We start from the raw sequence: 144179 nt of genomic DNA, 5'->3' as shown, positions 1-144179 counted from the left end.
TGAAGCCATACAGAGAGTCCTCATTGAGACCTCTTCCTAAATAGGCCTCTGGTCCCTTTGTTGTGGAGGGAGAGACTCATGAAATAAAATCCTTGATTCAAGGTTGCATAAGGGAAAGTTGCAGTATTTAGTACAATGGAAAGGTTACCCACTGTCAGAGGCCACCTGGGTGAAAAGTGCTGATATAAAAACTGATAGATTAATACGTAAATTTTATGATAAGCATCCGAATAAACCTAAGGGCTGATTTCTGACACTAAATTCTTTTCTACCCACAGGATTTCTCTCTTCTTTAGGGGATCCGACTGTCAAACCTTCAAATGCTCTGAATACAGCCATGATTCTTTGTTTTTCTGTTGCCACCGCAATGGGACAGGGAAGATGCATTCTTCTAGTTTAGTCAAAACACTAACTTTCTGGTGGGAACCAAAGTCAAGCAACCTCAGTGTTTGGCAGGCTGGAGCTATCATTAGAGAGCATGCCAAAGGTGTTTATTGGGGATTGTGATTTATGACACACTAAGGGGTGGGAAGTTCTATTGTGGTATGCTTCCTACATATGTTTATTAACTGGTTTGCAAAGTGTTCATCTATTTCTTCTGATTGCTTGGGTGGCCTGTAACAGCGTTCCGTGCGCCTTTGGCGTCTAGTCATGCCAGCTACATGACCACGGAGACGTTCTCAGACAAACGCTGGCTCTTCGGCTTTGAAACGGAGATGAACACCGGCCCCTAGAGTCGGAAATGACTAGCACGCATGTGCAGGGGAACCTTTACCTTTATGATAAAATGAACCTGGATTTTGACTACATTCACTAGTCTATCTGGGGTCAAATACCAATAATACATCATTTTATAAAATTCTTTCAAGCTATAATTTAATGTAAACGTTAGTCCATCCATCCATACATTCTCCCATTTATCTAGTGTTATATTATATCCATTTTTTATTCATCTTGAGTAACATTTTATATACTTTAGAAATCAAGTGGTCACCTCCAGAGCATAAATTAATATCCAGTTCAGATTTAATTCCTATGAAAACATTTTTATCAAATTTGAATCTTTCAAAAATTCTATAATAATTAAACCAATCACAAGCAAATCCATATTAATTGTTCTCTTGCCTTCATCTTGAATCTCTGTTTTTCAAATATCAATGTTTCAATATGTCATCCATTTGCATTCCAATATCTTGTTGCTATTTAAGTTTTATGTTTTATAACTGTGCAAAATTTGCAGAGGAATTACAATTTACAGGAGCACCAGTCAGATCACAGCATATTTACAAACACAACTTCCTTCTGTGTAATGAGGGTGGCTTTGAATTATACTGAATTATATAAATGCTGTGGTGGCACAGTAGTTAGAAAGTAGTACCGCAGGCTACTTCTGCTGACTGTGGGCTGCTAGGAGTTCAGCAGTTTGATTCTCACTGGCTCTGTTAGATGTTTTTGTGCCAGCCCATGGCAGTTCCCCAAATAGGTCATCAGATAGGAGCAAAGAGGCTTCTTTGCTCCCCTGCAGCCTCATTGGCGAGAGTGTTTTATGGTTAGGGAGGGGCTGAGACCCCCCATAAATACCTCTGCTCAGGGGCTGCTCTTTGTTCGTCTTTTCTTTCTCTCTTGCATGCATTCTCTCTCTATCATACAAGCATGGATGCCTCCATGCCATATAACTCTTTCTATATAATCTATCGATGAATAAAGCTTCATAATGATTGCATCTCTGCATCCTGCCTCTTTTACTTGGAAGCACCTTAACGATCCATCGATCTCTCGTGAGTTCATCTCACAAATTGGAAGCAAGAGGATGGTTTAAGGGAACGCTTCCAAGCCAGCGGCTATTGCAAGATGAGCACAAACCTATTTAAAATGGATGGCAGGAGATCCCAGATTGTGACCAGGAGTCTTCAATCAAGATCAGCAGCCCTGCCTACAGCCCCTGAAGCAAACTCCGCTCCAGGTGAGAGCACAGAAGCCTCTGGGACCCCTTCGCATGCCTCCCTACGACTGCACGCCACAGAGGGAAGCGTGGAAGGCTTGCAGACTGCCCAAGATTGTCCAGATGCAGCAGAAGCGGTCCGGGCCCAACACAGGCACCGCGTGGACCAAATGACTACACAGGAATGCAAGGAGCTACTCCTAAAACTCCTTGCAGTACAAAAGACACCACAAGCCTCTCCACAGGGGACCCCAGCGCAGGAAGCCTCTGAACACCTGGTGAGTCTTTCCCAAGCGTCCACGAGGCCCCCCAACATGGCGCCCTCCACCCTGAGTGCCCCCGGGACCCCAGAGCTTTCGGCGTGAAATTTCCTGCCAAACTGTGACCTACAGCTTCCTGGGGCAACCGGAAGCAAGATGGCAGCCCCCAGGAAGACCACATGGCCCGATACCGGAAACAAGATGGCAGCCCCCAGGAAGACCACATGGCCCGACACCGGAAACAAGATGGCAGCCCCCAGTGCGCCCACATGTTCTAATAAAGATAGGCCTCAATTAAGCCTGGAGGCCCAGCAATCGGTGGCATCCAGCCATAGCAACATGCAAACCCCTGGGTCCTCCCCACCAGAAAGCCTAAAGACCTATGATGGCAATAAAACCTGTCCAGCCGAGGCTGATACAGCAGGACTTGAAGCAGCCATCCAGGTCCTGGTTGCAGCCCTGGAACCCAAAAAGACAGCAGCTCCAACACTGGGAATACCCAGCCTCCCTCGTTACCCTCCAAGGCCCCTGACCCTCTCCCCGGGGCCCCCAACTTTCTTTTCGCCGCCGCCCAGACGCTCTCCTTACCAGATGGCCTTCGGGGGGGTTGGCCCCCCCTCCAGCATCGGCTTTAGCCATCCCCAAGGTTTTCAGGACCAGCGATGGGCTTCTCAAGGCAATCCACAGCATCTCTGGGGCATCCCTGCCCCATTTTGCAATCCAGTGCCTCCAGAGCTTCCTTTTCAAATCCAAATGCCGGCTGGCAATCTTGGGCAACGCCCACCCCCGGATCACATGATTTCCGGGCATGCCCAGATGGGGACATCCAAAAATCAGAGAAAAATACCACCAACGACCACTAGAGGGGTCCCTTTACCTTTCATCTCAATGGAAAGCTCTCAGATGTTTTCAAATCAAGATAAAACAAACAAAAATTCATTTGTTCCTGTGTCTCCCCTACCACTTGACTTTGAAAAACTCAAAATTGGGGGGGAGAACTACCACAGTTGGAACAGAAATGTGCAGGTGTGTCTATTAAAGGATGGGACTCTTGAAATGGTTCTGAATCCCCCACCTCTCCCGTGGGGATCGCGAGAAGAGTGGCGTCACAGACAAGCTTACACTACTCTGTTGAGCTCACTGGATGACAACTTGTTCCCTAGCATTCCAGATGGGCTCACAGCTAGCGCAGTTTGGTGGTTATTATACAATTTATTCAACAGCAACAGCATTGGTTCCCTCACCAGATTCACAACTGAGTTTTACAACACAAGACTCAGGTTTGGGGCCAGCATGGCAGAACATCTCGGAAAATTAAAATCGCTCAGGGCACAACTGATGTCCAGAAACTACCGTGTACCTAAGGAGAACATGGTCGCTGTCATTCTGGCTTCCCTGGACAAAAATTGGAGCAATTTTATTATTTCACTGGAGGGGGGCAGGAATGAAGCCATTGCTCTGTCCTACCTCGAAGGCAGACACATTGAGGAAGATAGGAGACGAAGAGATGCAGGAGAATACACCAGAGTCACCACCCAGCCAGCCAGCAGACGACACCGCAACTCAGAGCAGGTTAATGCTCTACTCAAGTGTTTCATCTGTGGCTCTGAGGGGCACCTCAAGAAGGACTGCCCCCATTATCAACAAGGACCCAAGCGTGGTCCCAATCAAGGTAGGGGCAAGGGACAAGGAAGGGGGCGTGGCGGGGGCAAAAGTACTCCCAAAGGCAATTTTGTGTCTACTTGTACTCACCCCCACCACAAAGACTGATAGCCCCACTGACTTATGGTTACTGGACTCTGGAGCTTCATCTCACATTACCAACATGAAACAAGGTTTTAAAAGGTTAAAGAAAATTAACTCATCTGTTAAAGTGGCCAATGGAGATAAGGCTTTGGTTGTTGGGGAGGGCACTGTTTCTGTACCCGGGCTTGGAAAAGTTGAAGGGGTATTACATGCTCCCTCAATTGCCAACAACCTATTGAGCATTATCAAATTATGTGACGATGACAAGGTGGAAGTTTTATTTCGCAAGGGGGGAGGTCATGTCACCCGGAACCAGAGGGTCATTGGAAATATTGCCATCATAAATGGTTTGCCATACTTCTCCCCTGAGAGCCCACCCACCTCAGAAGGGGCCCCACAGCCAGCCCCAAGGCTGTTTAAGGAGCGCAAGGCCGAAGCGGTTGCACCCAAACCCCCACAGCCTGCCCCAGGGATTTCCAAAGGGGGTGTGGATAAGAAATCTGAACCTCAGCTGTCACCTGAAGCACCGCTCAAGGCAACCAATGCCAAGAGGGTGTCAGTGGGGAAGCCACTCCATGATAAGTGTGCCCATCTCTTACACCGAAGATTAGGTCATGCGAGCTTCCCTGTGGTTAAAAAGATGGGAGAGTTTGCTGAGGGAGTCCAGCTCAAAGATTGTGAGGTGTTCCTGGACTGTGCCATCTGTAAGAGGTCAAAGAGGAAGGCTGCGCCCATTCCTAGGGTGTCACTGCGTAAAGCCCAATACCTGTACCAACTAGTACATGTTGATTTGGTTGGGCCCTTCACACCATCCCTAGGGAAAAGTCAGTATTTTCTCACTGCCGTTGATGGTTTTTCACGGTACGGCCACGTGTATATCCTCACAGAAAAATCCGAAGCCTTTGACGCCATAAAATCACTGTACAACTTTGTAGAGACCCAGTATAAGACCAAGATCGCACAACTGCAGAGCAACCGCGGGGCTGAGTTCATGTCCGAAAATTCCGCCATTTTCTTACCGCCCCTTTCACTCCAGCTCAAAATGGCGTGGCAGAGAAAAGAAATGGAGTCCTACAAACTATGATGCGTAGTCTGATTGCAGACGCTGGGGTCGCAGAATCATACTGGGCAGAGGTGGTGAAATACTCCAATTACACCTTAAACCGCACCTGGAGCAGTGTTGTGAACCAGACCCCATATTTCCTAGTTCACGGTAGGAAACCAAATCTGGGACATTTACGTGTGTTTGGGTCCTACGCATGGGTCCACATCCCCAAGCAGCTGCGGAAGAAGGGGAGATCTGTCTCCCAGAGACTGAGGCTCTTGGGCTACGCTCCTGGCTCCAAGGCCTACCGTTTCCTGGGAGAAGGGGGCAGGATTGTGACTTCCCAATCTGCCTCCTTCGAAGAGGACTCCAATTGGGCCCAGATTCACTCCAATGATCTGAGCCCATATATCAACCGTCCCAGCAAGGGCACACCGACTACGACATCACCTGAGACGTCCACATACCCTGCCACCGACGAAAGTGTGGAACAAGACGAAGATGTCATCCCACCTGGTTCAGATGGGGAGGATGAGCTGTCCAGTTCAGAAACCCGCGGAAGAAAAGGGTGGTGAGTGGCAGAAGGTCAGGAGATCAAAGCGGTCCAACAAAGGAATCCCGCCAAAGAGAATTGACATTGGGCACATCGCGTCTGTCAACAGCGTTGTGGTCACCCCAAAATCCTTCTCTGACATCCAGGAGCTGCCCATCGAAGAACAGGAGAAATGGCAGCTCGCGATGGAGAAAGAAATGCAGAGCTTGAAACAACTCAAGGTCTTCACCCCCCAGCAACCTCCAAAGGAGAGGAAAGTCATTGGCACAAGGTGGGTTTACAAGGCAAAACCACTTGCCAATGGCCTCTACCTGTATAAGGCCCGTTTGGTAGCCCAGGGATTCGCCCAACGCTACATGGAGGACTATGGGGAGACCTACTCTCCAACTGTCCGGGCAGAGAGCATCAAGTCCGCCCTCGTGACTGCAGCCGCTCTGGGGGAGGAAGTCTTCCAATTCTACATCCAGACGGCTTACCTCCACGCCAACTTGGACCGGCAGATCTACGTGAGGGCCCCTCCTGGCTACCAGCAAGAAGGGGGAAATACATGGTTGCTCCACAAAGGGTTATATGGCCTCAAGCAGTCGGGGAAACTATGGTATGACTGCCTTAGAAAAAGTTTAGAACGAGTTGGTTTCACTGCATCCCATGCAGATGAATGTGTTTTCACACGCAACTCCAAGGGTACCACAGAACGGGTGTTAGTTTATGTGGACGACCTACTATATGTAGGGCCTGACAAGGAAGGGTGTGATGAATTTGCCAAGGCCCTGGAGGAAAAGTTCACCCTGAAATCTTTGGGGCGGGTTGACAAGTACTTGGGTGTGCACATCTTGGCCACGAAGGGGGGGTTCGCTCTATCTCAGAAAAAAAAGATAGAGGAGTTATTGGCCAAATGCAAAATTGCAGAATCTAACCCAACGCATAGCCCGATGCAAAGTGACTACTACAATCACACTCACAAGGACGGTCCTGAGTTCACAGATAATACGCTTTACAGATCCTTGCTATATATCAGCAATTGGAGCAGGCCTGACATAGCCTTAGCTGTGAATCTATTGTCCCGGCATGTGGAACACCCAAAGGAATTCCACTGGAATGCTGTTAAGAGGGTACTTAGGTATCTCAGGGGCACGACCGATGCTCTCCTTGTGCTGGAACCAGAGAAAGAGAAAATGGCCCAGCTCTCCGCTTACTCAGACGCAGACTGGGCTGGCGACACCAAAAGTAGATGGAGCACCTCTGGTTTCCTCATATTGCTAAATGGCTGCCCTGTCCATTGGCATGTTAGGCAGCAAAAATTTGTTTCTTGCTCCACGGCCGAGGCTGAATATGCCAGCCTGTCAGACACGGCCAATGATTTGATTTGGTTCAATGATCTGATAACGAGCATCTGGGCATCTCCTCCTCTGCCCATCCAAATTCAAGAGGATAACACAGCCGCAATTGCAATCTCGGGGGCTTATGCTGTAGGCTCTAGGTCCCGCCACATAGACATACACTATAAAAATGTCAGGCAGCTTGCCAAAGAGGGTTTTATACGTGTTCAGCATTGTAACACAACTGACCAGATAGCTGATCTGTTCACCAAACCTGTTCCCATTGACCGGCACAACCTTCTGTGTAAGCATTTGTGTTTGGTCTTCTGAATGTGTATATGCATGTCTATGACACCTGCTCGCCCCCTCACATACACTCACTGGTCCCTGTCATTGGCTGGCAAGAAGGGGAATTGTTAGATGTTTTTGTGCCAGCCCATGGCAGTTCCCCAAATAGGTCATCAGATAGGAGCAAAGAGGCTTCTTTGCTCCCCTGCAGCCTCATTGGCGAGAGTGTTTTATGGTTAGGGAGGGGCTGAGACCCCCCATAAATACCTCTGCTCAGGGGCTGCTCTTTGTTCGTCTTTTCTTTCTCTCTTGCATGCATTCTCTCTCTATCATACAAGCATGGATGCCTCCATGCCATATAACTCTTTCTATATAATCTATCGATGAATAAAGCTTCATAATGATTGCATCTCTGCATCCTGCCTCTTTTACTTGGAAGCACCTTAACGATCCATCGATCTCTCGTGAGTTCATCTCACAGGCTCAGGGTTGACTCATTGGTAAAATGACAACCCAGATTGTTGGGGACCATATACTGACTCAGTAAAACCGCGTAGAACAGGCTGTAAAAGCATTATGAAGTGGTATATGACTAAGTGCTATTGCTAAGTTCTATATTGTAGTAAATGTAGTAGAAAATCTATTATTCCAGAAAAGGGTCCCCGAGAATTTCAGAATAGTTTTTTCTCCTTTGTTCCACATCTGTGTGGCAATTTTGTAGAAGATCATCTTGAGTAACATTTTATGTACTTTAAAAATCAAGTGGTCATCTCCAGAGCATAAATTAACATCCAGTTCAGTATTTGAAGCAAAAATTATTTGTGGTATACAGTACTACATCCACAGTTCCAAATGAAACAGAGTTGTTTAGGACCATATCTAGAATGCCACATATCAGGAATGTGTCTAGTTCAGGTTGAAGATTCTTGACAGTGAATGAAAGAGGACTCACACTTGTAGGCACTGGAAACATAGGTATTCTGACCAGTGTCTTCCCTCACTGGTCCATGTACCTGGAGCTGCATACTCAGAGCAAAAGAATGTCAGTCCCAGAGAGTATATTATTCTTCCTTCAAGAATATACTCACAAATTCCAAATCTGAATATACTCGCAGATTCCAAATCTTTAGTGTTTTTAAAAATAGAATAGAATAGAATAGAATAGAATAGAATAGAATAGAATAGAATAGAATAGAATAGAATAGAATAGAATAGAATAGAATAGAATAGAATAGAATAGAATAGAATAGAATAGAATAGAATAGAATAGAATAGAATAGAATAGAATGCCAGACAAGGAATAATGGAATGGAAACTGATCAAGGAGAGATTCAACCTAGAAATAAGGAGAAATTTCCTGACAGTGAGAACAATCAACCAATGGAACAGACTGCCTTCATATATTGTTGGTGCTTCATCCCTGGAGGCTTTCAAGAAGAGACTAAATTGCCACCTATCAGAAATGCTTGGGCAGGGGCTTCGACTATATAACCAACAAGGTCCCTTCCAACTCTTTTATTCTATACTTATATGTTTCAAGACACACAAAGAATTTGTCTCCAGTACATAAGCTCTCAGTGTATATACAAACAAAAAAGTGGTAAGTCATAGATCATAAATCATAGTTACAGTCATTACTCATAAGATACAAACAAGTGATAAATCATAAGATAGGAGAAGTTAATCAGTAGAAGATAGTATGAAAGATGAGAAGATGAGAAAGATGAGAAGGATAATAGCAATACAGCCTACTACAGGGGTAAATATCTTTAGGCCTAAGACAGTCCTGTGAGAATTAGGTGTTCAGCAGAGTGATGGCACGGGGGGAAAACCATCTTTGTGTCTAGTTGTTTTGGCATCCAATGCCATATAGCAGCTTTCTAAGGGGAGAAGTTGAAACAGTTTATGTCCAGTATATGAGTGGTCTGTACATATTTTCTCAGCCCTCCTACGGTATACAGATCCTCAATGGAAGGAAGGCTGGTTGCAATTGTTTTTTATTCTGCAGTCCTAACTATCCATTGAAGTCTGTACCTCTCCTGTTTGGTTGCTGTGCCAAACCAGACAGTTATTGAGGTACAAATGACAGACTCAATAATTCCTCTATAGAACTGTATTAGCAGATCCTTGGGCAATCTGTGCTTTCTGAGTTGACGCAGGGAGATCATTCTTTGTTGTGCCTTTTTAATGATGATTCTAATGTTAGGTGTCCATTTTAAGTCCTGGGAGATTATAGAACCCAGAAAATTGAACATCTCTACTGTTGATACTGTGTTGTCTAATATTATGGTAGAATAGGAGACCTACTCCTAAAATCTACTAATATCTCTAGTTTTAAGAATGTTCAAGTCCAGATTGTTCTGGCTGCACCACAGGGTTCGTTGATCTACCTCCCATCTATAATCGGGGAAGGAAACTGATAAATGCCAATTTCTCAGTGCCAGCCTACCTCTGTGGCACTGCAAATCAAACCAAACCAAATCAAAAATCTTTATTACAGCCTGCCAAATGATTAACAAAAAATGCTGCCACCAAGCCATAAGCCTAACACAACAAAAATTTGCATAAAGAATCTATTAAGTGATCTTCAATGTAAGTGTAACATGCCTGACATTTAGTGTCTAGTTAAATTAATACCAGTGTAAAACATAACATCTGAGCAGCAGTATATTAAGTAGGGATGAGTGATGGTTAACTGGAAAGGTTTGTTTCTATTCTTGGATTTCTATGTCCCTGAATCTATTATTCCTTCTCCTTAGCAGATGAATAAATTCAAGCTCATTTGGATGAAGGATGTATAAGTAATCCTCAAATTATGAATTTGAGGATTACTTATACTTATACAAAATTTTTATTGCTAGGCAAGACAGTTAAGTGAGTTTTGCCCCATTTTTATGTTCTTTCTTGCCACAGTTGTTAAGTGAATCACTGCATTTTTTAAGCTAGTAACACAGTTGTTAATGGCTTCCTCATTGACTTTGCTTGTTAGAAGGTCACAAAAGGTGATCACATGACCCTGGGATTCTGCAACCGTCATAAATACATGCCAGTTGTCAAGCATCCAAATTTTGATCACATGACCATGGGACGCTGCAATGATCAGGTAAAAAACTGTCATGTCACTTTTTTCAGTGCCATACTTCAGTCACTTATCAAATGGTTGTAAGTTGAGGACTACCTGTATTCATAGTGACCTTTGAAACTGTATTTTCTTTTTTATATAAATATTTTATTAATTTTCTAGTTTTACAGTCAAATATCCAGACAATGTGCTGTTTGGGTCCGCTAGTAATTCAGTGGTATATATTAACTTCTTCAGTCTAGATCCAATATTACACCATCAAATATTTTCTCTCTTCTTCCAGTAGTGCCTGTTTTCCCACATTAGGCAAATATAATTCTTATTGTTATTAATAAATATACAATTGAATATCAACATCTGTTATATTTTTGTCATAATATCAATAATGTCAGTTTTAGATAACTTTTCTAACCAAAACATATCTTAAGAGCCTTGGTGGAGCAGTGGGCTAATGCCTCCTTAAGTAACACCAGCTGCCTGCAATTAGTGCAGGTTCGCATCCCACCAGGCTCAAGGTTGACTCAACCTTCCATCCTTCCGAGGTAGGTAAAATGAGGACCCAGATTGTTGGGGGCAACTAAGCTGACTTTGTAATAATGCCGCTGTGGTGTGTGTGAAAGCCCTAATAAGCAGGCATATACATAGAATGAAGGCTACTGCTAAGTTTGTAAGCCGCCCTGAGTCTTCGGAGAAGGGCGGGATATAAATGGAATTAAAATAAATAAATAAATAAATAAATAAAATTGCATTTGCACTTAATATCCATATGCTCAATCAGTATCCTGTTTTTGTTTTTATTTTAATTTCCCATCAGTGTTCAAAATGTTTATAATTCCAAAGCAAGTTGTATTTGGGTAACCAAAATGTAGATATATGACAAAATAAGGCTTGTAAAGTGGCGCAGGTCTGGCTTAGGCAAAGATAAGTTTCAGGTTCTTGTAAATCATATACTCCTGCTACGTGCAGACGGGATAATCCGTTGGAACACGTACAAAGAAGTAGGCAAGAACAGTGAGCTTCCATATATGGCAATAACTGAAATGTAACCATTTGACTGCTTGTTGCTTGTGTTGTAACTTTGTGATTGGTTTTGTATATTGACATGCTGACTTTGTAACCTATGTATCCAATAAAAGAGAGCTTAGGACTTCAGTCTGGGCCCTCATCCCGAGAACGCTCAGAGAGACGTGTCCTCATTTATTGGCAAGTTCATGAGGAGCCCGCCGGGTACGAAAAACCCGCAACTGGTGACCCCGACGTGATCCGCCGCGAGCAGATACGTCTCTGACGGTCTCCGTACTCATTGCCTGGAATAGGCTGTGCACCCGATCTCGCCTCGTGAAGACGACGATCCATTCGTGAGTATGGGGAACAAATTTTCTAAGCGACAGGCAGCGCACCTGAAAGAGCTTGAGAAAATAGTCAGAACTTCTAATATTTTACTTAAAAGTAGTGGCAAACAATTACCAGCAGTTTCAAAAAAGGATTTGATAGATTTGATGGAATATATTTGGAAAAATGCTATGGTTTATCCGGAAAAGGGCTCGCTCAAAACTAGCACATGGAGAAAATTGGGCGAATGGCTTCATGAGCCTCCATGAGCACCTCCTAAAATGTTAACAGCCTGGCAAGTCTTAATGGAAAGTTTGTTGATTCATGAAAAGGGACTTAAAGAAGCCTTTTCAGTTTCTCCAGCTCCCCCTCCTTATGAGGAACCTGTTCAGCTGGGAGAAACCGTGCAGGGCACCTCAGCTGCGGCTCCCAGTGCCCCTCAGGCTCAGCCAGAATCTGTTAAATCATATCCAAAAGAAGGACTAGTGGTGGCTGCTTTTTGACAAGCTGCACAGACAGGACACTTGAACATGGAAGATTTGTCATCTTGTTATCCTGTCAATTTTTTGCCGGCACCAGCAGCCGGAGGTCAACCAATCCAAGAGTATGCAGCCTTGCACTATGAATTGATCAAAGAAATAAAGAAAGCTGTTTCTAGTTATGGCATTCAATCTAACTATGTGCAAGGATTTTTAATAAGTATAGGTAGCGCTTATACCATGTGTTTAATTGACTGGAAATCTATAGCTAACATGGTTTTGACTCCATCACAATATGTTGTTTGGGAATCTGAATATAAAAAAGAAGTAGAAAAAAAGATTCTTGCTGGGCTACGTCAAGGAGTCAATAGAGTTCAATTATTTGGACCAGGGCAATTTGTAACAGCCACAGAACAGGCAGATTCTCCTAGAGACGCTTTTCCTGTCATAAAAGAAGCTGCATTTTCTGCCTTTAAAAGAGTGGATGATAGCACTTCAAAACCAAAATTATCTTTTTCAAGAATTTTTCAGGGCCCTAATCAGCCCTATGCGGAGTTCATAGACCAACTCCAGCAAGAAATTGCAAGACAAATTGACAATGAATATGCTCAAACTGAATTGATATTGAAATTGGCTTATGAAAATGCTAACGAGGACTGCAAAAAATTATTAAAACCAATCATTTCTATGCCAAATGCCACTCTTGCTGACTATTTAAAAGCATGTTGCATAGTAGGCACAACGGCTTATTCCATGGACGCCTTGGCTATGGCCCTTAATAACGGAGGCAAGAGACCCAAGGGAAATTGTTTTAATTTATTTATTTATTTATTTTAATCCCATTTATATCCCGCCCTTCTCCGAAGACTCGTGGCAAGCCTGGACATTTTAAAGGGCAATGTCGGGCGCCCAGAGGAGGAGCAAACAAAAATCAAAATACTGTAGCTCCTCTATTAAGCCAAAAACCATATGCCCTCGTTGTAAAAAAGGATTCCACTGGGCAAATCAGTGTAGGCAGAATCCTCAGTTCTCTGGCACCCAAGTGCAGGGTCAGGGAAACTAGAGGAGGGGTGCTCAGGCAGCCCCGCAAAAAAGGCTGAAGAGAAAGAAACATCACAAAAATTTATAACATAGTAACATCAGAGGCAATGCAAATTGACGAGCCAGGCATAATTTATTTTTTGCCAACCTCCCCTGATCCCAACGGTCCTCAGTCACTGAATGCGCTGTTGTTAGTATTTCCGGTGCGAGACCTCATGGCTTGGGGAATTTTGGCATTGCCATTTTTGCGAGATTCAAATGATTTTTCATCTGTTGCGATGGCAGTTACCGGAAACACGCCCACCTCCTTTCAGCAGGGAGAACTCGTGGTGACTGCCATTTTGATTTCACCTGCCACACCCTTCCCCTCCTCTCTCATGACGGATGCACTCGCAATTCAAAGAACAGTTCAGGATGGTCGCCCCATGATGACATTTACCATTTATAACCGGAGTTTTTCTGGTTTATTGGACACAGGGGCTGATGTTAGTGTCATTCGAACAGAAGAGTGGCCGAAAAATTGGGAAACAGAAAGTGCTCCGGCAGTGAGAGGAGTGGGGGGAATTCAACACGCTGTTCGCAGCAAGCGGTGGCTTCCGGTAACCTCTTCTGCTGTTTCTTCCATTGCATACTTTCAACCTGTGGTTCTACCTATTCACACCAATTTGTGGGGTAGGGATTTAATGTCACAATTTCAAGCAAAATTGACGCTTGAGTAACATGCCTCAAACTATACAACCTTTAAAGCTTCATCTGAAAACTGATACGCCCGTTTGGGTAGATCAATGGCCATTAACTCAGGAAAAATTAAAAGCTTTAAAGCAATTAGTAAAAGAACAATTGGATAGTGATCACATTGAGCCTTCTAATAGCCCTTATAATACTCCAGTTTTTGTAATTAAAAAGAAGTCAGGAAAATGGAGGTTTTTGCATGATCTTAGAGCAATAAATACTGTATTAAAACCAATGGGAGCATTGCAGCTAGGACTCCCAAATCCAAATTTAATTCCTCAAAATTATGATTTAATGATTATTGATTTAAAAGATGCATTTTTTCTATCCCATTGTGTAAAGAAGACAGACAACTTTTTGCTTTTACATTGTCAGTTTTTAACAATTCAGAACCTGCTCAAAGATATCAATGGAAAGTTTTGCCTCAAGGCATGCTCAATAGCCCCACTATGTGTCAATGGTACGTGGCAAAAGTGCTGCAACCATATCGTGATAAGTATCCACATTTTTTGGTTTATCACTATATGGACGATATTTTAATTGCAGCACCAGGCCCCAAAGGAACTGTTATGGCAACTTTTGATTTTTTAATAAAGATTTTAAATCAGTTTGGTTTTTTTGTCAGTCCACAAAAGGTTCAACATATGTCACCCTATTCCTATTTAGGGGATTGGAGCCTTGCCAAATTTGGCAAATGGATGTTACACAACATGCACCATTCGCCCCATGGAAGTATTTGCATGTTTCAATTGATACCTTTTCAGGATTCATCATGGCCACCCCCCCAAAGAGGAGAAGCCACCAAACATGTCATTAATCATTGTATTCGGACCTTTGCAGTGCTGGGATGTCCAAAAGAACTCAAAACAGATAATGGCCCTGCCTATACCAGTCAAGCCATGGCTGAATTTTGTCATCATTGGCAAATAACACACAAATTTGGAATTCCATATAATAGCCAAGGCCAGGCCTTGGTGGAAAGGGCTAACCAAACCTTGAAACATGCTTTAGATCGCTATAAAAATCAGAACGGGGGAAAATGAAACCCCAACCTCCCAGCAGTGCAAAATATTTTAAATCTTTGTCTTTATACTTTGAACTTTGCTAATTTGACTGGTCATCCATTAACCACGGCTGCAGAGTGGCATTTTTCATCTACAGTTGCAGATCAGCCTAAACCCAAAGTGTGGTACCGCCAACTTCCAGAACTGGCTTGGAAAGGCCCTGCAGACCTCCTCACTTGGGGAAGAGGCTACGCAGCTGTTCAACTGCCAGACAAAGTGCTGTGGGTCCCCGGTCGTCATGTTCGTCCGTATCATGCCTCCACAAAAACAACTGCAGAACCCATTAAAGATGACAGCATGGTTTGTGACTTTTATCAGCTTTTCATTGACACCACCAACTCATGCCATTAAAAAGACACATTTTGATTTGCAAGCTTACCCCAGGTATCAAACCGTATTACCTACCCAGCCTGCAGTGTTTCATTGTGCCTCCAATTCGTCTGCCATTCCATCACAATCTTTGTTATGGCTAACACCTATAACATTTGTTCCAGTTATAAATGACTTTTTTCACACAATTTTTTTTCAAGGCTCGGTTTTAACCCTGGTACTTTTTCCACCCATGACCAATCGGACTGCTAGTTATTGGTGCTTTGGTTATGACATTGCTGACAATTTTGAAGACTATTGGTCTGGGGTTAAAGTGAATTGGCAACAACATTTCAGAACCCCGAGAGCCCTGACACGCTCTGTTTGGATGGGCCCTCCTCAATCTTTTCGACCAACAGGCGACATCATCAACATCACATGTGCTGATCCTACACAGCCTTTTTGTCCTATTATTTGGACCAAGGATGACCAACCTGTTGTGTCTTCCAATTAATCAACTGTTTTTTATTTGCACCACCCTTGTAAAATGGTTTTACAACTTGTTGTCAGCCCAAGAACTGTTGGTTATTATTTTTGTCAAGGATTTAGTCAAAGACAATATTTTCAAGACTGGGTTGAAGTAATGTAAATAGACAGCTTTGCCAAGCCTCCAATTTCCCCTATGTTGCTGTATTTATACCGTCGCTTGAGGACAACAGGACAGCTTCAGCAGTTTTTTCGCCATCGTCGGGCTGCTTCCGCTGTCCCTCAGGCCGAAGGACACTGTGAACTTTGTATGGTTAACACCAAACAAGGCACAACTATAACTAAAACATTGATTTTTCATACTCAATTGTCATGCAAGACAAAACTATCACAACAGTGCACTTACAATGGAACTTCATACTCCATTTGTAATGACACTGGCAAGGTTAAATGTTTTGATCCTAAAGGACCCACACATTGATACACCATAAAAATTGAAGCAGGGTCAATTATTTTAGTAAGTCATGACTTTTATGACATAGAAATTTCTCAGTCTGTTGTTTTTGATGCCTGTAAAGCAATTGATGAAGGAACCAACGAGTGTGGATCTTTGGCATGGCAAAGAACATACTCCAGCAATGAAAAGTATATCTGTGCCCACCGATCCAACCAACATGATTCTTGCAGCAAAGGTACCTATTGTGGGGACTGGAAATGTGTGGATTTTCAGTCCCGAGGAATAGATGTTCGATCAGATACCATCCCCAAGAATAATCAGCATAAGAGACTTTATGTTACCAGATTGCCAGCAAACTCCTCCTGCTACCAGCATACCTGTAATTTAATTAATTTAACCTTTCCGGTCCCCAAAAACTGGTTGGGATCACATTCTTGGAAAGGAGTAAACAATGAATATGGGTTGGGAATAGACGGAACAGGCTCAGACCCCAGTGTAATTTTAACAATTCAAATTATTCAGCATAATTTAGATCCAATTAGTCAATCACTATTTCATTCATATTATCAAGAGATGCAGAAAATTGATGGGTTAGTTCTTCCCCCTAAAGCTCAGAACATGTTTTTGGCCTTGGCAGAGACCATTGCAAAAGAACTCACAGTCAAAAATTGTTTTGTGTGCGGGGGCACCAATATGGGAGAACAATGGCCATGGGAAGCCCACGAACTTAATCATACTCAGGTGTTAGAAAATCAGGCCAATTACACTTTTGATCAAAAAGGGAAAGAAATTTGGGCTATAACTACCAACTTAGTAGGCAACATTTGTTACCAACGTAACAAGACTGATTCTAGACATAGTAACATGGGCTCATTAAGATGCAAAGGAACTTGGGAAAACAATACTTGGTGGTCAGGGTCTTCAGATTCATAGCCCAACCGTACATTGTAACAAATGACTAACATGACCTTCCTTTTGACCCTAGAAAATGATACCTTGGAATGGATAACTCCTACCGGCCTATATTGGATTTGTGGGCATTTTGCTTATAATTTTCTTCCCAAGGATTGGTATGGTTCTTGTGTTTTAGGAGCCATCAGGCCTAGTTTTTTTTTCTTTTGCCCCTTCAACAGCGACAAGTGTTGGGTGTTCCAGTTTATGAAGAAATTGGAAACATCCGCAGTAAACGGGACACAAAAGACATTCATAGGGGTCTTTGGAACAACAATGAGTGGCCCCCTGAGTGTATAATCCACTATTATGGACCTGCAACTTGGGACCTATGGTTATAAAACCCCAATTTATTTGCTTAATTGTTTGATTCGGCTACAAGCAGTTGTTGAAATTATCACTAATGAAACAGTCTCGGCCATGACCCATTTGGCAACAGAAAGTGCTAAATCAAGAAGATATATTATGCAAAATCGTTTGGCCCTGGATTATTTATTTGCCAAAGAGGGGGGGGGGGTCTGTGGCAAATTTAATCTTACAAATTGTTGTATTGAGATCGATGATAGTGGCAAAGTGATTCAGGAAATTGCAGATACAATGGTTAAAGTAGCTCATGTCCCTGTTCAAACATGGAATGGTTTTAATTTTCAAGAAATTTTTGGCTCATGGTTTCCAAAATTACCTGGTCTACAAGCTATTGTAGCTTTAATTGGCATGATTGCTTTAGGATGTATTATTTTGCCTTGTGTTTTACCTATTTTTGTTAGAACTATATCCAATAGTATTTCTTTAATAGCAGAACAACATGCAATTAAACATGTGAACGCTTTATGGCAGCAAAAATATCATTTATTGCCTCAAGAAGATTTTGACCCAGACATTGAAGATCGTGCCATTGATGGAGCCTCTCTAATGTTGGTCCTTGATGAGGAGGACACAGCAAGGGACAAACAACTGGTCTTGAACTACTCTGCATCTCTGCACACGTTTCCGAGCATTGACTGTTCCGTGGAACAGTTTGAGCTGTATAAAACAAAAAAGGAGGAGATGTAGATATATGACAAAATAAGGCTTGTAAAGTGACGCAGGTCTGGCTTAGGCAAAGATAAGTTTCAGGTTCTTGTAAATCATATACTCCTGCTACGTGCAGATGGGATAATCCATTGGAACACGTACAAAGAAGTAGGCAAGAACAGTGAGCTTCCATATATGGCAATAACTGAAATGTAACCATTTGACTGCTTGTTGCTTGTGTTGTAACTTTGTGATTGGTTTTGTATATTGACTTGCTGACTTTGTAACCTATGTATCCAATAAAAGAGAGCTTAGGACTTCAGTCTGGGCCCTCATCCCGAGAACGCTCAGAGAGTCATGTCCTCATTTATTGGCAAGTTCATGAGGAGCCCGCTGGGTGCAAAAAACCCACACCAAAAGCTTCCCTTATTCAAACCTCTTAGCATTTTCCTGTTTTCTTTCTCATACCAAAATCTAATATTTTAATTACAAATCTTATCTTTCTGGATATGATAATACTTCTATTTTTAGCAATTATCTATTCTCCACCATATTAAAACATCTAGTTAATGATATAATATCCCATCTAATGGATCAAAACCTCTATTTTCTTCAGTCTTACTCTAGCTTTCTTCCTTTGCCAACTAACTTTCCAAGTCAATGCATTTGAATCATCAAGTAATTTTTCCTCTGTTTTTGTGTATATTGTTTGGATTATTTGATTAAAGTATTTTTGGAAGAACGAATCCATTGATATTCATTAAATAGCCTCTCTCCTCCAATTCCCCACAGATCTCCTAACAGCTCTATCTTCCATTCAATCAGTTCTTCTTCCTTTTCCTGAAATGTGTTTTGAATTCTTGATTTGTAAGATGTCTTTTCCATTTCTGATATTATTGCTTCATCTTATAGTTCTTCAGTTGTCTGAATCTGTCAGTTAGTTCCTTCCTTTAGGTCCTCCATCTTTGGATCTGCTTCCTCTTGTTTTCCTTCTATTTTCTGCGTTGCTAGTTCCTTCTTTGTATTCATGTTCTAGGTTTATAAATTTAGATTAGAAAATTGTTCTTTTATCTCCTTTGTGTTATTTCTAGTCTCATCATGAGCTAAAATAATAGTCTCTTGTATTGATTTCAACATGGAGAGAATTTCTTTCTGATCTTCATCCATATTTTCTTGGTGGTATATCAAACTGAAGATTTTAGGGACAGGTGTTAGAGATGGTTTAAAGCTGATTATGGGACATCAATTTCATTTTTTGTAGGTGATCTTTATAATAAAAATTGTTCATCAATCAAAGATTTATAATCCAAAATATTCCATCATCTCAAGCAATGATGTGTGTTTCTCCTGCAAGGAAATAGTTTCACAACACAGCTCTGAAAGTCATTCGTAGTTCAGGCAGGCCGATTTCAAGGTAGTTCCTCATCTCAGCCACACTGATAAGCAGCTCCAAAGTTTTTTTCCCTTTTCCCAGCTGCAGTCTTCAGAAGTGAAAGTTTCCAAAGGTCAGCAAGAGTCTTATCTAAATCTGGGCTTCAAGCCAAGTTTCCTTTAGGCATAACAAATTGTAGTACCATAATTCACCACGAGATGTCAGTAGAACTGTTTTCCAGGTTTTTAAATCCAAACTTATATTACAAGCTTTTCAAATCTCTTTAAAAAAAAGTCTCAAAGGCACTTTTAGTCCCCAAATTTTAAAGCCATATATATGTATTAATTCCAAATTAATCTTGTAATTTTCTCTGTTTTCCCCCAAGTAATTAGTTCACTGCTTTTCTTTTCCTGAGGGAATGGGGTGGAAATTCTCTTTCCCTTTCTCATCAGGGAGGGTGCTTTGGGCAATTTTTTCCAAGTCTTAGAGTCATAAAGAGAGGATAGGGTCTCACCCAGTTTCATCCATATTGGTGAAAGGTTGCTTGTTGGTGCTTATTGTCTTCCGTTGTTAGCAGCTTCTAACTGGCTACACAAATGTAACCAGTCTTTCCCCTGTCTGTTTGGAGGCTTCCTTAGATCAAACAGAAGGGCTGCCATGTTCCCGTGATCAATGAGGGTCCCTTTCTCACTTGTTGCCTCTACGGGGTGACTTTTGACCTTTTCCCCAGCAGGGTAAAATTGAATGCAAAAGACGGAGCCTGTCCCGCTGCAACGTCAAACCGGAAGCCTGAAACTATATTTTCATCTGTTTAGATATATAGATTTGATAAATATGTATCAATATGAGAGACAGGCAAATCTACTGTACAATGGAAATTCACTGAATAGACAAACAAGCAAAGAAAATACAATGGATGAGAACCAGGAAAGGGTAGCATAAAGAGAGGGTTTAAGATAAACATGTAGGCAAAGATTAGCTGGGTCTTAGAGTGGGGAAAAGGAAAAATGCAAGCTATAAAAACAGCTGTAAGAGGAAATGGCTAGCCAGGGAAATTTAGCTGAATAAAATAACAAGGAAAAGAGCTGAATGAGAAAATAGGAAAGGCATACTGAACTGAAAAACAGGAAAGAACCTATTGTTCTAAAAAAAACCATAAATATCCACAAAACAACCATTTGAATATGTCCAATTTTTGATATTATTAATGTACATGTGAATATGAATTAGTATGTTTAAGGAAGATAGCAGGAAATATGTAGGAAGCAGTCAGACAATGTGTAAGCTCATAGTACCTCAGCCAATGGGGAACAAGGAGGGATGTGGCATCTGGGACAGGGTTGTATAAAAGGGGGAATATTTTGGCTTGAAACTTTGAAGAGAACAAGCTTTGAAAGCTTCTCTTTCACTTATTGCAATAAACAAAACAAAAGGCCTTCATTGTGTCTTGGCTGATTATTTATCAAACAAGTTTGCCCCTGATCATGAAGAAAAGTAGCCAGGAGCACTAACAGATTTATTAAAATTAATTTCCCAGAAATATCAATATACGGGTAGTCCTTGACTTCCAACCATTCATTCAGTGACCATTCAAAGTGACAACAGCACTGAAAAAAGTAACATGACCTTTTTTCACACGACTGTTGCAGCATCCTCATGGTCAGGTGGCCAAAATTTGGATTATTGACAACTGGCTCATATTTATGACAGTTGCAGTGTCAAGGGGTGATGTGTTCACCTTTTGCAATGTTCTGACAAGCAAATAAATGAAGAAGCCAGTTAATGGTGTTACTAACTTAACAACTGCATTGATTCAGTTAACAACTGTGGCAAGAAAATATGTAAAATGGGCAAAATTCATTTAACAATTGTCTTACTTAGCAGTGGGAATTTTAGGCTCAAAAATGTGCAGTGATAAGCAAATTAAACACTAATAGAAGCACAAAACATACTGCTAGTGTTAATCTTTTCCCATAAGTATTAACACTTTGGTATATAAATGAAATGTGTTGTTTTCCATAGATACTGTTGATATTTTGTATTTTTTTGTACAGTACCGTATTTTTCGGACCATAAGACGCACTTTTCCCCTCCCAAAAGTGGGTGGAAAAACAAGGTGCGTCTTATGGTCCGAAGGTAAGCGAAAACACTTGTCTCCCGTTCAGTCAAGGCAGTCCATCAGCTCCATTGGAGAGACGTGATTGAATGAAGACGTGGAATTCTCCACCCCGCCCCTGTGATTGGTCGGCAGGGGAGGAAATACGGACGTGCCTGCCATGCCTTCTGACTGCTTCCCCCTCCCCGCGCACGCACATTTTCTTTGTTTTACCTCGCTGCTAAAGAAATAGTTTTTGCTAAACTAAACCTCATAGGCGACTTGCCCCAGCAAAGCCGTGAGGAGTTGTCCCTGCAGGTTTCTCTGCGAAGTTTATTGGAAGTGATTTCCCATTTGCAAGATAATACTGCTAATTGTTTGAAATTGCTTCGGCATCTTAGAAAACCTATTCAGGGAAAAGAAACTACCGGTACCTTTCTTTCTTTCTTTTTCTTTCTTTCTTTCTTTCTTTCTTTCTTTCTTTCTTTCTTTCTTTCTTTCTTTCTTTCTTTCTTTCTTTCTTTCTTTCTTTCTCTTTCTTTTTCTTTCTTTCTTTCTTTCTCTCTCTCTCTCCCTCCCTCCTTTCTTCCTTCCTTCTCTTCCTTCCTTCTCCCTTCCTTCTTTCTCTCTCTCTCTCTCTCTTCCTTGCTCCCTCTATCCTCCCTCCTTTCTTCCTTCTTTCTTCCTTCCTTCCTTCCTTCCTCTCTCCTTTCTTTCTTTCTTTCTTTCTTTCTTTCTTTCTTTCTTTCTTTCTTTCTTTCTTTCTCTCTATCTCTCTCTTTCTTCCTTCCTTCTTCCCTCCCTCCCTCCTTCCTTCTCTCTCTCCCCTCCTTCCTTCCTAGTATACCGGTACTATTTGGTTCAGAATATTTTTTTTCTTGTTTTCCTGCTCTAAAAACTGGGTGCGTCTTATGGTCAGGTGCGTCTTATGGTCCGAAAAATACGGTATTTTGTATTATTTCTGTCTTATCCAAGCTAGCACCCTCCATGCAGTGGTGGGATTCAGCCGGTTCACACTGGTTTGGTAGAACCGGTAGCTAATTTCTTTTGAGTTCGAAGAACCAGTTGATGCCTGGCAGAAACGCCCCCACCCACCCCAATCGGACCCATGTGATGCCTTCTTTCCAGCTCCAACATGGTACTCCATCACTTCCTCCACTGCCGTGGGCAGTCCCACAAACAAAATAAGTTTCTGGGACTAAAAAAAAAAAGTTCAATCAATCAATTCCAACTTTGTGCGATCTTTTTTTTCCACGAAAAGTTGGAATTCATTGATAGAACTTTTTTTAGTCCCACAAACTTCTTTTTTTGGTAGGACTGCACAGAGTGGTGGAGGAAGTGATGGAGTATCTGGAAAGGTTAGAAAACAAATGGTTTTAGAAGTGAGGGCATCTGGGCAGTGGTGGGTGGGGCAACCTCTCGAGCTCCACAGCGGCAGAAAAATGCTTTCCAGCTCTGGCACTCTATCTGCCGCTTTGGTGGTTGTGTGGGAAGAGCTGCGAAAAGGGCTCAGAAGGGGAGTGAAAGGGAAGATGGGGGGGCAGGTGAGGGGTGATCTGCCTAAGCTATCCAGAGGAGAAGACAAAAACACCCCCCACCTCGCCCACTGCCAGCAGTTCAGAGAAGCTGCCTCTGAGCTAGATAGCCAGCTGACAGCTGAGGAGGTGCTGCAGTGGGGTGTGCCCGGGAAAAGTAGAGCATGCGAGGCTGGGAGGGCGGGAATGGTGAGGGGGGGGAGAAAAACCAGCTGTGCTGGGATGGAGCTGACCATGTGAGACCTTGGCAAGTTAGTGGACAACTGGTTGAAGAGCCAGACAGTTGCAGTTCTGCCTTTTTTATTACGTGACAGGCTATTGACAGGCAGCCCGATCCATTTAATCAAAAATAAAAAATTAGGTTTTTTAACTAAATGGAGTGGGATGCCTGTTAATAGCCTGCATGTCAGGTCCCCAAAGCCTCTGTATTTTCCCTTGCATATATATTCTACTTTTGGGGCCTGCCATTCTGCTGGCGGGGAGGGAGAGCTTGGGATAACTTTCACTTTCTACTTTCCCTCTCCTGCCTCTATCCTTGAAAAAGGAATGCATCTCCCTTATCAGGGAGATGATTACAGAGAAACAAAAGCTGGAGAAGACCTTGAGATGCACACCAACCGTGCCAGTCACCCACATAGATCATATCACCTGTGGATTGGCTGAATTTCAAATGGACATTATGACTTTGGTGGGAGGAGGAATATTGCTAGCTTCAGCATTTGCTGAATTTTCCCCAGATCTTGCCTTGACTTCCCTACTTTCACCGACCCCTAATAAAAGTATCCTTTTGATACAATGCCTGTTTCAAGAGTTCTGCTTTCTTGGGTTGTTAGTTGAAATGGGTCCTTACATAAGGCAAGATCTGCATAGTACTTAACCCGGAGAAGCTGTTGCCGTACCAGGGGAGTTGCAAATGATTTCTACATGGAGGAGTTCCAGGCAGAGAAATGGTCCAAAGATCTCCTCTGCCTGAAAGCTGATGAAAGCCTTTCCAGGGATCTGGAAGAAGCTGGACCTTCTGGTGAAGAAGACCAAGCCAGATGGTCACTTGGAGTTGGTAAGAAGGAAGAATGGGAAGAAAAAGCCCAAAAGGTTACTCTGATCCAAGGTGGAGGAAAAAAGAAGGCAAAGAAAAAGAATCCAGAGCCTACATCTCCCAATAAAGATGGAGAAAAACAGGAACTGAAATTCAGGACAATGGAAGCTGTGATTGAGCATGTGGGGGGAAAAACCTTGATGAATTTAAGATGCAGCTGAAAGAAAGCCATGAGTTGGAAGAAGAGTCAGAGGGGGAATCAGAGGAAGAAGAATTGGAGGTCTGAGAGATGGCAGGGGCTGGAGCTCAGGAGGCAGCACAGCAGCAGGGCCGTCCATCTCAAGGAGCCAGAGGAAGACCACCTCAGCTGGCCGAGTGAAACCAATTCCAGTGAAGTTTGATGGAGACCTAAAGTGAGTGAGGTATTTCCTGGCACAAGTGTTTGCCTACATGCAAATCTATGGGAGAACACTGCCTACTAATGTCAAGAAAGTTTGAGTGGTCACCCTGGTTCTGGAAGGTGGAGCAGCTAACTGGATGGTGACCCTGTACAATTGCAGCACACCTGAATTGAGAAACTTCAATTGTTTTATGACTGCACTCCACAGGTGGTTCAAAGACCAGCTGGCTGATAAGAAAGCCTGGGAGCAGATTAAGACAGTGAAGCAAGGAAGAAGACCAGTTGCTGAGTATACCAAGGAGTTCAGAGAGTTGGCCAGTCACCTCCTAGTAAACTGTTTCCAGTATGGATTCAAAGAAGAGCTGTATAAATGCCCATGTAGCTCATGAAGCCCTGGAGAGGCTGTATGACTGGTGCCTGCTAGCTGAGAAAGTGGAGATTGATCAGCACAAGCATCTCATCACCCAGTGAGACCAAGCTTCAAGCAGCAGATCGAGAAGCAAGGGGAGACCCTGCAGCACTACCTGCTTCAAATGTGGCAAAGAGGGTAATCGAGCCATGGATTGCCACAGTAAGACACCTGCCAAAAGAGGGGATCGTCTATCAGCTGGGAGACCCCTGAGGACCCCATTGTGCCCCAGGGAGACTGAAATGAGATTCAAAGAAGTCATAGAGCTCCCCTGGGATCGCAATCAAGAGGGTTGAGCTTCAACTCCCCACTACGATGATCCAGGAGTGGCAGAAGATGACTATGAGGATGACCCATTGGTGAGTGGGCCAATTGATCATAACAGTGCTCCTAGAACTCTCCATACCCGGCACTGGGAGGACAGTGAAATTAGCAGCCCTGCTGGACTCGGGTTGTACCAGGTGCATAATTAGCCCAGAACTAGTAGGGAAAATGGGGATTCCCCTCAGGAGACTTAAGACTCCAATTAGTTTTTGCCAACTGGATGTTTTAGTTGCAGGGAGGGGGGTGCCTGCCAACTTTGCCACCAGACCCTTATACATTGACCTGGGCAGCCACACAGAGACTTTAACGTTTATTATGGCTCCGGGAATGGAGTGGCCATTAGTTTTGATACTGGCTTGGCTAAAGAAGTGGAACCCCATGATCAACTGGAAGGAAGGGCAACTGAGATTTCTGCAGGGGGAAGCCCTGCCCGTCACTAAAGAAAATGATAGATGTGGATTATGTAATGATTTTGCCTCTGCCCTCAGTGAGTCAGACTTGCAAAGCCTCCCAATGGAATACCAAGACTTGGTTGAAGCCTTCAGCAAGCAGAGGGCAGATGAACTCCTCCCTCACCAGCACACAGACTGTGCAATTGAAATCATTCCAGGGGTAAAATTGCCAAAACCAAAAATGTACTTGATGACTCCTAGGGAGTTGAACAAACTGGAAAAACTTATCAAAAAGAACTTTATCGAACCAGCCAGACCCCAGGTAGTAGTAGCCCCTGTGTTATTGAGAGAAAAGAAAGATGGCTCTTTTCATCTCTGCATAGATTATAGGAGTTTGAACATTGTGTGCATGGAAAACATATATCCATTACCTTTAATGAAAGACATATTAGCGCACCTATCGAAAGGAAAAAAATTCTCTTGAAAGAGGCAAGTTCTCCCATTTACGTTCCAGGGGGCCCCTGCAATATTCATGCAACTGATCAATGAAGTCCTACGTGATCACTTGTATAAAGGGGTTGTCAGGGAGTAAATAAAAAAACTCCCTATCAGAGGGCGATGAACTGTGGTTCATTTGATGCATGATGAACATCAGGTAAAAATAAAGAAAACCCCAAAGCATATATTCTACTGTAAAACTTTTAATTACAAAGAAACTTGTAAAAACAAAGAAAGACTCATGACTAAATGTCTATCTCACCAGACAGCACAAAGAAAAGAAAAGAGAAAGACTTCCGGTGGCGGCGCGGCGCCGGAGACAGCCTTTTCGGGCTGCCCGCGGCTCAGCTGTGTAGTTTTCACCCGAAACAGCGCCGATCAGCTGTTTGGGTGAATTTGAAGCCCCCTCCTCGGGAGAAGAGGAGGGGGTGAGGCCCCAGGTAGGGGTCGAGTTCTCCGGGGCCGCCTGAGTTTAAAGCTTGGGCGGCTGAAGGATTGAACTCCCCCGTAGCCTGGGTTGCTCTTAGCTGGTCAGCGTCTCTGCTCCGGATTTCTTGGAGCAGAGCCAGGCGTTTGCGACCACCCCTGCCAGAAGGAAGGACTCTGGAACAAAAGGAGCAGGCAGAGCGGTACAAGAGGAAAAGGTGAAGAGGATCTTTATTTTTACTCTCGAGCTTAATGGACTTTTTAAACTTAAAGTGAAAGTGCGTCACAAGTGAAAGTAAAAGATGGCGGCTAAACCTCCCTCAAAAACTCTTCGGAGTGCTGGAACTTCTCCGGTGCAACAGACATCGTTGCAAGCCTTGCTTCCTCCTGCTGCATTGACATCGAAGGACTTACAAGATGCCCTTGAAAAGCATGCCCAGGTAATTTTAGAAACATTGGGTGATAAATTGGCAAAAATGGAGGAGAGAATAGAAGAGAGGATGGAAGAGAAATTTAGTGCGATGAGGGTAGACATTTTGTCTACAGTGGAAAGTGTGGCTGAATGTGTGCAAGGCTTGGAAGAAAAAGTGGAAGATTTGACTCAAAAAAATGCTGTATTAGAAGTAAAGGTATTGGAGAATGAAGATTTAAGAGACAAAATGGACAGAGAGTTAAGCCTTGTTCAGTTTCACCAGATGCAGTATGCTGTTAGAATCAGAGGTTTAAAAGAAAATATTAAAGAAGACTTAAAGCAGTTGATTTCTGAAGCTCTGGAAGCAGTATTGGGTCAGCCAGCATCTGAAATAAAGGGATGCATGGATAAAGCTTTTCGTGTAAATTCATGGATTGCCAGACAGAGGAAGTTACCTAGAGATGTGGTGGTTTATTTTACAAAGAGAGAAATTAGAGATGAAGTTATTCAAGCTGCCTATGATACTAAAGTAGTGGTTGCTGACCAAGAAGTTTTGGTTTTAAAGGAAATTCCTCCAAAGATTTTAAGGAGAAGAAAGGACTTTGCATTTCTTGTGCAGGAACTTAAGCAACGTGATATAAGGTTCAGATGGGAATGGCAGCGAGGTATCAATAAATTTGTGTGGGCAGGGAAAAAACCACGAGTTAAACTTAAGATTATGCAGGATATTCGTGAGAGAGGTGGCCTTAAATTGCCTAATTTTAAATTATATTATGAAGCTGCTGCATTAGTAGGAATAAGTGACTGGATTAATTTGACGCAAGGGAGGTTATTAAATCTTGAGGGCCACGATTTGTTGTTTGGCTGGCATGCATATTTGTTGTATGATAAGAAGGTAGACAACGTGTTTAGGGTGCATATTTTAAGACAGGCATTGCTGAGAGTTTGGAAGAAGTACAGACATAAGTTAAGTTGCAAGATACCATTGTGGGCAATTCCAAAACACGCAATAGAAAATATACATGCTGGCTTCAAACATGATTTGACTACGTACAAGGAGATTCTCAGTTTGGAAAGAAATGTTTGGTGTTTGAAATCATATAGCCTCTTGCGAGAAGAGAAGGTTGTTCAAAATTGGTTTCAATATACTCAGTTACGGGCCAGGTGGAAAGAAGACCAGAAAAGTGGATTTACAATGAATGATGAAAATTTGATAAAGCAAATTAGGAATCAGGGACCAGCACATATCAAACGGATATATCTTGCATTGATAGAGATTGACTCAGAAACAGAGCTTGTTAAGGATTGTATGATAAAATGGGCCCAAAATATCCAGGAAGTCATTACAATGGACACGTGGGAAAAGATTTGGGTGAGGAACGTAAAATTTACACAAGCTCAAAATTTAAGAGAGAATTTTTACAAAATGTTTTATAGATGGCATTTAGATCCCAAAAAGCTTGCAAGTATGTATCCGAATTATCAGCCTAAATGTTGGAGGTGCGGTGATGAAGATGCAACATATTTTCACATATGGTGGACTTGTAAAAAGGTTAAGGCTTTTTGGATAAAAGTCTGGTGGAATATGCAGAAGATTTTTAAACAGAGGTTTTGTCCGCAATTTTTTTTGTTGGGAATAATTACAGATGCCACAGTTGTGGACACTAAGTTGATGTTGAATTTAATTACGGCGGCAAGACTTTTGATAGGCCAATACTGGAAGAAAGAGGAACTGCCGACCATAGAGGAGTGGACTGGCAGAGATGGCGAAGATTTCGGCCTATTTGAAAGATCATTCGCAAGAACGCTATATTATGGAATGGAGAAAATGGATTGATTTTATCCAGAACAAGTATAGGGTTAAGAAGTTTTATGTAGCATTTGAATAAGTCTTCTTTCGTTCTTTTTTTTTTCTCTTTATTATCTTAGTTTTTTTTTATATATATATTCAATATTATTATTATTTGTTTTATCTTATATAAGCTAGAGAGTGATGGATTTTAGAGTTTATAATTGTTAGTATATGATTATTTATGATGGCTTTTTATATATATACCTTGTATTTAGCTCTGGGAAGTCGGGGGGGGGAGGGGGGGAGGGGGGAGGTAGGGAGGGGGGAGGAGGGAGGGGGAAGGGGGGATTCTTAAAGGAAAACTGTATTTTAAAACTTTTCAATAAAAAAAAAAAGGTTCAGATGGGAGATTCCAGTTGGGCTGGTGGCGATGCATGAAGGTAAAAGATATCGTTTGGTTACTGTGGCACAGGCGCGTGATTTCTACAATAATGTTTTAAAAGCAACCCCACTATCACTTCTGGAAGCGGCAAAGGGATTTGGTGAAGAAAAACCTCATGAAGCTGAAGATGGCCAGACAGAGGAGGATGGTGCTGGAGGGGATCAAACTACAACTTTGTTGGCTGATGTTGGAGAGCTGAGGGTGACGCGTGCTGCTTTAAAAAGAGCAAAACAAATAAAAGAACAAGACCAGCAGAAGTTTATGGAACTTTCAAAGCGCACTTACAGCGAGGCAGTGGGAGGAGCGCGGCCTAAAGGAGACAGGGCCATTGAAGAGGTGCTCCAAAAGCTTTGGGGTGACAAGTATGGCGACTAAATTTTTAACTTGGAATGTCAATGGATTAAATTCGCCTCAGAAGAGAAAGAAAGTTTTTCAATATTTAAAACAATTTAAGACTGATGTTATTTGCTTGCAAGAAACGCATATTAGGGCTATGGACCAAAAGTTTTTACTGAATTCAAGATTGGGTACGCAATTTGTTGCCTCTGCAATGAATAAGAAAAACGGAGTGGTTGTTTATGTTAAAAGTGCTATAACAGCGGACGTAATTGAAGCAGACAAGCATGGAAGATATGTAATGATAGATTTGTTGCTAGAAGGCAAAAAAACGCTTTTAGTTGGACTGTATGCTCCTAATCAACAACAACAACAGGCTGACTTTTTTAGCTTACTTCATACAAAGCTTACTCAGTTGGATTACAAATCGTTTATTTTTATGGGGGATTGGAATGGCGTTTTGGACGTACAGATGGATAAGGCTGGTTTTTTTAAGCGTATTCCGTGTCATGCCAGACTGCCTAAGTCTTTTTTTGAAATGAAGGATGATTTGGAATTGCGAGACATTTGGCGTGACACACACCCGCATGAAAAGGACTATACTTTTTTTTCTGATAGACACCAATCTTTTTCTAGGATTGACTTTATTTTGCTGACTAATAATTTTTTTTCTAGGATCAAGAAGGTAAAGATTTGTGCAAGAGCTATTTCTGACCATAGCCCAGTATGGTTAGAGATTAATAAGGACAACAGAGATAGGCGCTCATGGCGCTTAAATGAGAATTTGTTTAGAAACCAGAAAAATGTGGAAGAGTGTAAACAGCGAATGAAGGATTTTTTTGAAATTAATATGAATAAGGATATTTCTATGGATATGGTTTGGGATGCTAGCAAGGCCTATATGAGAGGAGTGTTGATATATATGAATAACAAACATAGACGTACTTTGGAAACTAGAAGGAAAGAATTGGAGAATGAAATTAAGGAAAAAGAGAATGCTTTGATTTTGAATCCATTGGATGTGAAGATTAAGGAGGCTATCAAGCTATTAAGAGGACAATTTGATAAATTAATGGCTGATCAAGTGGCAACCAATTTGAGGTTTGCCAGGCATAATACTTTCTGCAATGCTAATAAGCCAGGTAGATGGTTAGCTTATAGACTAAGGAAAAAGCAGAGGGCTTCTAACATAGACAAAATTGAACATAAGGGGAAGGTAGTGTTTCAACAGGATCTTATCAAGGAAGCCTTTGTGGACTTTTATTCTAAACTATATGCTAAGGAGAAGATTAATGAAAAAGACATTGATGAATATTTGGAGAATGCTAGCATCCCGGTTCTTATGCAAGTACAAAAAGAGGAGATTAATCAATTGATTACAGAAGAAGAAATATTTACAGCAATTAAGGAGTTGAAGGTCGATAAAGCGCCAGGTACGGATGGTTTGACTGCGGCCTACTACAAAAATTTACAATTAGAGATGGTTAAACCGTTAAAGGAATTGTTCCAGACAATCCAGAGAGGGGGAAAGGTGCCTCCATCTTGGAGAACTGTCTTTATCTCTCTGATTCCGAAGGAAGACCAAGATGCTACTCAAGTAAAGAACTATAGACCGATATCACTATTAAATACAGACTACAAGATATTTGCTAAGGTGCTGGCTAATAGATTGATGAGGGTTCTGCAACGGGTGATTCATTGGGATCAAACTGGGTTTATTAGTGGTAGGCAAATGAAAAATAATGTGAGGCATATAGTTGATGTGTTGGAATTTTTGGAAAGGAACAACCAGATCCCTGCGGCGCTAATTTTTTTAGATGCTGAAAAAGCTTTTGATCAACTGAATTGGCAATTTTTGATGAAAGTTTTAGATAAAATGAATTTTGGGGATAAATTTTTGCAACCAATTAGGGCATTATATCAAAAACAAACAGCTCGAATAATAGTTAACAATAGTTTGTCAGAAGTATGTAATATTGAGAAGGGTACAAGGCAAGGGTGCCCGCTATCGCCTTTGTTATTTGTGTTAACATTGGAGATATTATTGGTAAAAATACGAAATTCGGAAAGAATTAAGGGTATACAGATTAGAGATCAGGATTATAGATTGAGAGCGTTCGCAGACGATCTGGTTGTTACAGTGACCCAGCCGGAGAGCTCCGTTGTGGACCTGATGGAGATAATAATGCAATATGGGAAGGTTTCTGGATTTAAAGTTAATGTACAAAAAACTAAAATTTTGGCCAAAAACATGACAGTATTGCAAAAGGCCCTTTTAGAAGGGTTAACTGGATTTGAGATTGTCAAAAGGGTCAAATATTTGGGGGTGCTTTTGTCGCCCTCTAATACAAAATTATATAAAAATAATTATGAAAAATTATGGGGAAAAATCCAAAAAGAAATGGAGAGTTGGGAAAAATTGCAACTGTCTTTGTTGGGGCGAATCGCAGCAGTAAAAATGAATGTCCTGCCTAAATTCTTATTTTTATTTCAAATGATACCGGTTCTTAAGAAAGATTCTAATTTGGAGGAATGGCAGAGAGGTATCAATAAATTTGTTTGGGCAGGGAAAAGGCCACGAGTTAAACTCAAGATTATGCAGGATACTCGTGAAAGAGGTGGTCTTAAAATGCCCAATCTTAAATTATATTATGAAGCTGCTGTGTTAGCAGGAATAAGTGATTGGATTAATTTGACACAAGAGAGATTATTAAATCTTGAGGGCCACGACTTGTTATTTGGCTGGCATGCATATTTGCTGTATGATAAGAAGGTAGATAATGTGTTTAGAGTGCATATTTTAAGACAGGCATTTCTGAGAGTTTGGAAGAAGTACAGACATAAGTTAGACTGTAAGATACCATTGTGGGCAATTCCAAAACACGCAATAGAAAATATACATGCTGGTTTTAAACATGACGTGACTACGTACAAGGAGATTCTAAGCTTGGAAAGAAATGTCTGGTGTTTGAAATCATATAGTCTCTTGCGAGATGAGAAGATTGTTCAGAATTGGTTTCAATATACTCAGCTACGGGCCAGGTGGAAAGAAGATCAGAAAAATGGTTTTACAATGACTGATGAAAATCTGATAAAGCAAATCAGAAATCAGGGTTCAGCACATATTAAACGGATATATCTTGCATTGATAGAGATTGACTCAGAAACAGAACTTGTTAAGGATTGTATGATAAAATGGGCCCAAAATATTCAAGAAGTTATTACAATGGACACGTGGGAAAAGATTTGGGTGAGGAACGTAAAATTTACACAAGCTCAAAATCTAAGGGAGAACTTTTATAAAATGTTTTATAGATGGCATTTAGATCCTAAGAAGCTTGCAAGTATGTATCCGAATTATCAACCAAAATGTTGGAGGTGTGGTGATGAAGATGCAACATATTTTCATGTATGGTGGACTTGTAAAAAGGTTAAGGCCTTCTGGATAAAAATTTGGTGGAATATGCAGAAGATCTTCAAGCAAAGGATAAAGTTTTGCCCGCAACTCTTCTTGTTGGGAATAATCACAGATGCTACGTTGTGGACATTAAGTTGATGTTGAATTTAATTACGGCAGCAAGACTTTTAATAGGTCAGTATTGGAAGAAAGAGGAACTGCCGACCATAGAAGAATGGACTTTAAAGGTTTCCGACCTGGCAGAGATGGCAAAGATCTCGGCTTATTTGAAAGATCACTCGCAAGAACGTTATATTATGGAATGGAGAAAATGGATTGAGTATATCCAGAACAAATATAGGGTTAAGAAGTTTCATGTAGCATTTGAATAAGTCTTCCTTCTCTTTCTTTTTCTTTATTTCTTTCTTTCTTTTTTCTCTCTCTATATTTAATATCATTAAGGTTTGTTTTATCCTATACAAGCTAGAGAGTGATGGATTTTGGAGTTTATGGTTGTTAGTATATGGTTGTTTATGATGTTTTTTTTATATACCTTGTATTTAGCTCTGGGAAGTCGGGGGGGAGGGGTAGGGGGGGAGGGAGAGGGGAGGGGGAGGGGGGATTGTTAAAGATAAACTGTATGTTAAAACTTTTCAATAAAAAAAAAGAAAAGAGAAAGTAACTTTTGTTTTGGATATGCACACACAGTAATAAATATAAAACCAAACAAGAAACATGGCTGAATATGTGACACTCACCATGGTTACAATGATAAGATAACAATACAACTTGCAAAAAAAACAACAGACTGCAACAAGCTTACTGACAAAAACCAAAAAACGCAGTGACATCCCCTTCTTTTGTCAGTAAGGCAAAACTCAGATAAGACACATTTTCTTATGCAGATACTCATGCTGGGCTGCAGGAAGTGGCTTGTTCAGCATATCACCAATCTGATCATGTGTAGGCACATATTGCAATTTTACAAAACTTTGTTTAACTATTTGTCTTATATTTTGACAACGGATGTCAATGTGTCTAGACCTAGAACCTGTAAATCGTGTTTCAGATATGTAAACCACAGATACGTTATCTTCCATCACAGTGATCGGTCGAATCGGCTGTGTCCAGATATCTGTGACTAAAGCATCAAACCACATTAGAGAATTACATGCATCTGACACACAAGCATATTCAGCTTCAGTAGATGAACAAGAAACAAAATTCTGTTTGCGCACATGGCAGTACACAGGACATCCATTTAAAAACATCATATAACCTGAAGTACTTTTACGTGATTTCTTCTCGCTCGCCCAATCAGAATCTGCATAACAACATAACTCTGCATAGTCAGTATGTGTCAGTTCTAATAATAACTTCATGTTTTTAGTGTGCTTTAAGTATCTCAATAATTTTTTTAACACATGTCCAATGAAACTGTTTTGCCTTGCCTACGTGTCATGATAGGAGATTAACACTAAGTGCAATGTCGGGTCTAGTCCAACTACTAATATACGTAGCACGCTTTGGAATTGTTGCTGCTTTGGATTTGGATTTTTTGCAGACAGCACAATCCAAGAACACCTTACACCCCTTTGGATCCAAACCTCTTGCGAACCCTGGCATCTTCTTCAGAACACGGAAACTGGCATGACCCAATCTTCTATGCCACTTATGAATACACCTGTAATGCAAAGGTTTACCTGTTAGTCAATTCTCAACATTAGCATGTTTATTAGGAACCTCAGGCTTGCCGTGAGCAACCTGTGTCTTATTTGACTTCCTGTTAGCTTTAGGAGCCTTTGAAATAGTAACAGGATCTTTCTCTGGGACATCTCTCCCTGGGCCTGCACTCTCCCTTTTTGGATCTTGTATACTTGCCTGCTCTTGCTGCTTAGACTTTGGCTTTATGTAATAAACACCACCAATCAACATGGTTTCAGCAACAATATCTCCGTCTTTAACTACATAACTTGCTTTTTCAAGATGATGAACCTGGAATTTTGATACCCTAGACAAGTGACTCTGACTAAGCAAATTACTATTAGCTGATGGTACATAATAAACATCAGGAATAAACACATCGAGCTCTTCAAGATAAACAGTTCCTTTTCCCATGACCTGAACAGAATGATTTGAAAAAAAGTAAAGCTCACGAAGTTCAGGTTCAGGCTCGTGCATCTCTGTATAAAGCTCTTTTCTATAGGTAAAATGTAATGCTGCTCCACTGTCCAAAGTCCAAAGAAGTCGTCTGTCGTACTCTGGTTGAGGTTGTGGATCGTTGGTTAAAGCCAATGTGGCAAGTGGAGCTTGCGGATCACGCCTGGGACCACAACCATGACCTTGTCATCCGCTTGTACCTCTGCCTCCTCTGGAATCTGTTTCTCTGGGCTGGTACGTGGTGGGCGCTGGAAATTGTTGGGGACAATCCCGGGTGGCATGTCCCACACGATTGCAGATGTAACATCTTGGCATCCTTGGAACGTAGGCATTTCCATGGAAGGGACGCCTCGCTGGAGCTCTTGATGCAGGTGGTCCTCTTAAATGTGATGCGGCTTGCATAAGTGCCTCTTCTTCAGTTAAAATTCTGCATACATGATCCACTGTGCATTGAGCAATGGGCACTTGATTAATCTTGGTAATAGCATCTTTCCATTCATAGTTCAATGAGTTAATAATAATGCTGATCATTTGAAAGTCATCAATAGGATAGCCTTTTTCACCCAGTTCTTTTCTTATTCCTTTCATTTTAGTTAAGTGTTCTCCAATATATTCACCAGGTTTTAATCTAGAGCCATGGAACTCGGACAAAAGCAAACATGTAGACTCAATTGACGTAGGCCGATAACATGCTTCTAATTGAGTCCAAATTTGTTGAGCAGTTGTATCTTGTGAAAACATAAGCTGCAATTCAGTGTCCATTGACATCAATAATGTTGTGCATGCTTTATTATTCAAGTCCCATATATCAGGAGTCCATGCCTGGTTAGGAGGATTAAATACCATGCAAGGGGTACCTTCTCTGTGGAGCAAAAGTCCAACTTCACTGACCCATGCACTGTAATTTTGTGCTTATCGCTTCAATTTTGAGTCGCCAACCAGTGGTACAATAGAAGATGCCTGTTGAGGAACATGCATTTGAGGTACTGGCTTTGCAGGTTGTGCAATCTGGACTTGACCTGCAGGAGGCACCAGTGGCGCCTGTGCCAAGAATTGCGGCAGATGCATTGGGACTGCTGCTGGCTTTGGCTCAACTTGAGCTGCAATTCCACTCTGGCCAGCAGGAGGTGCTGGCGCTTGAGCTGCAATATTAAGTTGGCCTGCAAACGGCACTGGCCTTTGTATTTGAGAACCCAGTGGTAACTGCACTTGGGCTGTGCTCTATCTGGGACAGGAACCTGAATAGTAGCAGTATTAATAGGAATTCTAGCACCATCAGCTTGGAGCAATGATTGATGAATAGACATCTATGAAAACACATATTGCATTCTTTCTTTTTCTCCTATATTCCATATAGTAATTCATTTCTATCTTGTAAAACAAATTCACCAGCAGATGGTATTATAACATTATATTCAGGCATCACTGTAGCCTTGTGTGTCATTTGAAAATGTGATGCAGGTGCTTTCTGTTCACCTTTGTGTGACACAACACCCACTTGTGGGAGTGGCTTTGACTGGGAAAAGGAAGGCAATATGGCAAAATCTTGTGGGAGTGACTCTGGCTTGGAAGAAGAAGGCAATATGGTGGAATCTGGGATTTGAATCACAGCAGAGTCACTCTTATGCTACTTAATCAATAATGCATATGCTTTTGCCTGTTGCAGCTCTTGTTCAAATGCCTCTATTTGTTCACAATAACTTTGAACAACCTTCTCATGCAGAGTTTGTTCAGGGCTATGAGGAGAATAATGAATTACATCTTTCCAAAGTGAAACTTTAGGTCTGGCACTGAGCCACTCAAAATCAGCATGAGCCCCTTGAGTGTGAACTATTTCTGAGATGGCTGCATGAGAGCTAGTAAAATCAGAAGACGGTGTAACTGACCTTAAATCAGAGGCTGCAGTTTCTTCTCCAAGACGTGCAGCAGAAGCAAGTGGAGTCTATTCTTCGTCAGACTCCTTTCTATCTTTCTTTTTTTTTGGCATTTTTCAGTAATTGAGCACAGCGTTCCTCAGTCGCTGAACTAACTAAGGGACTAATAGCCTATACCAGGGGTGTCAAACTCAATTTCATTGAGGGCCGCATCAGCATTGCAGTTGCCCTCAGGGGGCCGGGTGGGTATGTCCAGGGTGGGTGTGACCTACTGGGTGGGCATGGCTAGAGTGCATATGGCCTACTGGGTGGGCGTGGCCAGCTCTACATCATTCACATCAAGGGTGCCTATGGGGGCCTGGGCAGGAGTGGGACAGATCTGAGGGTCTCTGGTAGAAGGAGGGTCTCTGAGCCAGGGCCAAGGCAGTGGGGGCCGTTCCCTCACTGTTTCCAGGATGGCTTCGTGGGCCACATGAAACCACTTCACGGGCCAGATCCGGCCCCCGGGCCTTGTGTTTGACATGTCTGGCCTATACACTTATCAGCATCAAAAAACAACCATCCTCTGCTACCGTGTCAGGGAGTAAATAAAAAAACTCCCTATCAGAGGGCGATGAACCGTGGTTCATTTGATGCATGATGAACATCAGGTAAAAAATAAAGAAAACCCCAAAGCATATATTCTACTATAAAACTTTTAATTACAAAGAAACTTGTAAAAACAAAGAAAGACTCATGACTAAATGTCTATCTCACCAGACAGCACAAAGAAAAGAAAAGAGAAAGTAACTTTTGTTTTGGACATGTGCACACAGCAATGAATATAAAACCAAACAAGAAACATGGCTGAACATGTGACACTCACCATGGTTACAATGATAAGATGACAATACATCTTGCAAAAAAACCAGACTGCAACGAGCTTACTGACAAAAACTAAAAAACGCAGTGACAGGGGTCCTAGTTTACCTGTACTATATCCTTATTTACATTGAAACAAAATATGAACACATTAAGCTAGTCAGAGTGGTACTGAAAAAAACTGTGCTCTTCCAAACTGTATGCCAAACTAACAAAATGTGAATTTCACAAAGATCATATTGATTGCCTGGGTTATCAAATGAAGGGATAGATATAGACCCAGAGAAAGTGAGGGCAGTCTTGGACTGGGCACCCCCGAAAACCAGGAAACAACTCCAAAGTTTCTTAGGATTTGCAAATTTCTACAGACAATTCATCCCATCTTTTGCACAAATTGCCCTCCCAATTACAAACCTGTTAAAGACCAGAGGGGGGATAAACTAAAGCCGAGTCAACCATTAAAATGGACAGAAGAATGTCAAGTGGCTTTTGAGAAACTTAAGCAACTTTTTTATGGAGCTGGTTTTGAAAAACCTGGACCCAGAACAACCCTTTATAATTCAGGCTGATGCCAGTGATGTGGCTGTGGGAGCAGTTTTGCTCCAATGAAATAATGAGGGACAATTGCAACCTTGTGCTTACACCTTGAGGAAATTGTCAGAGACTGAACAGAGGTGGACAGCCTGGGAGAAAGAGGCCTACACTGTATGGCAGGCTTTACTAACTTTGAGACATTTCCTCGAAGGAAGTAAAATACCATTTCAAGTATGGACTGATCATAAGAACCTTGAAGCCATAAAAACACTCAGAAAAGTCTCTCCTAAACAAGCAAGCTGGTCCCAACATTTACATCATTTCAATTGTACAATTCATTACCTCCCTAGGGGAAAGAATTTTCTACCTGATGCCTTCTCCAGGTTACCACAATATAACAGTAAGAAACCAGAAGTGGCAAACCCTTTCTGGATCTTCATCAGCTAGCAGCCCCTGTAACCAGGGCCCAATCAAAACCAATGCCTCCTGTTGGAAGTACTTTATTATAGCAATTTAAAACTGCCTTAGAAACAGATGAATGGTTTCATAACCATAACCTGTGTGCGTTAAAAGATGGATTCATGTGGATTGGAGAGAAGCTTTATGTCCCAGAAGCCTTGAGACTTAAAGTGATGCAAGCAGGACAAGATTTGAAAATTGCTGGACACTTTGGTTTTCTAAACAGTTAGGCCAACCTGCTACTGTTTGCTGAATGTAAGGACCCACTTCAATCTACATCTTAAGAAGACAGAGCTCTTGGAAATAGTTTCTTCCAACAGGAATCTTTATTAAGAGAAATTAACTGAAGGCATGCTAGATTGGATCTGGGGAGTCTTCCCCACCATTCAATGTTTTGAAGTGTTTCCAAGCAGCCCCACCCCAACCCCCAGTTCTTCCGGGTGATCCAAACCAGTGGATTCTAGGTGTTTATTTCAGGAAAGATATTATCAGTCTGGCTCCCTTGGCATGATCATTCAATCCTTTTATTGCCCAGACTCCAAGTGTTGTATCTTTCCCCCTCTCCTTTTCCCTCGCTGTCGGTAATGGGAAGAGCTTCAGAGAGGCATAGGATGAAAGGCAGATGGCTACATTGTTATATTTAGTATACCCGGAGTGAATCAACAAAAGGTTACTTTGTAGTGAAGACAGGAAGTGAAAGTAATAAAAGTCCCCATGCATACCCCTCCCCTTTTTTAGCATGACAGTATCCAGGAGACAGTAAGGGTTGGATTTTTAATCAGAGAAGATAGATAGAAATGAAATCTAATTGGATTCTGACACTGAGGTTGCCTATAATACACTGCTGTACATTTGTGGCCATGCTTGAACTCCCCACCAAAGAACCTGAGATCCCCTCCTTGCAGGAGTGGCTCAAACAATTGCAAAACACCTGGCCAGTGGTCAGGAAGATCCTGGGTGAATCCAGGGAGGCCTATAAAGCCCAAGCTGACAAATGGTGGGTAAAGCAGAAACCATATAAAGTTGGAGACTGTTTATTCCTCTATGGAATATTTACAGTCTTTGCAACCTTCAAAGAAATTGGGGCCTAAATTTATCGGACCTTTTCCAGTTAAGCACATTATTAATCCTGTGACTGCTGAACTAAATTTGCCAAGGAATCTACAGAAAAACCCTCGTGTTTTCCACTGTAGTTTGCTCAAACCAGAGGTTACTTCCAATCTCAGGCCTCCTGCACCCCTGGTGCCAACACCTATCATGGTTAAGGGAGAACAACATTTTGAAATCAGGGACATTTTAGACTCTTGAACACACCATGAGGTGACACAGTACCTAGGAGCTTGGAAGAATCTCCCTTCTGCCCAGAATGAGTGGGTTATGCTGCGCTGCAGAAGGGAGATGATGGCGGTGAGCCAGGGGTGTGTGCGAGACAATGCAGAGTGGCAGTGGTGAGGGGTAGGTGTGCACCAGAGCCTGCCTTCCTCCACCACTGCCCCCACCAGTGCAAGCAAGCTTTGCTTCTGGAGCTGCTGCCGGCCGGGCCTGATGATGCAAGGATTGCTGCTGCTGCCTTCTGCTTCCCTGCATGGCCAGCTGGCTGAGGGGCTCAGAGCTGCAGGAGCAACAGCAGCCATTGCCCCCATCAGAGTTGCAGAGCTGTTGAGGCACAGGCCGGGTGAGGGCTCCCTTCTGGCCATCCCAGGGTCATTTCTGTTGTAGCATGAGCAACTGCGTGGAAACAATGAGGAGACAGCATAATACGTAATGTCTTTTATTGATTACATGCTGGAACTGGCTAGCCCCCACCCCTGGTGCCCCTTATATCTTACTGATACCCCCTGCAGTCAGCCAACCTGGTTGCTCTGTGTTCCCGCCGGCCAGGTGACACCCAACCCGGTGTCCTATATTTCCTGCCGGACAGGTTGACCAATCAGGTCCCTGACCGATGCCACCTGGTGTTACGGTGGCATACACAACACCCCTTCCCCCCCAATGAGAACACTACTACTCTAAAATTCTCACAACTACTACTACTCTTCAAGACCTCACATAGTCCTTCAGGTATGATGGGGGTTTGTGAATCCTGGCCGGGTACCTTCCCAGTTGCTTACCAACCATTGCTTCACTACGTTGAGATGCCTCTTCTGATACTGGCTGACCCCCCCTCCCGTGACAGCTCTGTGGTGAGTTACGACTGAGGCCTTCCCTCTGGCACAGTATTACTGTTGGCTTCCATTGTTGTCATTGTTTTGGATGGTGTTGGCCCTGTTGCCTGATAAGCAGCTGCCGGTAGTGATCTTGCAACGGTTCTAATTGCAGTCCCTTGGGCTTCTGCTGTGTGTAGCCTTCTTCTTGTTGTTGTTGTGGGAGGTTCTCTGGTGCCCGCTTCCTTAGCTGATCAATATGTCTTCTTACCAGCCAGTCCCCTTCCCCCTCAACAACATAAGACAAAGGCCCAATTTTGTCCACCACCACCCCTTACATCCACTTTTCTCCCACTCCATAGTTTCTGGCCCACACTAGTTCCCCAACAGATAATGTCCTGGCTGTGTTGGGCTGTTCTACCTCAGTGGCCACTCTGTCTCAGTGAAGTCTGTCCAGTCTAGTTATCAATCTCCTTCCCCAGCGCAGCTCAGCTAGGCTCTTACCCATCACTGTACAGGGTGTAGTGTGTTGAGCCAACAAGAATTACGCCAGTCTCTGATGCCAATTGCCAGCAATAATTCTTTGCAGTGCGTCTTTAGTAGATCTTATGTTTCTCTCTGCCAAGCCATTACTGGACAGGTGGAAAGGTGCAGCCGTTGTGTGTCTAATCGAGTTGGCCTTGAGGAAGTCCTGGAATTCGGTAGATGTGAATTGAGGGCCATTATCAGATACTATTACATCAAGTAACCCATGTGTGGCACTAACCCTCTTAGTGGATGTCATACTTTTCACAGGGACCACCTCTAACCACCTAGAGTAGCTGTCTACTACCACTAAGAACAATTGTCCTTGGAAAGGCCCAGCGTAGTCAATGTGAACCCTGGACCACGGGTTGTGAGTGGTTTCCCACCTGTGCACTGGGGTACGTGGTTGCTCAGGTCTGGATTTCTGATATTGATAGCACCCCGCAACTTGTTGTTCAATGGCTCTATCCAGACCAGGCCACCACACATAACTCCTAGCAAGGGCCTTCATGCGCACAATTCCCGGGTGATCCTCATGTAGGTCCCTTAAAACCCTATTTCTGAGTTTGTCTGGCACTATCACTCTGTTACCCCATAACAGACATCCTTTGTGTGAAGACATTTTGTTTCTCCGCACAAAGTATGCCTGACCAGCATGTAATCAATAAAAGGCATTACGTATTATGCTGTCTCCTCATTGTCTCCACACGGTCGCTAATGCTACAACAGTGGTGACGAAGGTGGGATCCCGTGAAGCGCTGTAAACAGCACATCGGAAGAGCTGGATAGTGCCTGCCGCTGAAGGCAGAAAGACAGCTGTGCAATGCGGGAAAATTTGAAAAGCTGGAACAAAATGGCGAAGCTAGGCATTGTGCAGGAATTCGATACCCACCACCCTGAAGATTGGGAGAATCATGTATGGCAAATTGAAGGATACTTGCTAGTCAACGGCATAACGGAGGACCGTAAGAGAGCGGCGGCTTTATTGTCCCTCAGTGGACCGGCGGTCTACCATATAGCTGTGTGGGCCTGTGCCAACCAGATGGGGTCGCCGCAATGTCGTATGCTGAGCTCAATAAAAGACTGAGCCAACACTTCATGCCCAAACGTTCCAAGCTCTTTTGGAGGCGAATATTTGAGCGACAGAATCAGTGAACGGGGGAATCCCTAACTGATTTTGTGGCAGCAGTGCGAGAAGTCGCATGCCATTGCAAGTATGATGACTTAGATGTCCGGATCTGGGATAGAGTGGTCCTAGGGCTCCGAGACAAATGGTTACAGAACAAGATCATCGCCAAGCCCACAAGGACCCTACAAGAAGTACTCGACGACCTCCTGATGCACGAGTCAACCGACCAACGTGACTCCCCCCGCAATAGCAATGGCGCTAGCGGTTCTATCCACCAAGAAAGCCTTGTGGACGGTGGGGTGGGAGATTTCAATTGCGAGACAGAGATAGACAAAGTCACACAAAGATTTGAGAGGACACCCATTAGGAATGACCGCCGTGATACCGCGGACAGACAATGAGGAGACAGCATAATACGTAATGCCTTTTATTGATTACATGCTGGAACTGGCTAGCCCTCACCCCTGGTGCCCCTGATATCTTACTGATTCGCCCTGCAGTCAGCCAACCTGGTTGCTCTGTGTTCCCACCGGCCAGGTGACACCCAACCCAGTGTCCTACATTTCCCGCCAGACAGGTTGACCAATCAGGTCCCTGACTGATGCCACCTGGTGTTACGGTGGCATACACAACAATTTCCACAAACACTGATAGGGCTGTGGAAGGGAGATGGTGGCAGTTCTGATTTCCCTCCCTGCTGGCTGTCTCCCCTCCAGCCCTCTGCCCAGCAACCCTTCTGCACAATCCTACATGACCATGGTGTGGATGAGAGGCTTGGCTGGTGTGGGGGGTGGCTTTCCTCCACCTAGGCATCCTGACCCTTCTGCCCCCCCCCAGCCAGACTCCTTTGCCTTCCCCCAGCCAGGGCCTGCTGACCCCTCCACCCTCCTGTACTCATCCCAGTCTAAGACTCCTGCAGTCGCCCCCCAAGTGTACCCTCCTGCCCCCCCCCTGCTGGGACCTCCTGCCCCCACCCCAGCTGACCCCCCCCGAGCAGCCCATCCTAACCAAGATGGAGGGAAGGTGAGGTGAGAACTGGTTGTTAAATTATTTGAAACCACCAATGCCTCCACATATATTGGACTTCTGCTCACATAAACCCTAGCAAACTTCTGCAAACTTGCTCTTTGGTGCATGTTGTTAACAAATGTATGTATAGCATATTGTATTTTTTTTAATTTTATTTATTTTAATCCCATTTATATCCCGCCCTTCTCTGAAGACTCAGGGCGGCTTACAATTTAAGCACAAACCAATGTGCTTAGCAATAGCCTTCATTCTATGTATATGCCTGCTTATTAGGGCTTTCCCCCCCCAAGCGGCATTATTACAAAGTCAGCTTATTGCCCCCAACAGTCTGGGTCCTCATTTTACCTACCTTGGAAGGATGGAAGGCTGAGTCAACCTTGAGCCTGGTGGGATGCGAACCTGCACTAATTGCAGGCAGCTGGTGTTACTTAAGGAGGCATTAGCCCCCTGCTCCACCAAGGCTCTTTTGTATGCAATTGTATGCAATTTATTTCTCATATTATGCAATTTTAGAATTATAGTATTAAAATAGAGGATTTGGTCAATATGATATGAGGCTCTGGTAAAACAGGAGCAATTGAAGTAGCTGTATATGAAGGTATTAATTCTTTGGAAGACTTGCTGATTATTTGACTCAGGAGCTTTGGCTCCTGAGCCTGTGGAATGTGCTTCCTGGACTTCTTTCTCAGTATCTATTTCTCCTCTGGCATCAGCTCCAAGTCTGGGACTCTTTCTTCACTTTGAGCCACTGTGAATCTATTCATATGTATGGCTTCCTCATAAATTGGGGGAGTCTCTGTTTGGGCAGGATGATGCACTGTTGGCACTCCATTGTGGGAATGAGCTACTGCTAGTATTCGCCTAGCAGCTGGGCCAAACATGGAATGGAGAGCTGAAAGGGAAAATATCAAAATATCAGGTTACAACAAACATTACAACTACAATTATATCTAATTACAGTATATCTAACAATACAACATTACAACTAAAAATCCAGTAATGATTAAGAATAGAAATTATTCTCATGTGTTGAGTGATTGATTATATACTATTAAAAGAATTCTACAAAAATGCTCATTGAATTTGAGAAACAGTTTTAATTCTTTGCTGAAGAGATTATCCTTCTGAAATTCTGCACAGTACTATTACATATAGCACTTAAAAATAGATAACATGCTATGTAAAATATATTAAAATATTTAAAAATGTTATACTATAATGCTTAACCACAATATCTCAGATTTACTCATGGTATGAAATGACCCTTAGTACAAAACCAAAGTAAAAAGTAACAAAGAAAATATTTTATTTTTAAAAAATGGAAGAGCAAAAGGATGGATTGAAAGAGGTAAAAATGGTATTGTATACAAATTGAGCAGACAAAGCAATTAATAGTTATGAAAGATAAAAAGAAATCTATTCAGCCCATCAGAAAGAGCAAACCAGATTCTTTTAAAGACCAGACTAAGTCTTGAATCTGTCTTTCCCTGCAAAACTGCTTAAACAAATGAGATTCAAGCAAGATAGGAAGCAAACACAGGGTCGTTAAAAAGGACTCAGATGCCTTATACACTAAAGTTCAAAGTACAGGAAACAAACAGGATGAACTTGAAGTTGTAGTACATGAAGGCAAATAGTACATTGCCATTATAGAAACTTGGTGGTATGAAACCCATGACTGTAATGTAGATAGATGAGATAGATAGATGATAGATAGATAGATAGATAGATAGATAGATAGATAGATAGATAGATAGATAGATAGATAGATAGATAGATAGATAGATAGATGATAGATAGATAGATAGATAGATAGATAGATAGATAGATAACATTCAAACATAGTATATACAACATATGTATAGACCTACACCCTTAGACATAAGCAGGGCTTTTTTTCATAGAACACAGTGGAACAGAGTTCTGGCACCTTTTTTCGATGGATTTCCCAGAGTTGCGTTCTTTTCCTATTGTTTCCCTTCCTATCCTCATTTGTTTTTGAAAATGCCCTGCTGGTGGTACGGTGTGAACAGGCTCCCCTCTGGTGCTGTCTGCCTCCTCTAGGAGGAGCCATGAGGCACTGGAGCACCACAGCCAGAGCATGGCTTGATTGGCTGGGTCAGACCATGTGGTATGGAAACCGACGTGGCAGTGGGAGACAAATAAACATGGAGGGCATTTTTCATGAGAGCGTGAGTGAGTATTTTGCTATGAGGTTAAAAAGAGGCAAAGTAAAAGGAAAGAAAGGCGGCTGGCATGGAAGCTTGCCCAACAGTGAAACTTTGCTGTTTTAGTTCCTTGGGTAGTTTAAAGGTTGGGATGTCTACGAAAATCTCTTTTTAGTCTTTTATACTTTATATTCAAACTGCAGAGGGGAAGAATAAGAATAAAGCCAATGTCTTGTGATTTGGAGGTATTATTATTATTAATAATATATTAATTATGTATTGATCAGATGTAAAGATAGACCTACAGTATGAGGTTTAATCAGATCTATTTATTAAATTGTGTTTAACTTAAAGGTAAATCAAAAGTAATCTGTTCACTGATAAAGTTTCAACTTTAATTTGTTTCAAGTCAATATCCATATTGAATTCCAAATGTATATTTTTCCATCTTGTTTCACAACTTTTTAACAATAATTCAATCTTCTACAAGCAACCAAATTTTGTTTCATTGGGCCAATTTCATTCCACATAGAAAGCTGACATTTCCACTCATTAAATTAAATGGGTATGCCAGTGGTAAAAGATAAATAAAATGCCTTCTTGTAATTTAAAGCTACACAGTGCATGGTAACATTAATAGTATTACCTTGAACAAAATCCTAGTCTTTTAGAAACACTAAAAATTGAAGATTTTTTGTTTTCAACTATACAGGTAAATCTTGCAGGCTAGCCAAGGCGGGTTGTATGATGTATGTGAGTTCCTGCACCTTTTTTTTAACAAAAAGCACTGCATATAAATAACATATATATATTAATCTCTGTCCATCGTAAATACATAACAGAAGGAGGAAGCTTTAGTGTATGGGACAAAACTGTGATTGAATCTGGATGTTCTGCTTTAGATACCACGAAGCTTCCTCCCAGAAGGTAACAAAGAAAACAGGTTGTGAAGAAGATGTGTAGTCCCAGACAATCTACAGCTACAAGGATTTAAATTGTTCAAAATAAACAGACCTAATGAAGGAGGAGATAGAGCAGGATTTAAAATATATAAAGAAATAGCTGCACCTCTATAGAAAAGGGGGGGAAACTGATGGAAACCTTCTCTAATGTATTTGGATTAATATAAAAGAAAAAGGAAAGACATTGCCAATACTCCAGAAGATAGGCTCAAGATATAGAAGGATGTTGACAAACTTGAACACTGGGACCTATCTAACAAAATGAAATTCAAATTCAGAGAAAAGTAAGGTTTTTCACTTAGACAAGAAAAACCAAATGCACAGGTACAGAATAGGTGATACCTGGTCAACAGTAGTAACTATGAAAGGGATCTTGACCTCTAGTGGACAATCACTCAAATATGAGCCAACAATGTGGTGTACTTTCCAAAAAAGCCAACACAGTCCTAGGCTGCATTAATAGACAGATAGAATCAAGATCACATGAAGTGTTAATACCATTTTATAATGCCTTGGTAAGACTATACTAGGAATAGTGCATCCAGTTTTGGTCGCGACAATATAAAAAATATATTGAGACTCTAGAAAGAATGCAGAGAAGAGCAACAAAGATGATTAGCGAACTGGAAGATAAAATGGTTGCAGGATTTGGGTATGTCTAGTTTAATGAAAAGAAGGACTATGGGTGAAATGATAACAGTGTTCCAATATCTGAAGCAGGGGTCCCCAAACTTAGGTCTGCAGCCTAGTACTAGGCTGTGGACTGTTGGCCATTGGGCCGCATGAGTGGCTGGCCACTGCACGCTTGTGTGCATGCTCACCCCCTCCACTCACTCCAGCATTGAGGTGTGGCGTAGGTGCTACAATGCCATAAGTGTCATATAGGTTATAGTATTCCTGCGAGTGCACACATCCCCACTTGTGCTAGGATTGCAGCATTGAGCGGGTGCTAGCATCACCCAAGCATTGCATAGGCACTCATGGCCTGTTGCGTTGCGTGTGTGTGCACCCCCATTCATACATGCACACACTCACACACATAAGAGCACCTCCACATACAACCCCGCCCTGGGCCGCCAACTCAGAAAGGTTGGGGACCCCGATCTAAGGGGCTGCCACAAAGAAGAGGGGGTCAACCTATTCTCCAAAGCACCTGAAGGCAGGACAAGAAGCAGTGGATGGAAACTAATCAAGGAAGAAACCAATCTAGAACTAAGGAGAAATTTCCTGACAGTTAAAACAATTAATCAGTGGAATGACTTGCCTCCAGAAGTTATGGGTGCTCCAACACTGGAAGTTTTTAATAAGAGATTGGATAATCATTTGTCTGCAATAGTACATATTTTCCTGATTGAGGAAGAGGTTAGACAAGAAGACCTCCAAGGTCCCTTCAAACGCTATTGTTCTGTTATTCTAGTGTATACTGCAGACTACCCAAACAAATGTAGGGAGCTCTTAACTTACAACAGTTCATTTAGAGACTGTTCAAAGTTACAACGGCACTGAAAAAGGTGACTTGTGACCATTTGTCAGACAATTGTTGCTGCATCCCCATGGTCACATGATTTACATTCGGATGCTTAACAACTGGCTCACATTTATGATGGTTGCAGTGTCTCAGGGTCATGTGATCACCTTTTGCAAAATTCTGATAATCAAAATCAATGGAATATAATAGAATAGAACTGGAGGGGACCTTGGAGTTCTTCTAGTCCAGCCACCTGCTCAAGCAGGAGAACCTATACATCTCAAACAGGTGGTTGTCTAGTCTCTTCTTAAAAATCTCCAGTGATGGAGCACCCACAATTTCTGGGGGTAAGCTTTTCCACTGGTTGATTGTCTTCACTATCAGGAAATGTCAGGACCTACTCCACCCACATCTTAAGAAGGCAGAACTCTTGGAGACAGTTTTTTCCAAGCAGGAACTTTTACTAAGAAATAGGAGATAGCAGGCATAATAGACAGGATATGAGGGATTCCCTTACAGATCGATATTTTTAAAATACCCCCAAGCAAACCCCACCCCACATTTCATTCGGCCAGTTCCAGATCAGCCAATCTCCAGGTGGCAAGTCCACCATCGAAAAAGAAAGATAAAAATCTGTTTGCAGCACTATCATTTCCACAGCTCCTCACACTTCCTTCGGAGAAACAAACCAGATCCTGGAGAGCTGCACTACTTACTCCCACCTCCTTTCTAGTTGCCAAGTTCAGAGAGAATGCCTAGTATAGAAAGCTATTGGTTACATTGTAATGGATAGCAGACAGGAAAATGAACAAAAGGTTACATTTAATAGAGGAGGTGAAAGCAATAAAGCCCCATGCCTGTTCCCTCTCCCCCTTGGGAATATGGCAGAATACAGGAGGTGAGATTTGATTTTAGCTCAGAGGAGATAGTTAGAAATGAAATATAAATGGATTCTGACATCCTGCCCCCCTTAAAAATAGGAGAGATCCACCTGTAGGGGAAACAAAAATATAGATGTTAGCTTGGTTTGTTGGGATATTCTGTATGAAACCTCTTTAGCAGTTTGGTGCCCTGATGTGATGTTTATGGACCCACTCATTTTCTGAGGAGGGAAGGTGTTTTCCATGCTACTAGGTATTGAGTTGCTCCGTGATTCTTTCTAGAATCTAGGATTTCTTTTACTTTGAAGTGTTGTTCTCCTTCAACCATGATTGGAGGTGGTGGTGGGGATTTTTGGCCGTAAGGGAGACTGTTGTTCCCTTTTCAGCAAATTGCAGTGAAAGATTGGGTGTATTTGCCTAGGATTTTTGGGTAGTTCTAATTCTACTGTTACTGGGTTTATGATTCTTTTAATTGGAAAAGGTCCTATATATTTTGGTCCAAGTTTTTAACAGGGCTGTAGGGATTTTAGGGATTTTGTAGATAAATATACCATTTCTCCTACACTGAATGGTGTGGGTTCGACTCTGTTTTTGTCTGCTTGTGTTTTGTCTGCTTGCCTAGCTTCACCTAAAGCTTTCCTAACAATTGGCCAGGTGTTTTACAATTGTACAATCCATTCTTTCAGTGATGGGATTTCCGATTCATTTGGGATTAACTCTGACATAGGGTTGAAACTTTGAATGGTAGCTATTTGAAAAGGAGTGTAGCCTGTGCTGGAGTGGACTGCTCAAGTACTGAGTTCCCATGTTCTGATTGGCTGTTCCCTTGAGGGTGATGACTAGATGACAGTCTCTGAGTGGTTCCTAAGAGGGATAAAAATTCTTCCAAAACTTTGACATAAATTGCACTCCCCTATCAGATATGATGAGTTGGGGTGCCCCATGCAGTCTGTAAATGTGCTGCACGAATAGTTTCGGTAAGGCTTTTACAGTGGGAATCTTTGGGCAAGGGATAAAGTACATTTGTTTGGAAAATAGATCTGTAACTCCCGAGATGACAGCGTTCCCGTTGCTTTCTGATAATTCCACTATAAAATCCATGAATATTACTTTCCAGGGGGCTGATGGGTTTGCCACTGGTTGTAACAGTCTGGGTAACTTCCCCTGTAGCCTCTTGGCCATTGCACATGTTGGGCAGCTGGCCACATAGCTTTCTATGTCCTTTTTCATGGATGGCCAGCAAAATTGCCTCTTAATTAAATGTTAAGTTTTTACAAGTCCAAAATGCCCTGCTGATTTTGTATCTTGGCACAACTGCATGAAATTGATCCTCTGGGTGGCTGGTATATATAACTTTTCCCCTACCCAGGGTAGTCCATCTTTGATTGTGCACACATGTTTATTTTTCTGGAACCATTCATCTGTTTCCAAAGTCTTTCAGAATTCGATTCCAGTTTGGTTGCCCAGCTGCAGCTTTATTTTAGCTTGGCCTCTGGTGGTTACTGGCAGTGCCAGTTGTTGTTTGGGCATAAGTGGTTTAGAGTCAGTGGCTCGTGTGCTGTTGTGTTGGGGCACACGAGACAGTACATCTGCCAGGAATTTCTTCCCCGCCGGCAAGTGTTTAAGTGTAAAATGGAATTGGTGAAAGTGCTGAGACCAGCGGGCTTGCTTAGGAGTGAGCTTTCTGGGTGTTTTTAGCATTTCCAATTTTTTGTGGTCTGTCCAGACCTGGAAGTGGATTTTATTTCCTTCAAGGAAAGGACACCATGTACTGTAAGTAACGACCACCTCACAGCATAAGCCTCCTTTTCCCACACCGGCCAGCGTTGTTCTGTTTCAGTAAATTTCCTGGATGTATATGCACATGGCTGCAGTGCCCCCTCATCATTTTCCTGTAATAATACAGCTCCCACAGCCACATCACTTGCATCTGTATTATGAAAGGTTTATCTGAGTCTGGGTGCCTTGGTACAGGTTTGGCAGAACCCTTTAGCCTCTCAAATGCCGCTTGGCATTCCATTGTCTATTTCAGGGGATGGGTGGGTTTCACTGGGGGCCCTTCTCATTTTTAACAAGTTCATGAGAGGCAGGGCTAAGTGGGCGAATGAAGGGATGAATTGGCTTTGTAATTGCTTTCTTGTGTGGGATGGTGCCAATTCTAATACTGCCCTGACTTTCTCGGGGTCCATTTTGATGCCCTGCGGGGATATGCGATACCCCAGGTAGTCTATTCATTCCTTGTGGAATTTGCATTTTTATAATTTGGCATATAGGTGAGCAGCCCGCAATTTTTTAAAAACTACTCTGACTAGGTTAATATGCTCCTCTTTGGTCTTGGTGAAAATAAGTAAACCAGGACCCCCTTAAATAGGTGCTCTCTTGGCACTTCATTGATTAGTTGCATAAAAACTGTGGGGGGCCCTTGCAATCTAAATGGCAAAACTTTGAACTGGTAGCACCCCATTGGACAATTCATTCCCTTCCTTGATCCTAATGCGGTATTATGCTTCTCTTAGGTCTACTTCGGTAAAAAAAAATCCTTCCTTTCGATAGGTGGGATAGCATGTCCTTCATGAGGGGTAGGGGATATAGATTACTTTTGCTAATTGCATTCAGAGAGCGGTAATCAATGCAGAAACGCGAAGTGCCATCCTTCTTCTCCCTAAAGAGGACTGGGGTGGCCACTTTGGGTTTGGCAGGTTCAATAAATCCCCTTTCTAAGTTTTATTTATGAATCTTTCCATCTCCTCTGTCTCTTTAGGGCTCATGGAGTACAGCCTGGGCTTTGGGAGTTTTACCCTGGGTTTGATTTCGTTTTTTAAACATTTTTTATTAGTTTTATAGGGTTAAAAAGGAAGATAGGGAAATGGGGATTTGGGATAGGGTAAGGGTAGGTATTGGGGTTTCCCCCAATAACATTCAATATTTGGCAAACAGCATGTTGTCTGGGTAAATATATATAAGTAAAGATAATGAGCCTAACAATAACATTGATAGATATCATAAATTATCAATCACAATACTAAATTTTCAATGTACAGTATGATAACATTCTTAGTCAAGATTCAAAGTTACATATCACATTCCTTTCTCTCTAACTCGTTTATCTAGCCATTGATAAAATTTATTCCAAGTTCTATAATAGACTAAATGCTCTTTCTCTTTAATCTCTAAGGTTAATCTATCTATTTCTGCACATTCCAATATCTTCTTAATTAATACTTCTTCAGTTGGTGACTTTTCATTTTTTCAATATTGGGCATACATAATTCTCAATGCTGTCAATACATGTAACATTAAGTATCCGCTCTCCTTATCATAATTAGGGCCTATCATTCCTAAGAGAAACAATTCTGGTTTAAATTCTATTTGTTTTTTAATCATCTTCTCTAACCATAAATGTATCTTAAGCCAGAACCTTTTTGCTTTAGGACATGTTCACCAGATATGATAATAAGTACCTGGTCTTTGTTTACATTTCCAACAAACATTTGAAGTATTTTTAAACATTTTAGCTAGTCTTACTGGTTTCATATGCCATCTATAAACCATTTTATACAAATTTTCTTTATATGATACAGCTTTGGTTAGTGTAATATTTCTATCCCATAGCTTTTCCCATTCTTCAAGCTCTATGGTATGACCAGCATTTTTTGCCCATATTATCATTGTTTCTTTAACTTGCTCCTCCTCCATCTTTAAGTTAAGAAGTAATCTATAAAGTTTTTTAATCAGTTTTTCATCTGTTTTTAACAATGTAAGATCAAGTTCTGTCTGTTCCTTATGGAACCCCATTGCTTTCATGTCTTTTCCGTATCTCGATTGAATTTGTAGATATGGCCACCATGGTAAGACAATACCTTGTTGTTGTAATTCTTGTCTAGATTTCAATCTTCCTTCATTATCCAGTAGGTCTTTATATGTTACAATTTTATCATAGTTAATTAAGTTTGGGTAAGCAAAGGCTTCCATTGTTAATAGCTATCCAGGTATCTTAGTATAATTTTTTTCTTTTATTTTTCCCCACTCTGAGTGAAGTGCATTTCTTATAGCATGGGTCTGAAAATATCTATGTACTTTATTCTTTCCATACCACAGAAAGGCATGCCAGCCAATCTGCAGGTCATGCCCCTCTAGGTATAGTAATCTTTTGTCTCTAAGTGTTATCCATTCTTTAATCCACGTTAAAATAGCTGCTTGGTAATACAATTTCCACTCTGGAAGTCCAAATCCTCCCCTTTCTCTAATGTCCTGTAGCAATTTCACTTTGATTTGTGCTATTTTCACTTGCCAAACAAATTTCAAAATTATGGTATTCAATTCATCATAAAAGGCTTTTACTAGTTTTACCGGAATGGTTTGAAATAAAAAAAGTATTTTTGGTAGAATATTCATGTTAACTGTAGCTATTCTCCCCAATAATGACAGTTGGAGATTTTTCCACTTTTCTAAGTCCAGTTTTATTTGTTTTAAAAGTTTTGTATAGTTGTCCTCTTTCAGTGTTATACATCTTGCTGTTAAATAAATTCCCAAGTATTTAACTTTTTTAACTGTTTGAAGATTTGTTTTTCTTGCAAGTTGCATTTTCTGTTTTTCTGAAGTTTTTCCGATGTATTTGTAGTTCTAGTTCTCTAAGTTGCTCCCTAAGCTTTAATTGTAGTTATTTCTTTTCTTTGTTCTTCTTAGCAATATAAGTTATGGCCAGACCTCTAAAGTATGCTTTGGCAGTGTCCCAAACGTTCTGAAGTGATGTTTCTTCCTCCTTATTGATTTTAAAGAAGAATTCCATTTCCTTTATTGCTAATTGCAGGAATTCCTTGTCCTTCATTATCAATGTATTTAGAGACCATCTAGGTTTCTTCTTAATTCCTTTCCATATCATTTTTATTGGATTGTGGTCTGCCCAGTCATTGGTTTCAATTTCTGCCTCTTGGATCATCAGTTTCAGGTCCAACAACATCCATATCATGTCAATTCTTGACCATGATTTGTGTCTATTTGAGCAAAAAGTATATTGTAGTTTCTCTGGGTTTTTCTCTCACCATATATCTAAAATACTAAGTTCTTCTAACATTTTTGGAAAAAAAATTTTTTAATTCCATTTATATCCCGCCCTTCTCCGAAGACTCAGGGCGGCTTACAAACTTAGCAGAAAATGGTTTAGGAAGTAAATTTCCTCCTTTAGGAAGTAAATTTCCTCCTTTCCATCCTTGTTTAGCACTTTTATAGTCCAAGGTTCTATCCACTATTGCATTAAAGTCTCCCATTATACAAAGGTATTGATAATTTGGGTCTAATATTTTCTTATATAAACAGGTAAAGGTTCCCCTGCACATGAGTGCTAGTCGTTTCCAACTCTAGGGGCCAGTGCTCATCTCCGTTTCAAAGCTGAAGAGCCAGCACTTGTCCGAGGACGTCTCCGTGTGTCAGAATCCATTTATATCATATTCATAAATGTATGTTTAAAACATTATTCCATGGATCCTGCCATCTCCCGATGAGGAGGGAACAAATGTGTATTGAGCCTGTATTAGGCATTTCAAAGGAAAAGAGAAGCCTTTTGAACTGGGGGAACAAAAGGGGGGTTAGGGTAGGAGCATCTGGCTTGTGTCACAGAAGAGAGCAATAAACATAAAAGGACCTAAGTTCCTTTTTCCCACAAGAGGGATGATACGAGGTAAATGATGGGGGACTGACCAAATGGGGTTAAGGGGGGGTTGAACAGGGAACTCTTTATAAGGGTTTAGTTTGTAGAACAATATTAAGTCCTGTCTTGTATTCCTACAACCAAGCATGTCATAGTAAAGATTTCTTTTGGACTAAGATTTGGCTCCAAGAGTTTTTCTTCCTAAGACATGGTTTGGGGTGGGTCCTGACATTAGACAGGACTTGCACTGAAAGTCAACCTTACCGGGGGACTTTGCAAATAAATATGATGTCTGATGATGAAGCAAGAGAGGAGGGAAGCCGCACGGAGAAGGAGTCTTCCTCCCAGCTGAATTCCCAGAAACAGTGGGAAGCTGAAGCGTCATATTCCTCCTGGGAGGAAACGATGGAGCAGCACGAACGAAAACCCCGGTGGTCGATGGGCGTTGGAAGGAAAAGTGAGTGGGAAAAGGCTTTGGGAGAAGTGACCCTGAGACGGAGCGACCACCAACCAGAATGGAAACAAGAGATGGAGAGCTCCCTGCACGCCAGTGAGGAAGAACGGATTCTGGAAAAAGCTATTGACTTGATGAAAGCAACCCTGAGCTCACTAAGGTAGGAGAGAGCTGGAAACTGCAACTGATGCAACACCTGGGGTCGCAACTGGAGGGGTAACAGAAGGGATCCAACACCTGAAACCCCAGGGCCGTCCAATGGTACAGGAGTCGCTGACTCAGCGGTACCCCCCCAGACCCACAGATGGGGATCAAGATGAGGAGCGATACCCTCCATGACACAGACAATGCTCCAGTCAAAGATTCCCACCCCTGGAAGCAAAGTTCAAGGGGGAGCCATCACGACTGGGATTTTTCCTAACCCAAGTCCTCAGCTACATGGAAGAATACAGACGGGACATCCCCAGTGACAAAACCCACATCTGAATTGTGCAATCCGCCCTGGATGGGACGGCTGCAGACTGGGTGGTGAACCTGCATGACTCCAACACCCCAGAACTCAATGACTTCAACCGATTCATGTCATCCTTGAGGCGACGGTTCGAGGACCCTTTGGCTGACCGGAAGGCCCGGGAGAGAATCAAAATGGTGAGGCAGGGCAGGCGAACAGTGGCCGAATATACCCAAGAATTCCGAGCCATTGCCAGCAAGCTGAACTGGCCAGAAGACATCTTCCTCAGCCATTTCAAAGACGGTCTAAACTACGACCTGTATGACACTTCCCTGCCTCGAGGAGACCCCTACCATCTCAACGACTGGTATGTCCTGGCAGAGGAAGTGGAAATAGACCTATTGAAGAGACAACGCAGAAGAAAACCATGGGGCCGCCTGCCACTCGAGCAAACACATGAGGGGGAAAACCCACCGGCCATGGCTAAAAAATCAAAGGGATGTTTCAATTGTGGGAGAGAGGGCCACCGTGCTGCAGAATGTCGTTCGAAAGCCCCTCCACGCAAAACAGAGGCATTGTCTTCCAAAAAGCTGGAGAAGCCTCAAGGCAACCCAAAAGAATCTTCCATGAAGGGGACAGAGGCTGTAGAGTCCACAATTCCTGCCAAAACCTGGGATTGGACTCCGGCCTACACCGCAGGGTCGGTGGACACCTCAGAAGACAGCTCAGAGGGAGAACCATTGGTAAGTGGACCCCTTCCACCCATACTTAAGACAGTGACTATATTAGCTTCCTCTATACCTAAAGCCATCGAAATAAAAGCTCTGATACTCTGGCTGCATCTGCTACCTCATCAGCCCAACACTGGTGGAGGAACTGAGCATCCCAGTGAGGAGGCTAAAACAACCAATCTCCTTCAGTCAATTAGATGGATCTATAGCAGGGGGGGACCAGCTACCCTAGCCACAGTACCAATTCACCTATCCCTGGGGTCTCATGAGGAAGACATAACATTTATAGTGGCCCCAGGCATGGAATGCCCAATGATTTTGGGAGTGGAATGGCTGAAGAAATGGAACCCTGGGATAAACTGGAGGACAGCAGAACCCAACTTCCCAAAAGGGGAGCAGGCAAATGTAAAACCCCAAAAAACCCCAACCCAAAGAGAGGAGACAGCAGCAGTGGGGAAAGAGAAGGGGTTACCAGAGATACTGGAGGAATACAGGGACCTTGCTGAGGTTTTCAGTGAGGAGAGGGCAGATGAGCTTCCCCACCACCACCCCACAGACTGCTCCATAGAATTCAAGCCCAGAGCAAAGCTCCCAAAACGCAGGATGTATGCCATGAGCCCAAGGGAAATGGCAGAAATGGAAAGATTCATAAAGAAAAACTTAGAAAGAGGATTTATTGACCTGGCCAAACCCAAAGTGGCCACCCCGGTTCTGTTCAGGGAGAAGAAAGATGGTTCTTTTCGCTTGTGTGTGGATTACCGTAATCTGAACACAATTAGTGAATGTAATCTGTGCACCCTTCCCCTAATGAAGGATATGGTATCTCACCTATTGAAAGGTAGGATTTTTACCAAACTAGACCTGAGGGAAGCATACTACCGTATTAGGATTAAGGAAGGAGACGAATAGAAGACTGCATTCAACTGCCCAATGGGGTGCTACCAATACAAAGTATTGCCATTCAGACTGCAAGGGGCCCCCGCAGTCTTCATGGAATTAATTAATGACGTGCTAAGAGAGCACCTATATAAGGGGGTCCTGGTTTACCTCGATGACATTCTTATCTTCACAGAAACCAAAGAGGAACATATCAAACTAGTCAGAGCAGTCCTGAAAAAGTTGTGAGCTGCTCATTTATATGCTAAACTATCGAAGTGTGAATTCCATCAGGAAAAAATTGACTACCTGGGATATCACATATCTCCAGAGGGCATCGAAATGGACCCTGAGAAGGTCAGGGCAGTATTAGAGTGGGCACCACCCCCCGCACATGGAAGCAATTGCAAAGTTTCCTGGGGTTTGCAAATTTCTACCACCAATTCATCCCCGCATTTGGCCAAATAGCCATGCCCCTCACAAATTTGTTGAGGGAAGGGAGAAACTCTCCCAGAGAGGGAGCCATTTCCCCGACATAAAACCTGCCAGCTGTCGGGATCTGAAATGTCAGTGGGCATTGGAAAGAAAAGTGAGTGGGAAAACAAATCAAGAAAGGTGACCCTGAGATGGGGGCCCAACCAACCAGAATGGAAGCAGGAGATGGAAAGATCCCAGCACATAAGTGAAGAGGAAGGATGTTGGGCACAGCACTCGAACTGGATCCTAGAGAAAACTATTGACCTGATGAAAAGAACCTTCATTTCCCTAGGGAAGGAGAGTTCTGAGCCCCATGTCCGCACCAGCACCCAGACCTGCAGTTGGAGAGACACTGAGGGGGAATTGGAACCTGCAGTCATGGGGATGTCCACTGATCCAGTCCACTGATTTCAGCAGCTCTCACCTCCTGCTGAACTGCAGATGGTGATCTGGATGGAAGACAATACCACCGACAACAAAGGCACCGATCCATTCAAAGACTCCCACCACTAGATGCAAAATTCAAGGGGGAGCTGACACGCTTGGGGTTTTTCCTAACCCAAGTCCTCAACTATATGGAAGAATATGGCCGGCACATCCCCAGCGACAAGCCCATATCCAGATCATGCAATCTGCTCTGGATGGACCGGCCGCAGACTGTGTGGTGAATTTGCATGACTCCAATGCCCCAGAGCTCAACGACTTCAACCGTTTTGTGTCATCTCTGAGAAGGCAATTTGAGGACCCCCTGGATGATCACAAAGCTTGATGAGGCAAGGCAGATGCCCGGTAGCTGAATATATGCAAGAATTCCGGGCCATTGCCAGCAAGCTGAACTGGCCAAAAGATATCCTCCTTAGCCATTTCAAAGATGGCCTAAATTACGAACTATATGATGCCTGTCTGCTCCAGGGGGACCCACAGCAACACAACGAATGGTACATCCTGGCAGAGAAAGCAGAGATCTACCTATTGAAGAGGCACCGCCGAGGAAAATAATGGAGCCGCTCACCACTTGAGCCAATGCGCGAGTCAGCGAAGCCACCAGCAATGGCCAAGAAGCCAACGGGCTGTTTCAAATTCGGGAGAGAGGGGCATCGGGTCATAGAATGCTGCTTGAAAGCCCCTCAGCACAACCCAGACAGATCACTGGCCAGCAAATCTGGGAAGTCCCCAGCAAAATCAAAAGAATCCGCCATGAGAGTGGTAGAGGCTGTGGAATCCCCAACCCCTGCACAATGCAGGGAAGGAACTCAAGCCTACACTGCAGGTCTGGTGGACACCTCAGATGACAGCTCAGAGGGCAAACCCCTGGTAAGTAGACGCATCGCACCCATCCTCAAGACAGTGAAGTAGATTAATTCCCTCCATGCCCGAAGCTGTCAAGGTGAAAGCATTAATAGACTCTGGTTGCACCTGCTGTCTCATTAGCCCGACACTAGTGGGGAATCTGGGCATTCCATTGAGGAGGCTAGAACAACCAATCTCATTTGGCCAGTTAGATGGGTCCATAACACGGGGGGTGCCAGCTACCCTAGCCACTTTACCAGTCCACCTATCCATGGGGAACCATGAGGAAGACATAATGTTCGTAGTGACCCCAGGCATGGAATGCCCAATGATTCTAGGGATGGAATGGTTAAAGAAATGGAACTCCTAGGTAAATTGGAGGACAGCAGAAATCAACTTCCTGTAGGGGGACCCTACGGACTGAAAACCCCAAGGAGATCAACAAAATTTAAGAATGGAAAAGCATTCATGGGAGAAGAAAAGGGGCTACCTGAAATACCAGAGGAATGCAGATATCTTGCTGAAGTTTTCAGCGAGGAGAGGGTGGATGAGCTTTCCCCCTACCCCCCAACCCACGGACTGTGCCATAGAATACAAGCCTGGGGCAAAACTCCTAAAGCCCAGATTATACTCCATGAGCCCAAAGGAGAAGGAGGAATGACTCACACCTTGGACGGTATCTCTTTACTCTCCTACCATCAGGTAGGAGATATAGGAGTATAGCCAGCCGCACCAACAGGCTGAAAAACAGCTTTTATCCATGGGCTGTTAGGCTTTTGAATGGGAAATAATTTTTATAAATTTTATGCATAATTGACTTGTGAGGCCGGTGTGTTGTGCAATTAGTTCACATGGTGTAATAAGATGGAGGGTTTGTGTCACTGTAAGTTGGGGGGTGGGGGCATGAAGGGAGGCTCAGTCAATCTCAATGTATACATGGTTGTACTTTGACAATAAAGGTTCATTCATTCATTCAAATGGAAAGATTCATAAAGAAAAACCTAGAAAGGGGGTTCATTGAGCCAGCCTAAAGTGGCCGCTCCGGTCTTCTTTAGAAAGAAGAAGACAGCTCTTTATGCTTATGCATGGACTATCGCCTATTGAACACAATCAGTGAAAGCAACCTATACCTTACCCCTCATGAAGGACATGTTATCACACCTCTTGAAAGGAATTTTTTTTACTAAACTAGATGTAAGGGAAGCGTATTACCGTGTTAGAATTAAGGAAGGGGATGAATGGAAAACTGTATTTAATTGCCCAATGGGGTGCTACCAATTCAAAGTCTTGCCATTTGGATTACAAGGGGCCCCCGCAGTATTTATCCAATTAATCAACAAGGTACTAAGGGAGAACCTACAGGTGAAAAATTAGAATATCGTGCAAAAGTTCATTTATTTCAGTAATGCAACTTAAAAGGGGAAACTAATATATGAGATAGACTCATTACATGCAAAGCAAGATAGTTCAAGCGGTGATTTGTCATAATTGTGATGATTATGGCTTACAGCTCATGAAAACCCCAAATCCACAATCTCAGAAAATTAGAATAATGTGAAAAGGTGCAATATTCTAGGCTCAAAGTGTCCACTCTAATCAGCTAATTAAGCCATAACACCTGCAAAGGGTTCCTGGGCCTTTAAATGGTCTCTCAGTCTGGTTCAGTAGGAATCACAATCATGGGGAAGACTGCTGACCTGACAGTTGTGCCAAAAACCATCATTGACACCCTCCATAAGGAGGGAAAGCTTCAAAACGTAATTGCAAAAGAGGTTGGATGTTCCCAAAGTGCTGTATCAAAGCACATTAATAGAAAGTTATGTGGAAGGGAAAAGTGTGGAAGAAAAAGGTGCACAAGCAGCAGGGATGACTGCAGCCTGGAAAGGATTGTCAGGAAAAGGCCATTCAAAAGTGTTGGGGACTTTCACAAGTAGTGGACTGAGGCTGGAGTCAGTGCATCAAGAGCCACCACACACAGACAAATCCTGGACATGGGCTTCAAATGTCGTATACCTCTTGTCAAGCCGCTCCTGAACAACAAACAATGTCAGAAGCGTCTTAACTGGGCTAAAGAAAAACAGACCTGGTCTGTTGCTCAGTGGTCCAAAGTCCTCTTTTCTGATGAGAGCAACTTTTGCATCTCATTTGGAAACCAAGGACCCAGAGACTGGAGGAAGAATGGAGAGGCACACACTGCAAGATGCTTGAAGTCCAGTGTGAAGTTTCCACAGTCTGTGTTGATTTGGGGAGCCATGTCATCCGCTGGTGTTGGTCCACTGTGCTTCATCAAGTCCAGGGTCAATGCAGCCATCTACCAGGAGATTTTGGAGCACTTCTTGCTTCCTTCCGCAGACGAGCTTTATGGGGATGCTGACTTCATTTTCCAGCAGGACTTGGCACCTGCCCACACTGCCAAAAGCACCAAAATCTGGTTCAATGACCATGGGATTACTGTGCTTGACTGGCCAGCACACTTGCTTGACCTGAACCCCATAGAGAATCTATGGGGCATTGCCAAGAGAAAGATGAGAGACATAAGACCGAACAATGCAGAAGAGCTGAAGGCCACAGGCTGATAGCTTCTATGCCACACTGCATTGAGGCAGTAATTGCTGCAAAAGGGGCCCAAACCAAGTACTGAGTACCTATGCATGCTTATACTTTTCAGAGGTCTGATAATGGGGGGGGCGAAAGCCCTAATAAGCAGGCATATACATAGAATGAAGGCTATTGCTAAGCACATTGATTTGTGCTTTAAATTGTAAGCCACCCTGAGTCTTCAAAGAAGGGCGGGATATAAATGGGATTAAAAAAAATTCAATGGGTGTACCCTTATGTATATTTATAACAAAAAATTCTTTCATTTGTTTTTTACATTCTTCCAAATTTTATTTATATCTAAACAAATTTTCATTTAACCTCCAAGATCTCCTATCTCCCTTCCCCTTGTCCAATTCCATCCATACTGGACTGTAGTCTGATAAGGTTCTTGGACATATCTTTATTATTTTTCATTTTTTTTTGTTTTTTTTTATTCTATATATTTTATTTTTATCTTTTTTTTTTTTTTTATATTTACAATTTTTAATTTATTTTTAATTTTAATTTATTTCACAGATGATTTCAATTTTATTCTTATCTTAATTTCTGTACTTATTTTTTTTTTTTTTTTTTTTTTTTTTTATTGAAAAGTTTTAAAATACAATTTTCCCTTGAAAACCCCCCTTCCCCCTCCCTCCTCCCCCCCTACCTCCCCTCCTCCCCCCTCCCTCCTCCCCCCCCTACCTCCCCCCCTCCCCCCCCCTACTTCCCAGAGCTGAATACAAGGTATATATATATAAAAAAAAGCAAACCTAAGCAACCATATACTAACAACTATAAATTCTAAAATCCATCACTCTCTAGCTTATATAGGATAAAACAAACCTTAACAATATTAAACATATATATAAAAAAAAAAAAAACTAGAATAAGAAAAGGACACTCTCTAGCTTATATAGAATGGAACAAACCTTAATAGTATTAAACATATATTAAAAACAAAAAAAAGGAAAAAGAAAAAAAAAAAAACCCTTCTCAACCCTATACTTATCCTAAATAAACTCCATCCATTTTATCCATTCCATGATATAACATTCTTACAAATAGTTTTCCAAATTAACCAAGGATCCCAAATCAAAAAACTTTAAAGTCAACTCTTCTGTAATCGACATATCTTGGACATATCTTGATCTTCTTAACCCTAGAAAAAAAATCATTACTAGTTAATACAAAATCAATCCTGGAAAAGGATTGATGTCTATCAGAAAAAAAGTAAAATCTCTTTCATCCATGTTTCATTGCTGTTGATTAGGTGCATATAGTCCAATCAAAAGTATCTTCTTTTCTTCTATTAAGAGTTCAATTATAACATATCTTCCTTGTTTATCTGCTTTAATTAGGTTGGCTGTCAGATTCTTCTTCACATAAATGACTACACCATTTTTCTTTTCTGTATACCCAATCTAGAGTTTATCAAATATTTTTGATCAGCTACACGAATATGCGTTTCCTGCAAGCATATAATATCATTTTTAAATTGTTTCAGGTACTGAAATATTTTCTTTCTCTTTTGCGGTGAATTTAAAGCATTAACATTCCATGTCAGAAACTTTGTCTCCAACTTTTGCGACTTGAAGCTTTTGGAGCGTGTCTTGCAGATTCACAAACATCTGCTTCTTTGGTCTCGCTCCTCCCACTGCCTCTGTATTAGTAGATTCTTGAGTTGTAATTGTAGAATATTGTTTCTGTTGTTGTTGTTGTTCCTTGCATCTAGTCGCAGCTCATGTCACTCTTTGGGCCCTTGGTTCTTCTAATGAGACCAAGGGCTGTGCAATTTCCAAAGTTTGCTGTGCTTCTTTTGAAATCAGCGAGATGATTTCTTCATCTCGCTGTGTACCTTCCAATTGTATCTGTCGCACTTATTTTTCCTCTCTCATTTTAATTTCTGGGGATGGCAGTGACCCTGCCTTCAGTATATTACGATAAAAGTCTCGTGCCTTGAGAACTGTATTAAGATGATACCTTGTACCAACATAATTCACCACTATCCCGGTTGGTATCTCCCATCTAAACTGAATCTGTCATTTTTTTAATTCATCTGCCAGAAAAACAAATTCTTTCCTTCTTCTTAAACTTTTTGGTGGGATTTCTTTCAGGATTAAAACCTCTTGATCAGCCACTTTGTTGTTATAAAAAGCTTGAATAATTGCATTTCTGATCGTTCTCTTTGTAAAATAAACAACCACATCCCTTGGCAATTTTCTTTGCCTAGCAATCCAAGAGTTGACACAAAATATTTTATCTATTTCCAATATAACATCTTCAACTTGCCAACCCAAAATAGGAGCCACAGCTTTTGCCACTATTTCTTCCAAATTTTCTTGTGGATTTTCTTTCAGGCCTCTAATCTTCAAAGCAAACTCCATGTCTCTATATTGTATCATCACCATCTCATCATCACTTTTTTCCATTTTATTCTCAGCTTCACTTACTTTAGCTTCCAATATCAAATTATTTTGATTAACTTTTTCCACACGATCATCCAGGTTCTCAATACAGACTGTCAGTCCCTGAAATGCCATCAAAATATCCTCTTGTATTTCTTTATTTTTCTCATTAATGAGCTCAGATATTTGCTCAGATTGAAGTTTTAGAGCATCTTGTAAATCTTTCAATGTTAATGTGGGTGCAGATGCTGCAGGGGATGGCATCAGTGATTGAAGTCCAGACTGTTGAACTGGTGATGCCCCTGTGCTTTTAGAGACGGGAAATCTAGGTGGTTTGGAAGCCATTTTAACACCCAATTAGCTTTCATTTCTTACTTTCACTTTTCCACACTAATTGCAACTTTGTTGCTTCACTGTCAAATAGCCAAATCTTTTAAATCACTTTTAAGCCAACTTCAGATGTTTTAAACAAAGTCTTTTACAACTTTTAAAAATCCACTTTCTGTCTTCCCCCTTGCTTTTATTTTATTTTCCTTATTCTTTTGTTCTTCACGCTTTCTCTCAGAAGTTATTCCGGTGCCATCTTCCTCCCTTTCTTTTAAGTTAAACCGGAGTTAAAGATCATATACTTGCTGTTTCTGTATTTTCCCGCTCAGCTCTGCCTGCGTCCAAGTAATCCAAAATACAATGTTGAAAGCAGGGATGGTTGCAGCGTCCTGTTCTGTTTCAAAGCCTTGAAACAGAAGAGTCCCCGAGTCCGGAGTTAATTCAGGCTCCGAGGGAGCTCTCACCCTTCAACCCCCAGATTAAGTTCTGGGGGTCTAGGGGAGCTCTCCCTCTACCTGAATACTCACCCCCTTCTTCTCCCAAAGGGGGGATTCCCAAACCGTGAAACAGCTGATCATTGCTGTTTTCACAGTTTAAACGGAACAGCGGGGCTGACGGTCAAAAATGACCGCCATCGACGGAGCCTTGCCACCCAGAAGTCTCCCAACAGGAACTTTTATTAAGAGTAGTTGATAGCAAACATAATAGACAGCATATGAGATTTTCCGTGCAGAGCAATAGACTAAAGAATCCCCAAGCAAGAGCCCACTCCATAGTCTGCCTGGCCGGTATGGGATGGCCAATCCCCAGGTGTTAGGTCCATCGTGGGAAAAAGGGAGATACCATTGGCCCATCTCCAGTTCACGCAGTGATGGTCGGTGGCTTCTTCACACATTCCTCTAAGAGCATAGAAATAAACCAGGCACTGAGGTTACATTCCTTATTTCCTCCCTTGTTCTAGCTAACACTTTAGGGAGATAAAGTTCAGAGAGAGATAACGCAGAAAGCAAATTGTTACATTGTAGCGGATAGAGGACACAGAGGCAATAAACCAAAGCAAAAAGTTACATTGTAGCAGACAGAGGAAGCAGAGGCAATAAACCCATGGGCACATCCCCCCTCCCCCTTGGGATTATGGCAGAACCCAGGGAAGGGTGAGATTTGATTTTGGGTCAGAGGGGATAGATAGAAATGAAATAAGAATGGGTTTTGATAGTCTCCAGGTGTGCCTTGTGGGGAGGGGTGAAGCACTTTCTTCACGAGTAGTTGAGCCTGCCTGCATTGTTCCCTCCTTCTCTCCACTCTCTGTGCTTTAGGATCAAGAGGGGGCGGCCCTTGCTCCTTACCTTAGCTCTGTCTTTCATGTTCATCCTGTCCCAATCCTGAAAGGCACTGGCCTGCCTCAGTATGCTGTTCCCCACATTCCTCTGAAGCCACAGACACCTCTCCCTCGACCTCTGTCCACTCCAGTTCCAGCTCATTTTCCTCAGCAGATTCAGGCTCTGACAGGGGCATAATAGTACCCCAAACATACACACAAGGACCAGATCTTCAGCTTTGAAAGCAACCATCCCACTGAAGACAAAAGAAGCTGTGTCCAGACCCTCTTCAGAAGGGCCAGGATACACTGCAGCAACGACAACACTAAGAAAAGAAGAAAAGAAATAGCTGCTTGTGTCTTTCTCCATAATGGCTATCCAAAAATCTTCATATTCTGAGACACAGCACCCAAACCACACTACACACATAGCTGACCACCACACAAAAATCTAACCCTACCATACCCAAAAGGGGTGTCAGAAATGAAAGCCAGAATTTTCCAAACCCTAGAAATAGCAAAAGCCCACAAATACACAGCCCACACTCCACCAGAATTATCCAGAACCAAAGGCAAGATACAGAAGGATGAAAGAAATAATGTAATCTACAAAATCAACTATAACATTTGCAACATGGGACAAACATCAGTTAAAAACCAGGATCAGTTAAATGCTATGATGCCAAATCCTTAATCTTTACCCACACCAATACCAAACAACAGCAGTTCGATTGAAGAATCTCTAAAATCATCAGCCATGCTACCACCCACCATTCTCGTGAGTTTCATCAAAGCTTGGCATTCCACAAGCAATTCCATCAACAGATACATTGACCTACAACCAGCCTACAAACCCCTCAGAATCTAAATCAACTGCACAGCCAACCAGAGACAGCACCAACCCTACACCAACCTACGCAACCCCCTAGAAGTTCATCTCCCAATGACCCTGACCTGATGTAATTTCCCCATCACAAGCATCTCACTGATTATTCACATCTGACCCATCACAACACCCATCACAGACCCTCAGTTAACACATCCACACCTGAAGAACACTGGCACTGATATCCCCTAAACATGGCTGAAGATATTACCTAGCCCGTTAATGAAACATTTGGAAAACCAAACCCACAAGCTCAGAGAATGACCCTTGATCATCATCCTACATGCAAGCTACAGATATTTGCCACTATTGCAAATTAGGTTTTGCAACAAATGTCAAAAATAATTTTAAAACGTTTCTTTCAACATGTAAAAAAATAGTCAAGGAAATGCTCAGTGTGGTAATGGGAGAAGATGGCAAGGAGTTAATGGGCAGCAGGAAGAATGCACAACTGTTTAATTCACTTTTTGTGCCTCTCTTTACACAAAAGAAAAAAATATTCCAATCTAACAAAAATAGTACCATAAAAGATTGATTATGGAATGCAAGATAAAATAGGCAAAAAATGATAAGACAACATCTATGAACTGTATACAAGTTTAAATCACCAGTATCAAGTGGATTATATCCCAGCATTCTGGAGCAGCTGGCAGAAGTTATTTTGGAACCACTGAACCATATCTTTCAAAGATTCTGCAGCACTGGGGGATTATCAAAGGCCTGGAAAAGAGCTGATGTGGTTTCAATCTTCAAAAAATGGAAAAATGGATCTAGGAAACTACAGGTGAATCAGCCTGACATCAATACCAGATCCCAGAGAGTTGTAATTCTTCCCCCCACCCCCTTTTCTAGTTGCCCGGTAAGTTCAGAGAGAATGCCTAGTAAGAAAGCAATTTGGTTTACATTGTAATGGATACAGAGAGGTGTAATAAACAAAAGATTATATTTAATGAAGGAACTGAAAGCAATAAAGCCCCTTGCTTGTTTCCTCTCCCCCTTGGGAATGGCAGAATCCAGCGGAAGATGAGATTTGGGTTTTGCACAGAGATAGTTAGAAATAACTTAGGCCCAGTATTTTTCAATATCTTCATAAAAAAATTAGATGAAGGGATAGAACGGGATCTCATCAAATTTGCAGACAACACCAAGCTCAGGGAAATAGCCAAGATTCAGAAGAATCTTGACAGACTTGAACATTGAGCTCTATCCAACACAATGCAATTCAGTGGTGAAAAAAGTAAGTACTTAGGCAAGAAAAATGATGTGCACAGGTATAGAACAGGTGGTACCTGGGTCAAAAGCATTAACTGTAACATAAGGATCTAGGAGTCCTAGTGGACAACCACTTAAGCATGAGTCAGCAGTGTGCTGCAACTGCTAAAAAAGCCAATGCAGTCCTAGGCTGCATCAATAGAGGGATAATATCAAGAGGACATGGTTAGTATTGCCTTATATTGCTTTTGTAAGGTTTCACTTGAAATACAACATCTATTTCTGGGGGAAAAAACATGTTGAGACTCTAGAAAGTGCAGAGAAGAGAACAAAGATGATTAGGGGATTGTAGGCTAAAACATATGATGAATACTTGTAGGCACTGGGAATGTCTAGTCTAACAAAGGGAAGGACTAGACATGACAAGATAGTAGTCTTCCAATATTTGAAGGGCTATAACAAGGAAGGAGGGGTCAACTTATTCCACAAAGCACCCAAAGATAGGACAAGAAGTAATGGATGGAAACGTATCAAGGACAAATCCAACTTAGAACTAAAGAGAAATTTCCTGGCAGTAAGAACAATTAATCAGTGGAATGGCTTGCCTTCAAATGTTGTGAGTTCTCCATCACTAGAAGTTTTAAGAAGAGATTGGACAGCCATTTGTCTGAAATGGTATAGGATCTCCAGCTTGAGCAGGGAGTTGGACTAGAAGATCTCCAAAGTTTCTTCCTACATTGATTCTGTTAAGGTAGCACTGCCTCATCTTCTTGGTAGGTTTTCAAAAGATAAAATGAGGTTTGAGATTCTACTAAGCTACTTGAAGCTCTTCATGTGCTTTGAATCTTACCAAAGTAATTCAAAAGTGCTTATTCAGTACTTCTGACTGGGACTGAGATTCAATTCAACAGTTTGATTTAAAAGTCTTGTCCTTTTCAATGCTTTATATGTAATGTTTATTCATGACCGAAGGGCAGAGAGGTTGTTCAATAGAACTTAAATGGTAGAGTAATGATTCAGATGAATTTAACAATGCTAGAATGTCAACTTTGGATCCCAATGTATTTGTACAAGCTCCAGGGTCTTTGCAGATAGTTGCTAATGGCACCCAACAGAAGTGCTTCTTCTAGCCTTCTATTTATTATTTATTATTATAAAAATGTTAGCTTCTAATATCATTTTTATTAGGTTATTAATTTATTTTCTCTGAAATATATTTTTACCTTGATTATTTGAAAAGGTTTTGTTTTTAGTCATACTCATAAAAATAGATATTTTATTACTTGTCATGCCAATGGCAGTCATTATCTAAATTGCCAGCCCCAGGAAACATTTAATTGAAAATACTCGTGACATCGCTGAGGATTTCAAAGGTGCCCACTTGTCTCAAAAATTTGGGAAGTTCTGTATATTGTTTTGGCAAGACTTCTGAGTGGCACAATTGTTTTCAACCTTCAGGATGAATAAATTGTAATTTCACTCACAGGTGATGGTGCTTTGAAGGGTATTGTCATGATCAAAAGCTATAACTGTAACCTCATATGGTTGAGGACTAACATCTTCTCCTGGATGGCAATTAAGGCAGTAGCATCTCACACAAACAGAAACAATGGCACAGAGAAGGAGGAGCCCACCAATGGCAACCACAAGCCTGCAAATGAAGAACAAGAAGAATCAGAACTCTTGCCGTCTGTTCATATAATGGAAAAGCCTAACAAACTATTGTTATAAAACTGGAGATGCACCAAGTTCTCTAACAGACAAAATTTTCTACATGTTCTAATTTCTACAGAAGGCCTACAGCTAACTCCAGCTAACTCAAATTGATATCACTATTCATCAGTTCAGTTACATTAATTACATTCCATTTAAGTTTCCTTTAAGCTCGGTCCTTCTCTGTGGTGCTGGTGAGAAATATATATTTGAGGGATCCTTGGAATTAAAGGAAAATAAATAAAAGTTATTCTTTTATCAATGGTACCAAATGTAACACCAATGAATTGTATAAAATGTAACACTAAGATGTGGGGCTATCTACAGTATTTCCTGCTTAGACAGAAAATTCACACATGGTAATCAACAAAGTTCTTTTGAAATGTTAAAAAGGATAATCACCTCAAGAAGGTGAGTAAAACAAGATAGTGTAGTGACGGATGTAAGGAAGTTGTTACAATAAGTCTTTTGGATGTAAAAGTTCAAAGAGGATCTTTTAGAAATGTAAATGACTTCAAAGACTAACTTAAGTTTCTTAAGGGGGGGGCATGTATCGAGAAAAAAAAGTATAAATACTTGCTTTGAAACTTGCTCTTAGAACCCAATCCAATGGGAAGGGTCTAAGAGGCCGCGTTTGAAAACGCTTTCTTTCTTTATTATTTTCTTTATTATTTTCAATTTCTTTTCAATAAATCTTTGTTTTGTTAACCAGACTTGTCTTTGAGTTGTGAGTATCAAATTTTGGGTTTTTAAATCTCACAATCTTGGCGACCAAACGTGGGGCTTGAAAGAGCCTCTTGGGGCGAGCTGTTCTCAGTAAAGTCCAGGGGCGTGCCTGTTGATTTCAACTGCCTGGAGTTGTCTGAGATCTAGCTTCCCATTGCAGGCTCCGAGCCAAACTAAATTAACAATTCTGGTCTACAAAATCAAAGAACAGGAAAAAGGAAGAGAGTCAATAACTGAGGCCCAGGACCAGGCAACCCAGTGCACTGGCCCAGGTAAGAAACTTTTGCCCCGAAGGAGGGAAGCATGCAATTGTACCTGGGTGATCAGGAGAGCGATTGTGGGAGGTTTCTGCGATAATGGCTGTGTGAGTGTGATGGGCTGTGTTCTGGGAACACTGGTAAGTCCAAAGCGAGTGCGGACCTGAAAGGTTGCATTTCCTTAACCCGCGAGGGGAAAGGACAGCCTGAAGGGAAGCGAACTGGTGTTGAAAATTTTGAGTGGCCATAAGATCGAGAACCTCAGGGAACCATAATCAGGGAAACTCTCAAAGAAGATGGGCAATTGTTGTAGTTGTTGTTGTTGTAAACCTAAAGAAAAGAAAATTCAAAGAAATAAAAGCAAGTTTTTCTTCTATCTTTTTCTTTTAATCTAGCTCTTTGGACTATTCAATTCCCTTTGTCAAAGGTGAGGTGAGGAGGGTGCTACTTTTCCCCTCCCCCTTTACACCTGCAAAAGACCCTAGGTTCAAAATTCCTTTTAGTCTTTCCCCACTGTCTTTTGAAATTGGTGGGATAAATTGGAGGTAACCATAAATGTTTTCCCCCTTTTAATTAAAAGGGGAGACCTGTTTTGGCCTAAAACCCCAAATTGATATGTGTGTTTTGTTTTGTTATATATATATTTGGACATTTGGAACATTAAGCTTGGACTTGGAATGGTGAGAAAAATAGGAGATGGTTAAAGGGCCCTATAGAAACCATGTTCGGTTGGAATCACCTCATGATTTTTCTCACCTCTTGTAAGACAAGCCATATGTCTAAATAAATGTTGTTTTAATAGTATCTGTGTATATATGTCTGTCTGTGTTGTTCTGTGTTATTTCCAAGACTTGGAAGAGGGTCAAAATCCTCTCTGATAACACCAAACAAAAAGGCCTTATTTAACAATTTATGGTTTGTCTGGAGAAAGTATGAAATGAAATTTTTGTATGTGAAATTGTTTATGCAAGCAGTCAGAATGGAAGTGAATGAGTTAATTTGCTGATATGTAAATGTGTGTGTTAGCCTTCAAACATCACTCACCCCCACCAGTCCCTGGTGTGAAAAGAATAGTAAATTGCAGATTTTATTGTTGTAAAAGTAAAAAAAAAACCAATGAGACAAGTTTCATGGACAATGTGTGTGAGAATTTATGGAAAATGCATGTGAAGGACAGCAAAAAAATTTAGTGGTGAGATTTTTGTAAAATTTCTTTTACTCCTGTCTCTTTCTCTTCCCCCCCTCCCCTGGAGAGAGAGAGAGAGAGAAGAGAGAGAGAGAGAGAGAGAGAGAGAGAGAGAGAGAGAGAGAGAGAGAGAGAGAGAGAGAGAGAGAGAGAGAGAGAGAGAGAGAGAGAGAGAGAGAGAGAGAGAGAGAGAGAGAGAGAGAGAGAGAGAGAGAGAGAGAGAGAGAGAAGGGGGGGCTGGTCATTTTAACCATTTTTTTCTGCTTAGAATTCTGGTCTGAGGAAGGGGGGGTGGGTGTGAAATGTAATGCCCACTCTTGCAGTTTCGGCTTGTAAATTTTTTTTTGGAAAGAGGATACAGTAATCGTTGGACAATTTTTTTTGGAAATCTTTGAGTTTTAGAAATTACTCTAATTTTTTTGTGGAGGTTTTTTTTTAAATGTTTTTGTGTCTGTGTGCAGGACACATTGATGGAAGGTGATATCTGGGAGAATTGGGGGAATTACAATCCTGTCCTTGTTTGGAACAGGGAAGGGAGTTGGCAATACCACCTTTTCAGAAAATTCAAATTGACTATACTGAATTACCAAAAGCAGGAAAAATAAGGTTTTTGCTTGTCATAGTGGATCATTTAACTCGATGGGTAGAAGCTTTTCCATGTGTGAATACAAATGCTAGCACCACGGGTAGAATATTGTTAGAAAACATAATACTCAGGTATGGTCTTCTTGAAGTAATAGACAGTGACCAGGGGATGCATTTTATGGCAAGGGTAGTAAAATTAATTAATGAGGCCGTAGGAATTAAATGGGATTATCACACAGCTTGGCACCCCAGTAGTTCTGGGATTTCTGAACATGCTAATCAAAAATTAAAACAAACTTTGATTAAATTAATGGAGGAAACAAATTTACCCTGGAATAAATGCCTCCCCTTGGCCTTATTAAGGATACGAACACAACCATGTAAAGATATTGGATTGTCATCATTTGAACTCATGTTTGGAGTACCTTATATGGGGAGGGAGGGATTGCCACGAGTTGAACTGAAAGATAAAATAATAGAATATGTACTTAAGCTGTCCAGATGTTTTTCTCTCTTGCGACAGAAAGGCATTCTTGCTCAAACTCCACCCTTGGACTTTGCAGTACACCGATACAAAGCAGGGCAGTGGGTGTTGATAAAAGCCTGGAAAGATGAAAAACTAACTCCAACTTGGGAGGGACCTTACATCGTCTTGTTAACTACTGAAACAGCCATCCGGACAGCTGAAAGAGGTTGGACTCATTACTCCCGAGTGAAAGGGCCCGTGCCAGCCCCAGAGAGGTGGAAGGTGGAATCTCACCAAGGAGATCCACTGAAGTTAAAGCTTCGGAGGACCTAACGGACTCTTGACAGAAGGAGGGGTAAAAGAGACATAAGGACTAAACATTGCATTTTTTTATGCTTCCACTCCCAGAGAAAAGCCAAGATTGAGAAAAATCCAATATCTCCATATCTCCAGGAGGTGCTGGTTTTGTAAGTGCCTTTGTGGATGTTGTTGTTGCTCCTATTATATTGATTGCATTTTATGTACGGGGTGTAAGATAGAGTGTGATATTAAGAGCATAGAGGATGTATTGGAATGTTACTGGGTGGTACTTGGGAGTTCTTCTTATTATACTCTTAAAACCTGTCCAACCACTAGAACCATGTACGCAATGTGTAAAAATGACAAAAAGGGAAGGGAAAATTGAGAAAACAATGATTCCTGAATGTTTACAAACTAACTTAACAGACTGCATTCAAAATGACACACAATATAATATAAGCGTTGTCACACCAACATAGGAGTAGAATGTTATGACCCAAAAGCAATAGGACCAGTAACTGCAAAAATGTGGGTGTATGCTTATAAGGGAGGGGTAGGTGCAATTCAGATGTTCTCATTAAGTCAAATCAGACGAGGTTACATAGCCCATAATGAAACCAGGGGCTGAATTAGTATGGGGGTGTGCTTTGATGCTTGCCAAGCTATTAATAATGGACAAGGATCTGATAACTCGTTTGGGGTGAGATGTGAAAACTTAGAGTGGGAAAGAAATTATATAAAAGAAAGGAAGTATTTATTTCACAAAGTGCACATATCAAGTGTAGTACCTGTTGCCTTTAGTCCAAGCTATGATTATTGGTATACTACTACGGTCCCAAATGAGAGAAGTATAGGTCCAAAGGAAGTGAATATTAGTATCAGAAGTACCAGGACTGATTGCACTCAAGGAAAATGTAACCCAATGTGTATGCATATAAATCAGTCATTAGAAAAAGGAATTCAATATAAGGACTTTGGAATAGGAATAGATGGAACCGGAAAAGACCCGTGGGGGTGGCTAGTATTAAAAATAGAAACAACTAAAATAAAACCAATACGCAAGAGTATCTTTTGGTCATATTATCAGGAATTCGAAAAATTAGAATTACCTGAATTTCCTAAGAAAACAGTGAATATGTTTGCACAATTGGCTGAAGAAATTGCTAAAACTCTAACAGTAAGAAATTGTTTTGTTTGTGGAGGAACAAATATGGGAGAACAATGGCCATGGGAGGCTCAAGAATTAAAAACATGACATTGTGGTGGAAATGTGGAAAAATAAAACTCTCGAGTTCACAAAAGGAAAAGAGGGAACATGGGCATTAACCACAAATTTAGTAGGGAAAATATGTTATGAGAGGCAAAGAAAGAATAGGACAGTAGCAGTAGGAGACATGATTTGCTTGGCTGTATGGAACAATGACAGTTGGTGGGGAGGAAGTGGAATATCAAAGAAAGAGACATTAAGTGAAATAACTGAGATGGCTTATTTAAAAGATTCTGAAAACGACACCCTGGACTGGGTAGCCCCGGAAGGTATGTATTGGATATGTGGAAAATATGCCTATGGGTATCTACCCAAGGGGTGGTATGGATCTTGTATCTTAGGAATAATAAAGCCAAGTTTTTTCCTCCTTCCCATTGAACAAAAACAATGGCTGGGACTAACTGTATATGATGATTTATCAGATAAAGTCCGAAAGAAAAGAGCCATACAACCAAGCAATATGAAAATTGGAATCTGGAAAGATGATGATTGGACTCCAGAGAAGATCATCAACTATTATGGACCAGCTACATGGGCGGAAGATGGCACTTTAGGTGCCAGAGAGCCCATCTATATTCTAAATAGGGTAATTAGGCTACAAGCAGTGCTTGAAATAATTACAAATGACACTGTAAGTACTCTAACGCATTTAGCTAAGGAAAGTGTAAAGTCTCAAACTTACATTATGCAGAATCGGTTAGCCTTAGACTACTTATTAGCTCAAGAAGGAGGTGTGTGTGGAAAATTTAATCTGAGCAATTGCTGCATTGAAGTAGATGAAAGTGGTATGGTAGTAAAGGAAATTACAGACAAAATGATAAAATTAGCTCATGTCCCAGTTCAAACCTGGAAGGGGTTGACCTTAGATGGGGTAAATAATTGGTTTGGAGGGTGGTTTGCAAATTGGAAAGAACTAGCAAAATTTGCAATACTAGGATTCTTGGCTATTATGTTTTTACTATGTTTGATTCCTCTCATACAAATACTAATAAGACGAACAATGAAAAGTATGACCTTAATAACATCTTCAGTTGAAAATGGGAAAAAGAAACAATGTTAATAATGAAGGTAGGAAAACAAGGGTTGGGGAAAGAAGATTCAGAATATAATAACTTGCTTCCACAGGAATTTGAAGAAAAATTAGGGAATGATGAATTCCTAAAAGTATAAAAGAATAATTCAGGTAGAAGAGAAAAAGGGTGGAATTAAAGGAAAATAAATAAAAGTTATTCTTTTATAAATGGTACCAAATGTAACACCAATGAATTGTATAAAATGTAACACTAAGATGTGGGGCTATCTACAGTATTTCCTACTTAGACAGAGAATTCACACATGGTAATCAACAAAGTTCTTTTGAAATGTTAAAAAGGATAATCACCTCAAGAAGGTGAGTAAAACAAGATAGTGTAGTGACGGATGTAAGGAAGTTGTTACAATAAGTCTTTTGGATGTAAAAGTTCAAAGAGGATCTTTTAGAAATGTAAATGACTTCAAAGACTAACTTAAGTTTCTTAAGGGGGGGGCATGTATCGAGAAAAAAAAGTATAAATACTTGCTTTGAAACTTGCTCTTAGAACCCAATCCAATGGGAAGGGTCTAAGAGGCCGCGTTTGAAAACGCTTTCTTTCTTTATTATTTTCTTTATTATTTTCAATTTCTTTTCAATAAATCTTTGTTTTGTTAACCAGACTTGTCTTTGAGTTGTGAGTATCAAATTTTGGGTTTTTAAATCTCACAGTACTCTCTGGACTTGCTTGTTTTTTTGCAGACATTTCATTACCCAAACTAGGTAACATAATTAGTGCTAGAATTCCCATTTTCATGCTGTATGAAGTGTTTGATGCCCATACGTGGTACAAATGTAGCTCAGGGTTGAAATTAGGGATCCTTGGTGTTCTCTGAGCCTGCTTGTTTTCTTGAAGACATTTTATTACCCAAACTAGTTAACATCATCAGTGCATCTGTAAAATATGTATTTATGGATAAATATTTCAAGAACCCAAACAGGTAGATTCACCCTAAGGTAAATCCTGAGATAGCTGTCTCAAACAAAAAACAAATTGCAAAGATGTCATTCCCACCCCCTAAGCAGATTTAATTTCATAAAATTCTCTCTTCAAGAGAGTTTGCAAAGAGCTGCTACCTTCTGTTTTTATTCTCATTGTCCCTGTCTCTCTATACTAAAGAAATGACTCATTTCCTCAAGTATTCTCTCATGCATAGGTAGAATCAGGTTAGAAATGTAAAAATAGCTTCTCCAATTCCAGATCCAGAAGGAAAGCCAATGTATATTTTTTGAAGTTTGGAAAAAAAAGAGGACAGAATACTCATAATATTCTTTGTACTGCATCTATTATAGAAAAGTATTGTTAATTTTATAAATTAACTAGGAAAATATACAAAATTTGGCTTCTGAAATTCTTTATTTCTTAATAAGCTTCATCTGGTTCATATGACTGGGAAGAGAGAAGGGTCTAAGAATAACATAGCATAACAGTTTTAACTATAAAACTTTGGAGGTCTTATAGCCCAACCTCCTGTTTGAACAGAAGACCCTTTGCAATTCTAGACAAATAGTTGTCCAAACATTCCTTGAAAACCTCCAGCGATGGAGCCCCCACAATTTCTGGACACAAGCCATTCCATCAATTAATTATTCTCTCTGTCATGAAATTTCTCAGTTTTAGGTTGGATCTTACTTTTATCTTCTTATCCTGCCCTCTGATGCTTTAGAGCAGGGGTATCAAACTGTCGGGCCGCAATCCGGTTGCATTATACAAAGGCCACCCCCACCCTCAGCTCCGGCAATGCAAAAAAAGTCACGATGCATCACGACACATCACGTGACGTGGTGAGTTTGACACATGTGCTTTAGAGAATAAGTTGACCTCTTCTCCTCTGTGACAGCTCCTCAAGTACTGGAAGGCAGGTATCATGTCACCCCTAATCCTTCTTTTTTAAGGAAATAGATATCCAGTTCCCTTGACTGTGTATATGTGTGGATAAGTTTCTTAATATTCTCTTATTTGTTGTAGTAGTTTATGTTTGAGTTACTATTTGTCTTGTTTCTATTACCATATTTTATATTTTAAAAGTAAAAAAGTTCAGTCAACAAATTCAAAGCATAATAAATCACACAGAAGCTTTTCTCATTAATCTTACCAGATGTACCAGAGATGGACCCAGTTTGTGTTGGAACAGCTTTGAAAGTAAAAGGAGTTCAAGAAAATATTAATGTCATAGAAATAGAGGGCTAATTTTTATATTCTCACAATCAGAACTTTATTATTTAGATGATTGCTCTTGTCTTAATAACTCAGATACACCAAAAGATTCCACCAAAAGGATTTTGCATTTGAGGGAATCAGTGAGATTTAAATGTTACACGTTGTGTTGTTTATTTACTTCATGCTATCTGAATACACTTGTCAGTAAATTAGCAACAATCAAGATCCCAAATCTTGAAACCAGTTAATTATCCAATGAACTCTGGAAACAGAATTTTTTAATAGGATTTCATGAGGTCATAAGCAAATTTAAAGAGAACAAGACAAGGCTCGCAGCAGAACTCAACAATAAAAAAGTTTCTTCCAACATATTAACAACAAGAAAAGTCAAGGAAACTATAGACCCACTAAAGAGAGAAGATGATATGGAAATTACAGACAACGGAGAAAGCAGAGCTGCTTAACTCATAATTTGCATCAGTCTTCACACAAAAAGAAACCATAGCCCAACACAGCAAAAAAAAAAAAAAACACTGCAAAAGATAGCCTAGAAACAAAAATCAAAATAAGCAAGAAAATGGTAAGAGAACATCTATCCCAGTGGTGGTGAACCTATGGCATGTGTGCCAGAGGCGGCACTCAAAGCCCTCTCTGTGGACATGCGTGCTGCCACCATCAACAGTTTGTGCAGGTCCATTAGGCCACCACCGCCACCCAGAGTGGCAGCCCCGCCCAGCACAAAGAAGGAGAAGCGGCTGGCTAGCAAGCTCGAGTAGAGGTGTTAGAGCATGTCCACAGCCAGCAAACCAAAGGCCACCCCAAGCAGATCCCCATTGATGCCATGGCCCCCCAGTCCCAGCTAGGATTTCATGCCCCTTTTCATCTCTGCTGGGCCTGAGTGGCCATGACGCCGATGGGGATCCGGCCTTTTGCCTGCTGGCTCTGGGCACGCTCTACCACCTCTGCATGGGGCTTCCTAGCCAACCACTTTGCCTCCTTCATGTTGGGTGGGCATGGAGCTCTGGGTGGTGGCCTAATGGACCTGCACGAGTGGCTGGCAGCCACAGTAGGTACTGAGATGCACGAGGGGAATGCGCTCCACCTGTGGTGAGCGCACGGAGGCCGAGAGCATCTGGCAGCAGGGGTTGCATAGCCCGCTGTGAAAACCAGGCCAGCCCTCCAGCAGCAGCACTGTGGCGGCACCAGCAACATATGGAGTTCAGGGACCATCAGACATGCCTACTCCACCCCAAGACCCCCTCAAGACTCTTGCCCATGGCCTGCAGGTGGAGCACATTCCCTTTGTGCACCCAGTGGCGTAGCGTGGGGGGTGCAGGGGGGGCCGGCCGCACCGGGCGCAACATCTGGGGGGGCGCGCTCGGCGACGAATTCCTAATTTGCATTTAGAGGTGCAGATTGGCACACACAACTTTCCTTTTCAATCTGGATCCTAGTTTTTGGTCTTGGGGCTTTGCATGAAGGGTGACGGTCCTTTGCTGTTCCCGCTTGGAGCACTTTAGCATTGCTCGGCGGCGCCCCAGTCGCCCCCTCCCCACAGCGCTTCAGCGGAGGAGTTAAGCGCAGAGTTTTTGCGCCTAGAGAGGAGAAAGGGGGGCTGGGAATCCAGCTTCCTGCCCCTCCATCTCCCCTTCCTGGTCTCTCGACGCCTCTTACGCCAGGGCTGCGGAGGTTCCCCTGGCGGGGGAGGGGCGCCAGGTGGGCAAGGAGGCTCCGAGAGGGGGAGGGCAATCAGGAGGGGGGAATCCCCAGGGGGGAAGGGGAGGAGGGATTCCTGGGAGAGCCAGGTGGGTTTCCCCCAGTTGCGCCCCCTCCCCTTCCGAGTCTCTGCCTTTCCTCGCGAGTTTTTCTGCTCCGTGGGAAGCGCTGCGCCTTCGCTTCTCCTCCTCCTGGGTTGCGGCTTCCATGAACGGCTCTCCGATCCCCTTCAGATCCTTCCCCCAAGACCCCCTCCTGCCCCGCAGCCCCACCTCTTGGCGCAGCCCGGCTCCCCGCCTGGGAGATCCTGGTGTTTCCCGGAAGGTTGGGCACCCCCGTCCCATGTTCGGAGGAAATAAAATAATTTTAGGTCAAGTGACAGGTCTGGGAGCTCTAATTGCCTCCACTTCTCTGAGATCGTTCTCAAAACAACTCAAATGCAACTGATTGATGTTGAAAGGACAGTGGGAGATCCAGGGAAGAAAGGAGGAATTTGTTTTATGACTTTTACAAGCAAAATGTTAGAACTGGATTTCCCACTTCTGTACCCACATGGCTTTTCAGTACCGTATTCTCTTGGAGGAAAAAATAAACCCAGGAGTTTCTCTTGTTGACTATCAGAGTGGGGCAGTTGACAGATACAGAAATGAGCAGGCACTGTGTAACTTACTGTAAATAAGAAGCTGTTTGAGGCTTTATAGAAGTAAAATAGAATATAGATTATTAACAAAGTGCTTTGACATTTTAACTTTGCTGTTGGTTCACCTGTTAACTACTTTGCCTCTCTATCTACCAAGTAGATTAAGGTCAAATTGGTTGTAAATAGAAGTAGAACTTCATAAATTTTGGGCCTACTTCGTAAGGGAAGGAAAGTAATATTGCTCCAATATATTTATGAATATTCAAGTGGAGGGGAATAATATATGTAAATCTGGTTTTGTCTTATTGATGCACATATTTTCCTTCTATTTGAATGTTCTGTATATCCTCCGCTGCGCCGCCCGCCTCCTGGCACGGCCTCGGGTCCCGGCGCTTCTGCCGCACGTGAGGGAGGGGATGCCGGACCTTCCCCCTTTTCCCGGGGGAGGCGTGGGTGGGGGGTGCGGCGGACGCCCAGGATGCGGGGCTCCCTGCGGCAGACTCGAGTGCTAAAATCCACGGGTTAGGGGGCGCAAATTACTTGCCTTGCCCCGGGTGCTGACAACCCACGCTATGCCACTGTGTGCACCTCAGTACCTACCACAGCCGCCAGCCACTCACACATGTCCATTAGGCCGCCACCCAGAGCTGCAGGCCCACCCAGCATGAAGGAGGTGAAGTGGTCAGCTAGGAAGCTCCACATAGAGGTAGTAGAGCACACCCATGGCCAGCAGGTGAAAGGCCATCCCGAGTGGGGAAAGCAACCCAGGTCCAGCAGAGATGGGGAGGCATGCAATCCTAGCTGGGACTGGGGGGGGGGGCATGGTGCTGATGGGGATGTGGCTTTTCTCATTCGGGATGGCCTCTGGCTTGCTGGGCATGGGTATCCTCTACTTGAGCACACTACCTCTACTTGAGCTTGCGAGCCAGCTAATTTGCCTCCTTGGTGCTGGGTGAGGCTGCCACTCCAGGCAGTGACAGCAGCCTAATGGATTTGTGCAATCTGCTGGCGATGGCAGCCTGAGGCGGGGCCATGGTGCATCAGATGTACAAGGGGAACAGGCTCCACATGGAGGCCAAGGGCAAGATCTGTGAGGGGGCCTGAGGAGATGACCAGCAGTGACCTGCTCTCCAACCACAAGCAAAAACAGATGGGATGTAGTATGCATGTCCGGTGGTCTGCATCATGTGCCTCCCCCTCCCCTACTTTGCCTGCTGCTGGAGGGCTGGCCCATTATTGGCAGTGGGCATCGGAGGTCCGGAGTGTGCTAGTCGAGGGTCCAGCAGGCTGTGGCTGCTGACGAACACCATCGGCCCCCATGTGCTTGCTGGTCTCTGTGTGCAGGGGCTGATGGTGTCAGGCAGCATCCACCTTGGCCCCTGCCTTGCCTTGCCTTGCCCCATGGCAAGGGCAGCCCTGCCCTGCCCCTGTCTCACACCGCAGGCCAAGCCTCCTGCCCACCACCTTACCCACCAGAGACCCCCCCTGGATCTACCCCAACCTTGCCCAGCCCCCACAGGCATCCTCCCAATGAGCAACATTGAGGTGGCCATGCCCACCTAGTCTGCAGTGACCACCGTATCCACAACCACCCAGTGGGCCACACCCACCCACTCCTGAGGGCACCACAATGCTGATACGGCCCTGGCACTTTGCAATAAGTGGGTTTGGGGTTGCGGTTTGGGCACTCAGTCTCTAAAAGGTTCACCATCACCGACCTATCCAATCGTGACGAATACAAATCATCAGGACCCAAGAGATTACATCTCAGAGTTCTGAAAGAGCTGGCAGATGTTATCTCAGAACCATTACACCACATCTTTCACAAATCCTGGAGCACTGGGAAATTACCCAAGGATTGGAAAAGGGCTGATGTGGAAAAGGGCTGATGTGGTCCCCAACTTCAAGAAAGGGGGGGAAAAGGACCCAAGAAATTACAGACCAATCAGTTTAATATCAATACCTGGGAAGATCCTAGAAAAGATAATAAAAAAATAGATCTGTGAACAACTAGAAGCAAACCAAGTCATAATTAGCAGCCAGCACAGATTTGGTTAAAAACAGAACATGCCAAACAAATCTGATCTCATTCTTTGATAAAGTAACTAAACTAGTAGACCAGTGAAACACAGTGGACATAGTATACCTAGATTTCAGTAAGGCATTTGACAAGGTAGATCACAACCGACTCCTCAGTAAGCTAGAAAAAGGTGGAATAGACAACATCACCACCAGATGGATCTGTAACTGGCTGACAAACCATACTCAATGAGTAGTCCTCAGTGGCACTATATCCACATGGAGAGAAGTAACCAGTGGGGAATTGAAGGGGAACTCATCAAATTTGCAGATGACACCAAACTGTCAAGAGTAGCCAACACCCCAGAAGACAAACTCAAGATCCAAAAAGATCTTAACAAACTTGAACAATGGGCCGTATCCAACAAAATGAATTTTAATGTGGAGAAAAGCAAACTCCTACACCTAGGCAAGAAAAACTAAAGGAACAAATAGAGTGTCAGAATCCATTTATATCTCATTTCTAACTATCTCCTCTGATCTAAAACCAAATCTCACCTTCCCTGGATTCTACCATACTCCCAAGGGGGAGAGGGGATATTCATGCAGATTTTATTGCTTTTACTTCCTCTATTAACCACATTGTAACCTTTTCTTTATTCGCCTTGTGTCTGCTATCCATTACAATGTAACAAATTGCCTCCTATACTATGCATCTCTCTGAACTTTTTCTCCCTTAGCAGGCAGCTAGGAAAAAAAGGCGGGGGGAGAGATACAAACCTCCGGGATCTGGTTTATTTTTCCGTCCTCAAAAGGAGGTGTGAAGAGCTGTGGAATGATCATGCTGCAAACAGAACCAGATTGATGTCATCTTCCCTTTCCAACAATGGACTTACTACCTGGGGATTGGCTGGTCTGAACTGCCCGGATGAACTATGGGGTGAGGTTTGCCTAGGGACACTTTAAAATATCAATCTGTAAGGGAATCCCTCAGAACCTGTCTATTATGCCTGCTATCTCCTATTCTTAATAAAAGTTCCTGCTTGGAAGAAACTGTTTCCAAGAGTTCTGCTTTCTTAAGATGTGGGTTGAAGTAGGTCCAGACACTAGACAGGATCTGCAATAATAGTCAACCTGGAAGGAAGAACCTTACTGGGGGACTTTGCAAGAAATAAAATATTGGACAATGAGGCAGGGAAGAAAGAAAACCCTGTGGAAAGGAGCCTTTCCCCTGACCGAGATCCCACCAGCTGTCGCGATCTGAAATGTCATACTACTCAGGAGAAGAAGTGGTGCAGACGTGTGACCACAAATCTCGGTGGTCGATGAGTGTTGGAAAAAAAAGCGAGTGGGAAAAGATATTGAGAAAGGTGACCCTGAGACGGAGCAGCCACCAACCCGAATGGAAGCAAGAGATGGAGAAATCCCAGCACGTTAGCAGAGGGGAGGTTGTGCACCACACTCAGACAAGATCCTAGAGAAAGCTATTGACCTGATGAAAACAGCCCTCGGCTCTCTAGGGGAGGAGAAACCTGAGCCCCGCGGCTGCACCAACACTTGGAGATGCAGCTGGAGAGACACTGGTGGGGATCAGAACCTGTACTCCCGGGGACATCTGCTGAACCCGCAGCTACCACTTCAGCAGCCCCACTCCCCACCGACCCACAGATGGCAGTTAGTATGGGAGACAATACCACCAGCAGCAAAGGCACTGATCCATTCAAAGATTCCCACCACTGGATGCGAAATTCAGGGGGGAGCTGCCACACTTGGGGTTTTTCCTCAGTTACATGGAAGAATATGGACGGGACATCCCTAGTGATAAAGCCGTATGGTGTGATCCGCCCTGGACAGACTGGCTGCAGACTGGGTGGTAAACCTGCATGATTCAAACACCCCAGAGCTCAATGACTTCAACCACTTCATGTCCTCTCTGAAAAGGTGATTTGAGGACCCCCTGGCTGATCAGAAGGCCCGTGAGAGAATCAAAACAGTGAGGCAGGGCAGACGTCCGGTAGCCGAATATACACAAGAATTCCGGGCCCTTGCCAACAAGCTGAACAAGCTGACATCCTCCTTAGCCATTTCAAAGACGGGCTAAACTACAATCTATATGATGCTTGCCTGCCTCGTGGGGAGCCAAGCCAACTCGATGAATGCTACATCCTGGCAGAGGAAGCAGAGATCAATCTCCTGAAGAGGCACTGCAGAGGAAAACCATGGGGCCGCTCACCTCCTGAGCCGATGTGCTAGCCAGCAAAACCACGGCCCTGGCCAAGAAGTCAACGGGCTGTTTCAAATGTGGGAGAGAGGGGCATCACACTGTAGAATGCCACTCAAAAGCCCCTCACTGCAAACCACAACCATCACCAGCCAGGAAATCAGGAATGTCCCCAGCCAAACCAAAAGAACCTGCCATGTGGGGGATACAGACTGTGGAGTCCCCAACCCCTGGCAAATGAGGGGAGGGAACTCCAACCTAAACCGCAGGAGTGGAGGGCACCTCAGATGACAGCTTGGAGGGCAAACCCCTGGTAAGTGGATCCATTCAACCCATCCTCAAGACAGTAACTATATTAGCACCCTCCATGCCCAAAGCTGTCAAAGTGAAGGCCTTAATAGACTCTGGCTGCACCCACTGCCTCATTAGCCCAACGCTAGTGGGGAACGTGGGCATTCCAGTGAGGAGACTAAAACAACGAATCTCCTTTGGCCAGTTAGATGGGTCTATAGCAGGGGGGTGCCAGCTACCCTAACCACTTTACCAGTCAACCTGTCCTTGGGGAACCATGAGAAAGATATAACGTTTGTAGGGACTCCAGGCATGGAATGCCCAATGATCCCAGGGCTGGAATGGTTAAAGAAATGGAAAACCTGGGTAAATTGGAGGATGGCAAAGCTCAATTTCCCAGAGGGGGATCATGCGAACATAACATCCCAAAGGCCCCCACCAACCCTAGGAGTGGAGAAAGCATCAGTGGGAGAAGAGAATGGGTTACCAGCAGGGTTTTTTTTCTCATAGAACTCTCAGAACGGTGTTCCGGCACCTTTTTTTTGCAGGAAAAAACAACCCAGTTCCCTTATTGGTTTTCCTAAGCCTATTGCATGGCTAACAATCTTGGCTCTTTTTTATGACTCGAGGACTTCAACTCCCAGAAATCCTGAGCCAGCCATGCTGAGGGTAAAGGGAGAGGTTTCCAAGCTGAGCCATGCTGGCTCAGGAATTCTGGGAGTTGAAATCCTTGAGTCATAAAAGAGCCTGCACTAGAAGAGGACATTAAAATTATTTACAGGATTACTTCTTTAGGAACTAAACTTTTAGAGTCTAAAACAGCTAATTCAGAAAAGCCAACAGGAAAGAACCACACATTTTTCATCTGCTTCTGTCTTTTGGAAGGTAAAATCAGATAACTAATCTATTTCTTATGTTAACATCTCTGCAATGAAATCAAAGGTAACAGGAAAGAAATGAGAAACATTTTTCTCAATGCAATATGTTTAATTTAGCTGATTCTAGAAAAAACATAGTATCTTTTGTACACTCTTGAAAACTATTTTGAATCTAAAAAAATCTTTTTTTTATTAAAGAGTTTTACAAAAACAAAATTTTACAATATATCCCCAAATCCCTCCCACCCCAAACCCACCCACTTTCCCCCCCCCCACTTCCCAGAGCTAAATACAGGATTATAGTTACAATAATCATATTCTAAATAAAAATTATGCATAATATACAATTAACCAAATTCATAATGCGCTTTAACTCTCTTTTAACATAACTACAAACAATGTACCAATAACAATATCCCACTAAAATCTACTCATAAGCTAAATGGTACCTTTTGGTCCCATATTTGTTTTGAATATAATTTATCCATCTCCTCCAAACTGAAATATATCTTTCCTGTGAATGATCCTTCAGATAAGCAGAAATCTTAGACATTTCTGCAAGATTCGAAACTTTAAACACCCATTCTTCTACAGTGGGCAAACTATCCTTCTTCCAATATTGTCCCACCAGTAACCGTGCTGCCGTTATCATGTTCAACATCAAGTTAGTTTCTTTAACATCACAATCTACAACAATGCCCAATAAAAACAATTGCGGGGAGAACTTTATCTTTCTCTTAAAAATCTTTTGAATGTTCCACCAAATTTTAATCCAAAAAGCTTTTATATTTCTACAAGTCCACCACATGTGAAAATAGGTAGCTTCTAAACTACCACACCTCCAGCATTTAGACTGTACATTAGGATACATATTGGACAGCTTCTTGGGATCCAGATGCCATCTATAAAACATTTTATAAAAATTTTCTCTTAAATTTTGAGCCTGGGTAAATTTAACATTTCTGACCCAAATTATCTCCCAGGTGTCCAGCGAAATTGGTTCCTGAATATTTTGTGCCCACTTTATCATGCAGTCTTTAACCAGTTCCGTTTCCGAATCCAATTCAATTAAAGCATTATATATCCTCTTTATATGTGCACAATTTGAATCTCTAATTTGCTTTACTAAATTTTGATCTGTAGTTGTGATGCCAACCTTTTGATCTGACTTCCACCTAGCTTTCAATTGGGTATATTGAAACCAAGAGTAACTTATGTTTTCTTGTCTTAACTCCTCTACTGGTTTAAGTTGCCAATCATTCCCTTGCAATCTAAGTAGTTCCTTATAAGAAACCATATCCATACTCACTCCCATAGATACGCCCTCTATCATGTGTCCAGGAATTCCCCAAATCGGTATTTTATAATTTAACTTATAATAATACTTTTTCCAGACACGCAATAAAGCACTTCTAAGAATATGGGATTTAAAAGCCCTGTCTACCTTCTTATCATAAAGCAAGTATGCATGCCATCCATATACCAAATCCCATCCCTCAAGATGAAGTATTCTCTTGTTAGTTAGATTAAGCCAATCACTAACCCAGGTCAAGGCAACCGCATCATAGTACAATTTCAAATTCGGCGCCTTGAGTCCCCCTCTTTCCCTGGCATCTTGTAAAATCTTGAATTTAACTCTTGGTTTTTTCCCCGTCCAGATAAATTCGTTAATACCCTTCTGCCATTGATCAAGGTTGGCATCCTTTTTCAATATAGGTATCATCTGAAACAGAAAGAGAAACTTTGGTAGAACATTCATTTTAACAACTGCAATTCTTCCCAGTAATGATAATTGTAATTTTTTCCAATTATTTAAGTCCCTTTGTACCTTCAACCATAGTGTTTCATAATTATTCTTATACAATTTTACATTTGAGGCTGCAATATATACTCCTAGATATTTAACCTTCTTCACTATTTCAAAACCTGTTAATTTAGATAACATATCCCTTTCACTCATAGATAAATTCTTGGATAGTATCTTAGTCTTATTACTATTCACCTTAAACCCAGAAACCTTACCATACTGAGTTATAATTTCCATCAAATCTATAACCGACTGTAACGGTTGGGATACTGTCACAACCAAGTCATCAGCAAAAGCTCTCAATCTATAATCATTCTGTTTTATTTTAATTCCCTTTATCAAAGAGGACTCTCAAATTTTAATTAGTAAAATCTCTAATGTTAAAACAAACAATAATGGTGATAAGGGGGCAACCCTGTCTTGTACCTTTTTCAATTTTAAAAGTCTCTGTTAATCCCCCATTAACTATAATTTGTGCAGTTTGTTGTTGATATATAGCTTTAATAGCATGTAGAAAACCTTCTCCAAAATTCATCTCCTCAACAACTCTTAATAAAAATTGCCAATTCAATTGGTCAAAGGCTTTCTCTGCATCCAAAAATATCAATGCTGCAGAGACTTGGTTGTTCTTATCCAAATACTCAAGCAAGTTAACAATTTGTCTTACATTATATTTCATATACCTCCCAGATATAAATCTCGATTGATCACTATGAATCATTTGTTTCAAAACTTGCATTAATCTATTAGCCAATACTTTAGCAAAAATCTTATAATCTGTATTTAAAAACGATATAGGTCTATAATTTTTAGGTTGAGTAAGATCTTGATCCTCCTTTGGGATCAACGATACAAAAGCTGTCCTCCATGATGGAGGAACTGCGCCTCCAGTCTGAATTTCATTAAACAAAATCTTTAAGGGTTCAATCATTTCAGGCAACAACTTTTTATAATAAATTGCTGTTAATCCATCTGTTCCCGGAGCTTTGCCCAATTTCAACTGTTTAATAGCTAAAGAAATTTCTTCTGATGTAATTGGGCAATTCATCTCAAGTTGTTGTTCTTGTGAAAGTCTTGGAAAATGAGCTCCCTGTAAATACTTGTCTACATCTAAAGCTTGTATATTCTCTTTAGAATATAATTTCGAGTAAAAATCTAGAAAACTCCTCTTAATCAAATTTTGTTGGTAGACTTCTTTTCCTTTATATTCTATTTTGTCTATAGTATGTAATTTCTGTTTCTTCCTTAATTGATAAGCCAACCATCTACCAGGCTTGTTGGCGTTACAAAAAGTATTGTGTTTGGCATAATGCAAATTAGTTGCTACTTGATCAGCCAATAGCATATTAAATTGTTCTTCCAATAAATGTATTGAGATCTTTAAATTATTATCCAATGGATTCAAAATGAACTTTTTCTCCTTAGTTTTAATCTCTTCCTCAATATCTAAACGTTTTTGCACTAGCTTACGCCTATAAGCATTATTCATATAAATCAAAACCCCTCTCATATAGGATTTACTAGCATCCCAAACCATTTCCGTCGAGGTACCTTTATGCATATTCATGACAAAAAATTCTTTCATATGTTCTCTACATTTCTGCAAGAACAAGTCATTTGTAAATAAATTCTCATTTAGCCTCCAGGATCTCCTACTAGTGTCTTCAGCAAAGAACTCCAACCAAACAGGACTATGGTCAGACATTGTCCTAGGAAAAATCTTAACGTTCTTAACCGAAGAGGAAAGATCAGTAGTAATCAAAATGAAGTCAATCCTGGAAAAAGATTTGTGTCTATCCGAAAAGAAAGTAAAATCTCTGTCTCTCATATTCCTTTCCCGCCATACATCTCTTAATTCCAGATCTTCCTTCAAATCAAAAAAAGCTTTAGGCAATTTTGAATTAAAAAAGTTTTTAGAAGATCCCTTCTTATCTTCAGATGGCACCAAAACCCCATTCCAGTCCCCCATCATAATAACAGATTTGTAATCCAGTTCAATTAGTCTCTGATGTAAAAATATAATTTTTTTTGCTGTTGCTGATTTGGAGCATATAATCCAATAAGAAGAACTTTCTTTCCTTGTAATGTTAATTCAATACTAACATATCTCCCTTGTTTATCCGATTCAATCAATCTTGCTGAAAAGTCTTTTCTTAAGTAAATAACCACTCCAGCCTTCTTGTCCGGAGCAAAAGATGCAAAATGTGTTCCCAATCGGGAATTAATCAAATATTTTTGATCTTTTAATGCAATATGTGTCTCTTGTAAGCAAACAATGTCATTTTTATGTTGTTTCAGATAAAAAAATTCTTTCTTTTCTGTGGTGAATTTAACCCATTAACATTCCATGTCAGGAACTTCACCATCTCTGGTGACCATGAGCCTTTGGAACAAGGCCTGAAGATCAGCTGTTGCTCTCTTAGGACGTGCTCCTCCCACAGGCTCTGAAACAACCGCATCTTGTGTAGCTGGACCAGTTACAGGCTTTTGTTTTTGCTCTTTTTCCATACGCTTATGTGCAGCTCTTGTCATCCTCTGATCTTTTAGATCTTCCTTTAATGCCAAACTCTGCTCCATGGCCTCCGGCTTCTGCGTCTCCTCAAGGGGCAATAACATTGCCCCTTCACTCAATTGTTTATCATCTTGTCTAGCTTCTGTTCTTTTAATTCGGGGAGATGGTGGTAAACCTGCTTTCAGGACCTTAGTGTAGAAATCTTTTGCTTTTAAGATTGTATCCAGTCTGTATCTGGTCCCTGCATGATTTACCACAATTCCAATAGGTATTTCCCATCTGAACTGGATTTGTCGCTTCTTAAGCTCATCAGACAAAAAGGCAAAATCTTTCCTCTTTCTAAGAATTTTTGAGGGTATCTCCTTTAAAATCATAATATCTTGGCCTGCAATCTGAAATTTTTCCCGATAAAAAGCCTGGATAATAGAATTTCTGGTTGATCTCCTGGAAAAATAAATCACTACATCTCTAGGTAGACTTTTTTGCCTAGCAATCCAGGAGTTAACCCTAAATATCTTATCCATTTCCTTAAGTAGTTCTTCAGGTTCCCATTTCAAAACAGGAGCCACTGCTTGTGCTATTTCCCATTCCAGATTTTCTTTAGGATTCTCTTTGAGGCCTCTGATACGCAAAGCAAACTCCATGTTCTTATATTCTGATATAATAACCTCGTTTTCTGTTCTGTCAATCTTGGCCTCTGCTCTATCAATCTTCTGTTCAGCATCAATAATTTTATTTTCCAAGTTCTCCACATACTCCATAACTGAATCCACACGAACATCCAGGCGTTCTATATGTGCAGCTAAGCCCTGGAGTGCAAACACTATATCTTCCCTCATCTGGTTGTTTTGATTCTTTATTTCTTGTTGCAAAACTTGCGTTGACTGCATCACAACTTGCTGGATGTCTGTCAGTGTAAATGCAGGAGGTGGGGGAGAGGGTGGTTGTACTGTAGGTTTCATCGAAGTCTGCCCTGCAGCTTGTGGTATAGGTGACGAGATAACATTCTTAGAGAGCGGGGGCCCTCCCCCACATCTCGCAGCCATCTCTTAAGTTTCAATTTCCTCTTTCACCCAGCAGAATCAGAGTTCAAAAGAAAAAAAAAGGGGGGGGAGAAGAAATAACAATTCTCTCAAAGTTCTTAATCTTCAATAAGAAGAATAGGGAACAGGCTTTCAAATACACAAAATCCGATACTGGATAAAGTCAGTTGCAAATTGTATCTCTTACTTTGTAGCAAAATATAACAATTTTCAAACACAGTCTCTTCACGCAGGAGAGAAACATTCCAGCGCCATTTTTACTCCATTTCAAACTTGAAACTTGAAGAAGATAATGAAACTGAGTTAAAGTTGAAATCCAATTTATAAATTCAGATCTTCCTGCTTTGCTCTGCCTGCTTTCCAAAGGAACAAAATACTCACAGTCCCCTCTAAGCAACAGGTGTAGTTGTCGCGTCTTGTTCCACTCCTTTTGGAGCGAAAACGTCCTGGGAGCGGAGAAAGCCTGGGCTCCGAGGGGGCTCACCCTGTTATCCCCAAAACTGCTTGGGAGAATCACAGGGGAGCTCTACCTCTATCCAGGCAGGCTCGCCTCTCCCTCTTCTCCCGAGGAAGAAGCTCCAGCGCCGCGGAACAGCTGATTTTCGCTGCCTCAGGGCGTTTTGACGCTTCCCAGGATCGGGTGGCTTCAGAACGCCGCCATTCGGCGCGGCAGCGCTACCGGAAGCTCGAATCTAAAAAAAAATCTTAAGAATGAAATATTCTTAATTTGGACTTTACTTTTACTGTTTGGACTGTTGTGTGTTTTGAAAAATAGATTATTTAGAATCTAGTTATGTTGCAATTCAGTCTTTAAATAATTAACCTAATATATACATAACAATATATGATGTTTTCCCTGGTGAGCTAAACATCAATAACAACATTTATTAAAAAGGCTAAAATAATTTCTGGTGATATTATCTGTATATTAAAATTTTGGACAAGCAGTGATCCTGTATCCTAGCAAAAGATGTTACATATGTGCATAAGTGTAGTCAGTAGCATATGCCTTTTTAAAAATATCAAACATGCAAAGAAACAAAAATAAGTCCAAAATATCTGTATTACATCCAGAAATGCCAACTTTGCAACCAATATTTCTCATCCATAACTATGGCACCCTAAGGATACCTGCATACATGCAAATGCTTCTCTGGGATCAGTAACGCAACAGGGATTGCTTTTTCCTTCCAGTAACATATACCTAAAACCAGTTTATTGCATTTAGCAATTGTACTAAAAAAAATCTCATTGTCAACCAATATAATTCATTTAATTTGAAATCAAGTGAAAAATTGATTTAAATTATTTTATTAAAACAAATTAACGGTAATTCTTTTATAAGAAGTTGCCTCAAACAAAATGAGTTTGACATGCCTGCTCTTGATAGTTGAATGCTCCAAAATAAATTCTAGACCAGGCCTGTACATGCAGCCTACCAAGCACAGACTTTAAAAAAAAACAAGTAATAAAATCATCACCACTGCCCTGAAAGTCATGTTGCCTAGTGCCTCCATGGCTTACCATGACCACAAGCTCCAACACTGTAGATGCTCCTCTAGTCACCAAATCATTGATTAGCCCACCAGCATTCCTTTGCAGACCACAAAGATTTTTAATTTATCAGTGTGGGCCTTTCCCTTCTACAAGTTGCACAGATCTCTTCTAGATTTTCCTCTTGCCTTTCCGAGTTAACTCCTTGGTCTGTCATTGAGCAAGAATTGACTTTGTAGGGAAGCATATTATCATTTGATGTATATTTAACATATGTTCTACCTTTATTTACCAATTATACTGTATAATATTTGTATGCAATCCACATGGCGAGGTTTGGAGTGACAGGGACCCCTTCGCATGCCTCCCTACAGCTGCAAGCCACAGAGGGAAGCGTGGAAGGCTTACAGTCCACCCAAGACTGCCCAAACACCGGGGAAGCCGCCAGGGACCAGGCCACACCCAGCGTGGACCAAGAATGCAGGGAGCTGCTCCGAATGCTCCTTGCAGCGCGAAGGATGCCACAAGCTTCTCCACGAGGGATGCCAGCTCAGGGGGCCTCTGGACACCAGGTAAGTCCTTCCCCAGCGCCCACGAGGCCCCCTAACATGGCACCGGCCACCCTGGGGAACCCCGGGGCCCCGGAGCTTTTGGCAGGAAATTTCCCACCAAACTGTGATCTGCAGCTTCCGGGGCCAACCGGAAGCAAGATGGCGGCCCCCAGGACACCAACGTGGTTTGATAGGCCCCAGCCAAGCCTTGAGGCCCAGCAATCAGTGGCATCCAGCCGAAGAGGCACAGAAACCACCCGGTCTTCCCCACCGGAAAGCCTCAAGGCCTATGATGGCATCGAAGCCTGTCCAGCCGAGACTGCTACAGCAGGGTTTAAAGCAGCCATCCAGGTCCTGGAGGCCAAAACGACCGCGACCTCGACATCGGGGGTAGCCAGCCTCCCTCGCTACCCCCAGGAGCCTCCCGGAGGTGCTCCGGGGCCTCCAACCATCTCCCCGGGGCCTATCTGCCTGGAGCCTCCCAGCTATGTCTTGCAATGCCAGAGAGCCCCCAGTGAACCCCCGGGCCCTCCGGCCTACTTTTTGCCGCCTCCCAGATGCCCTGCTTGCCAGATGGTCTTTGGGGGGGCCTCCAGACGAGGCCCCTACTCCAGTGCCTTCTTCAGCCACCTCCAGGGTCTTCAGGACCAGCGATGGGCTCCTCCGGGCGATCCTGGGCGTTTCTGCGCCATTCCGGCCCCATTCTGCAGTCTTCGCCCCCCGGTGAGAGTTCCAGTGCCGGGGGGGCTTCAGGAGGAATCTTCGGGGCTTCTGCAGCCTTCAGCCCCTCTTCTGGCCCAAATCCCGGCCTGCAGGCCTAGGCCTGGGCCTGGCCCAGAGACACAGAGAGAGAGACATCCGCTCCCTCCGCCTCCTGGGCTCAAATGAGTTCTGAGCATGCCCAGTCTGGGCCATCCAAAAATCAGAGAAAAATACCACCACCTGCCAGCAGAGGGATCCCTTTTCCATTCACCTCAATGGAGAACTCACAGATGTATAGAAATGGAAAAAGAGCTAAGGAAAATTCCCTTTTACCTGCTTCTGCCCTCCCAAATAATTTTGCAAAACTGCATCTTGGGGGGGACAATTACAGCAGTTGGAGTAAAGAAGTGCAGATATGTCTATTAAAGGAAGGGACTCTAGAGATGGTTCTGGATCCCCCACCTCTTCCCTGGGGACCCCAAGAAGAGTGGTATCATAGACAAGCATATACCACTCTACTGAGCTCACTGGATGCTAACTTGTACCCCAGCATTCCAGATGGGCTCACAGCTGGCGAAGTTTGGGGGTTATTATACAATTTATTCAACAGCGACACCATCGGTTCGATCACCAGACTCACAACTGAGTTTTACACCACCAGGCTGAGGTTTGGGGCTAACATGGCCGAGCACCTGGGAAAATTGAAGGCGCTCAGGGCAGAACTGATGTTCAGAGACTACCTTGTACCTGAGGCGAACATGGTCGCTGTCATTCTGGCTTCCCTGGACAAAAATTGGAGCAGTTTCATTGTTTCACTGGAGGGGACAATGAAGGAAGCCATGACTCTGTCCTACGTCACAGGGAGGCTCATTGAGGAGGACACGAGGCGTAGAGATGCAGGAGAATACGCCAGAGCCACCACTCAGCGAGCCAGCAGGAGGCACCACAACTCAGAGCAGGTTAATGCTCTACTTAAGTGTTTCATCTGTGGCTCTGAGGGGCATCTGAAGAAGGACTGCCCCCATCACCACCACCAAGCGTGGTCCCAATCAAGGAAGAGGCAAGGGGCAAGGAAGGGGGCATGGCGGGGGCAAAGGTAGTGCCAAGGGCAATTTTGTGTGTACTTGTGACCTCACCCCCACCACAAAGGCTGATAGCCCCACTGGCTTATGGTTACTGGACTCTGGAGCTTCATCTCACATTACCAATATGAAACAAGGGTTTAAAAGGTTAAAGAAAATTAACTCATCTGTCAAGGTGGCCAATGGTGATAAGGCTTTGGTTGTTGGGGAGGGCACTGTCTCTGTACTGGGGCTGGGAAATGTTGAAGGGGTATTACATGCTCCCTCCATTGCCAACAATCTGTTAAGCATTATCAAATTATGTGACGATGATAGGGTGGAAGTTTTATTTCGCAAAGGGGGAGGTCATGTCACCCGGAACCAGAGGGTCATTGGAAGTATTGCCATCATAAATGGTTTGCCATACTTCTCCCCTGAGAACCCAGCCACAGAGGACAGTCCACCGGGTGCCACCTCAGAAGAGGCCTGCGCACGGAAAGAGAGAAAGCCCCCACAGCCAGCCCCAAGGCTGTCTAAGGAGCGCAAGGCTGAAGCGGTTGCACACAAGCCACCTCAGCCAGCCCCACGGCTTTCCAAGGGCAGTGTGGACAAGAAACCCGAACCTCAGCAGGCACCTAAAGCACTGCTCAAGGCAACCAGAGCCAAGAGGGTGTCAGTGGGGAAGCCGCACCACGATAGGTGTGCCCATCTCTTACACCGAAGATTAGGTCATGCGAGCTTCCCTGTGGTTAAAAAGATGGGAGAGTTTGCTGAGAGAGTCCAGCTCAAGGATTGTGAGGTGTTCCTGGACTGTGCCATCTGTAAGAGGGCAAAGAGGAAGGCTGCCCCCATCCCTAAGGTGTCACTGCGTAAGACTCAATACCCATACCAAATAGTACATGTTGATTTGGTTGGGCCATTCTCACCATCCCTAGGGAAAAGACAGTATTTTCTCACTGCCGTTGACGATTTTTCACGGTACGGCCACGTGTATACCCTCACAGAAAAATCCGAAGCTTTTAACGCCATAAGATCACTGTACAACTTTGTAGAGACCCAGTATAAGACCAAGATCGCACAACTGCAGAGCAACCACGGGGCTGAGTTCATGTCCTGAAAATTCCAGAACTGGATAAGGCGTAAGGGCATCTGCCATTTTCTTACAGCGTCCTTCACTCCTGCTCAGAACGGCGTGGCAGAGCAAAGAAATGGAATCCTACAAACTATGGTGCGTAGTCTGATTGCGGACGCTGGGGTCGCAGAATCATACTGGGCAGAGGCGGTAAAATACGCCAATTACACCTTAAACCGCACCTGGAGCAGCGTTGTGGACCAGACCCCATATTTCCTGGTCCACGGTAGGAAGCCAAGTCTGGGACACTTGCGTGTGTTTGGCTCCTATGCTTGGGTGCACATCCCCAAGCAACTGCGGAAGAAGGGGAGATCTGTCTCCCAGAGACTAAGGTTCTTGGGCTATGCTCCTGGCTCCAAGGCCTACAGTTTCCTGGGAGAAGGGGGCAGGACTGTGACTTCCCAATCTGCCTCCTTCGAAGAGGACTCCAATTGGACCCAGATTCACTCAAATGATCTGAGCCCATATGTCAACCGACCCAGCAAGGACACACCGACCACGACATCACCTTAGACGACCACATACCCTGCCACCGACGAAAGTGAGGAACAAGACAAAGATGTCATCCTACCTGGTTCAGATGGGGAGGATGAGCCGTCAAGTCCCAAGGGGAATGACACGCCGTCTTCACCCCCAGTGATGCCTCAGAGACCTGTAATGCCCAGCACCTGGGACCGAGGGTTTACACGTCCCAATTATGAAATGCCAGCAGACATGGAACCCACAGAAGAAAAGGGCGGTGAGTGGCAGAAGGTCAGGAGATCAAAGCGGTCCAACAAAGGAGTCCCGCCAAAAAGAATCGACATTGGGCACATCACGTTCGTCAACAGCGTTGTGGTCACCCCAAAATCCTTCTCTGACATCCAGGAGCTGCCCATCAAAGAACAGGAGAAATGGCAGCTCACGATGGAGCAGGAGATGGCGAGCCTGGAAAAGCTCAAGGTCTTCACCCCCCAGCAACCACCAAAGGAGAGGAAAATCATTGGCACAAGGTGGGTTTTCAAGGCTAAACCACTTGCCAATGGCCTCTACCTGTATAAGGCCCATTTGGTAGCTCAGGAGTTTGCCCAGTGCTACATGGAGGACTACGGGGAGACCTACTCTCCAACCATCCGGGCAGAGAGCATCAAGGCCGCCCTCGTAACTGCAGCCGGTCTGGGGGAGGAAGTCTTCCAATTCGACATCCAGATGGCTTATCTCCACGCCAACGTGGACCGGCAGATCTACGTGAGGGCCCCTCCTGGCTACTAGCAGGAGGGGGGAAACACATGGCTGCTCCGAAAAGGGTTATATGGCCTCAAGAAGTCGGGAAAACTATGGTACGACTGCCTTAGAAAAAGTTTAGAACGAGTTGGTTTCAGTGCATCCCATGCAGATGAATGTGTTTTCATACGCAACTCCAAGGGTACCACAGAACGGGTGTTAGTTTATGTGGATGACCTCCTATATGTAGGGCCTGACAAGGAAGGGTGTGATAAATTTGCCAAGGCCCTGGGGGAAAAGTTTACCCTGAGGTCTTTGGGGCGGGTTGACAGGTACTTGGGTGTGCACATCTTGGCCACTGAGAAGGGGTTCGCCCTATCTCAGAAAGAAAAGATTGAGGAGTTATTGGCCAAATGCAAAATGGCAGAATCTAACCCAACGCGTAGCCTGATACAAAGTGACTATTACAGTCACACTCACAAGGACGGTCCTGAGTTCACAGATAATAAGCTTTACAGATCTGTGATTGGCTCCTTGCTATATATCAGCAATTGGAGCAGGCCTGACATAGCTTTAGCTGTGAATCTACTGTCCAGGCATGTGGAACACCCAAAGGAATTCCACTGGACTGCTGTTAAGAGGGTACTTAGGTACCTCAGGGGCACGACCGATGCTCTCCTTGTGCTGGAGCCAGAGAAGGGGAAGCCGGCCCAGCTCTCCGCTTACTCGGACGCAGACTGGGCTGTTGACACCAAGAGTAGATGGAGCACCTCTGGTTTCCTCATATTGCTAAATGGCTGTCCTATCCATTGGCATGTTAGGCAGCAAAAATTTGTTTCTTGCTCCACGGCCGAGGCGGAATATGCCAGCCTGTCAGACACGGCCAACGATTTGATTTGGTTCGATGCTCTGATAACGAGCATCTGGGCACCTCCTCCTCTGCCCATCCAAATTCAAGAGGATAACACGGCTGCAATTGCAATCTCGGGGGCATATGCAGTGGGCTCTAGGTCCCGCCACATAGACATACGCTATAAAAATGTCAGGCAACCCCAAAATGGGGTTTATACATGTTGAGCATTGTAATACAACTGACCAGATAGCTGACCTGTTCACCAAACCTGTACCCATTGACCGGCACAACCTTCTGTGTAAGCCTTTGTGTTTGGTCTTCTGAACGTGTATATGCATGTCTATGACACCTGCTCACCCCCTCACATACATTCACTGGTCGCTGTCATTGTCTGGCAAGAAGGGGAATTGTTAGATATTTTTGTGCCAGCCATGGCAGTTCCCCAAAAGTTCATCAGATGGAGCAAAGATGCCTCTTTGCTCCCACTGGTGGGTCAGGGGTCTCTGGCCCCTGCAGCCCCATTGGAGAGAGTTAATGGCCCTCCAGCCCCCTCACTCTCATTGGTAAGGGAGGGGCTGGGGACACCCATAAAAACCTCTGCTCAGGGGCTGCTCTCTCTCTTGTTGCCTCCTTCTTCAAGCTCCCTCTGGGAATGATCCATGAGCTCAATCCAGGCATGGATGCCTCCATGACAGGGAACTCTTTCCCTTTACTCTATCTTTAAATAAAGCTTCATCTGATTGTATCCCTGCGTGCTGCCTTTTTCTTGGAAGCACCTCAACGAACCATCGGTCTCGTGAGGCCATCTCACACAGTGTTGGAGCATTCACCACTTCTGGAGGCAGGTTGTTCCACTGATTAATTGTTCTAACTGTCAGGAAGTTTCTCCTTAGTTCTAGGCTGCTTCTCTCCTTGACTAGTTTCCATCCATTGCTTCTTGTCCTGCTTTCAAGTGCTTTGGAGAATAGCTTGACTCCCTCTTCTTTGTGGCAGCCCCTGAGATATTGGAACACTGCTATCATGTCACCCCTCACCCTTTTCTTCATTAAACTACACATACCCAATTCCAGCAACTGTTCCCTATATGTTTTAGCCTTCATCCCCCAATCATCTTTGTTGCTCTCCTCTGTACTCTTTCTAGAGTCTCGACATCGTTTTTACATCATGGTAACCAAAATCCAAAATCCAAGGCAAACTATTCAATATCACAGTAGTCCAAGTCTATGCCCCAACCACCAGTGCTGAAGAGGATGAAATTGACCGGTTCTATGAAGCCCTACAGCACCTTATAGAAGTAACACCAAAAAATGATGTCCTTATCATCATGGGGGATTGGAATGCTAAAGTAGGAAGCCAAAAGATAACTGGAATAACAGGCAAGTTTGGCCTTGTAGTACAAAATGAAGCAGGGCACAGGCAGATAGAATTTTGTCAAGAGAATACGATGGTCATAGCAAACACTCTTTTCCAACAACCCAAGAGACCGCTTTACACATGGACATCACCAGACGGTCAACACAGAAATCAGATTGACTATATGCTCTGCAGCCAAAGATGGAGAAGCTCTATACAGTCGGTAAAAACAAGACCAGGAGCTGACTGTGGCTCAGACCATGAGCTTCTCCTTGCAAAGTTTAGGCTTAAACTGAAGAAAGTAGGGAAAAGCACTAGGCCACTCAGGTATGAATTAAATCATATCCCTGTTGAATATACAGTAGAGGTGACAAATAGATTTAAGGAATTAGATCTGATAGACAGAGTGCCTGAAGAACTATGGACAGAGATTCGCGACATTGTACAACAGGTAGCAACCAAAACCATCCCAAAGAAAAAGAAATGCAAGAAAGCAAAATGGCTGTCTGAGGAAGCTTTGCAAATAGCTGTGGAAAGGAGGGAAGCGAAAGGCAAGGGAGAAAAACATAGATATGCCCAATTGAATGCAGAATTCCAGAGAATAGCTAGAAGAGATAAGAATGCCTTCTTAAATGAACAGTGCAAAGAAATAGAAGAAAACAATAGAATAGGGAGGACCAGAGATCTTTTCAAGAAAATTGGAGAGATGAAGGGAACGTTTAATGCAAAAATGGGCATGATAAAGGACCAAAATGGGAGGGACCTAACAGAGGCAGAAGAGATTAAGAAGAGGTGGCAAAATTACACAGAAAAACTATACAAGAATGAGCTTAATGTCCCAGATAATCACAATGAGGTGGTCACTGACCTCGAGCCAGACATCCTAGAATGTGAGGTGAAGTGGGCCTTAGAAAAGCTGAGCAACAACAAAGCTAGTGGAGGTGACAGTATTCCAGCTGAGCTATTCAAAATCTTAAAAGACAGTGCAGTAAAAGTGCTACACTCAATTTGCCAGCAAATTTGGAAAACTCAACAGTGGCCACAGGATTGGAAAAGATCAGTTTACATTCCAATTCCAAAGAAAGGCAGTGCCAAAGAATGTTCAAACTATCGCACCATTGCACTCATTTCTCATGCTAGTAAAGTCATGCTTAAAATCCTACAAGCTAGACTTCAGCAGTAAGTGGATCGAGAACTACCAGAAGTACAGGCAGGATTTCGAAGAGGCAGAGGAACTAGAGATCAAATTGCCAACATACGCTGGATCATGGAGAAAGCTAGGGAGTTCCAGAAAAACATCTACTTCTGCTTCATTGACTATGCTAAAGCCTTTGATTGTGTGGATCATAACAAACTGTGGCAAGTTCTTAAAGAAATGGGAGTACCAGACCATCTTATTTGTCTCTTGAGAAACCTATATGCGGGTCAAGAAGCAACAGTGAGAACTGGACACGGAACCACTGATTGGTTCAAAATTGGGAAAGGAGTCCGGCAAGGCTGTATACTGTCGCCCTGCCTATTTAACTTATATGCAGAGCACATCATGAGAAAGGCAGGGCTAGATGAATCAAAAGTTGGAATTAAGATTGCCGGAAGAAATATCAACAACCTAAGATACGCAGATGATACCACTCTAATGGCAGAAAGTGAAGAAGAACTAAAGAGCCTCTTGTTGCGGGTGAAGAAGGAGAGTGCAAAACTTGGGTTGAAACTTAACATTAAGAAAACCAAGATCATGGCATCTGGCCCTCTCAATTCTTGGCAAATGGATGGGGAAGAAATGGAGGTAGTGACAGATTTTGTTTTCCTGGGCTCCAAGATCACTGCAGATGGGGACTGTAGCCAAGAAATTAAAAGACGCTTGCTCCTGGGGAGGAAAGCCATGGCAAATCTAGACAGCACACTAAAAAGCAGAGACATCACCCTGTCAACAAAAGTGTGTATAGTCAAGGCTATGGTCTTCCCAGTTGCAATGTATGGCAGTGAAAGTTGGACCATAAGAAAGGCTGAGCGCCAAAGAATTGAAGCCTTTGAACTATGGTGCTGGAGAAGACTCCTGCGAGTCCCTTGGACTGCAAGGCGATCAAACCGGTCAGTCCTAGAGGAGATCAATCCTGACTGCTCTTTAGAAGGCCAGATCCTGAAGCTAAAACTCAAATACTTTGGCCACCTAATGAGAAGGAAGGACTCACTGGAGAAGAGCCTAATGCTGGGAAAGATCGAGGGCAATAGAAGAAGGGGACGACAGAGAATGAGGTGGCTGGATGGAGTCACTGAAGCAGTAGGCGTGAGCTTAAATGGACTCCAGAAGATGGTAGAGGACAGGAAGGCCTGGAGGAATGTTGTCCATAGGGTCACGATGGGTTGGACACGACTTCGCAGCTAACAACAACAACAACCAAAACTGGATGCAGTATTCCAGGTGTGGCCTTACCAAGGCATTGTAAAGTGGTATTAGTACTTCACGCGATCTTAATTCTATCCCTCTGTTAATGCAGCGTAGCACTGTGTTGGCTTTTTTGGCAGCTGCAGCACACTGCTGGCTCATATTTAAGTGATTGTCCATTAGGACTCCAAGATCACTCTCACAGTTACTACAGGTGAAACTTGAAAAATTAGAATATCGTGCAAAAGTTCATTTATTTCAGTAATGCAACTTAAAAGGGGAAACTAATATATGAGATAGACTCATTACATGCAAAGCAAGATAGTTCAAGCTGTGATTTGTCATAATTGTGATGATTATGGCGTACAGCTCATGAAAACCCCAAACCCACAATCTCAGAAAATTAGAATATTGTGAAAAGGTGCAATATTCTAGGCTCAAAGTGTGCCACTCTAATCAGCTAATTAAGCCATAACACCTGCAAGGGGTTCCTGAGCCTTTAAATGGTCTCTCAGTCTGTTTCAGTAGGAATCACAATCATGGGGAAGACTGCTGACCTGACAGTTGAGCAGAAAACCATCATTGACGCCCTCCATAAGGAAAGAAAGCCTAAAAAGGTAATTGCAAAAGAGGTTGGATGTTCCCAAAGTGCTGTATCAAAGCACATTAATAGAAAGTTATGTGGAAGGGAAAAGTGTGGAAGAAAAAGGTGCACAAGCAGCAGGGATGACCGCAGCCTGGAGAGGATTGTCAGGAAAAGGCCATTCAAAAGTCAAGCCGCTCCTGAAAAACAAACAACGTCAGAAGCGCCTTACCTGGGCTAAAGAAAAATAGACCTGGTCTGTTGCTCAGTGGTCCAAAGTCCTCTTTTCTGATGAGAGCAACTTTTGCATCTCATTTGGAAACCAAGGACCCAGAGTCTGGAGGAAGAATGGAGAGGCACACACTGCAAGATGCTTGAAGTCCAGTGTGAAGTTTCCACAGTCTGTGTTGATTTGGGGAGCCATGTCATCTGCTGGTGTTGGTCCACTGTGCTTCATTAAGTCCAGGGTCAACGCAGCCGTCTACCAGGAGATTTTGGAGCACTTCTTGCTTCCTTCCGCAGATGAGCTTTATGGGGATGCTGACTTCATTTTCCAGCAGGACTTGGTACCTGCCCACATTGCCAAAAGCACCAAAATCTGGTTCAATGACCGTGGGATTACTGTGCTTGATTGGCCAGCAAACTCGCCTGACCTGAACCCCATAAAGAATCTATGGGGCATTGCCAAGAGAAAGATGAGAGACACGAGACTGAACAATGCAGAAGACCTGAAGGCCGCTATTGAAGCATCCTGGTCTTCCATAACACCTCAGCAGTGCCACAGGCTGATAACTTCCATGCCACACCACATTGAGGTAGTAATTGCTGCAAAAGGGGCCCAAACGAAGTACTGAGTACATATGCATACTTATACTTTTCAGAGGTCCGATATTGTTCTATGTACACTCCTTGTTTTATTGATTGCATGTAATATTCTAATTTTCTGAAATTGTGGGTTTGGGGTTTTCATGAGCTGTACGCCATAATCAGTGCTTTTTTTCTTAAAAAAAAGGTGCTGGAACTCTCATCTTGGCAGGCGCAGGAGGTGGGGGGGTGGGGGGGCGGTGCTGCTGCAGTCACAGGTGCGAAGGGTGTTGGCGGCGGGCTCCCCTCCCTGGGGCCAGAGCCGGTGAGGCTGGTGCTGTGGGAGCAGCAGAGCCCACTCTATATGGCGGGGCTGCGCAATGCGGGCAGCGGAGACGGTGCGGGCCAGGCAATGTTTTAATCTTATGATTTTAAAAATATATTTTTTCTATTGTAAGTTTCCCCAAACCTCGCCATGTGGATTGCATACAAATATTATATAATTGGTAAATAAAGGTAGAACATATGTTAAATATACATCAAATGATAATATGCTTCCCTACAAAGTCAATTCTTGCTCAATGACAGACCAAGGAGTTAACTCAGAAAGGCAAGAGGAAATTCTAGAAGAGGTCTGTGCAGCTCTTCAACATCTTCATCAACGATTTGGATGAGGGGATAGATGGGTAACTCATCAAATTTGCAGACAACACCAAGCTGGCAGGAATAGCCAATACTCCAGAAAATAGGCTTAAGATACAGGAGGATCTGGACAGACTCGAACACTGGGCACTATCTAACAAAATGAAATTCAGTTGTGAAAAAAATAAGGTTCTACATTTAGGCAGGAAAAATCAAATGCACAGGTATAGTATAGGTGGTACCTTGCTCGATAGTAGTAACTGTGAGAGAGATCTTGGAGTCCAAGTGGACAATCACTTAAATATGAGCCAGCAGTGTGCTGCAGCTGCCAAAAAAGCCAACACAGTGCTAGGCTGCATTAACAGAGGGATAGAATCAAGATCACGTGAAGTACTAATACCACTTTACACACCTGGAATATTGCATCCAGTTTTGGTCACCACGATGTAAAAAAGATGTCGAGACTCTAGAAGAGTACAGAGAAGAGCAACAAAGATGATTGGGGGACTGGAGGCTAAAACATATAGGGAATGGTTGCTGGAATTGGGTATGTGTAGTTTAATGAAGAGAAGGGTGAGGGGTGACATGATAGCAGTGTTCCAATATCTCAGGGGCTGCCACAAAGAAGAGGGAGTCAAGCTATTCTCCAAAGCATCTGAAAGCAGGACAAGAAGCAACGGATGGAAACTAGTCAAGGAAAGAAGCAACCTAGAACTAAGGAGAAATTTCCTGACAGTTTGAACAACTAACCAGTGGAATAACCTGCCTCCAGAAGTGGTGAATGCTCCAACACTGGAAGTTTTTAGGAAGAGACTGGTCAGCCATTTGTCTGAAATGGTATAGGGTTTCCTGCCTGAGCAGGGGGTTGGCCTACATGACCTCCAAGGTCCCTTCCAACTACTACTACTTCTTCTTCTTCTTCTTCTTCCTCTTCTTCTTCTTCTTCTTCTTCTTCTTCTTCTTCTTCTTCTTCTTCTTCTTCTTATCATTATTATTATTATCATTATTATTATTATTATTATTATTATTATTATTATTATTATCATTATTATTATTATTATTATTATTATTATTATTATTATTATTATTATTATTATTATTATTATTATTATTATTATTATTATTATTATTATTATTATTATTATCTTGTAGAAAGGAAAGGCCCACACTGATAAATTAAAAATCTTTGTGGTCTGCAAAGGAGTGCTGGTGGGCTAATCAATGATTTGGTGACTAGAGGAGCATCTACAGTGTTGGAGCTTGTGGTCATGGTAAGCCATGGAGGCACTAGGCAACATGACTTTCAAGGCAGTGGTGGTGATTTTATTACTTTAAAAAAAGTCAGTGCTCTGTCCAAGGGTGCATGGTAGGCTGCATGTACAGGCCTGGTCTAGAATTTATTTTGGAGCATTCAACTATCAAGAGCAGGCATGTCAAACTCATTTTATTTCAGGCAACTTTTTATTAAAAATTGCCATTAATTTGTTTTAATAAAATAATTTAAATCAATTTTTCTCTTGATTTCAAATTAAATGAATGAGATTTTTTTAGTACAATTGCCAACTGCAATAAACTGGTTTTAGGTATATGTTACTGGAAGGAAAAAGCAATCCCTGTTGTGTTACTGATCCCAGAGAAGCATTTGCATGTATGCAGGTATCCTTAGGGTGCCATAGTTATGGATGAGAAATATTGGTTGCAAAGTTGGCATTTCTGGATGTAATACAGATATTTTGGACTTATTTTTGTTTCTTTGCATGTTTGATATTTTTAAAAAGGCATATGCTACTGACTATGCTTATGCACATATGTAACATCTTTTGCTAGGATACATGATCACTGCTTGTCCAAAATTTTAATATACAGATAATGTAACCAGAAATTATTTTAGCCTTTTTAATAAATGTTGTTATTGATGTTTAGCTCACCAGGGAAAACATCATATATTGTTATGTATATACTAGGTTAATTATTTAAAGACTGAAGTGCAACATAACTAGATTCTAAATAATCTATTTTTCAAAACACACAACAGTCCAAACATTAAAAGTAAAGTCCAAATTAAGAATATTTCATACTTAAGACTTTTTTAAATTCAAAATAGTTGAATAGAGTGTACAAAAGATACTGTTTTTTCTAGAATCAGCTAAATTAAACATATTGCATTGAGAAAAATGTTTCTCATTTCTTTCCTGTTACCTTTGATTTCATTGCAGAGATGTTAACATAAGAAATAGATTATTTTGTTATCTAATTTTACCTTCCAAAAGACAGAAGCAGATGAAAAATGTGTGGTTCTTTCCTGTTGGCTTTTCTGAATTAGCTGTTTTAGACTCTAAAAGTTTAGTTCCTAAAGAAGTAATCCTGTAAATAATTTTAATGTCCTCCTCTAGTGCAGGCTCTTTTATGACTCAAGGACTTCAACTCCCAGAATTCCTGAGCCAGCATGGCTCAGCTTGGAAACCTCTCCCTTTCCTCTCAGCATGGCTGGCTCAGGATTTCTGGGAGTTGAAGTCCACCAGTCATAAAAAAGAGCCAAGATTGCTAGCCCAGCAATAGGCTTAGGAAAACCAATAAGGGAGCTGGGTTGTTTTTTTGTGTGTGTGTGTTTCCCCCCCCAAAAAAAAAGGTTCTGGAACGCTGTTCTGAGCGATCTATGAGAAAAAAAGCCCTGGCCATAATCATCACAATTATGACAAATCACGGCTTGAACTATCTTGCTTTGCATGTAATGATTCTATCTCATATATTAGTTTCCCCTTTTAAGTTGCATTACTGAAATAAATGAACTTTTGCACGATATTCTAATTTTTCGAGTTTCACCTGAACTATAGAGCAAGGTACCACCTATACTATAGCTGTGCATTTGATTTTTCCTGCCTAAATGTAGAACCTTACTTTTTTCACAACTGAATTTCATTTTGTTAGATAGCACCCAGTGTTCAAGTCTGTCCAGATCCTCCTGTATCTTAAACCTATCTTCTGGAGTATTGGCTATTCCTGCCAGCTTAGTGTCGTCTGCAAATTTGATGAGTTCCCCATCTATCCCCTCATCCAAATCATTGATGAAGATGTTGAAGAGCACTGGGCCCAGAACAGAGCCCTGGGGCACCCCACTACACACTTCCTTCCATGTAGATGCAGTTCCATTGAGGACCACACGCTGAGTATGGCCTGTCAGCCAGCTATGAATCCATCTGGTGGTGATGCTATCTAACCCACATTTTTCTATCTTATCAAGTAGTAGGTTGTGATCTACTTTATCAAATGCCTTACTGAAGTCGAAGTAAATTATATTTACAGCATTCCTCTGGTCCACTAGTGTTGTCACTTGGTCAAAGAATGCAATAAGATTTGTCTGGCATGATCTGTTTTTGACAATCCCATGTTGGTTTTTAGTGATAACTTTGTTTGCATCAAGGTGTTCGCTGATTTGTTGTTTGATTATCTTTTCCAGAATCTTCCCAGGTATTGAGGTCAGGGTGATAGGTCTGTAGTTTCCTGGATCTATTTTTCCCTTTTTTATTGAAAAGTTTTACAATACATTTTTTAACAAAGCAAAACCTCTCCCCACCCCCTCCCCTCTCCCCAACCCTCCCCAACACCTCCCTCCCTTCCCCCTCCCCCCTCCCCAACTTCCCAGAGCTCAATACAGGGTATAAAAATACAAACAATCATAGTCTACCTTATGCAAACAACAATAAACTATTAAATCTATCACACTTTAACTCTTATAAAATAACTACAAGCAATATAAATATCACATCAATACTTATTCAAATGCTAGGTGAAACTTTTTAGTCCCATATTTATTCTGGATATAATCAATCCATCTTCTCCACTCCACAATATATCTCTGTTGTGACTGGTCTTTCAAATACGCTGAAATCTTTGCCATTTCCGCCAGGTTGGAAACTTTTAAAGTCCATTCTTCAATAGTCGGCCGTTCTTCCTTCTTCCAATATTGCCCTACTAAAAGTCTCGCTGCCGTAATTAAATTCAAGATCAACTTAGTGTCCACAACAGTAGTATCAGTAATAATGCCCAGTAAAAACAGTTCCGGACAAAACTTTATCCTTTTCTTAAATATCTTTTGCATATTCCACCAAATTTTAATCCAAGAAGCTTTAACCTTTTTACAGGTCCACCATATATGAAAATACGTTGCATCTTCACCACCACACCTCCAACATTTGGGCTGGCAGTTCGGATACATACTTGCTAATTTTTTAGGATCTAAATGCCACCTATAAAACATTTTATAAAAGTTCTCTCTTAAGTTTTGAGCTTGCGTAAATTTTACATTTCTCACCCAAATCTTTTCCCAAGTATCCATTGTAATGACTTCTTGAAAATTCTGAGCCCACTTTATCATACAGTCTTTAACAAGTTCTGTCTCTGAATCAATTTCTATCAATGCAAGATATATCCTTTTAATATGTGCTTGACCTTGATCTCTAATTTGCTTTACCAGATTTTCATCAGTCATTGAAAAACCAATTTTCTGGTCTTCTTTCCACCTGGCCTGTAATTGCCCATACTGAAACCAAGTTTGTACAATCTTTTCTTCTCTTAAAATATTATACGGCTTTAAATGCCGTACATTCCTTTCCAAACTTAAAAATTCTTCATATGTAGTCACATCATGTTTAAACCCAACACTTATATTTTCTATTGCGTGTTTCGGTATTGCCCATATAGGTATCTTATAATTTAACTTATGTCTATACTTTTTCCAAACTCGCAACAGAGCATGTCTTAAAATATGTACCTTGAACACATTATCCACCTTCTTATCATACAATAAATATGCATGCCAACCAAATAACAAATCATGACCTTCAAGATTTAATAATCTCACTTGTGTTAAATTAATCCAATCACTTATCGCTGACAAAGCAGCAGCTTCATAGTATAGTTTAAGATTAGGCATTTTAAGACCACCTCTCTCACGCGTATCCTGCATAATCTTAAATTTAACTCATGGCCTTTTCCCTGCCCAGACAAATTTATTAATACCCTTTTGCCATTCCTTCAAGTTTGAATCCTTTTTAAGAATAGGTAACATTTAAAATAAAAATAAAAAATTTGGCAAAACATTTATTTCACTGCTGCAATTCTTCCCAATAAAGATAATTGTAGTTTTTTCCAGCTATCCAATTCTTTTTGAACTTTTCCCCATAACTTTTTATAATTATTTTTATATAACTTTACATTAGAGGGTGACAAATATATCCCCAAATATTTAACCCTTTTAACAATTTCAAATCCCGTTAGCTCGTCTAAAACAGCCTTTTGTGATACTGTCATATTCTTAGACAACATTTTAGTTTTTTGTATGTTAACCTTGAATCCAGAAACTTTCCCATATTGCATTATTATCTCCATCAGTTCTACAACTGAATCTTCAGGCTGAGTTACCGTAACAACCAGATCGTCTGCAAACGCCCTCAATCTGTAATCCTGATCTCTTATTTGAATTCCCCTAATTTTTTCCAAATCCCGTATTTTAATCAATAATATCTCCAATGTTAAAACAAATAATAAAGGTGACAACGGGCACCCCTGCCTTGTACCCTTTTCAATGTTACATACTTTCGTCAAACTATTATTAACTATTATGCGGGCTGTTTGCTTTTGATATAATGCCCTAATTGGTTGTAAAAATTTATCCCCAAAGTTCATTTTATCTAATACTTTCAACAAAAATTGCCAATCCAATTGATCAAAGGCTTTTTCAGCATCCAAGAAGATTAACGCTGCAGGGATCTGATTGTTTCTTTCCAAAAATTCCAACAAATCAACTATATGCCTCACATTATTCTTCATTTGTCTACCACTTATAAACCCAGTTTGGTCACCATGAATTACTTGTTGCAATACCCTCATTAATCTGTTAGCTAAACCCTTAGCAAATATCTTGTAGTCCGTATTCAAAAGTGATATTGGCCTATAATTTTTTGCTTGGGTGACATCCTGGTCTTCCTTCAGAATCAAAGAAATAAAAGCAGTTTTCCAAGACGGGGTCACCCCTCTTCCCATTTGAATTGTCTGAAACAATTCCCTTAATGGCTTTACCATCTCTAACTGTAAATTTTTGTAATACACAGCAGTCAATCCATCCGTACCTGGCGCCTTACCCACTTTCAATTGTTTAATTGCTAAAAAAAATTCTTCCTTAGTTATCAATTGATTCATCTCTTCCTTTTGTTCTTGTGTAAGAACAGGAATATTAGCGTTCATCAAATATTCATCAATATCTACCTCACTAATCTTATCTCTAGCATATAACTTAGAGTAAAAATCAACAAAAGTCTTCTTAGAGTAAAAATCAACAAAAGTCTTCTGCTGGTACACTACCTTACTCTTATGTTCTATTCTATCTATATTAGAAGCCCTTTGCTTCTTCCTTAACAAATAAGCTAACCATCTACCTGGTTTATTGGCATTGCAAAAACTATTATGTCTAGCATACCGTAAGTTAGTTGCCACTTTATCAGCCATCAACTTGTCGAACTGTCCCCTTAATAAATTAATTACCTCTTTAATCTTCACATCCGATGGATTAAAAATTAAAGCCTTTTCTTTTTCCCTAATTTCATTCTCTAATTCCTTCCTCCTGAATTCCAGATTGCATCTATATTTGTTATTCAAATATATTAATACACCTCTCATATAAGCTTTACTAGCATCCCAGACCATTTCAATAGAAGTGCCTTTATGCATATTAATTTAAAAAAAATCCTTCATCTGTTTTTTACATTCTTCCAGATTTTCCTGATTTCTAAACAAATTCTCATTTAGACGTCAAGAGCGCCTATCTCTATTATCCTTTTCTATCTCTAACCAGACTGGACTATGATCAGACATAGTTCTTGGACAAATCTTAATCTTCTTAATCCTAGAAAAGAAATCATTAGTAATTAGTATAAAGTCAATCCTAGAAAAAGATTGATGTCTATCAGAAAAAAAAGTATAGTCCTTCTCTTGCAAATTTCTTTCTCTCCAAATATCTCGCAATTCCAAATCGTCCTTCATTTCAAAAAAAGATTTAGGCAGTTTAGCATGACTTGGAATACTTTTTAAAAAACCCCTCTTGTCCATTTGTACATCCAATACACCGTTCCAGTCCCCCATAAAAATAAAAGATTTATAATCCCACTGAGTAATCTTGCTGTGTAGTAAACTATAAAAGATTTTCCCCCCTTTTTTTGAATATGGGAACTATATATTGGGGCAATTTACAATAGAAAAATATATATATTTAAAATCATAAGATTAAAACATAAAAGCAGGGCTTTTTTTCTCATAGAACGCTCAGAATGGCATTCCGGCACCTTTTTTGCACAAAAAAGTAGCTTTTGCACAAGCTATGCTACTCCCTCTATTGGCTTTCAAAAGCCTATTGGCTTTCGAAAGCCAATAGGAATTGCTGCTGAGTGCACCAAAAGACCTGGCTAGCAAATGTTGCACTGGCTAGTTGTCTGCAGTGAAAGCAAGTAGGCAGGAACTTTGCATCCCTCCCTGTTGCCCAACTACACCATCTCAACTAGGTAAGTAAGAGAGGACAAGGAGTGGGAGGTGGGTTCTGCGGAGTCCATGTGCACTCCATCCTTGTGCTCACCCGTGTTGGCCAGGCTGGTGGCCTACCTGGTGCTGGACCTGCACCACCGTTGCCTCGCCCTGTGTGCATAAGTGGCCGCCCTGCATCGCCTGGCCCGCACCACCTCTACTGCCTGCCCCGCGCAGCCCCGCCATATAGAGCAGGCCCTGCTGCTCCCACAGCACCAGCTGTACCAGCTCCTGCCCTGGGAGGGGAGCCTGCCGCCAACACCCCTCGCACCTGTGACCGCAGCAGCGCCGCCCCACCCCACCCAACCCCGCTGCCTGCGCCCGCCAAGATGAGTGTTCCAGCACCTTTTCTTTTTTTTAGAAAAAAAGCACTGGTTACCAGAAATACCGGAAGAATACGGGACCTTTTTGAAGTCATCAGCAAGGAACGGGTGGATGAGCTCCCTCCTCACTGACCCACGGATTGTGCTATAGAAATCAAACCCGAGGCAAAACTTCCGAAACCCAGACTGTACTCCATGAGCCATAAAGAGATGGAGAAGATGGAAAGATTCATAAATAAAAAACTAGAACGGGGATTTATTAAACCTGCCAAACCCAAAGTTGCCATCCTGGTCAACTTTAGGGAGAAGAAGGATGGCACTTTGTGCTTGTGCGTGGATTACCATGCCCTGAATGCAATTAGTGAAAGTAACCTGTATCCCCTACCCCTCATGAAGGACATGTAATCCCACCTATCAAAAAGAAGAATTTTTACCAAACTAGACCTAAGAGAAATGTACTACGGCATTATGATCAAGGAAGGGGATGAATGGAAGACCAGATTTAATTGTCCAATGGGATGCTACCAATTCAAAGTTTTACCATTCAGACTACAAGGGCCCCCCACAGTATTTATGCAATTAATCAATTAAGTGCTAAGGGAGCACCTATTTAAGGGGGTCCTGGTTTACTTAGATGACATCCTTATCTTCACTGAAACTAAAGAAGAGCATATTAACCTAGTCAGAGCAGTCTTTAAAAAATTGTGGGCTGCCCACCTATATGCCAAGTTATTGAAATGTGAATTCCACCAGGAAAGAATAGACTACCTGGGGTATTGCATATCCCCACAGGGCATAGAAATGGATCCCGAGAAAGTCAGGGCAGTACTAGAATGGCCACCACCGCGCACAAGGAAGCAGTTGCAAAGTTTCCTGGGTTCTGCAAACCTTTACCACCAATTCATCCCCTCATTTGCCCAAATAGCCTTGCCCCTCACGAACTTACTAAAAACAAAGGGAGAATCCTCAGTGAAACCCAGCCAGCCACTAAAATGGACAATGGAATGCCAAGCTGTGTTTGAGAGGTTAAAGAGTCTTTTTTCTACTGAACCAGTACTGAGGCACCCAAATCCAGATAAACCTTTCATAATACAGGCAGACGCAAGCAATGTGGCAGTGTGGGCTGTACTATTACAAGAAACGACAAAGGGGTATTGCAACCATGCGCATACACATTCAAGAAACTCACCGAAATGAAACAATGCTGGACCATGTGGAAAAAAGAGGCATACAGGATGCGCTGGTCATTACTTATGTGGTACCATTTCCTTGAAGGAAATAAAATCCCTTTTCAAGTATGGACAGACCACAAAAAACTTGGAAGCCTTAAAAACACTCAGGAAGCTCATTCCCAAGCAAGCCTGCTGGTCCCAACATTTTCACCAATTCCATTTTATGCTCAAGCACTTGCCGGGGGGGGGGGAATTTCCTGGCAGATGCACTATCTCGCATGCCCCAATATAACAGCACGCGACCCACCGATTCTAAACCACTCATGCCTGAAACACAACTGGCAGCACCAGTAACCACCAGAGCCCAAGCTAAATTAAAGCCAGAGCTGGGTAGCCAAACTGGAATTGAAATCCAGAAAACTTTGGAAACAGATGAATGGTTCCAAAAGAATAGACACATGTGTACCATCAAGAATGGACTGCCATGGGTGGAAAAGAGGTTATATATACCATCTACCCAGAGGGTCATTTTCATGCCACTATGCCATGATACAAAATCAGCAGGGCATTTTGGATTTGTAAAAACATTACATTTAATTAAAAGGCAATTTTGGTGGCTGTCCATGAAAAAGGACATAGAAAGCTATGTGGCCAATTGTCCAACGTGCACAACAGGTAAGAGGTTGCAAGGGAAGTTGCCCAGATTGTTACAACCAGTGGAGAACCCCTCAGCCCCCTGGAAAGTAATATCCATGGATTTTATAGTGGAATTACCAGAAAGCAACGGAAACACTGTCATCTGCTGGGAAGTTACAGATCTGTTTTCCAAACAAGTGCACTTTATCCCTTCCCAAAAGATTCCCACTGCAAAAACCTTAGCAAAACTATTCATGCAGCACATCTACAGACTGCATGGGGCACTCCAACGCATCATATCTGATAGGGAAGTGCAATTTACATCAAAATTTTGGAAGGAACTGGGACTGTCATCTAGTCATCATCCTCAAGGGAATGGCCAATCAGTACATTCTAACTCAGTACTTGAGCAATACTTAAGATGCTTTATTAATTTCCAGCAGACAATTGAACGGACCTACTCCCTTTCACAGAAGTCACTTACAACAACGCAGTCCACTCAAGCACAGGCTACACTCCCTTTCAAATATCTACCGGTCAAAGTTTTAACCCTACGCCAGAACTAATCCCAAATGAACCAGAAACCGCTGAAAAAATGGATTGCACAATTACAAAACACCTGGCCAATCATTAGGAAAGCCTTAGATGAAGCTAGAAAAGCAGTCAAACCCATACCATTCAGTGTAGGAGAAATGGTATATTTATCTACAAAATACCTAAAATCCCTACAGCCATGTTAAAAACTTGGACCAAAATATATAGGACCTTTTCCAATTAAAAGAATCATAAACCCAGTAACAGTAGAATTAGAACTACCCAAAAATCTTAGGCAAATACACCCAATCTTTCACTGCAGTTTGCTGAAAAGAGAACAGTCACCCTTTTGGCCAAAAATCCCACCACCACCTCCAATCATGGTTGAAGGAGAACAACACTTCGAGATAAAAGAAATCCTAGATTCTAGGAAGTATCATGGAACAACTCAATACCTAGTAGCATGGAAACACCTTCCCTCCTCAGAAAATAAGTGGGTCCATAAATGTCACATCAGAGCACCGAAACTGCTAAAGAAGTTTCATCCAGAATATCTCAACAAGACAGACTAACGTCTATTTTTTTCCTCTACAGGTGGATCGCTCCTATTTTTAAAGGGGGGCAGGATGTCAGAATCCATTTATATCTCATTTCTAACTATCTCCTCTGATCTAAAAACAAATCCCACCTTCCCAGAATTCTGCCATATTCCCAAGGGAGAGAGGGGATATGCATGTGGGTTTTATTGCTTTTACTTCCTCTATTAACCACAATGTAACCTTTTGTTTATTTGCCTTCCTGTCTGCTACCCATTACAATGTAACAAATTGCCTCCTATACTATGCATCTCTCTGAACTTCTTCTCCCTTACCAGGCAGCTAGGAAAAAGGGGGAGGGGAAAAGAGATACAAACCTCCGGGATCTGGTATATTTCTCCATCCTCAAAAGGAGGTGTGGAAAGCTGTGGAACGATCATGCTGCAAACGGAACCGATTGATGTTACCTTCCCTTTCCCATGATGGACTTACCACCTGGGGATTGGCCAGTCTGAACTGCCTGGATGAACTGTTGGGTGGGGTTTTCTTAGGGACACTTTAAAATATCAATCTGTAAGAGAATCCCTCAAATGCCTGAGGGATATTATGCCTGCTATTCTGAAAGTTCCTGCTTGGAAGAAACTGTTTCCAAGAGTTCTGCTTTCCTAAGATGTGGGCTTGAAGTAGGTCCTGACATACAGATTGGGCAAGGCCTGGCTTGGAGGCAGTAACTGTGAGAGGGACCTAGTGGACGATCACTTAACTATGAGCCAGCAGTGTGCAGCAGCAACCAAAAAACCTAATACAATCTTGGGTTGTATAAACAGAGGCATAGTATCAAGATCACATGAAGTATTAGTACCACTTTATAAAGCCCTAGTAAGACCACACCTTGAATACTGCAACCAATTTTGGTCACCATATCACAAAAAAAGATCTTGAGAGACTGGAAAAAATTCAGATAAGAGCAACTAAGATGATCAAAGGCCTGAAGACCAAAACATAGAAAGAACAGCTGGAGAACTTGGGTTTGTCCAGCCTAAAGAAAAGAAGAAATAGGGGAGACATGATAGCAGTATTCCAGTATCTGAGGGGCTTCCACAAGGCAGAGGAGGACAGGTTGCTCACCAGAGCACCAAAGGGAAGGATAAGAAACAATGGTTGGAAGCTGATCAAGGACAGAAGTAACCTGGAATTAAGGAGAAACTTCCTGACAGTTGAGGACAATCAACCAATGGAATAGCTTACCCCCAAAAATCATGGGCGCTCCATCACTGGAAGTTTTTAAAAGGAGACTGGACAATTATCTGACTGAGATGGTATAGGACCTCCTGCTTGAGCAGGGGGCTGGACTAGAAGACCTCTAAGATCCCTTCCAGCTCTATACTATTCTAATTACACAGGACTTGGGCACTGGCACTTTTTCCAGTGATTTTCTTTATACTCACAGCAATACCTCCTGCAATAATTTCAATGTACTCCTGAGTGCCATCCAAGGCAACCAAAATGGAGAGAAGTATTCTTGCCATCCCATCCTTCTGTTATTTTCCTAGGAGGCCTCACTCTGACTTCTGGTACTGAGTCTACATCTGCTTCAGCCATCCTGAGTGCTGTGCCTCTTCTATTTTTTACAGAGTTTACAATGCATGCTTAGGAGGCCAGAACATTCAGGCTGCTTAAAGTAGGCTGACTGCCAGAATTCAAAGTAACACCCCAGCAACAGCTCAGTGATATGTCCTTCTAACCTTCTAAAAGCATATGAGAGCAACATAAAAGATAAGAAAGTTAGACTCCCTCAAACTCTGTAATTCTGTATTGGAAAATATTCAGAATAATACATGAAATATGCTCCTTCTGCAACAATTGCATTTTAAAAGCCATACTTCTGCTGCTCATCCTCATGCATGATATGTCTATCTTGATTTTAAAATTCTATCCCCACTGCCTCATGTGTCCTTTAATTTCCAGATATAATCTGATAACTAGTAGCATCAATAAGAAAATGTGTGTGTGGTGGGGGGAAGATGTGCTATGAAGAAATCCTATTAAAAAGTTCTATTTCCAGAATACATTGGACAATTAGCTGGTTTCAAAAGAGGTGGAGGTTAATACAGTGTATCGGACTATAAAAAACCTTCAAAATATGACAAGTTTATGAATTATTATTAAAATACAAAATGAATGGACATTTTCAAAGAGGTCAGGTTTGGATATTTGTGCTATTCTGACTATTCTAAGGTCTTGATACCTTTAGTATTTTCAACCAGATTTAAAATATAAATCACATCTTCTTGAGAAGAATCTAATGATCCTATGGTCTCATACTTAGGATTAATATCTTGATATGTTTGTCTGCATGCATGTTTGTGTGTATACATGTGTGTGTGTATATATATGAGCATCTTACCCAGATATCTGCTTTACCTCTGTGAAAACAATGTTCTAGCTAAGGCTGAACCAAAATCATCTCCCTCTAATTTTCTCCAAAGCGTGAAAATAGGAAAGAATTTCCCACTGATTTCTTGGAGAAAATTGCACTAACAATGTTATGATGTATACCAAACTAATGCAACTTTTTGAAGTGTTTGAGAGCTGTCTATTTTTTTCCCATTCTTTATTTATTTTGTAATCCGTAGACATTTCTCTCTACTGCTTGGAGAATAAAGCCATTCATCATGACATCTGCTCCAAATCTATCCAGGAACTGCAGACAGTGAACAACTTTATGCCTTGTACCACTTGAGATATGTAGGGCCTTTTCAGTAGGAAAAATAAGGTTATCACCCTTACAGATTTATAATATTATTATAAAATTATAATAATCATTTCTCCATTCCTAATATGCTACTTGATGGAGGTGAAGTAGGGACATAATTCTGTTTTCTCGCTCTCAATGAATTGTCAAAAAATACATGAGTGCAGCTAAAATTATTTATAGTCTTTTGCCAAAAATCTATTCCATCTAAAAACTGAAGCATTTTATATCCATATATCTTAGCTAGCTTATTGAAGTTATAAGAAAATGATGGTACTCTGTATATACTCACAGATCACTGTTTGTACAATTCTCTTGCAGTTTCACCTGAGGAATCTTAAAAGAGAAAAAGCAATGGCAAAATATTCTGCTTTCTTTCATAGAAATCATAGAATCATAGGGCTGGAAGGGACCTTGGATATCTTCTAATCCATGCCCCTGCCCTTGGCAGAAGACTTTATCATTCTGGATAAATAGTTCTCCAGTCTTTTCCTGAAGACCAGCAGCACCCCCAACTCAGGAGGCAAGCTGTTCTTTTTTTCCACCCTCACAATGTTAAAGTTACCCTTTTCTTGAACTGGTATAATATTCACAATTGTTTTCTTATCCTCATATAATCAGATATTTGAGTCTCTTTTTTTGTTGCTGTTCGGCATGAACAAGAAAGGTTTTCTACATTTTATTCTTACAAATCTTCTTCCTAAATCAGAATTCATTTCCTTTTGGTTTTCCATCTCTTTTTATTTCTTGTTACTTTATGTAATGTTCTAACATGGCTTACCTGAGCCAAACATGTCAAAGCAGAGATGGTTGCCACTTGGGTACATTTGCCCATCATACAATGTGATTTTTCTTTTCCTTACCAAAAGTGGTGTTGCCTATTTAACTTAGGTTCATCATGCAGAGTCTGTAGACCAAGCAAATAAACAATGAAATAGGCTTGAGACACAGTGCTTTGCTTTTGCAGTCCATATGTTTTAGAAAGTAATGCAGTATTTCTTATTTATAGACATTATAGACATTCCCAAAATGCACATGCTTTCTTGGTGTCTGTTCATAGTTACCTCAGAAGCTGAATGGGAAGACCCACAAAGTTGAAGAGGAAGCCAAATCACATTGTCCTTCAATGCAAAATGTTCCTGCTTATTTCTAATAGGGTTATTTGGCTTTTTTTTTGCCCCTGCCTCCTCTTTGAAGACAGAGATCTAATTTAGGATGAAGGTTGCAGAGTAGTGCCTCTTTCTTCTTCCTTATTCTTTTTGCCAGAGAAATTCCCTTTCAAGCACAGGCTTTTATATTTTTCAGAAACTACTCTCATGAGATCTACTTAGTCACCCATGCTGCCAATGTCCAATGAAATACTAAAATGTTAATCTGTAATAAACTGCTGCCATTTCAGCAACTGGCCTCACATGACTAATACAGTTTTTTTTTCTTTTTCAAAGAAATTATTTTCCCTCAAGCTGCTTAATCAGAATCGTGTAACAACCTGCTGTTTTCCACGGGTATAACCACCTTGATTGCAGTTAAATTTCCTGTCCTTTGTTGTTTGTATATGTGCATGTATTGAGCTGGAAATGTATGTACTATATCCCATTATTGAAGAAATCCAAATATTTCTCAATAATCATTCACATTTTAATCAGGTTTATAGTTAACAATTTCCTTTGGGGCATGTAATACCTGTTCTGTGAAAGGCAAGTCAGTGCTGAATTGGAAAAGTTACTTATGCTCAATTACAACTACACTGCATCAGCAGTTAAGCTGGTGAATCATTACTCTGACATAGCTTTCAAAGGCAGCAAGCAGAACCAATGGATTCTGGAGCATGACAACCATTCTCAATTAGAGGATTTTTTTTTAAAGGCATCTACAAACCTCATACTGATTCATGCACCAAGCAGACTAGTATGTTGGCCATTTCACTAATGCACAAAATGGTTATAATTTTGTAGCCTTGAAAAGAGGTCACTGGATGTTTACTATCATGTTTAAATATGCCTTTTTACAAACAGGTAACAATGGAGTCCTTGGAGTTCTCTGACCTTGGTTGAAGATGTTTCATCATCAGTGCTAGAAGGGAGTGGGGTTTGCACTCTTGCTTATTTACAAATGGCTTGCCCTTTCAGTGTTGTGGTTTTATTTTATTTTATTTAGAGAATTTATATGGCCACCTATTCACTTTCACCAGGCGGCTTACAAAAAATAAAAACCCAATATACAACAGTAAAAAGAGTAAAAATAATAAGCCCCCGTCCCTTTCATGACAACAATCAATCAAATAAGCTACATGATGGGTTCCATCCAACTCTGGCTTCCCTTGTCCACTGGCAAAACCAGGTCTTCAGGGACTTGTGAAAAAGTATCAAAATGGCTGTCAGGACCCACTTCAATCCCACATCTTAAGAAAGCAGAACTCTTGGAAGCGATTTCTTCCAACAGGAACTTTTATTAAGAGTAGTTGATAGCAGGCATAATATATAGGATCTGAGATTTCCCACGCAGAACGATAGATTAAGGTATCCCCAAGCAAGACCCCACCCCATAGTCTGCCCAGCCAGTCTGGGACAGCCAATCCCCAGGTGTTAGGTCCATCATGAGAAAAGGGGAGATAACATCGGCCCATCTCCAGTTCAGACAGCGATGGTCGGCGGCATCTTCAAACTATTCTCTGAGAGCATAGAAATAAACCAGGCACTGAGGTGACATTCCTTATTTCCTCCCTTGTTCTAGCTGACAGTTTAGGGAGATAAAGTTCAGAGACAGAGGTAACGCAGGAAGCAAATTGTTACATTATAGCAGATAAAGGACATAGAGGCAATAAACAAAAGCAAAAGGTTACATTGTAGAGATAGAGGAAGCAGAGGCAATAAACCCTTGCCCTTGGGAGTATGACAGAACCCAGGGAAAGGTGAGATTTGATTTTGAGTCAGAGGAGATAGATAGAAATGACATAGGACTGAGTTGTGACATCCTGCCCCCCTTAAAAATAGGAAAGATCCACCTGTAGAGAAAACAAAACAGGTATAGAGGTTAGTCTGGTTTGTTGTGATATTCTGTATGAAACCTCTTTAGCAGTTTGGGTGCTCTGACATGATATTTGTGGACCTACTCGTTCTGTCAGTCCAGCAAGTGTTTGAGCGTAAAACAGAATTAGTGAAAGTGCGGACTTCCGGGTGGCAAGGCTCCGTCGATGGCAGTCATTTCTGACCGTCAGCCCCGTTGTTCCGTTCGAATTGCGAAAACAGCGACAATCAGCTGTTTTGCGGTTTGGGAATCCTCCCCTTGGGAGAAGAGGGGAGGGTGAGCATTCAGGTAGAGGTAGAGCTCCCCTAGACACCCCCCCCGGGAATTATTAATCTGGGGGGTCGAAGGGTGAGAGCTCCCTCGGAGCCTGAATTAACTCGACTTGGGGACTCTTCTGTTTTAAGGTTTTAAAACAGAGCAGGACACTGCAACCATCCCTGCACTCAATAGTGTACTCTGGATTACTTGGACGCAGGCAGAGCTGAGCAGGAGAATATTGAACCAGCAAGTATATGATCTTTAACTCCGTTTTAACTTAAAAGAAGGGGAGGAAGATGGTGCTGGAATAAATTTTTTGGAGAAAGCAGGAAGAACAAAAGAATAAGGAAAATAAAATAAAAGATCAAGGAGGAAGACAGAAAGTGGATTTTTAAAGTTGTAAAAGACTCTGTTAAAAACATTTGAAGTTGGCTTAAAAGTGATTTAAAAGATTTGGATATTTAACAGTGAAGCAACAAAGTTGCAATTTGGGCAGAAAAGTGAACGTGAGAAATGAAATTTAATTGGGTGTTAAAATGGCTTCCAAACCATCTAGATTTACCGTTTCTAAAAGTGCGGGGGCATCACCAGTTCAACAATCTGGACTTCAGACATTGATGCCACCCCCTGCAGCACCTACACCCACGTTAACACTAAAAGATTTAAAAGATGCTTTAAAACTTCAATCTGAGTAAATATCTGAGCAAATGGCAAAGCTCATTAATAAGAAAAATAAGGAAACACGAGAGGATATTTTGATGGCATTTCAGGGACTGACAGTTTGTATTGAGAGTCTGGATGAACATGTGGAAGAAGTTAAGCAAAATAATTTGATATTGGAGGCTAAAATGTGTGAAGCTGAGAATAAAATGGATAAAATTGATGATGAGGTGGTAATGATACAATATAGAGACATGGAGTTTGCTTTGAGGATAAGAGGTTTGAAAGAAAATCCACAAGAAAATTTGGAAGAGATATTGGCAAAAGCTATGGCACCTATTTTGGGTTGGAGAGTTGAAGATTTTATATTGGAAATAGATATAATATTTTGTGTCAACTCCTGGATTGCTAGGCAAAGAAAATTACCAAGAGATGTGGTTGTTTATTTCACAAAGAGAATAATCAGAAATGCGATTATTCAAGCCTTTTATAATAACAGATTTACAGTGGCTGATCAAGAGGTCTTAATTTTGAAAGAAATTCCACCAAGAATTTTAAGAAAAAGGAAAGAATTTGTTTTCCTGACAGATGAATTAAAAAAACGACAGATCCAGTTTAGATGAGAGATACCAGCTGGGATAGTGGTGAATTATGCTGGTACAAGATATCGTCTTAATACAGTTCTGAAGGCACAAGATTTTTATTGTAATATACTGAAAGCAGACTCACCGCCATCCCCAGAATTTAAAAGAGGAAAGGAAGAAGGAGCATGACAGATACAATTGGAAGAAATCACCTCACTGATTCCAAAAGAAGCACAGCAAACTCTGGAAATTGCACAGCCCTTGGTCCCATTACAAGAATCAAAGGCTCAAAGAGTGACACGGGCTGCAACCAGATGAAAGGAACAACAACAACAGCAACAGAAACAGTATCGTACAATTACAACTCAAGAATCTAATAGTGGAACAGTGGGAGGAGCAAGACCAAAGAGGCAGATGCTTGTGGATCTGCAAGATACGCTCCGAAAGCTTCAAGTCGCAAAAGATGGCGACAAAGTTTCTAACATGGAATGTTAATGATTTAAATTCACCGCAAAAGAGAAAGAAAATATTTCAGTATTTGAAACAATTTAAAAATGATGTTATATGTTTGCAGGAAATGCATATCCATTTATCTGATCAAAAATATTTGATAAACTCTAGATTGGGTATACAGTTTATTGCATCTGCTACAGAAAAGAAAAATGGTACAGTTATTTATGTGAAGAAGACTTTAACAGCTAACCTAATTGAAGCAGATAAAGAAGGAAGATATATTATAATTGAACTTTTAATAGAAGGGAAGAAAATACTTTTAATTGGATTATATGCACCTAATCAACAACAAGGAGAATTTTACAAACTTCTACATAATAAAATAATTCAATGGGATGATAAATCGTGTATTTTAATGGGAGACTGGAATGGAGTGCTGGACTCACAGAAAGATAAAAAAGGACCTTTTAAAAGTACTCCAAATCATACTAGATTGCCTAAATCCTTTTTTGATATGAAAGATGATTTGGAACTGAGAGATGTGTGGAGAGAATGAAACGTGGAAGGAAGGGATTTTACTTTTTTTTCTGATAGACATCAATCTTTTTCCAGGATCGACTTTGTATTAACTACTAATAATATTTTTTTCCTAGGGTTAAGAAGATTAAGATATGTCCAAGAACTTTATCAGATCAAAGTCCAGTATGGATGGAATTGGACAAGGGGAAGGGAGATAGGAGATCTTGGAGGTTAAATGAAAATTTGTTTAGATATGAAGAAAATGTGGAAGAATGTAAAAAACGAATGAAAGAATTTTTTATTATAAAAATGCATAAGGGTACACCCATTGAAATGGTTTGGGATGCAAGTAAAGCTTATATGAGAGGAGTGTTCATATATTTGAATAATAAATATAGACGTAGATTGGAATATAAGCGTAAAGAATTAGAGGAGGAAATAAACATGAAAGAGAAGGCTTTTATTTTGAACTCATCCAATAAGAGGCTGAAAGAAGCAATTAATTTGTTAAGAGGGCAGTTTGATATGTTGATAGCAGATCAAGTGGCAACTAATTTATGATATGTCAAACATAATACTTTTTACAATGCTAATAAGCCAGGTAGATGGTTAGCTTATTTGTTAAGGAAAAAACAAAAATCACGTAATATAGTTAAGATAGAATATAAGGGTAATGAGGTGTTTCAGCAAAATCTTATTAAAAAGGCTTTTGTTGAATTTTATTCCAAATTATATGCTAGGGATATAACTCAAGGTTTAGATATAGATAGGTATTTACACAATATACACAATATACTATACTTACACAAGAGCAAAGGGAAGGGATGAATCAACTGATAACTGCTGAAGAAATTATTTTAGCAATTAAACAACTAAAAGTGGGTAAGGCACCTGGAACAGATGGTTTGACAGCCATATATTATAAAAACTTACAATTAGAGTTGGTGGAACCTTTAAAAGAATTATTTAGAACAATTCAATCTGGAGGAGAAGTGCCTCCATCGTGGAAAACAGCATTTATAAGGTTGATTCGAAAGGAAGATCAAGATCTTACCCAATCTAAAAATTACAGACCTATATCGCTTTTAAATACTGATTATAAGATATTTGCAAAGATCTTAGCAAATAGATTAATGAAGGTCGTGCAGCAAATGATTTATAGTGATCAAACAGGATTTATTTAATGGTAGACAAATGAAAAATAATGTGAGACATATTGTAAACTTATTAGAATATTTGGAAAGAAATAATCAAGTCCCTGCAGCGCTGATTTTTTTGGATGCTGAAAAGGCGTTTGATCAATTGAATTGGCAATTTCTATTTAAAGTTTTAGAGAAGATGGAGTTTGGCAATACGTTTTTACAACCTATCAGGGCAATATATCAGAAACAAACAGCTCAAATAATAATTAATGGTAGTTTAACAGAAGCTTGCAAAATTGAAAAGGGTACAAGACAGGGATGTCCGTTGTCACCATTACTGTTTGTTTTAATATTGGAAATATTATTGATTAAGATACGTGACTCAAATAAAATAAAGGGAGTTAGAGATCAAGATTATAGATTGAGAGCGTTTGCAGATGACTTGGTTGTTACATTAAGTCAACCGACTCAATCGGTTATAGATTTAATGGAAATAATTCTGCAATATTGACAAGTTTCTGGATTTAAGGTAAACAGGCAAAAAACTAAAATATTGTCTAAAAATATGACTACAGAACAAAAGGTAGTTCTAGAAAAATTAACAGGATTTGAAATAGTTAAAAAGATTAAATATTTGGGGGTATATGTTTCAGACTCAAGTGTGAAATTATATAAAAATAATTATGAATTGTTATGGTTAAAAATGCAAAGAGTTAGATAGTTGGAGAAAATTACAATTGTGTTTATTGGGAAGAATTGCAGCAGTGAAAATGAATGTTTTACCAAAATTTTTATTTTTGTTTCAAATGATACCTATATTTAAAAAAGATTCAAATTTGGAGGAATGGCAGAAAGGTATTAATAAATTTATTTGGGCAGGGAAAAGACAGAGAGTAAAACTTAAGATAATGGAAGATATACATGAAAGAGGTGGTCTTAAAATGCCCAACTTTAAATTATATTATGAGGCTGCGGCTTTATCGTCAATGAGTAATTGGTTTAATTTAACAGAAGGAAGATTATTGAATATTGAGGGATGTGATTTATTATATGGCTGGCATGCATATCTATTGTATGATAAAAAGGTGGATAATGTTTTTAAGACACATATATTAAGGTATGCCCTGTTGCAAGTTTGGAAAAAAATATCGATACAAGTTAAATTATAAAATACCAATTTGGGCAATACCTAAACATGCGATAGAAAATATAAGTTTGGGATTTAAACATGATGTGATTACATATAAAGATATTCTTAGACTGGAAAGGAATGTATGGCAATTAAAGCCATTTAATATTTTAAAAGAAGGAAAAATAGTACAAACCTGGTTTCAGTATGGCCAGATACAAGCTAGATGGAAAGAAGTTCAGAAAATTGGCATTTTGACAACAGATGAAAATTTGGTAAAACAAATTAGAGAACAAAGTCAAGTGCATATAAGAAGGATAATGCATTGATAGAAATAGATTCAGAAACAGAACTTGTTAAAGATTGTATGATAAAATGGGCCCAGAATATTCAAGAGCCAATAACGATGGATACCTGGGGGAAAAATTGGGTCAGGAATGTAACATTTACTCAGGCACAAAATTTAAGAGAGAATTTTTATAAAATGTTTTATAGATGGCATTTAGATCCTAAAAAAACAGCATGTATGTATCCAAATTATCAGCCTAAATGTTGGAGGTGTGGTTGTGAGGATGCAACGTACTACCATATATGGTGGACTTGTAAAAAAATTAAAGCTTTTTGGATTAAAATTTGGTGGAATATGCAGAAGATATTTAAGAAAAAGATAAGGTTTTCTCCACAGTTATTTCTGCTGGGTATCATTACAGATTGTACTGTTATAGAAACTAAATTGATGTTGAATGTAATAACAGCAGCAAGACTTTTGGTGTGTCAATACTGGAAGAAGGAGGAATTGCCTACTGTAGAAGAATGGACTTTAAAAGTTTCAAACTTGGAAGAAATGGCAAAAATTTCAGCATATTTGAAAGAACAATCGCAACAGTGTTCTGTACCAGCCTACTACCGGCCCTGCAGAAAAGGCAGGGACAACCCCTTTACAAGAAGGCAAGAGGCTGGAACTAAGCCTGCCAAATTTATGGACACAAAACAGAGCAAACAGAGCAAAACAAAACACGAACCATGAAACAGGAGCTATTCAAACGGTTGCCTTCAGCAAACTAGCCCTCCCACACATTCCCCTTTTAAACAGTTCAAGGCGTGGCTTCTCTCTGCCTCCTTCCGAGGTGCCCCATTGCCTTCCTCTGTTTACTCCTGCTTGACTGCCTCCTGTGTTGGGCATCCTTGAACAGGGCCAGCTGTGGGTCATCTTCATCCACACTGTCAGGCTCATACAGCTGGGTCTGCGCCGTAACCAGATTTATTTATTTATTTAATTTTAATTCCATTTATATCCCGCCCTTCTCCGAAGACTCAGGGCGGCTTACAAGCTTAGCAGTAGCCTTCATTCTATGTATATGCCTGCTTATTAGGGCTTTCATACACCCCCCAAGCGGTATTATTACAAAGTCAGCTTAATTGCCCCCAACAATCTGGGTCCTCATTTTACCTACCTCGGAAGGATGGAAGGCTGAGTCAACCTTGAGCCTGGTGGGATGCGAACCTGCACTAATTGCAGGCAGCTGGTGTTACTTAAGGAGGCATTAGCCCACTGCTCCACCAAGGAGGGGCCTGGCTGAGGGCTCTGCGGAGCCTCAAGGCTATCCTCAGCAAGCTCTCCAACACCCCCCTCTTCCTCCTCTGAATCGTCCGACCCAACTGCCGAACCCACAGGCTGACCCTGAATCACAACACAGAGATATATTTCAGAATGGAGAAGATGGATTGATTATATTCAGAATAAATATGGGACTAAAAAAATTTCATTTAGCATATGAATGAGTATTAGAATTATAAGATGTATTATTATTTAGTTATGTTTAAGTGGTGTTAAAGTGTGATAGGATTTAAAGTGTATTTATAGATGGTTAGCATATTTTAGCTCAAGTTTGTTAGAGGCAATACCCTTTATTCAGCTCTGGGAAGTCGGGGGGAGGGGGAGGGAGGGGAAGTTTGGGGGGAGGGGGAGGGAGGGGGAGTTGGGGGAAGGGGAGGGAAGGAGTTTATGCTTAAAATGTATTGTTCCATTTCAGTGAGGATGTGTACATGCATGGTTGCAGTGCCCCTTCACTGCCACAGCGATTGCGTCTGCCTGTATTATCAAAGGTTTATCCAGGTCTGGGTGCCTCAGTATGCGTTTGGCGGAAAAGAGTCTCTTAAACCTCTCGAACACCACTTGGCATTCCATTGTCCATTTCAGTGGCTGGCTGGGTTTCACTGAGGTTTCCATCTCCTCCTTCTCTTTAGGGCTCATGGAGTACAATTTGGAGTTTTGCCCTGGGTTTGACTTCTATGGCACAGTCCGTGGGTCAATGAGGAGGGAGCTCATTTGTCCGTTCCTCACTGAAAACTTCAGCAAGTTGTTTGTATTCCTCCAGTATTTCGGGCAACCCCTTTTCCTCTCCCACCAACGCTTTCTCCACTCCTGGGCTTGGTAGGGCTCCTTGGGGTGTTGTGTTCACATGATCCCCTTTCGGGAATTTGAGCTCTACAGCCTCTGTTGCCTTCATGGCAGGTTCTCGTGGCTTGGTTGGGGACTTCCCTGACTTTCTGGCCAGTGATCAATCTGGGTTGCATTGAAGGACTTTTGAGCAGTACTCTATGGTGCAATGCCCCTCTCTCCTGCATTTGAAACAGCGTGTTGACTTCTTGCTGGTTCACGCAATGGCTCAGGGGGCGAGCAGCCGCATGGTTTTCCTCGGTGGTGCCTCTTCAGTAGGTCAATCTCTGCTTCCTCCGCCAGGACGTACCATTCATCTAGTCAGCGTGTGTCCCCTAGGGGCAGGCAAGGATTATACAGGTCGTAGTTTAGGCCATCTTTGAAATGGCTAAGGAGGATGTCTTCCGGCCAGTTCAGCTTGTTGGCCTGGAATTCTTGTGTACATTTGGCTACCGGACATCTGCCTTGCCTCACTGTTCTGATCTTCTCGCGGGCTTTTCGGTCAGCCAGGGGGGTCCTCAAATTGCTTTCTCAGTGAGGACATGAAATGGTTGAAATTGTGGAGCTCTGAGGCATTGGAATTGTGCAGTTTCACCGTCCAGTCTGTGGCTGCCCTGTCCAGAGCGGACTGCATGGCACGGATACAGGCTTTGTCATTGGAGATGTCTCATCTGTATTCTTTCATGTAGCTGAGCACTTGGGTTAGGAAGAACACCAAGTGCTGTGACTCTCCGCTGAATTTTGGATCCAGTGGCAGGAATCTTTGGATGGATCAGTACCATCACTGCCAATGGTGTTGTCTCCCATCCTGATCAGCAGCTGCAGCTTGGCGGAGAATGGGGGCTGCCCAAGTGGTAACTGCTGTCTCGGGAGTCTCAGTGGACATCCCTGGGAGTTCAGCTTCTGATTCCTCCTCAGTGTCTCTCTGGCTGCAGCCCAATGTATTGGTGTGGCCACGGAGTTCAGGTTTCTCATCCCCAAGAGAGCTGAGGGTTCTTTTCATCAGCTTTCTCTAGGATCCAATTCAAGTGCTGTGCGCAATCTCCTTCCTCTTTGCTAAGGTGAAGGGATTTCTCCATTTCTTGCTTCCATCCAGATTGGTGGCTGCCTTGTCTCAGGGTCACCTTTCTCAATCTCTTCTCCCACTCATCTTTATTTCCAACGCCCATCAACTACCGAGATTTGTGGCTGTGCGTTTCCACCCCTTCTTCTTCTGAGGAGTAGGACATCTCGGATCCCGACAGCTGGCAGGGTCCCGGCTGGAGGGAGGGCTCCCCCTTCGCAGTGGGTTCTTCCTTCCCTGCCCCATTGTCTAACATTGTAGATTTTGGAAATGCCCCCAGTAAGGGTCTTCCTTCCAGGTTGACTATTACTGCAGATCCTGTCTAATGTCAGGATCCACTTCAAGCCCACATCTTAAGAAAGCAGAATTCTTGGAAGTGATTCCTTCCAATAGGAACTTTTATTAAGAATACTTGATAGCAGGCATAATAGACAGGATCTGAGATTTCCCACACAGAACGATAGATTAAGGTATCCCCAAGCAAGACCCCACCCCATAGTCCACCCAGTTGGTATGGGATGGCCAATCCCCAGGTGTTAGGTTGTCTCCAGTTCACACAGCGATGGTCGGTGGCTTCTTCACACCTTCCTCTGAGAGCGTAGAAATAAACTAGGCATGGAGGTTACATTCCTTATTTCCTCCCTTGTTCTTGGTGACACTTTACGGAGATAAAGTTCAGAGAAAGAGATAACACAGGAAGGAAATTGTTACATTATAGTGGAGAGAGAATACAGAGGCAATAAACAAAAGCAAAAGGTTACATTGTAGTGGATAGAGGAAGCAGAGGCAATAAACCCATGAGCACATCCCTCTCCCCCTTGAGAGTATGGCAGAACCCAGGGAAAAGTGAGATTTGTTTTGGGGCCAGAGGGGATAGATAGAAATGAAATAGGACTGGGTTCTGACAATTGGGGCTAGTCTAATCTCCATGTATAAGGATCTGCCCTAGCTGACCCTCTCAGGAAAGCATGATTCTTAATCCCATAAGGTTAATCAAAAGAACTTTTACTGACAGTGGTTGCAGTAGACAGATGGAATATAACTGTCCCACACAAAGCACAAAACAATTCTTCCCATTCCAAATCCCAGCCACCCTGACCAGTTCACCAGCTGCCAATACAGTGGTGCAAGGTTGTTTTGAGAGTGCTGAGGTATAGACTTGATAACGGGACACCTGGAAGGCACAGCAACCTTGGAGGGGTCCATCTTGTCTCTGAAGACAACCCCCATCCCTAATTCCATAATAGTTACAGCAAAAGCAAAAGCATGCAAATAATGCTCCCCAGAGCCTTCCCCTTCCCCTCCAACAGAATGGCAGGGCACCCAAAAGGGGACCTGACATACTGCCACCCCAAAATAAAGGGATTATAACTGCAGAACATAACATAACAACTGGAAGAGAAAAGAGAATATTAAAGAAATAATTTAGGTTTATCAACCTATTGATTAGGAAAACATTTCACTAATCTAGGGTCTCTAAAATGCTGATGATCTACCCACTCATTTTGGGCAGTAGGGGAGTCTTTCCATACCACTAAATATGGGAGATTTCCCCTATGCATGCAAAAGTCCAAAATCTCTCTGATCTCAAAATGTTGTTCCCCATCTATCATTAAAGGTTCAGGGACAGGGGGAAAGACTGGCCTAAGGGGTGAAGACATTTCAGGTTTCAGTAAACTGCAGTGAAAAACCAAATGGACCCAGAGACTTCTGGTTTACACAGTAGCACAACAGCCAAGGGATCACAGGGCTCTGCTCCCTACAGTTGATTTCTGCCTGCCAGGGCACACTAAATGGACCTGAAGTTGCCCCATAGAGGCAACACAGAAGAATGGAAGTTCTGCTAATTGTGGAAAGATTATGGTCGATCCGATTGGTTTGGGAAAAGCCCTCCAGGTCCGCCAAACAAGTGCTTTCAATTTGGACAGCAGGGACATTGAGCAGTGAACTGCCCAGTTCCTTACCCGCAACAGCAGAGTAGACCAGATCCAACAATGAGGAAGAAACCCGCACAGCAGCCACCAAGAGAAAAGTCCAACTGGGCTACCCAGGAGCCTGTTACCCAGGTTATGTCCCCTACCCAGGAGGACGCTGGCCCACCAACCAGACCTACCCTCACTTTACCCAGTTTTGACAGTGACGATGAAGGGGAGAATGACCCAATGGTGAGTCGACGCATCCTACCTTTTTTATTGTCTGGTAAACTCATAATCCCTAAGTCAGGGGCACAAATAGACCTGAAAGTGCTACTCGATACCGGCTGCTCCCGATGCATCATTATCCTGTCATGTGCCTTGAGACTGGGTGTGGGAATGGCCAGAATTTGGCCTCCCAAGAATTTGGTTTCTCAGCCTTCAGCTTCCCCAAACCCCCTTGAAAGCCTCCACGTGAGTTACAGTGAATGAGCAAAGTCTCCTGACTCACAGGCAGGCTGGCATTTGGGACGTTTGGGAAACGCTATGATAGAGCTTTCACATTTATCTTTAGTATCTTGTATTTGTAATGATCTCATAGGCACCTGAGAAGTTCTCACTATGTATCCAATTATGTATCCTATGTTGTATGAGATTGATGGAGTTTTTTGTAATGTTGGAGGTGAATAAAAGTTCAGCGGGCAGTTGCTCAGGAGGTTTTTATGGAGACAAGGCTGCCTGGCTGGTTCAGAGCTCTCTATCGACCCGTGTCTGAATTTTTTTCCCTTCATCTGGTGACCCCGACGTGATGCTGTGAGGCAAACTGTAACTTCTGGCTTACCTTTGCTCGGCAGGAGCTAAACAAATGCGTTCAACTATTCATTCTGTTTAAGGAATCAACGAGGTAAGTATGGGGACTTCTCTTTCAATGGGACAGAAAAAACAGGTATCTGACCTTTGCTATTTGTTGACAAGGACTACGCAAACAGTTAAAGTCTATAAAGAGGATGTAGAGGAGCTGGTTAAGATTATTGGTAAATTATGCCCTTGGTATCCTGCAGATGGGTCTCTTAATCCCAATGATTGGCAAGAAATTGGGAAACATTTGCATCGGGCTGCAACCACTCCAGTATCAGTACTACACACTTGGCAACTCTACTGTAAAGCTATTACTGAGTTGTCCAATCCTCTCTTGTACCCTCCAAAATTAATAATTCCTGAGGCACCAATCCTGTACCCCCCAGACCCTCAGCCACCACTGTCTTATAATAATTCTTCACGGCAGTGGAGCTCTGAGGGTCAGCAAAATTTGGACCTTCAACAGCCTCAAACACAGACTGCTATTCAGCAAATGGTGCAGTCTGCATTGGCCTCTGGAAATTCAGAGGACATCCAGGAGGCATTGCCATTAATGGCTGTCTGCCCTGTGGTCCAAAACGCTCAAAATCAGCAAGTCCATGAGTCTGTCCCATTTGCAGTTTACAAAGAGCTGAAAAGAAGTGTTACAGAAAATGGGTTGCAAAGCAATTTCACCCGAGGGTTTTTCCCTGAGAAGGCTCAAAATGAAACTGCTGCTGACATTCTGATGAAACAATTGGCATATGAAAATGCTAATCAGGACTGCAAAACAGCCCTGAAAGCAATTTATTCCAAACCTGAGACTACCATTGCTCAGATGATTAAATTGTGTCAGAACATTGGAACGGAATCTCATAAGACAGAACTTTTAGCTACAGCTCTTGCAGCTGTAGTTCATCCAGCCAAAGACAAAAAAATGCTTTGCTTACCATTTTATGGATGATATCTTGCTTGCTGGAAAGCCTTTGCCTGTTAACTGTTTACTAAACTAACCTTACAGGAAATCTTGGCTAAATCGGGACTTGTTATTGCCCCTGAGAAGGTTCAAATAAAACCTCCCTTTCTATATTTAGGTCATTGGATGCTTCAGTCTTTTTTTTTCTCCTTTTGTTCCAGCTCTGCACATTCCATCTCATTTTACTCTGGTACAATTGCAAAAAAAATTGGGTCATCTTAATTGGGCTAGACCATTTTTAGGGTTAACTACTACTTTGTTGTGTCCACTTTTTATTGCCTTGCAAGGTCATTTAACCCCTGACGCACGGATTCCAGTCTCCACGGCGATGCGGCATTGCCTTCATCAAATCAATTCTGCCCTTCGCAAAGTTATGGTTAACAGACCTCCTCTTTTAGGATCATTGTCAGCAGCCCTTTTCCATACTCCTTTACAGCCAACCGCTATCTTATTCTTTCCTGAAACGCTTAAATCTATATGCATTGTAGAATGGTTGTATTTGCCACACACACCAGCTAAAAATGTGTTTTCCATTGATGCATTATATTCTGATCTTTTAATGAAGGTACGGCATCACGCTCTCCAGTTAACTGGCTTTGATCCTTTAGTCATTCATTTGCCTTGCACCAAGGATCAGCATGATTTCTTTATGCAAATGTCTAATGCTTATGCGATTGCCTTTGTAGATTATGTGGGAGCTGTATTGTTTAACCCCCCCAAGGACCAACGTTTAATTTTATTACAGGAATTGCCTTTTGTTTTTCAATCTGCACAGGTTTCTACCCCTCTTCCTAATGCTATTACATTATTTTCAGATGGGTCTCATACCCGTGGGGTGGTTGTTTGGCAAGTTAATGGCAAATGGCAAGCTAAGTTCACAGCTTCTCAAACATCCGCTCAGTGTGCTGAACTTGCTGCAGTGATTTTAGCTTTTAAATTACATGATTCAATTCCTTTTAATCTTATTGTGGACTCACAATATGTTTAAAATCTTTTTAACCATATTGCATTTGCTTATTTATCCCCACTTTTGGACCGTAACTTGCTTTCTCTATTCCTTACTTTTCAAACTCTCCTGCGTGACTGTACTGCCCCATTTTTTGTTGCACATATTTGCTTCCATACAGGTTTTTCTGATACTATTTCTGATGGCAACCATAGAGCTGATGCAGCTCTCCACTCTTTTAAGGTGGTTTCACTTTTTACTGACCCTTTGACTAGCCATTCCTATTTTCACCAGAATGCTAAATCTGTTCGTGCTACCTTTAACATTCCACTTTCTCAGGCTCGTGATATTATCTCAGCCTGTCCTTCTTGCTCCTCCTCCCCCCTCTCTTTTCCCTTTGATGCTGTTAATCCAAGAGGAACTGAGGCCAATGCTCTTTGGACGATGGATGTTCCGCAATTTTCTCCAGCTTCCTATCTTCACATTTGCATAGATACTTATTCTGGCTATGTGTGGGTTACCCCCCTTCGCAGCAAAACTGCCTCTCATGTTATTCAGCACCTTCTTGCTGCCATGGCTGTCATGGGACGACCACTTGTCTTAAAGACAGACAACGCTCCTGCGTATACTTCTAATGCTTTTTCTCAATTTTGCAGCACTTGGGATATTTCTCTCCGACATGGCATTCCATACAATAGTTCAGGCCAAGCTATAGTGGAACAGGCACATCATACATTTAAAGCTGTGCTGATAATTGTAGCTCCAAAGATGTCTGAAACTGTGATCCTAGGACTAGCCTGGCTAGCCAAATGGAAGCCATTGATCTGGTGGGAAAAGGGAATGAGAACTGTGAGATTACTCATAGGACACGATCGCCCCATTGATTCAACAGATGTTACAGGAGAATTTAACCCACCCAATGAGTGAGCATACATGGCTGCCTTATGGCCACCTGGCAAGCCGCTCATCCTCAGCGAGTACCAGGACCTAGCGGAGGTGTTTAGTGAGAAAGAATGCAACACCTTGCCTCCTCACCATCCCAATGATTGTTTCATTGAACTGTTACCAGGGGCCAAACTCCCCCGACCAAGAATGTATGCTATGTCCCCCCTTGAAATGGAGGAGATGCAGCAATATGTAGATACAAACCTAGCGAGGGGAAGTTCATCAAGCGGGCCAAGTCAACCATGGGAGCCCCTGTGTTGTTCAAAGAGAAAAAGGATGGGTCTTTTCATCTCTGCGTGGACTATAAAGGCCTCAACACTGTGAGTGTGGAAAATAGATACCCTTTCCCCCTCCTGAAAGACTTACTAACCCACCTGGCGAAGGGGAATGTCTTCACTAAACTAGACCTGAGAGAAGCTTATTACCAGGTGAGAATAAAGGAGGGGGATGAGTGGAAGAAAGCCTTCAACTGCCCCTTGGGGAGCTACCAGTTCAAAGTCATGCCATTTGGACTGCAAGGGGCCCCATCCATATTTATGCAGTTGCCCAATGAGGTCCTACATGATCATCTATACAAAGGGGTTCTAGTATACCTTGATGACATCCTGAATGAATATGACTGACCACATAAAACTGGTCAGAGAAGTGTTAAAAAAACTATTGAATGCCAAACTTTATGTCAAATTGTCAAAATGTGAATTTCACCAAACCTGATTAGATTATCTTGGCTATAGAATCTCCAATGAGGGTATCAAAATAAACCCAGCCAAAGTAAAAACCATAATTGAATGGCAGCCCCCAAAGACTCACAAACAGTCCAGAGCTTCCTAGGGTTTGCCAACTTCTACCGTCAATTTATTCCCTCTTTTGCCGAGATTGCTCTACCTCTTACAGAACTACTCAAAATGGGCAAGGGAGGGGGAAAACTGTGACCTGGCCAGCCACTAGCATGGACTATGAGTTGCCAGAAAGCTTTTGAAAATTTAAATAGACTATTTGTGGCTGAACCAGTCTTAAAGCACCCTTGCCCAGGGGAGTCCTTCGTAATTCAGGCAGACGCCAGCGATGTGGCAGTCGGAGCGGTGTTATTGCAAAAGATTAAAAGTGGGGTCCTGCAACCTTATGCTTACACCTCTAAAAAATTTACTGAAAGCAAGAGGAGATGGACAGTCTGGGAGAAGGAGGCTTTCGCTATTAGGCTATTATTTTTATTTATTTAATTCCATTTATATCCCGCCCTTCTCCGAAGACTCAGGGCGGCTTACAAGCTTAGCAGTAGCCTTCATTCTATGTATATGCCTGCTTATTAGGGCTTTCACACACATCCCAAGCGGCATTATTACAAAGTCAGCTTAATTGCCCCCAACAATCTGGGTCCTCATTTTACCTACCTCGGAAGGATGGAAGGCTGAGTCAACCTTGAGCCTGGTGGGATGCGAACCTGCACTAATTGCAGGCAGCTGGTGTTACTTAAGGAGGCATTAGCCCACTGCTCCACCAAGGCTTCTATTAAACTGGAGGCACTACTTAGAAGGGAACAAAGTGCCTTTTGAAGTATGGACAGATCACAAAAATTTGGAGGCACTAAAAACTCCCCACAAATTGTCCCTAAAACAAGTACAATGAGCACAGTACTTCAACCATTTTAACTTTAAAGTACATACCAGGAAGAAAAAACTTTCTAGCTGATGCGCTCTCCTGATTGCCACAGTACAAAAGCAAATGTGAAGAACTTCACGAGGCAATTATCCCTGGTCCACAAGCTGTGGCCCAACTCACACCTCACAGGACCCCTAATCCTGATGACCCCGGGGTAAAGAAAATAAAGCAAGAACTCCTCACTGATCAATGGTTTAAAGACAATCAGACATCCCTAACATGCAGGGATGGTCTGGCTTACAAGGGGGGGGGGGAATTGTACTTGCCTGAAGCTCTTTGTCTTAATGCCCTCAAACACAGCCATGATGTCAAACAGGCTGGACATTTCGCATATCTAAAAACTCTATATCTCACTCGCTGGCAATTTTGGTGGCTGGGACTAAAACAAGATGTAGAGAACTATGTCAAGAGCTGTACTGTATGTGCCACCATGAAAAGAATCCTAGGAAAGACCCCTGGGTTACTGTAACTGGTGGCCAAACTTTCTCAACCATGGGAAGAAATAGCTATGGACTTTATAGTAGACCTACCCGACAGCAGAGGAAATACTGTCATTTGGACTGTGATAGACCTATTTTCAAAACAGGCTTATTTTATCGCCTGCAAAGGACTTCCATTGGCTCAATGACTGAGTAAGTTGTTCCTAAAACATATCTACCGACTACATGGTGCCCCTAAGCAAATAATTTCAGACAGAGAGGTGCAGTTCACAGCAAAATTTTGGAGAAACTTTCTTAAATTAATTGGATCATCTCAAGGCCTATCAACTGCTTTTCACCCGGCTACTAATGGAGCTGCAGAATCCACCAACAAAATGGTGGAACAATACCTTAGATCCTACATCTCTTACCAACAAACAAACTGGACTGACCTCATCCCTTTTGCAGAGGTGGCTTACAATAATTCAGTACATAGCAGCACTGGCTACACTCCTTTCCGTGTAGCCACAGGGAAAGAATTCAACCCCATACCAGAATACCCTCAGTTATCCTCCGCTTCCCAGACTCTTGATCATTGGGTGAGGGGTTGGGAAGAAGTTTGGAAAAATACAAAGGTGGCCTTAAAAAAGACTTTTGAGACCTACAAAAAGCAAGCTGACAAAAAGAGAGCTCCCAAAGAACATTCCAAGTTGGGGAAAAGGTCTATTTGTTGACCAAATACTTACGCCTTAAACTACCCAATAAGAAATTGGGACTGAAATTCTTAGGGCCTTTCCATTGTGAAAATCATCAACCCGGTCACAGTAAAATTGAAACTACCGAGACCTTTGGGAAAAATTCACCCGGTGTTCCATTGTAGCTTGCTGAAACCTTTTCGAACCTCCACTTTAAGACCTCCCCCTAAGAAAGCACCTGGACCCCTCGTAGTAGGAGGTCAGACCTATTATTAAGTGAAACATATTCTTGACTCTAGAATCTTTAAGGGAAAAATGCAGTACCTAGTACAATGGAAGGGATACCCATTGTCTGACGCCATTTGGGTGAAATCTACTGATGTGAAAGCTGACAGACTTATCAAAAGCTTTTATGAGAAACACCCCAACAAACCAAAAGCCAGTTCCTAACTTGTGTTTTGTTTACATTACATTACAGGATCTGTCCTTTTTGTAAGGGGGGGCCAGATGTCACCGCTGCTAACATTGAATGTTATTGCTTGACAAGAGATGAAGAAGCCATTTCATATGTTAAACTTGTGTATTGTTTTAAGAGATTGGATTAAGGTTGGGAGAGGGGAAGAGGAGGATTGTACCTCAAGACCATCTGAAATTAAAGAAGATAAGACCTTGGTGTGTTTTCTAATGGAAGGGAAACTGATTCTTTAAATTAATTGGAGAATATGATTAATGACAAAATTAGAAAGGTGGAGAATTGTGTTTTAATATATTGTGCAAGGGGGTGGAGATTTCAGATTCCAGCTTCCTTCAAGCAAGCATTTGCTGGTGTATTAGGCTAAATAAAGGATTTTTAAGGTAAACAATGCCTCAGAGTCACTTGAAAAGCCCATACGTCGGAAACTTGACACCTAATTGAGCAGGTCATTATTCCTTGCTCATTCACGTATTCACTTCTTGTCTTTTTATATTTTGGTTTGGCTTTTTGCTTTTTTCAAGTTGTGGTCTTTTGTGCTCTATAGGGTAGCTCTTTTGACTTTAGCAAGTGATCTGTGCATTGCTCCCCATGGTGAAGGAGTATAATGGTTGTGGGTTGTACCCTTCTGAATAATCCACTGACAACTGTACACCCACATTGGCTTGTTTGGAGGGATACTTCAGACCTTGTTTCTAACTTTGCTGATGCCTGCTTTATTTCTTTTCAAGGACTGAACACTATGAGGACAAAATCAGAAAGAAAAGCAAAGAAGGGTAGTGATCACCCTCTGATCCTGCCTCATTACCATGCACAGAGTGGGACCTCAAAGGCCACTATTTCCTTTCCCCCAATCTTGTTGATAAGCATGCCCTTGGTATGCTATTATAATTGCAAACCCTGGATGACTGCAGAGGTACGAACACTCCTGAGAGCCCGGGATTCTGCCTTTAAGGCAGAGGACAGGGACACATATAGAGAGGCCAGGGGAAATCTCAGAAGAGGCATTAGGATGGTGAAACAACAATATAAACATAAGATAGAGAACCACCTAGCAAACAACAACCCAAAGCAAGTGTGGTAGGGACTGCAGCACCTAACCAACCATAAGGGCAACATGAGGAACCCAGTTAATAGCAATGCCTCTTTGGCAAAGGAGCTGAATATCTTCTTTGCTCACTACGAGGTGAAAAGACCAGACGCCGTAGCCTCTGCTGGCTGACTTTCTGATTCTGATTCTCAGCCACTCACCCTATATGTGTCATGGTTCCAATAAATGAGACAGTTCAAACAAAAGGCAAACATTATTTATCTAAAAAGTCTTAATAATGAAATGAAACATCAGCACTCATGGAGGGATGCCAGAATCTGACCTCTCCTCCCCTTGATACATCATATCTTGCACAATCTCCCTCTTCTAATTACACATCATAAATCACGTTCACTAATTAGTTTTACATATGAAGTTACACTTCCCCTTCTTTGCACGGCTAATCTTATCTTCTCAAGATAGCCATTTGAAATTTCCCTCTCTTCAAGATTCAAAGCAAAGCAGTTTAAACAAAAGGCTGTCTCGTATATTGTCAGTGCAAAAACATGTCAGTGTTTGCAGCATTGACAGTATGAACATCAAGTTAAAGCTGTATTGAAAGTTGTGAATCCTAGTAAAGCTGCAGGCCCAGATGGGGTGCTGGGGATAGTGGTTAAGAATTGTGCTGATCAATTAGCAGGGGTCCTGACAAGGATCTTTAACATCTCTTTGCAAACGGCCTGTGTACCATCATGCTTGAAAGCAGCTACCATTGTTCCAGTCCCAAAGAAAACAGCAATTGAGTGCCTAAATGACTACAGACCTGTTGCATTAATGTGTGTAGTGATGAAATGCTTCGAAAGACTGGTTATCTAACATCTTAAGACATGCCTCCCACCAAACTTCGACAAACATCAGTTTGCCTACAGGGGAAATAGGTCGACAGATGATGCCATAGCTACTGCTCAACATTCTGTAGCAAGCCATCTGGAGAAACCTGGAAGTTATGTCAGGATGCTTTTCATAGACTATAGGTCGGCTTTCAACACTATTGTGCCGAGCATCCTTATTTGATATATAGTGTTGCTAGAAATACTTTTTTTAGCAACAACTTTTTATTGATTAGCCCTTGGGCCATATCAAAGTACAAAGTTCCAGCAACAAACCGTCACCAAAACTAGATAAAAGCAATCCGAAATGGAATTTGATAAAATACAATTTAAAATGGAATTAAAATACAATTTAAGTTAAAATAGTAATAAAATGCAAATTTAAGATATAGATAAAATATGGAAACATTATATTTCGGAGTCGCCCTTACAATCTACCCCAATCAGTCCCACATATGCAGATCTTAACTGGATCATTTTGTTCAAATACTGTGCTACATTGGATGTTATTTTCAAGTTCTGGCCGGACATAAGGTAAGTTATTTTGATATGGGGATCCCAATGGGTCATTCGTTTGGTATATAGACCAAGATACCTGTCTCTCACCCTCTTATACAAACAACAGTCAAATAGGATGTGAGCCAGGTCCTCTACCTCTGCCGCTCCGCAAATGCAGAGACGCTCATTGTACGGTATAGCATGAAATCTCCCATATCTGACCTACATTCTGTAGCAAGCCATCTGGAGAAACCTGGAAGTTATGTCAGGATGCTTTTCATAGACTATAGGTCGGCTTTCAACACTATTGTGCCGAGCATCCTTATTGAAAAGCTGACTGACTTGAATTCGGGGGGGAATTCAAGTCAGTCAGCTTTTCAATAAGGATGCTCGGCACAATAGTGCCCACCTGCTCCATCTGCAATTGGATTAAAGACTTTCTAAGGGACTGGCTACAAACAGTGAGGGTCGGGTCTGTTTCATCCACCCACCTGAAGCTTTGCACAGGCTCACCACAGGGCTGCATGCTTAGCGTCTACCTGTACTCACTGTACAGATACAATTGTGTATCATCCGACCCATCCACTGTGATCATTAAGTTCGCAGATGATGCCACCGTAGTGGGTCTTATTACAGGTGGAGATGAAACAGCGTACGGGGGGAGGTGCAAAAACTACCCCTATGGTGCTTAGAGCAGGGCTTTTCAACCGGTGGTATGTGTACCACTGGTGGTATATGAGTACCTGGCTGGTGGTATGTGGCAGTGTCTTCCTCCCCCCACCTCCCCCACCTCCTCCCTCCACACACTCCGCTTCTTCCCAGCTCACTTGCTTGCAGAAAACATGCTGCTTGGCAGCGGCCTGCAGGAGCCCTACCAAGGAGAAGCAAAGAGCGCAGACGCAGAGCGAGACCCCGCCCTTCCCAGGGACTCATGCAGCAACCAGATTGACTTCTGATCGCCGCTTCTTCGGGGCACACATGGCTGGGAAAGCATGTCGGAGTCCCAGGTACTGGTAATGCAATTGGCCTGCTCATCACCCGCCAGCCGTGGGAGAGCCCTGTGTGAGCGCCTCACTGGCCGCCAAACCCTGGCTTTTGAGCAGCAGCGGCCTTGCCCTGCTTGCCCTTGGCCGCCTCCATGGGTGCTGCTCAAGCACAGAGAGAGGGAGGCCGGTCCCTGTTTGGCCTGCCAGTCCCGGGAGAGCCCCACGTGAGCACCTTCCTGGCTGCTGAACCCTGACTTTTGAGCAGGAGCGGCCTTGCCCTGCTTGCCCTTGGCCACCTCCACGTGTGCCGCTCTAGTGCAGAGAGAGGGAGGCCAGTTCCTGTTTGGCCCACCAGCCCTGGGAGAGCCCCATGTGAGTGCCTCACTGGCCACCGAACCCTGGCTTTTGAGCAGGAACGGCTGTAAAGCCTCAACAATCAACTGGGGGGGGGGAATCTGCACAGCAACCCACCTACCTGGCCTGCCAGGTGCTTGTTGCTCTGGTGATCAGCTGGGAGGCTGAGACTCCGGATTCAACGATGCCGACCAGCAGAGAGCACTGCTGATCAGCTGGGAGGCTGGGACTCCAGATCCGATACCACTGGCCAGTTGGAAGTCCCAGTGGGCGGCCCCAATGCTGCCGAACAGCCGGAGCATTGGCAACCTTCTCTCGGGGTCGCCAGTCAGCTAGGAGCACCAGTGCTTTCAAGCACCGGGGGGTGGGAATCCGCGCAGCTACCCAGATACCTGGCCTGCCAGCCGCTTTGATCTGTGAAACCATTAAAAGCTTTTATGAGGTTAGGGGCCCAAACGTGATTGAGAATAGCTGAATGGAGGGCTATGCATGCTTTTGGCAAGATGCAAGAGATTTTGAGAAGCTCACATCTGAAACAACACATCCTGTATTTTATTTTAAATATTTTTAAAGACTAGGGGAGAGAGGTAGCCGGGTTGCTGTGCGGATTCCCCCGCCCCCGATTGATTGTTGAGCCTGGGGCTTGACAGCCACTCCTGCTCAAAAGCACTGGCACTCACAGATGACTAGCAGCCCCAAGAGAAGGTTGCTGATGTTCCCGGCTGTTTGGCAGTGTCAGGGCCGCCCACTGGGAGTTCCAGCTGGCCGGCTGTGTCAGATCCAAAGTCCCAGCCTCCCAGCTGATCAGCAATGCTCTCAGCTGGTGGCGGCATCAAATCCAGAGACTCAGGCTCCCAGCTGATCGGCGGAGCAAAGAGCGGCTGGCAGGCCAGGTAGCCAGGTTGCTGTGCAGATTCCCCCCACCCCACTTGGTTGATTGTTGAGCTGGGGCTTGACAGTGGCCTTGCCCTGCTTGCCCTTGGCCAGCCCTGGGAGAAGAAGGAAGGAAGGAAGGAAGGAAGGAAGGAAGGAAGGAAGGAAGGAAGGAAGGAAGGAAGGAAGGAAGGAAGGAAGGAAGGAAGGAAGGGACAATGGAAGGGAAGGAGGGAAGGAGGAAAGGACAAAGAGGGAGGGAAGGAAGAAAGGAAGGAAAGAAGGAAGGGACAATATGAGAGAGGGAGGGAGAGAGAGAGAGGGAGAGAAAGAGAGAGAGGGAGAGAAAGAGAGGGAGAGAAAGAGAGAGAGAGAAAGAGAGAGAGAGAAAGAGAGAGAAAAATAGAGAGGAGAGAGAGAGAGGGAGAGAGAGAAGCAGAAAGAAAGAGGGAGGGAGAGAGAAAAAGAAATAGAGGGAGAGAAAGAGAAAGAAAGAGAGGGAGAGAAAGAGAGAGAGGGAGGAAGAGGGAGGGAAAGGGAGAGAGAGAAAGAGAGGGAGAGAGAGAAAGACGGAGAGGGAGGGTGAAAGAGAGGGAGACAAAGGGAGAGAGAGGGAGGGAGATAAAGAGGGAGAGAGAGGAGAAAGAAAGAGGGAGGGAGAGAGAGAAAAATAGAGAGAGGAAGAGAGAGAGAGAGGGAGGGAGAGAAAGAGAGGGAGGGAGAGAAAGAGGGAGAGAGAGAAATTAAATTAGTAACATGGTGGCTCAGTGGGTTAGGACGCTGAGCTTGTCGATCAGAAGGTTGGCAGTTTGGCAGGTCAAATCCCGAGTGCCGCGTAACAGAGTGAGCGCCTGTTACTCGTCCCAGCTTCTGCCAACCTAGCAGTTCGAAAGCACGTAAAAATGCAAGTAGAAAAATAGGGACCACTACGGTGGGAAGGTAACAGTGTTCCGTGCGCCTTTGGCGTCTAGTCATGCCGGCCACATGACCACGGAGACGTCCTCGGACAAGCGCTGGTTCTTTGGCTTTGAAACGGAGATGAGCACCGGCCCCTAGAGTCGGAAACGACTAGCATGCATGTGCGGGGGAACCTTTACCTTTACCTTACTGTTAAGTGAATCTGGTTTTCCCACTAACTTTGCTTGTCAGATGGTTGCAAAAGGCGATCACATGACCCTGGAACAATGTGACCATCATAAATATGAATCGGTTGCCAAGCATCCAAATGTAAATCACATGACCCTGGGGGTGCTGCAATGGTCCTAAGTGTGAAAAATGGTCATAAGTCACTTTTTTCACTGCCATTGTAACTTTGAACAGTCACTAAGCGAATTGTTGTAAGTCAAGGACTACCAGTACTTTATCATTTTTTTCCTTTTTTTTTTAGTCAAGTTTTTGACACCTTCCTGGGCAACTGGTGGTATTCGGACATTGCCTTATCCTAAAAGTGGTACAATGGGTGAAGATTGAAAAGCCCTGGTTTAGAGAACAACTTGCACCTGAACATTGGCAAGACAAAGGAGATGGTGCTAGACTTCTGGAGGAAAAGAGAGGAACCTGCCCCACTTTACATCGGGAGGGGGAGGGCTGTGTGGAGAGTGTTTCCTCCTTTAAATTCCTGGGAGTCTACCTCTGTGAAGATCTTACCTGGAAAGTCAATACAACGCAGGTTGCCAGAAAGACCCAACAGAGACTCCACTTCCTCAGGGTCTTGCGGAAGAACAGAGTAGAGTAACAGCTAATGACCTTTTTTACCGGTCTACTATAGAGAGCGTCCTCTTGTACTGTATTATGGTTTGGTATGCTGGCCTGAGAGCCACGGATAGGAAAATGTTAGAGAGGGTGGTGAGCACAGCACAAAACATCGTGGGCTGTCCTCTGACACCACTGGATGACATCACCAGGGCTCGTTGCCTTGGAAGAGTGAGAAAAATTCTCAGGGATGACTCACACCCTGGTCAGTACCTCTTTACTCTCCAACGATTGAGTAGGAGATACAGGAGTACAGCCAGCCGTACCAACAGGCTGAAGAACAGCTTCTATCCATGGGCTGTCAGGCTCTTGAATAGGAAATAACTTTATGTATGATTGACTTGTGAGGCCAGTGTGTTGTGCAATTAGCTCACATGGTGTAATAAGATGGTGGGTTTGTTGTCACTGTGAGTTGTGGTGGGGGGGCACAAAGGGAGGCTTAGCCAATCTCAATGTATACATGTTGTACTTTGATAATAAAGGTTCATTCATTCATTCATCTCCTTCCTCCCATGCCCCCTTCCCCTGTCGAAGGTGTCACTGTTGCTTGTCTTTTTCCCCTCCTTCCTTTTTCACCTTGACCTCTGTACCTTCTCCCATGGCCTTTGTCTCCCTTTTTCCCCATACCCCTTCCTGCACCTACTTCTTTTCCCTCGAACCCCATACCTGCCCTTGCTGCAGTAACAGTGCACA

At 42.3% G+C, this 144179-nt stretch overlaps 2 protein-coding genes across 2 annotated transcripts; one reads left to right on the top strand and one right to left on the bottom strand.

Annotated features, from left to right (window-relative positions):
• Nucleotides 1–26934: 26934 nt before the first annotated feature.
• Nucleotides 26935–30126, top strand: LOC308662123 (uncharacterized protein). Its single transcript, XM_081317595.1, has 2 exons — nt 26935–27641; nt 29188–30126. The coding sequence occupies exons 1-2, from the start codon at nt 27064–27066 to the stop codon at nt 29606–29608; spliced, it is 999 nt and encodes a 332-aa protein (XP_081173721.1). The 5' UTR covers nt 26935–27063; the 3' UTR covers nt 29609–30126.
• Nucleotides 30127–44373: 14247 nt separating this feature from the next.
• Nucleotides 44374–117804, bottom strand: TMEM52B (transmembrane protein 52B; the record flags this gene model as incomplete). The annotated part of the gene is made up of 5 exons (XM_081316280.1): nt 44374–44573; nt 69302–69468; nt 77483–77521; nt 117259–117302; nt 117748–117804. 5 exons carry the CDS (start codon nt 117802–117804, stop codon nt 44374–44376), a joined length of 507 nt encoding a protein of 168 aa, XP_081172406.1.
• Between the last annotated feature and the right edge of the window lie 26375 nt (nt 117805–144179).

The sequence above is a fragment of the Vipera berus genome (genome assembly GCF_964194415.1).
Source record: "Vipera berus genome assembly, chromosome: 2".
NCBI classification, from domain to species: Eukaryota; Metazoa; Chordata; class Lepidosauria; order Squamata; family Viperidae; genus Vipera; species Vipera berus.
This window is presented reverse-complemented; position numbering and strand designations above follow the sequence as displayed.

Excerpts from the sequence above, each read along its gene's own strand:
- LOC308662123 (XM_081317595.1), top strand. The coding sequence starts at position 27,064 with ATGGAGGAGAGAATAGAAGAGAGGATGGAAGAGAAATTTAGTGCGATG. Across the intron at positions 27,642-29,187 it reads CTTAAGCAACGTGATATAAG|GTTCAGATGGGAGATTCCAG; the intron begins GTTCAGATGGGA and ends AAAAAAAAAAAG.